The sequence below is a fragment of the Somniosus microcephalus genome, chromosome 13 (genome assembly GCF_052327205.1).
Source record: "Somniosus microcephalus isolate GS21.2 chromosome 13, FLI_Smic_1.0, whole genome shotgun sequence".
NCBI lineage: Eukaryota > Metazoa > Chordata > Chondrichthyes > Squaliformes > Somniosidae > Somniosus > Somniosus microcephalus.
In genome coordinates, this window is record NC_140999.1 from 70,505,948 (window position 1) to 70,650,126 (window position 144,179).

Below are 144,179 nucleotides of genomic sequence, written 5' to 3' on the forward strand. Positions count from 1 at the left end.
TTCACAACATGCAACATTTGGCATAAATAGAAACCCACTTTGTACAACTAAGTACAATCAATATTCAGAACCATTAATGTATGACTGTTAACCCAGGGAAGACAATAGCAGTTCCATTTGCGACGCCTTGTCTGCAGCAGACAGATTAGATTCAGCGGCCATTTCCCCTTGGAACACTCAGTTAGAGCCTGATGAAAGAGAAAATGCAAATTTTTCCTGTCCCAGGACCAAAAGCAAATTACCATCTACAGAGAGCACAGTACATGAAATAACCACAGAGTGGTAATTGGCTAACCAGCCTGCGTTAACCCACAGACCTCAAAAAACATTTTGCCTAACTTTTGTACTGGAGACAGGCAAACGTCCTAAATCAGGAGGATAGAATTATAAAAACAAGGAGGCAGGTATTTTCCTCTATGTACAGGTTATATCCGGTTTCTGTACCGCCACTGAGGAAGTTTAATTTCTCAAAACATCGATTGGTGTTTCTCTAACAGTTTTAATGTTCAGAATTAAACTTCTAATTGCATCTCGGACCTATGCTCACTCCCAGACAGGAAAAAAGAGCTTGTCCCCAGACAGACAATCCTTCTCAGAGCTGCAGCCTACAAACTTTCGCAAACCTTCTACATTTTATGTATGCTACTCTTGTCATTTATCATCTGAACTTTCCTCTCTAATTCTTCTAAGCTGAAAATACATTGTCCTAAAGCTCTTCCTTCTCCCTGCATCCTGTCATACCGGCTCCACCGCAGGCTTTTAAAACACATGCTTGCTGTCACAACCACAACTTCCAGATTTCAGTCTGCTTTTTTACTATTTTCAGCCCTGTGCTATGAACATTGGGCCTTCACTTTAATAAAAATTAAGTTAAAATTCATTTTAAAATGTGCAATGTTCAAATGTGCCTTATAAATAGGATACACTTGTCAATCAACCGTTCGTATTGACACCCTGTGTGCAACACAAGTGTAATCTTCAGGTGAAGCAAGGTTAGAGGGTCAGGGATAACTAACTGGGCAAGGGCGTGAAGACATAATTCAGTCCCTATTTTCAAGTCATACATTCTGTCCTTATTTATATGCAACACAATCCCCACCGTGTTAAACGTTCACATTTAAAACGGGCAGTGCTTATATCGGCCAAAACGCGATAACCACTAGCTTTTGCATTAATGTCAATTTCAAAGTTGCCAGTTATAGCTCCGTGTATTTCAGGCAGAAACATGCATCAGTTTTTCATGTGCGCTTCAGTCGTACACATGAAAAACTGATGCATGTTTCTGCCTGAAATATATTTATAATTTAACAAAAATAACACTTTACATGCAATAATCCCAGCGGGCCTAATGAGGTGGTTGGGTTGTTTAAATGGTTGTCCTGCTCCCTGCTCCTCCAGTTTCCTGATGACCACGGCTAGAGTGAGGTTGGCGCTGTGGATCTCGGGGGGGTCTTTGATCAGGTCTAGGGTTCGGCAGTAAGGAGGTTCGTTCAGGTGGCGGTTCTAGAAATTGCGAATGTTGATAAAGGACGACAACATTCTTATATTGCTACCATGTTATACCAGCCAATTGGTATAACATGCAAATCGCATTCACATAAATGCGCCAATTATAAGCAATAGGGACAGTACTTTGATTTTATATTATTTATGGTTAGATTGGAATACTTGGGGCCGTTTGATAAGTAGAGTTGGTTGGAGCCTAGGAGATTCTCTGCAGTACCAGCTGAGGAGCTACAAGACACAAAACTGAGGCACTACAGTTGCAGCACTGGCAGGAGGATGTCCTAACAGTGTGACAGGTTCACTTAGGCATCTTCCATTGCCAAACTAGACACAGGAGTTCATAATGGGGACAAATGGCAAAAATATGGCAAAAGGTAAAAAGTAGGAAAAGAAGCAAGATTTCTTGATTATAGGTTGAGGGACCTGTAGTTTAGGCACAAATAACTGCTTATGTCACCATCATTTGCCCTGTAAAATTAATGAGTCGCTGCCACAACTCTGGTACATTGAGAGAAAAATCACCAGTGGCTGAAGTGAATCCTCCATTCGGTACAGCCTACATTTGATTGTTTCTCTTTTTTTAAAGGTTATGTTCTTCTCCCTCGAGTGCCCTCATGTTGCGCGTTGCTGTCCAAGCCACGGGTTAGCTGATCACCTGCCCTTCGCCTCCACCACCCACCCCCGTGCTCTGTAGCCAGACATCCGTCACAGTGGCAAAAACACTCCCTCCCTCCCTGTGTGTAAGGATCATAAATTCACTTTATAGGGAGCTGCACTGGGCTCCCACTGGGTCACAATACAGCTATTTTATAGTTGACACACACACACACACTTGCAGCAGTTTCACCTGTATCACCGCTGTTTCACTACTCACAGTAACACTATGAAACACACAACTGCTCAGACTATTTAAAAACACCATCGACAACACTGGGGATTCACCAGTGAGCCAATGGGGGATGGCATTTTTAAAAATTATTCACTCTTGGGATGTGGGCGTCGCTGGCAAAGCCAGCAATTTCCTGCCCATCCCTAGTTGCCCATGAGAAGGTGGTGGTGAGCCATCTTCTTCAACTGCTGCAGTCCATGTGGTAAAGATACTCCCACAATGCTGTTAGGTCAGTAGTTCCAGGAATTTGACCCAGCGACGATGAAGGAATGCCAATACATGTCCAAGTCAGGATGGTGTGCGACTTGGAGACGAACTTGGAGGTGATGGTATTCCCATGCACCAGCTGCCCTTGTCTTTCTAGATGGTGGAGGTCATGGGTTTGAGGGGTGCTGCCGAAGAAGTCTTGGCGAGTTGCTGCAATGCATGCTGCAGACAGTACACACTGCAGCCAGAGTACGCCGATGGAGGAGGGTGTGGTTGTTTAAGCTAGTGGATGGGGTGCCGATCAAGCAGACTGCTTTGTCCTGGATAGTGTCAAACTTCTTGAGTGTTAGTGCAGCTGCACCCATCCAGGCAAATGGAGAGTTTTCCACCATACTCCTGGCTTGTGCCTTGTAGGTGGTACAGAGGCTTTGTGGAGTTAGGAAGTAGCTGGTCCATGGTAACCCCCAGGATGTTGATGGTGGGGGACTTGGGGTGGTATGGCAATGTCAATGAATGGCATGGGGAAGTGGTTAGACTCTCTGTTGTTGGTGATGGTTATTGCATGGAACATGTGTGAGACAAATGTTACTTGCCACTTATCAGCCCAAGCCTGGCTGTTGTCCAAGTCTTGTTGCATGTGGGCATGGATTGCTTCATTATGAGGAACTGCAAATAGAACTGAACACTGTGCAAATATCAGTGAATATCCCCACTTCTGTCCTTATGATGGAGGGAAGGTCATTGATGAAGTAGCGGAAGATAGTTGGGCCTAGGACACTGCCCTGAAGTAACCCTGCAGCCATGTCTTGGGGCTGAGATGATTGTCCTCCAAAACCACATTCATCTTCCTTTGTGCTAGGTACGACTCCAGTCACTGGAGAGTTTCCCCCGATCCCCACTGACTTCAGTTTTACTAGGGTTCTTCATTGCCACACTTGGTCAAATGCTGCCTTGACTACAAGAGCAGTTACCCTCACCGCACCTCTGGAATTTAGCTCGTGTCCATGTTTGGACCAAGGCCGTAATGAGGTCTGGAGCCGAGAGGTTCTGGCGGGACCCAAATTGAGCATTGGTGAGCAGGTTATTGGTGAGCAAGTGCTACTTGATAGCACTGTTGATGACACCTTCCATCACTTTGATGATTGAGAGTAGATTGATGGGCAGCAATTGGCCAGATTGGATTTGAAGTTCCCCTAGGAATGCAATCTATTCTAGAATTTGTTTTGCATTTCCACTCTATCGACTGACATGATTGCAGTGAACTAACAACCAAGTCCACTCACACATTCTTAAACAAAAACACAATCCAAAAGCATCTCTCAGCATTGATCTGTGGCAAACAGGAAGGCCTCAGGTTCCATCCCCAGCCTTGCTGGGTTAGCTTATATTAGCTGCAATGACCAGGACAATACAAGGGCCTCCCTCGTCTCTAGGCAGGGGAGGAAAGGAAAATAAATCATGCAGGGTTCCTGGTCCCGATCACTACATGTGACTCCCACTGGAAAAAGTGTATGTGCGACAGCATTAGGCTTCGCTCTGATATACCAGACATTCAAATAGCCAACTGAGGCTTACAGCTGAAGAATGGCACTTGGGTGATGGGCCAGAGTGTAGCAGACATAAAAATTCATACTCTAGCTTACATTGTCACCCCCCAAGAGAGATGGGGAGAAAACTGGGAGGTAAAAGAACAGGCATGCTGTTTCAGTTAGACTGAATTCTTGAATCCAAGTAAAAATGCAAAAGCCATTGCTACAGTTGATTGAGTTATTCCCATCTATGACAGCTTCATCAGCAACAACTTGCATTTATATAGTGCCTTTAACAGAGTAAAACATCGCAAGGCACTTCACAGGAGCAATATCAGACAAAATTTGACACCGGGCCACATGAGATATTAGGGCAGGTGACCAAAAGCTTGGTCAAAGAGCGTCTTAAAAGAGGAGAGGTAGAGAGGCGGAGAAGCTTAGGGAGGGAATTCTAGAGCCAGGCAGCTGAAGGCACAGCCAGCAATGGTGAAGCGATTAAAATCGGGGATGCGCAAGAGGCCAGAATTGGAGGAGCGCAGAGATCTCAGAGGGTAGCGGGACTTGAGAAGGTTAGAGATAGGGAGGGGTGAAGCCATGGAGGGATTTGAAAACATGGATGAGAATTTTAAAAATCGAGGCATTGCTTAACCGCGAGCACAGGGGTGGTGGGTGAAAGAGACTTGGTGCGAGTTAGGATGCGGGCAGCAGAGTTTTGGATGAGATCGTTGATGGAGGGTAGAAGATGGGAGGCTGGCCAGGAGAGCGTTGGAATAGTCGAGTCTAGAGGTAACAAAGGCTTGGACGAGGGTTTCCACAGCCAATGAGCTGAGGCAGCGGCAGGGATGGGTGATGTTACAGAGGTGGAAGTCAGCGGTCTTGGTGATGGAGCAGATGTGTGGTCGGAAGCTCATCTCAGGGTCAAATAGGACGGCAAGGTTGCAATCATTCTGGCTCAACCTTAGACAGTGACCAGGGAGAGAGATGGAGTCAGTGGCTAGGGAACGGAGTTTGTGACAGGGACCGAAGACAATGGCTTTGGTCTTCCTAATACTTAGTTGGAGGAAATTCCTGCTCATCCAGGACTGGATGTCGGGCAAGTGGCGTGACAAATCAGGGACAGTGAAGTGGTCGAAAGAGGTGGTGGTGAGGTAGAACTGCGTGTCATCAGTGTACATATGGAACCTGACATTATGCTTCCGAATGATGTTGCCAAGGGGCAGCATGTAGATGAGAAAAGTGTGTCAGAAGTCTGTGAAGGCAAAATCTTTTCTAAACTAAATTTCTCAGAATCTCTGTTCCTAACCTAAGCCTGGTGCTTTTAGGCCTCTGGCAATACTACTCTGTGACTGGCCACTTGGAGCCAATCATTAACAATCTACAGCGTTGGCACTTGGCATACTGGTACCAATCCCCAACCACGTGCGAGAATAGGTAAAGGTAGGAAAATTAGGGAAATCCATGCATGACTGAAGGTGCGGTGTCAGGAAGAATGTTTCAATGTTGTTGGGCACTGGCACCAGTTCTGAGACAGATAGGAGCCATTCTGCAGGGATTGGCTATATCTAAACAGGGAGAAGCCTAATGTACTGGCAAAATAGTCAATAGAGAAGTGACAAGGTATTTAAACTAGGAAGGAGAAGCAGATCAAAATAAATTCAACCAAAATGAGTTAATAGTGAAGGGAGAAATAGTTGAGGAACAATATTCATGCAGAAAACAATTTAGCAAAAGGGATACAGAGCTGAGGAATCAAACCAAATGGAGTAGTTATAAGCAGAGAAAAGACTCAAGTAAAAAACAGGAGACCAAACAAAGAGGAGTAGTGATCAAAAAAAGTAAAATAAAAGGTTAAAATGCATGTACTGCAATGCACAAAGTATAGGAAACAAACTGGAAGCAAACCCTAGACTTAATAGCATTAACAGAAACCCGACTGCAAACTAGACAAAAATGGAAAATAAACATATTGGGATAATACATTTAGGAGGGACAGAAAAGTTAAGAAAGGAGGCAGAGTGACAATCTTGGTAAAAGAGGGACTACATGCTGTAGAGAGGGGCAATGTAGACAAGGAAGGGGTACAGACAGTCAATATGGTTGGAGCTCAAAGAGAAATGTGCTGATTACATTAGTAGGGGTATATTACATTTTGATATACATTAATGACTTGGGCACAATTTTGAAATTTGCAGATGACACAAAACTTGGAAATGTAGTAAACAGTGAGGGAGATAGTGATAAGACTACAAGAGGACGTAGTCAAGCTGGTGGAATTGACGGACACATGGGAGATGAAATTCAATGCAGAAAAGTGTGAGATGATGCATTTTGGCAAGAAGAATGAGGAGAGATAATACAAGCTAAATACAGGAAACTCTCATTTAAACGGCACCTAATTATCCAGAATTCTCTAATAACCGGCAAAATTCTGGAGTAGGTTTTGAGACTTCCGCATACTGTATATTGGTACCCGTGGAACCCGGTCCCCTGTACCCGTGCCCGTGGAACCCGGTCCCCTGTACCCGCGCCAACGGGGCCCCGGCCGCCCGCGCCAACGGGGCCCCGGCGCCCGCGGAACGGGGCTCCGGCGCCCGCGGAACGGGGCTCCGGCGCCCGCGCCCGCGGAACGGGGCTCCGGCGCCCGCGGAACGGGGCTCCGGCGCCCGCGCCCGCGGAACGGGGCTCCGGCGCCCGCGCAACGGGGCTCCGGCGCCCGCGCCCGCGGAACGGGGCTCCGGCACCCGCGCCCGCAGAACGGGGCTCTCATACCTTGGGCCATTGTCACTCCATGTCCCTTCTTCGTTATCCGGAATTTTTAATGAACCGGCACCATCCCAGTCCCGTCGGTGCCGGATAACAAAGAGTTTCCTGCAGTACAATTATAAAGGGGGTGCAAGAAGAGAGAGACCTGGGGGTGTTTGTGCACAAATCTTTGAAGGTGGCAGGACAAGTTAACAAAGCAATTAAGTATACGAGATTCTGCGCTTTATAAATAGAGTCATAGAGTACAAAAGACAGGAAGTTATGCTAAACCCTAGTTCAGCCCCAGCTGGAGTATTGAGTCCAATTCTGGACACCACACTTTAGGAAGGACGTGAAGGCTTTGGAGAGGGTACAGAAGAGATTTACTAGAATGGTTCCAGGGATAAGGGATTACAGTTATGTGGATAGACTGGAGAAGCTGAGGTTGTTATTCTTAAGAGCAAAGAAGACTAAGAGATTTGATAGAGGTGTTTAAAATCATGAAGGGTTTAGATAGAGTAAATAAAGAGAAACTGTTCCCAGTGGCTGAAGGGTCGATAACCAGAGGACACAGATTTAAGGTGAGTGGCAAAAGAACCAGAGGCAACATGAGGAAAAGAATTTTTACGCAGCAAGTGGTTAGGATTTGGAATGCACTGCCTGATAGGGTGGGGGATAGAGAGTCAATAGTAGCCTTCAAAAGGGAACTGGACAAATTCTTGAAGGAGAAAAAATTGCAGGGATATGGGGAAAGAGCGGGGAGAGTGGAGCTAACTGGAATGTTCTTCAAAAGAGCCGGCGCAGACTCGATGGGCCGAATGGCCGCCTCCTGTGCTGTACTATTCTATGATTACAGATTGTGGGAAGGAAATAGATGAAGAAATATGCAGTCTGATTAGAGAGGAGTAGGAATAGCAAAATTATTGTTCTGGGAGATTTTAATTATACACTTATCAACTGGGTATTTAATAAATACTTTCCTAAAGAGGATATCAGAGAGTAGGTGAATCCTGACATGGCTCAGAACAAGATGAGCAGTATTATGATGAATAAAAAGAAAATCTTCGATAAGTTATGAAACTAATGGAAGATAAAGCGCTAGGGCCCAACGGGATTCACCCTAGGAACCCGAGATGAAGGAGGCCATAGAAATTATATTTCAGGTCGCTACTGAGTGTGGATGTGTGCCGGAGAATTTGAGCGTGGCCAATGTAGTGCCCATTTTAAAAAGAGAGACAGAGCTGATCCCGGTAATTACAGGCCAGTTAGCTTAATATCTGTAATAGGAGAAATCTTTTACGTCTCTAATTAAGGATGAAATTACGACATATCAAGATGAAAGAGAAAATAGTTAGAAGTAGCATCACAGCTCTCAAAAGGGGTGTTAAGAGCCCGACAGACCTCTTAAAATTTTTGATGAGGTAAAAGACATGGTAGGTGGGGAAATGTAGTGGATGTAGTATAAATGGACTTCAGGAAGCTTTTGACAAGGTAGCACATGGCATATTACTAGAGAAGATTAAGGGGTATGGAATCAGGAGAAGAAAGCAACTGGATCAAAAATTGTTTAGAAGGGAGAAAACAGACTAGGCGTTAAGGGCAGTTTTTCCTGAGTGGTTGGAAGTGGATAGTTAGTTTAGTTCTGGGACTGCGCCTGTTCACTGTGTACATCAATGATTATGATCTTGGCCTAGTGGGAATTGGTGTCAAAATTTGCAGATGGTAACAGAATAGGAGGTACAGTAAATTTAGAAGACAAATGAAAGCTGCAAAGGGATATTGATAAGATGGTGCAATAGGCTAAAAAAGTAGCTGATCAAATTCAATGTCAGTGAGGGGTTGATAAAAAAATTCAAAGCAGTAATTATAGTCTGAATTGAAGTGGGCTTAGATTTACAGAAGGAATTCCAAAGCTTAGGGCCCAGATGGCGAAAGGTATAGCTACCAATGGTGGTAGACAGTACCACCGTGACAGTACAGCATCCCTCAATACTTTGAAGTAAGCCTAGATTGTGTGATTAAGTCTTACTGTTGTTTGTGGGAGCTTGCTGTGCACAAATTGGCTGCCGCGTTTACTTACATTACAACAGTGACTACACTTCAAAAGTAATTCATTGGCTGTAAACTACTTTGGGGTGTCCGGAGAACAAGAAAGTCTCTATTGTAAATGCAAGATCTCTCTTTCTTTACCACAATAGTCACTGTTGAGGCTGACACATTTAGAGGCAGCAGAAAATCATACCCCAACATGCGTCACCATCTTCAGGAAAGGATATAAAAGGGGGGACATTTTTAATGTGGAAGGAAGGGAGCTACTCAAGACTCAATCCAAATCTTCATCCAACCCTAGCAGATAACCAACATCAGCAGTGTGAGGCACACCAGTGATGCATTATCACATGGAACAGAATACATAACATGCGAATACAGCACTCTTTCACAATCACCAATGCGACCATCTCCATCAAACTTAGTTTACTATGTCAACAGGTGATCAGAAAATACAGAGCAACAAGAAATGGAGAGATACAACTCATAACCATATCAAACTGAAAAACTCTGTGAAAGAAAGAAAATATGGCACAGTACTGGACATTTATTTTACATTATAATCATAATAATCTAGCCACAAGCCATGTTATTCAACTACTGCCAGCTGACTGCCTCTGCAATCGGACTGGCATAATAACTGTGGGATTCCTGAAGTTGAACTGGCCACGCAGTCATGTGCTTTCTGGAGAGCTGGAATAGATCTCCGGTGTACTTTCCTTTCTTCTTGTGCCTAGTGTTTCAGATATGTACATTTCTTGATAATTGTCCTGACTGCAACCAGTAAGAACTAATAAAGCTTTTTATTCTGATAACTATTCATTTGGTTTGCTGGAATGCATTACATGCAGTTTATTTATGTTCTCAAGGGGAAAATTAGCCAGGGATTCCTCTCCTAAATCCAGTGATTCCTACCGGAAATTGCTGGCGAATGGACAGTAGGCGAGAATAGATTGACTGCCTCTCCACATCCAAATGCCCCAGCAAGAGTCAATACCTTGAAGGGATGAGGGAGGGAAATGAGGGGAAGCAAAACAAAAGTGTACAATGCAAACAAAATTGGGTAGGAACTGGAGCATTTGGACAGTTGGACAGTGTGGTAAACCACTGTCGTTCACTGTGTTCACTATTGTTGTTGTTGTTGTTGTCGTTCACTCTTGTTTCACTGTTATACCTGACTATGCCTCAGCTGACTCCGCCCTTGGCTACCTAGTATAAGGGCGGCCGCACGGCAGCTCTCTGGCATTCGGTCGTCCACTAGAGGCATAGTCCTGATCTGTTTGAAGTGCAATTCAGTAGTTAATAAAAGCCTGTCGTTCTGAACTCTGCTCAGCCTTTTATTAGAATTGATAGCGCATCAATTTTATTAACTACTGAAAAAAATAAAAAAATAAAAATAATAACGATGCTGCAGATACTTAAGATCAAGTGCCTGGAACGCGACCCGCAAGAACCGGACTCGACTGCTAAGTTCTCGCACTGGCTGAACTGTTTTGAGTCCTTTCTGGCTGCATCCGGCGAGACCGTCGCTGCCAAACTCAGGGTGCTGAATTCGAAAGTAAACCACCGAGCTTTTGCCCTTATCCGGGACGCTACGAGCTACCAGGAGGCTATCGACATTTTGAAGGAGCAATATGCACGCCCGGTCAACTATGTTTACGCAAGACATCTCCTGGGATCTCGCAAACAACAGCCCGGGGAACCCACAGAAGCATACATACGGGCGCTGAAGGAACTCGGCCGAGCCTGCGAATGCAAGCAAGTATCAGCCACAGAACATACAGAGGAGCTCATCCGGGACGCCCTCGTTGCGGGCCTCAGGTCCACTCACACACGGCAGCGACTGCTGGAAAGTAGCGAGCTCGACCTGAAGAAGGCGATTTCACTCACCCTCTCGTTGGACATAGCCCATCGGAACATGGAGGCCTACTCCCCGGACCGCGCGGCCGCCTCGTGGATGCCGCAGCCGCCGCCATCTTGGGACGCGGCGCCGCCCCGGGCCCCGGCCCCAACTGCTGCAGCGATGTCCCGCCCGAGCCAGAAATGTTATTTCTGTGGCCAAACCAAACACCCCAGGGCGCGCTGCCCGGCGAAAAACGCAGTCTGCTCTGCCTGCAGTAAGAAGGGACGCTACGCTGGCGTCTGCAGAAGTCAGAAGACCCCTACCTCCAGCAGCGCCGCGTGCGATTCGTGGGAGCGGCCATCTCGCCTTCCTCCAGCCTCGTGGGGATCGGGATCGTCATGGGTGCCGCCATTTTGTCCTTCTCCGACGCCGCCATTTTGTCTGCCATTTTGCCAACGGGCCCCCGACTCACCCACCGCCTCACCGAGGTTCTACAGCGACGCTCCCGACTCCACAGCGGCCTCCATTACGCTGGATCAATCCAGACCCCATCAGCTAGCCAGGTCCACGATGGACATCCAGGTAAATGGCCGCGCCACAACTTGCCTTTTTGATTCCGGGAGCACGGAGAGCTTCATACACCCTGATACGGTACGGCATTATTCCCTCTCGGTCCGGCCAACGCGCCATCAGATCTCCATGGCCTCAAAATCTCACTCAGCAGACATCGGCGGCTACTGCGTAGTGACCCTCTCGGTGAAGGGCTCCGTTTATAAAAATGTATAAAGCTATTCGTCCTGCCACATCTCTGCGCTGCCGTTCTGCTGGGGTTGGACTTTCATTGTCACTTTAAGAGTGTCACCTTGTCATACGGTGGACCTCTTCCCCCACTCACTGTCTGCAACCAGCAGTTCTTAAATTGCCCGCCGCGCCCCACCTGTAGTCTCTCCACCCTCAAAATCACACGCCCCCCCCGTTCGCTAACCTCACCCGCGACTGCAAGCCTATCGCCACAAAGAGCAGGCGATACAGCACCGGGGACAGATCCTTCATAAGATCTGAGGTGACGCGGCTCCTGAAAGAGGGGAGTATTGAGGATAGTACCAGCCCCTGGCGAGCTCAGGTGGTAGTCGTTAAGACCGGCAACAAGCAGCGCCTGGTCATCGACTACAGCCAGACTATCAACAAGTACACCCAGTTGGACGCATACCCTCCCCCCCGCATAGCCGACATGGTTAATAAGATAGCGCAATATCGCGTTTTCTCGACCATTGACCTCAAGGCAGCATACCACCAAATCCCTATCCGCCCTGAGGACCGCCAGTACACAGCTTTCGAGGCAAACGGCCGCCTTTTTCACTTCCTCAGGGTTCCTTTCGGCATCACCAACGGTGTCTCCGTCTTCCAGAGGGAGATGGACCGGATGGTCGACGAGAATGCGTTACAGGCCACGTTTCCCTACCTGGACAATGTGACCATCTGCGGCCATGACCTGCAGGACAATGACGCCAACCTTGATAAGTTCCTTCGCACGGCCCAACTCCTAAACCTCACGTACAAGGAAAAGTGCATATTCCGCACAGCCCGCCTCGCTATCCTTGGTTGCGTGGTGGAACACGGAGTCATCGGTCCTGACCCTGACCGGGTGCGCCCTTGATGGAACTTCCCCTGCCCCACTGTCTCAAGGCCCTCAAAAGGTGCCTGGGCTTCTTTTCCTATTACGCCCAGTGGGTCCCTCATTATGCGGACAAAGCCCGTCCACTTATCAAGTCCACTTCCTTCCCCCTGACGGCGGAGGCTCGCTCAGCCTTTCACCGTATAAAAGATGACATTGCCAAGGCCACCATGCACTCAGTAGATGAGTCCATCCCCGTCCAGGTGGAGAGAGATGCATCCGACTTTGCCCTGGCCGCTACCCTTAACCAGGCGGGAAGACCCGTGGCCTTTTTTTCACGAACCCTCCAGGGCTCCGAACTCAGACACTCCTCTGTGGAAAAAGAGGCCCAGGCCATTGTGGAGGCGGTGCGCCACTGGCGGCACTACCTGGCTGGAAAACGATTTACCCTGCTTACTGACCAACGTTCAGTCGCTTTCATGTTCAACAACAAGCAGAGGGGCAAAATCAAAAATGACAAGATTTTGAGGTGGAGAATTGAACTTTCCACCTACAATTACGACATCTTGTACCGGCCCGGGAAACTCAACGAACCCTCAGATGCTCTATCGCGAGGCACATGCGCCACCGCACAGATCGATAGACTACGGGGCCTCCACAACGACCTCTGCCACCCGGGGGTCACCAGGTTCTTCCATTTCATTAAGGGCCGCAACCTGCCTTACTCCATCGAGGAGGTCAGGACCATGACCAGGAGCTGCCCAGTCTGTGCAGAGTGCAAGCCGCGCTTCTATATGCCGGACAGAGCAAACCTGATCAAGGCCACCCGCCCTTTTGAGCGCCTGAGTGTCGACTTTAAAGGGCCCCTCCCCTCCTCTGACCGTAATGTGTACTTCCTCAACATAGTTGATGAGTACTCCCATTTCCCTTTCGCCATCCCCTGCCCGGACATGACCACCGCTACGGTCATTAAATGCCTGCACAACCTCTTTGCTCTGTTCGGTTTTCCCAGCTATATTCATAGCGACCGGGGCTCGTCCTTCATGAGCGACGAACTCCGTCAGTACCTGCTCATGAGAGGTATTGCCTCAAGCCGGACCACCAGCTACAACCCCCGGGGGAACGGACAGGTTGAAAGAGAGAACGCGACGGTCTGGAAGGCGGCCCTCCTAGCCTTAAAATCTAGGGGCCTTCCGACCTCCCATTGGCAGGATGTCCTACCTGATGCGCTCCACTCCATCCGGTCACTGCTGTGTACTGCCACCAACGCCACCCCCCATGAGCGAATGTTCGTTTTTCCCCGGAGGTCCACATCCAGTACCTCACTACCACACTGGCTGACGTCCCCAGGGCCCGTCCTGCTGAGGAAGCATGTAAGGTCCCACAAAACGGCTCCCCGGTAGAGAAGGTTCACCTCCTCCATGCCAACCCCCAGTACGCCTACGTTGCATACTCGGACGGGCGGGAGGATACAGTCTCCATTAGAGATCTGGCACCCTCAGGGTCCACTGACCCGTCACCATTGCCCTCCACCACGACCCCCTTCGACACGGCCCAAAATTCAGTAGACCCAATTCTCACCCGTCCATTCCACCCCAGTAGACGGCATGCCGCGACCCCAGGACCAGCCGGAGTCCACTCGCCCACCCAACACCAAAGGGGACGATACGCTGGTGCTCGACCCCGTTCAAGACGCGTCATTGGAAGCTGTACCATCGCAACCGTCGCCACGAAGATCTCGACGGCAAACGAGGCCGCCCGACAGACTCGCCTACTCGAACTTTTGATACATTTCACCCCGCTGGACTTTATTTTAAACGAGGGGTGAATGTGGTAAACCACTGTCGTTCACTATTGTTGTTGTTGTTGTTGTCGTTCACTCTTGTTTCACTGTTATACCTGACTATGCCTCAGCTGACTCCGCCCTTGGCTACCTAGTATAAGGGCGGCCGCACGGCAGCTCTCTGGCATTCGGTCGTCCACTAGAGGCATAGTCCTGATCTGTTTGAAGTGCAATTCAGTAGTTAATAAAAGCCTGTCGTTCTGAACTCTGCTCAGCCTTTTATTAGAATTGATAGCGCATCAGACAGGAAGTCACTCACTACCAACTGCAGCATGAAGACTGCAATGTATTAGCCACACAACACTAATAAGTGTGAATTCTCCAGTTATAGTTCGGTTTTCTTTTTTTTTTTAAAACCCCATAGTATGGTGAATATGGGCAATGGTCCATTTTCTGGAATTAATTTTGCAAGTTACGGAAAGACTTAAACTCATGTTGCAAGAAAAGCAGAACTTCCTTTCAGTGGTTTTCTCCAAGCTGTTTACATGCTCAGCTAAAGGGTTGCTTTTAGACCGATAAACCAACGAGCTACAACTGGTTCGCCACTTTTAATCCACTGCCTCGTCTCCAATTTCTCGTCCCTTTCTATATTGTTGTTTAAAGAACAGTTACCAAGCTCCCCCAGTGGCTAAACATGTTTGGCTGTGACTACAGACCACCAGAAGGACCCAGATTCAACTCTGTCTGTGCAGAGCTAGATTATCTCAGACACTGCAATTAACCTCAGGACCACTGGGTTAGGATGAGGAAAATAAACCAGGGTTTCCACTTCTGAATGATAATAGAACAATATCAATTTGATGGAGATGAAAGCCCTGCTAGAAGTGTGAAGACGTGAACTTTGTGCAAGGACACGTCTGGACTTGGCCATGAGGACTCCTTATGGTCAAGTAACCTGTCGACATTCACTGTCCAGGCTCACAGATGAATAATGAATAACAATCTGAGCGAGGAGCCGGGTTGATCAGCACTCACTGAACCATATTGCAGCAAGGAACATCAGCTTTCAGGAGAAAGGGTAGAACATTGACTGAAAAGATCAGAAAGAAAGAAAAAAGACACAAAATTTTGGAACATCCTCCTCTGGAATGCCTCTTTGATTTAGTTGCTAATATTTTTGTTCTAAGGCTGCCACATGATAAGGTACACAGCCATTCAGGCAACAAAGATGCCAGGTTTGATCCCTACTCTGTGCTGAGTTAGGAAATCTCAGCTGGGACTGTGGCAGGGAACAAACTCCTCCCAGAGGCAAAAGAAAGCTTCTTACACCTACCCAGTTACCTCTACTACAAAGTGAAAATAGAACCGCTGAAGTGTTCAAACCGCTACGACACACCACACGGACTGCAGCGGTTCAAGAAGACGACTCACCACCACCTTTTCAAGGGCAATTAGGGATGGGAAATAAATGCTGGCCTTGCCAGCGACGCCCACATCCCATGAATGAAAAAAAGCACAGAAGGAGGCCTTTCAGCCCACTGTGGAACAACCCAAAACTAATCCCACTGCCCCACATAACTTGGTATGTGTTTCCCGGCCCCAACCGCCTCCTTTTCACTATGGACGTACAATCCCTCTACACCTCCATCCCCCACCAGGATGGCCTGAGGGCGCTCCGCTTCTTCCTTGAACAGAGGCCCAACCAGTCCCCATCCACCACCACCCTCCTCCGCCTGGCTGAACTTGTTCTCACATTGAACAACTTCTCCTTTGACTCCACTCATTTCCTCCAAATCAAAGGTGTTGCTATGGGTACCCACATGGGTCCGAGCTATGCCTGCCTTTTCGTGGGATATGTGGAACACTCTCTGTTCCAGTCCTACTCGGGTCCCCTCCCCTCACTTCTTTTTCCAGTACATTGATGACTGCATCAGTGCCATCTCCTGCTCTCGCCCTGAACAAGAAAATTTCCATTCACTTTGCTTCCAATTTCCACCCTTCCCTCACCTTCACATGGTCCATCTCTGACTCTTCCCTTCCCTTCCTCGACTTCTCCATCTCCATCTATGGGGATAGGTTATTGACTAACATTCACTATAAGCCCACTGACTCCCACAGCTACCTGGACTACACTTCCTCCCACCCCGCCTCCTGTAGGGACTCTATTCCATTCTCCCAGTTTCTCAGTCTCCGCCGCATCTGCTCCGACGATGCCACCTTCCATACCAATGCTTCCGACATGTCTTCCTTTTTCCTCAACCGAGGATTCCCCTCTACTGTGGTTGACAAGGCCCTCGACCGTGTCCGTTCTATCTCCCGCAGTTCTGCCTGCACCCCTGCCCCTCCCTCCCGGAACCACAATAGAGTTCCCCTTGTCCTCACCTTTCAAGGGGTTAAAAGGATAGCCCAAAATTAATCAATAAGCAATATAATAGCAAAATAGAAAATCAAATTAGTCTGATCAAACAACGGATACTGATATACAAAAAGTGGAGTGAAAGCTCCACAATAATCCTAACTGTCCACGTATTACTCTGCACTTTAGAAGATAAAAGCTCATACAGAGCATCAGCAGGGGATCGGACTCAACGTGGCCATCGCAAATCGTACTTGTACAACAGAGCACCAAGATGCACCTGCTAATTCTGTACAACTCAAACGGTTAATGCAAGCCAATTCAACTCCTCAGCCAAATTGTCATCTATAATCAGTGTATTGACATGACACATCAATTATCGTATGTGTGGGTTCTTCCTACAGTGTTATGTGTGCCAGTCTGATAAAATCCTGCAATGAAATGAAGATATATACATGTCCCAGGTTCAATCCCCTGTTTGTACTGAACTAGTTCTAAGCCACATCAGCAGTAGCAGTGTGATGAATGCCCTCTGCGCCCCTTAGTAAGGAAGGGGAAAAGTCAGCCAGGGTTCTCGCTTCTGATCACGATACAGTGACCTCTGCGGGAAAGCTGTGTGTGCATTTTAGGCGAGATCTGGATCTGGCTTCGCTACAATGCCCCAATGGTCAAATCGCCGGCCAACACTCAGCTTCACGGCGAGGTACTGGAGGGAGACCAGTGATGGTGGTGGGAGCTTACTGGGAGTCCAGCATTTGTATGATTTGGGGGGGGGGGGGGGTGCGGTGCAAGTGCAATTTCCAAGATCCAGAGTCCACAATGAAACTTGCTCAGAATTAAAGATATTACAATCTCAATCTAGGGCTTCAGTTGATAGCCAAACAGTTCTGCCTCAAGTGCAAAAAGAGCACACTATTTTCACATGGAGTAACTACGTTAAAAACCTATTAACTGCATTACTAGATGAGTTACTCTAATTAGTCAATAATAACCACCAATATGAAAAACTTAAATGAAAGCCATTTTACAAAGTTGGCAAAATGTGTCCTTCATTCTACAAGTCCGACTTTAGATACAATGCAAAACCATCTTTGCGTGAGAAAGATTGGCAAGACTCAAGATAACAGGAGTCATGCTGCTCGTACTGTCCCATTATTGTCAATATCCAAAAAGGAAATAAAAGGCACCAACCTTACAACCATAAAGAACATTCTTCTGAATGCTGCTGTGAGATAGTAAATGAAGCTTTGGCAACAGATGTCAATTTTGGGATATCCTGCAACCTCTGCTCCTGGAAGCCTGCCAAACACAGACCCAGGGTGAGCAGCATCATTCCATCAGTACGCAAATGGGATGCTCTTAAAAAAAAAACTGATCTCTCCTAGAACCTCCACCAGCCCAACACCCCACCCCTCCCCTCCCAAACTCTGCTCCTCTGACTCCAAGCTCTTGTACATACCCTTGCCCCATCCCTTCAGCCATCTAAGTACCTCTTCTGAAATTACCTCCCAACACTTCTTTAAGACCCTCCTTAAAATCCACCTCCAAGTCACCCCTCTGAACATGAACATACAAAATTGATGGGCAGGAAAAGACCAGCTGGTCCATCAAGCCTGCCCCACAGTATCATCATCTTTGGCTTGGCGTCTGTTTTCTTCATAGCTCTGTGAAACTTTGGATGCTTTTCTTATAATGGCCCAGAAATTCGGGTCTCCACGGGTGAGTACGCACGGGGTACTCACCCGTAGGCCCGATGGAAGTGCCGGTTTCCTGCATGCACTGCGCATGCGCGGGAAACCGGCACTTCCGTTCCCCTGAAAGCAGGGGTTCAGAGGTCGAACGCGTGCGTGGGGGAAGCTGTGTGTGCGCATCGAACTTTGGGTTTTTTTTTTAAATACAGGTTTTCCCGGGAAGGTAAGCCTGCAAAATTTAGAAATGTAAAAAGCAGGCGTAAGGACTGCTTTTTACAAGGTAAGTGGTGAATTAATTAAAATTAAAACATTTTTTCCACAGGTTTATTATTTTTAAATACTTTAAAGCAAGTTTATTTTTAGCCCCGTTAGAAAATAAAATTATTTTTTTCAAAAATTTAAATTGTTTAAAATAGTTATTTCATTTAATTTATAGTTTATTTTAAAAATTTGATTTAAAAAAAATTTATTTGAAGAGTTAGTGGTGATGTTTTGTAAGAAGAAAGGGCCCGTAGTATTTCTAAGTTTGACAGCACTTCCTGTCAGACTTATGAATGCAGCATTCCCTGCTCCGATTGGTTGCCCACGGCCCACATGATCCCAGGGGACGCATTGAACTAACTGCGCCCCTGGGATACGCAAGCACTGCACGCCGGCAGCTGGACCAGGCCCCGGATCGGAATTTCACGCGGGCCCACAGCTCAACGACCGGCGCACAAGGTAAGTGCAGATCGGGGGCTTGCACCCGCGGGTAGCCCCCGACCCAAATTTCTGGGCCATTAAAGATGCTATATAAATGCAAGTTGTTATAGGTGCTGTTAAAGAGCAGTGCAAAAATGTTTTAAACATTATTAAAATTACAGGAAAGTCACATTTCTTACTGAATTGCATATCAGCTACACTTTGCAAGCAAGACTCCAATTCCAAACACAGTCACTTCTTTCACACAGGAAGAATAGCGCAAGTGTAAGGTTAAGATCCTGCAATTTAATCAAATTAAACACTAAAAGTAGACGACTATGAAGGAGGGAACTGAAGGATGTTATTCAGCCTCATGGAATCTGCTAACATTCACAAACAGAATCTCTTGATTGAATTCATCCCCTTCCTCCCTGCACAGTATGCAGCAGCCTATAATTACAACACCCTTGTACAAGACTAGACTTTATGTTCAAATCGTCTCCATACACTTGGTCCAGTGTTTAGCACCCACACTGCGTTAATCTGGAAGGAACAATCTCTTTCTGAAAAGTGCAAATATAAAACATCTTTTGTAGCTGGTTTTTCTTTGACTCCTACTGTGTTGAACAAACAGGAACTGCCAAAAGGTCATCACGACAAATGCAATCACTAAAGCTTTAATAGTTAACATGAGTCAGGCACTGGGTTGGGATTAGTTGTTGAGGTAGCTTCTTGCTTCTTTCTGGTCAATGACCTTGACGGAATTCACATACCATTACCACAAGTTAGTTTATTAGTGACTTGAGCATGCGGGCTGAAGTGGATTTTTAGAAATCATACTTAGGAGAAGCATGGCATCATGGGTAAGGATAAATGGCCAAGGCACTTCTGCCTGACAACAGCAGGCGAAATGCATTTAAACTTTGCACACAGGACCAAAAGGGACCTAAGATGACTGAACAATAACAGGTCAAAGGGCTCGCTTGATTGATACTGGCTGTTGGGAGATAAGGCAAGTCACAAGATGAGCAACTGGTGGTTCCATTGTATAAACTTTTGATATAATTTAAAGAAAGGTCACGTGAAAGTATGACTCATTGTGGTTTGGAGACTTAAATACTGAGATTTGTAAGCGATCGAAGAGACAGCCAGGAAAAGAGCTGCGGAGCTCTAAGTTGTCTCCCTGATCAGCCCCCATAGGTACCTTGTGTTTGTCTGTAACTATTTGTCTGTCAAAACTGTTCATTGTTGTGTGGGAGACTGTTGGACTATTTGAATCTTAATAAACTGCTTGACTCTTTACCCTTGACAGGCTAGTGTGAAATTTACTGAAGTAATATTTTTCGCCACAACACGGGCACGCATAATCCTCAAAGCCGAGCTTTTTATCTGGAAGTGTTCACTGCTTAGAACTTCACCTGATGAAGGAGCAATGCTCCGAAAGCTTGTGATTTCAAATAAAACTGTTGGACTATAACCTGGTGTTGTGTGACTTCTTACATACTGCTTAGAACAGCATTTTAGTACTGAGCCATGAAGAATGTGGCAGATCACTCAAAGTGCTGGAGCCAATTGCAATAGCAGCAAAGCAAACATAAAGGGCCATGAACGTCCTTACGGTGACCTTCTGATCTCAGTCACATTGTCAGATAAAAGGCTCCAAAAAGAGGTCCATACACTCCCTTACTGGAATTCTGAGACATTTTGGTGGTCTGACAGTTATCGTCCAATCTTCCCCATCTACCAGGGCAAGGTGAAGGTAGATAAATTAAAGGAAAAAGCCAGCAACAACCAGATGACATTTAAGCATTAAATTCTAAGTATATTAACCAAAATAAGGATAAAATAGGTCAGTCAGAGTCACAAGGTAGAATCACAGGCCAGAATCCGATCTCAGTCAGGGCTGGTGTAAACAACTACCATGGTACTGAAGGATTCCACTTCCACACTATTTGTGCTTGACTCGGCATATAAATATTCTCATCAAGCAGACATTAGTCCCTCAAATCAGTAACCTGCGATACGCTGAATATGGTAAATTAGTTCAGGTAAAGCCAATAGAGGTTCATGTTCCCTTAAATCAGAAATACTTCAACTTCTGTAGCAATGTCGTAGTCTCTCTCTCTCTGGTATATGTTCCTAACTCCTCTTACAATTTGGTGTTTTACAGTGGTGTCCTGGCTCCGTTTTTCAAAATTTGCTCTTTCGCAATGCTTCAATTTACTTGGTTCGCTCTCAGATTCTAAAACAGAACTGATTGCATCAGGACATTTGTGGCCATTTTGAAACAACTCTACATCAGAGTGCAATATATATAGATTTTGGAGTTAGGTAAACAGGTCTTTACAAATCACAGAAAGTGTGCCAGCTATTTGCACTAATTACAGAAGGTGCACCATCCATCTGCTCTCATCACATTTTCGTTACCAACAAATTAAAGGAATACTCAGCTACAAATGACCAAAACAGTATCAACAGAACCCAGATCCAAAGTGAAGGGCACTGACTTACTCCTGGCTCAGTGCCACATATTAGGTGATAAGTTATTAATAATCAGGAAGTTAAGGATAAGGCGGCAAGTCAGGTGGAACTTTTCCAACAATAGGTAATAGAATTGTGAAATAAGTTATCAGGAAGGCCACTGAAACAGAGACGAGGGAGGGATTTTGTAAAAAGATGTGGGTTTACCCATGAAAAAAGCTTGCTGGCTTCATGATTTTTTTTATCCAGTTTCTAAATTTCTTAGGTCCGTCAACCAAGCCTCAGTTAGGAGCAATTACTTAAGGGGAAAAAAGACTTAGAATCATGCAGAGTGTGAGATAGAAGCAATTTTGTTCCGTCTGGCCTTCCAATACCCAACACGGAAAACACACCAGTTATGTTTTCATTACATTGTTATCGGGAAATTTAAGAAATACCCAGCTGCCATGAAAAAAATCAATGAAACCTGGGCCCCAAGAGGCACAAAGTGTAGAAAACTCTCCCCACTGGTGAAGTTTTTATTTAATCAGATTGATTCTAGAAGGAATACTCCAGATAATGTCCTACAGATAATTAGCTTTTAAAAAAAATCTAATTTCCTTTCCTCCTCTTCTCAAGGCCTCAAGCTTAGGCCCGATTCCACTGGCGCCAACTGTCCTACATAATAGCTTCATCCAAATGGCTACTCTTTGTATGTCAGTCTAATCATCAGCAGGCTATTCAAGCACAGAGAGCTTCACAGTCAAGCCCAATCTTTTCTTCAGCTGAACTCAACATTTGCACATTTTCCAACAGTGGTCACCGGTTAGTGATTGAGAGCAGGAACCCGAGCTGATGTTCCCCTTCCCTCCAGCCCTGGGACACAAACCAATTATAGTACCCCAACAGCATCCTGGCTATTTGGACACAGAAACAGGATCCAAAATAAGACCTGTATTATTCAGTACCACACTGGGCATTTGCCTACTGAGCTCAGGGGAGCTTTCATTTTTAAATAACAACAGAAAATGCTGGAAAAACTCAGCAAGTCAGGCAACATCCGTGGAGAGAAATTAGAGTTGACGTTTCGGGTTTGACCCTTCTTCAAAACTGGAGAGAAAAGGAACTAGATCGAAGGCAGGGCTGCGATCGGACAAAAGAATAAAAGAACCAAAAGAAGTAAAAGAGATTAGAAGCTAGACGAGATGGTAATAGGCTGTGATTAGGTGTAAAGTGTACTGGCAGGGCAAAAGATAGCTGCCAGGTGTGAGAGAGAAACAAAAGGAAAGGGGGGGGGGGGGGGAAAGGAAAGGAGTGGAAAAATATAAATGAAAATGAAATAGGGGCCGAGGTTATGATCTGAAATTGTTGAACTCGATATTGAGACCGGAAGGCTGCAGAGTGCCTAATCGGAAGATGAGGTGCTGTTCCTCAAGTTTACGTTGAGCTTCCGTGGAACAGTACAAGAGGCCAAGGACGGTGAGGTCCGAGTGGGAATGGAGCGGTGAATTGAAATGACAGGCGACCGGAAGCTCGGGGTCACCCTTACGGACTGAACGGAGGTGTTCCGCAAAGCGGTCACCCAATCTGCGTTTGGTCTCCCCAATGTAGAGGAGACCGCATCGTGAGCAGCGAATACAGTATACTAGATTGCGAGAAGTACAAGTAAATCGCTGTTTCACCTGGAAGGGGTGTTTGGGGCCCTGGACAGTGGGGAGGGGGGAGGTATAGGGGCAGGTGTTACATCTCCTCCGCTTGCACGGGAAGGTGCCAGGCGAAGGGGAAGGGCTGTTTGGGGTGATAGAGGAGTGGACTAGGGTGTCTCGGAGAGAGCGGTCCCTGCGGAATGCTGAAAGGGGAGGGGAGGGGAAGATACGTTTGGTGGTGGGATCACTTTGGAGGTAGCGGAAATGCCGGAGGATGATCCGTTGACTGTGGAGGCTGGTGGGGTGAAAGGTGAGGACAAGGGGAACCCTATCGTGGTTCCGGGAGGGAGGGGCAGGGGTGAGGGCAGAGGTGCGGGAGATAGAACTGACACGGTCGAGGGCAGTGTCAACCACGGTAGAGGGGAATCCTCGGTTGCGGAAAAAGGAAGACATGTCTGAAGCACTGGTGTGGAAGGTGGCATCGTCGGAGCAGATACGGCGGAGGCGGAGAAACTGGGAGAATGGAATAGAGTCCTTACAGGAAGCGGGGTGGGAGGAAGTGTAGTCCAGGTAGCTGTGGGAGTCAGTGGGCTTGTAGTAAATATTGGTCGATAACCTATCCCCAGAGATGGAGACGGAGAAGTCGAGGAAGGGAAGGGAAGAGTCAGAGATGGACCATGTGAAGGTGAGGGAAGGGTGGAAATTGGAGGCAAAGTGAATGAAATTGTCAAGTTCGGGGCGAGAGCAGGAAACGGCACCGATACAGTCATCAATGTATCGGAAAAAGAGGTGAGGGAGGGGACCCGAGTAGGACTGGAACAAAGATTGTTCCACATAGCCCACGAAAAGGCAGGCATAGCTAGGACCCATGCGGGTACCCATGGCAACACCTTTGATTTGGAGGAAATGAGTGGAGTTAAAGGAGAAGTTGTTCAATGTGAGAACAAGTTCAGCCAAGCGGAGGAGGGTGGTGGTGGATGGGGACTGGACGAGCCTCTGTTCAAGGAAGAAGCGGAGTGCCCTCAGGCCATCCGGGTGGGGGATGGAGGTGTAGAGGGATTGTACGTCCATGGTGAAAAGGAAGCGGTTGGGGCCAGGAAACTGGAAACTGTTAAAGTGGCGGAGGGCGTCCGAAGAGTCGCGGATGTAGGTGGGAAGAGACTGGACAAGGGGAGAAAAGATAGAGTCAAGATAGGAAGAGATAAGTTCCGTAGGGCAAGAACAGGCTGAAACGATGGGTCTACCAGGGCAGTCCTGTTTGTGGATCTTGGGAAGGAGGTAGAAGCGGGCTGTGCGGGGTTGGGGAACTATGAGGTTGGTGGCAGCGGGGGGAAGATCTCCAGAGGAGATGAGGTCAGTGACAGTCTTGGAAACGGTGGTTTGATGTTCGGTAGTGGGGTCATGGTCCAGGTGGAGGTAGGAGCAGGTGTCGGAGAGTTGGCGTTCAGCTTCCGCTAGGTAGAGGTCAGTACGCCAAACAACAACAGCACCACCCTTGTCAGCGGGTTTAATGACAATGTCAGGGTTGGATCTAAGAGAATGGAGTGCTGCAAGTTCAGAGGGAGGTAGGTTGGAGTGAGTGAGGGGAGCAGAGAAATGGAGACGGCCGATGTCACGGCGGCAGTTAGCGATGAAAAGATCTAGAGAGGGTAAGAGGCCAGGGGGAGGGGTTCAGGTAGAATGGGAATTCTGCAAGCGGGAGAAAGGGTCAGTTGTGTGGGGGGAGGACTCCTGGCCAAAGAAGTGGGCACGGAGACGAAGGCGGCGGAAAAAGAGCTCAGCATCGTGCCGAGCTCGAAATTCATTGAGGTGGGGGCGTAAGGGGATGAAGCTCAGGCCTTTGCTGAGGACTGATCGTTCAGGGTCAGAGAGTGGAAGGTCAGAGGGGATAGTGAACACACGGCAGGGGGTGAGATTGGGAGAAGGGGGGTCAGAGGAAAGTGAAGGGGAAGAAGGTTCCGGAGGGGCGTTGGTGTCCAAGAGTTGATGAAGCTTGCGATTTTAAAGCCTGATTAGGGTTGACAGGTGTGTTTTTATATATAAATCACACTGACACCAATGATTTGTCAGCTTCTGGCCCTACAGATTCACTTTGAATCATTTCACCATCACACTGGCACCAACAGAAGACCGATTCCTGAGTCACTCTGGATCTGTGTTTTTGTTGCTACAACATATTCTATTTATATAACATCTTCAGCATGGTAAAATGTCCCAAGGCACTTGACAGCAGCGTAATCAGACAAAAATTGACATCGAGACATTAGAGGTGACTTGGTTACAGAAGTAGGTTTTAGGTGCATCTTAAAAGGAGGAGAGAGAGGGGGAACGGTTTAGGAGGGAATTCCAGAGCTTAGGGCTTAGACGACTGAAGGCACAGCCGCCAATGGTGGGGCGAAGGAAGTTGGGGATTCATAAGAGGCCAGAATTAGAGGCACGCAGATATCTTGGAGGGTTGTAGGGCTGGAGGAGGTTAGAGAAGTAGGGAGGAGCGAGGCCATGGAGAGATTTGAACATGAGGATGAGAAAAAATTTTAATGAGGTGTTGCCGGACTGGGAGCGAATGGGACTTGGTGCAGGTTAGGATACGGCCAGCAGAGTTCTGGATGAGCTCAAGTTTATGGAGGGTGGAAGATGAGAGGCCGGGCAGGAGAGCATTGGAATAGGCAAGTCAGAAGGTAAAAAGATCATGGATCCACTGTTGAATAAAAAGTGTTGGGAGGAGCTGCCAAGGTTTACTTCCAATGAAGTAGCCTCAAACTTATGCCAGACTTTTCCCCCATCCAACAGTATAAATCCAGTTGTGAAGAAGTTGTCTTAAACTGCTACACAGATTTTGAAAGCATTTACACCTCAGAGTGGCAACAAGCAGATTTAAACCCTCGACCCCCCCCCCCCCCCCCCCACAATGCGGTGCGTTCCCACTTTTACCTATTGCACAGGAAGCTCCCATCGCAGGATACGTCTGCAGCTTCTGCTCTCTGTGTTACAGCAGCTATTTGCTCTAATTACAGAAAGTACACCACCTATCTTCTCTCATCAAATTTTGTTATCAATAAATTAAAGGAATACTCAGCTCCAATGACCAAAACAGTATCAATAGAACCCAGATCCAAGTGAAGGGCATTGACTTACTCCTGGTTCAGTGCATAAAAAGTGGATAAGTCTTTGTAAAATCAGGAAGTATGGGGTAAGGCGGCAAGTCAGGTGGAACTTTTCCAACAACTGGTAATAGAATTGTGAAATAAGTTATTAGGAAGGCCACTGAAACAGAGAGAGATGACCGAGGTATTCTGTAAAAAGTTGAGGATGGAAAAAGCTTGTTGGGCTTCATGATTTTTTCCCCAGCTCCTAAATTTGTTACAACAGAAGAATTTTTAGGCCAAACAAAGTAACTGATGCTCAACGATAGCAAAATACTGCAGATGCTGGAAATCCAAAATAACAACAGAGAATGCTGGAAAAACTCAGCAGGTCAGGCAACATCCGTGGAGAGAAATTTGAGTTGACGTTTCGGGTTGAAACCCTTCTTAAGGAACTGGCCCTAGAGATAGTAGATGCATTACTGGTCATCTTCCAGAACTCGATAGACTCTGGAACGGTACCCATGGATTGGAGGGTAGCTAATGTTACCCCACTATTCAAAAAAGGTGGTAGAGAAAAAGCGGGGAATTATAGACCGGTAAGCCTGACATCGGTAGTGGGGAAAATGCTAGAGTCTATTATAAAAGATGTAATAGCTGAGCACTTGGAAAGCAGCGACAGGATCGGACAAAGTCAACATGGATTTACAAGAGGTAAATCATGCTTGACTAATCTGCTGGAATTTTTTTGAGGATGTAACTGGTAAAATAGATAAGGGAGAACCAGTGGATGTGGTGTATTTGGACTTTCAGAAGGCTTTCGATAAGGTCCCACACAAGAGATTAGCGTGCAAAATTAAGGCACATGGGATTGGGGGCAAGGTATTGACTTGGATAGAGAACTGGTTGGCGGACAGAAAGCAAAGAGTTGGAATAAACGGGTCGTTTTCCGAGTGGCAGGCAGTGACTAGTGGGGTACCGCAAGGCTCGGTCCTAGGACCCCAGCCGTTCACAATATATATTAAGGATCTGGACGAGGGAATTGGATGTAATATCTCCAAATTTGCAGACAACACAAAGCTGGGCGGGAGGGTAAGCTGCGAGGAGGATGTCGGGAAACTCCAGTACGATTTGGACAGGTTGGGTGATTGGGCAGAAACATGGCAAATGCACTATAATGTGCATAAATGTGAGGTTATCCACTTTGGTGGCAAAAACAGGAAGGCAGATTATTATTTGAATGGCAATAGATTGGGAGAAGGGGAAGTGCAAAGAGACCTGGGTGTCCTTGTGCACCAGTCGCTGAAGGTAAGCATGCAGGTGCAGCAGGCGGTTAAGAAGGCAAATGGTATGTTGGCCTTCGTAGCAAGAGGGTTCGAGTACAGGAACAAGGATGTCTTGCTACAGTTATACAGGGCCTTGGTGAGACCGCACCTTGAGTATTGTGTGCAGTTTTGGTCGCCTTATCTGAGGAAGGACGTTCTTGCCATGGAAGGAGTGCAGCGAAGATTCACCAGGCTGATACCTGGGATGGCAGGAATGACGTATGAGGAGAGATTGTGTCGATTGGGCTTATACTCACTGGAGTTTAGAAGATTGAGAGGGGATCTCATCGAAACCTATAAAATTCTGTCATGTCTGGACAGACTAGATGCAGGAAGGATGTTTCTGATGGCCGGGGAGTCCAGAACCAGGGGTCATAGTCTAAGAATAAGGGGTAAGCCATTTAGGACTGAAATGAGGAGGAATTTCTTCACCCAGAGAGTGGTGAACCTGTGGAATTCTCTGCCACAGAGGGCGGTGGAGGCTAGTTTTTAAATATATTCAAGAAAGAGTTGGATATATTTCTTGAGGCTAAAGGGATCAAGGGATATGGGGAAAAGGCAGGGACAGGGTACTGAATTTGGATGATCAGCCATGGTCACATTGAATGGCGGAGCAGGCCCGAAGGGTCGAATGGCCTACTCCTGCTCCTATCTTCTATGTTTCTATGTTTCTTCAAAACTGGAAAGAAAATTAAAAAATCGAAGGCAAAGCTGTGATCGAACAAAAGAAGAAAAGGAGACAATAAAAGGTATGCGAAGCCAGATGAGATGGTAACGGACCCGTGGAGACAAAAGGCAGCTGAGATTAGGTGTGAAGTGTACTGGCAGGATAAGGACAGCTGCCAGGTGAGAGAGAGAAACAAAAGGAAAGGAAGGGGGGGGGGGGGGGGGGAAAGGAGGACCCAAAACAAAGGGGTGGAAAAAATTAAAAGGAAAAAGTAAGAGAGGCCGAGGTTATGATCTGAAATTATTGAACTCGATATCGAGTCCGGAAGGCTGCAAAGTGCCTAATCGGAAGATGATTTGCTGTTCCTCGAGTTTACGTTGAGCTTCCGTGGAATAATACAAGAGGCCAAGGACGGTGAGGTCCAAGTGGGAATGGAGCGGTGAATTAAAATGACAGGCGACCGGAAGCTTAGGGTGACGGAAGCTCAACGTAAACTCGAGGAACAGCAAATCATCTTCCGATTAGGCACTTTGCAGCCTTCCAGACTCAATATCGAGTTCAATAATTTCAGATCATAACCTCGGCCTCTCTTACTTTTTTCCTTTTAATTTTTTCCACCCCTTTGTTTTGGGTCCTCCTTCCCCCCCCCCCCCTTCCTTTCCTTTTGTTTCTCTCTCTCACTTGGCAGCTGTCCTTATCCTGCCAGTACACTTCACACCTAATCTCAGCTGCCTTTTGTCTCCACGGGTCCATTACCATCTCATCTGGCTTCGCATACCTTTTATTGTCTCCTTTTCTTCTTTTGTTCGATCACAGCTTTGCCTTCTATTTTTTTATTTTCTTTCCAGTTTTGAAGAAGGGTTTCAACCCGAAACGTCAACTCAAATTTCTCTCCACGGATGTTGCCTGACCTGCTGAGTTTTTCCAGCATTCTCTGTTGTTATTTTTAACTGATGCTCAACTTGGTACAAAAGAAGCTGCAACCCAAAGACCGACCAGATGCTGCAGACGCATCATTCAAAAATGACAGGACAACAAATATGAACTGAAGGAAAGACAATGACATACATACTTCAATGATATCAAGGAAGATCAGCCAGACTGTACAACAAGCGTGGGTTGATTAGCCATCAGTCTCCTGTTCGGAAACTGAACTTGGCGAGAACTGTGAGAAGCACAGAGGGCTTCCTCACATTGAGGGACGAGCAGAGATGCATTCACCCCAGGTCACTTTTGAGCATATCCTACTAGTAGTGCTCAGAATGTAACTGGAAAGGCATCTCTGATCCATCCTCTTGCCGAAAGGAAGTGCGCTATACAACTCCATGAAGAGGAAAGAAAATCAGAACGGACGCTGAAATGCATACTAGTTACTGGGGGTTTGAGTGTAATATGTACTGGCAGGGCACCAAGACGTTAAAATCAATCATATTAGAGATGTTGCCATAGATATTTTGAATTGCATTGTATCCAGGTAGGCTTTTGTGTTGCTCAGGCATTAATCATTTACATCCTTGCACAGCGTTACAGTAAAACACCAAAGGAAATTCAGTCCTTATGATCTTCAATTTTCATTCAGACACATTTTCTCTGTAACTTAGGATAGCCCCACTGACGCTCATCAAGTCTGGAAATCAGATATTTAAATACACTGAAGCCGAGTGTCTTAAACCACAATTTGTTGCAGTAACATGCTAATGTTAACTAACGGAATAAACTGCCACCTAGCACAGATTCAATTACCTGTACATAGAATTTACAGCACAGAAACAGGCCATTCAGCCCAACAGGTCTATGCCCATGTTTATGCTCCATACGAGTCTCGCCCCAACTTAACACATCTACTAACCCTATCTGCATATCCTTCTAGTCCTTTTTCCCATATGCATTTATCTAACCTCCCCTCAAATGCAACTATACTATATTAGAGTTGATGCAAGTAAAAGGGACAGGCAGCTTCCTGATTCAGCAGGACTGTGGAGTTTATATAGAAACGAGAAAAGTTCAGGTCCCAATAGAGAAGTTGGATCAGAGGCCGAGTATCACAAGTGGAAACGCCTCTTCAAGTTCCTGCATTATGTCATGTCCTTGTGAATTACATGAAAATTAAACAAGTTGGGAATCAAATCACCCAGCAAATAAACTAATCACAATCAAATCTGTTTCAACCGCAACATCTGCTGTAGAAAATGCACTTAAGTGCATCAAATGCTTTTACCACACCGCACTTGTCCATTTTGACTGTCTTAGATCGGATATTCCACTGATTAATTTCATAACAGCTTCATAAGTAATTTTACTGGCACTGCTCTTCCAACACAATTCTATTTGATTGACAGCGTATTTGCTTTTTGATTATTGTTCCACCGCCTGCCCCCACAAGCTTCCACACACTCCACCCAACTGGGACACCAAGGTGCTCCAGGCCACTGCATCTACCAATGCTGCTCTCCATCATCACTGCTAGAGAAGAAATGTCCTTGCTCAGTTCACTCCTCAACCAATTTCAGCAAAAGATTGAGGATGCAGAATTAAACAAGCTAATTATAGTGATTCTCCAGCTATTTTCTTTTGTTTTTGAAGGAGTTAGTTGTATGTTAGGCGGTTCTCACTTACCCAGAGAATAGTGTAGAACAGGTTGCCGGCTCGTGCAGTGAATGCTAATTCTCTGAATTCCTTCAAGTGAGAGCTGGACCCGTTTCTGGCTGGAGTGACGACGGCCTCGTACAAAAGGTAGGTAACGCAAATCAGGGCCAATGCGATCTCCTGGACTAGCTCGATTGACTAAGGGGGCCGTAGAGAAACTTTCCAATTTTTTTTTAATCTGTTTTTTTTTTTTGCCTCTCCCAGGCAATTACATGGTGGGTGGGGAGTGTATATATTGTGATGTAAAAGGCATCACAACTGTGTGGCACAGGCTGGATGGACCAGTATGCCTTTTCCTGTCCATTATTTTCTATGTTTGTCTAGTTATTGATGAACATAATCAGTTCTAATTGCATTTTACATGCCTCAAATACAACAGGAAAATTAAAGCCGTATCACATTATTGATTCAAATCACAATCAGGACTGGGGGAGGGGGTTGGGAAGAGGCAGGGGTGCGGAGACATGACTATTCAGCTCCAGGACATAACTTTATTAGGGGCACTGGAGTTAGCACTGTAGTGTTGCAGGGTCTGGTTTCTGCCATTAGAAGGCCTGTATGTCCATGATATACAGGAAACCCTCGTTAACCGGCACAATTCTCACTCCGAAAACTACAGTATACAGTCGTTTATAAGTTTTGTTTTACTGTTAAGTAATTAAAGAGTTATGGATCACCCTCAACTGGCATTACTGTACTTTATCAAGCATCTTCCACCATCCATTTAACACAACATTCTGTAGGTGAGTACCCAATTATATTGCACATTTCTTGATTTTTTTATTTTTGTTTGTTAAAAACAGCCTCGGTAGATATACCTCTCCGCTATCCGGAATTTTTTATCAACCGGCACCATCCCGGTCCCGTCGGTGCCGGATACCAAAGAGTTTCCTGTACTTCAGTAGTGACAAAAATAGGTCCTGCATTGTATAAATTTACTCCAATGGTCTTGTGAACTTCAAATGGATAAATTTTGTAGGGCAGAATTTCAAACAAGATCCAAGACCGGAGAACCATCAGGTTTCTGCCGTCCTTACATGTTCTTTCATCGGCACTGGGTCAACATCCTACCCAACACCATTATGGAAACACCATTAGCACAAGAGACTGCCTCAGTTCAAGGAGAAGGCCCACTGTCACCTTCACAGGGCAACAAACATCGGCATTGCCCACATCCCGAGAACAAATTAAAAAATACAGCGCACGCACCATCGGTTACAGCGTGGCAACTGGCAACAAACCTAGGAACAAGTCAGATGTTCGCTTGGGGAAATATGAGCAAACAGGAAAACATTATGGCTGCGGCAGGTTTTGAAGAGTTATTTCTGCAAAGATTTACCAGATCATTGTGATTCAAAAGAATACTGAAATAATCTAGAGTGCATTCCTTCTTCCTCCTCGGCCCATGAACACAACAGATCCATATCTATCCCTAGTGAACCCAAAACAAATTATACTGCATAGGCCTCCACCACTTGAAACTAAAACAATCTTAACAACCAGCAAAAAGACTGTTCCCACATGGCCAGTTTGCAATCTCAATTAGATTATCAGAGAAACGTCAAAAAATGTGGCTCATTGGTTGCTTGTTTAGCTACCCGGCTCATGCACTCAGTCCTATTTTTGGACTGGCCAGGGGATGGGGGTGGTGGACGGGGTTTAAGAACACTGTCACAGGACTGGGACCAGGGGGGTTGATTCTGCCTTCTCGGACAGCGAACAGCACACGGTACTCTGAATCCCACAGAGAAGCAAAAGTGAAATCGCAGTACAGTACCATAAGCCAAACTCTGGTCTCCAACCCACATGGATCCTCTATACATTAGCGAGACATTTAAAAACACCACTAAGCTTCCCATCGGTATCAATCGGTCCGAACCATTAGGCATGGGCAGCTAACCTTTCAAAGGTCAAGAGCTGAAAAATAAACAGTACACTGACAGACACAACTGTTAAGTACAATAGCATATAACTCACTGGCTACAAATATACCATCTAAAATGTGAATTAACATGCTTTGTTTCCAACTATTTACTTGAAATTTGGATCATACACCTTTATTCCTCTCCCGTTTAAATTCCTTCATTTCTATCTTTGCATTCGCTTTCACATTCCTCATTTTCTTTGCCCTCTCACCCCATTAAACCTGTCACACCCTCTCAATCCCTCTCGCTGTCTGAATTAAGACCATGAGACAGGACTTGTATGACGCAACATTAAACTTGATGATGTTAGATGTTTCCTACAGTGCTTGGTATAGTCATATTAAGATACGATTACCGCCCATTCCAGCTTGGTTGTATTGATATTTAAATCTGAATGTACAGGAAGCAGGAACACACCTGTACTGTGTAGGTAACAGCAAACTGGCAGCTCACAAACACTCAATAAAAGTAATTTCTGTGGTTTGTAGCAGTTCCTCATCTATTCTGTAGTAACAGAATGGAATCATTTTCAACATTTATTTAAACTGAAGTTGCGATCTTTTCAAGTTCAGCACAAAATGAACCAGAAGTTGCTGCGCTCTCGCATCTAGGGTCCTTCGAATGCTTCAACTACCCTGCCCAGGCACGCCAGTCCCCAAGGATGCAGACTGCTTTCTTCAATTTTCTGCACCTCTCGCATCAGGACCGAGTACATGAGCTGGGCAGCTAAACAAACCAACCAATGAACCACATTTCAGCCACAAAAGAGATGCGTATAGCTCACCTCTACGCTAGGGGGTGCACGTGCATGACGCCCCTTCCCTATAAAGGTGCGCTCAGCCTCCACACAATGCCCAATGACATCAAGAAAGTACCAAGCAGCTGGACACATGAAGGATCATAAAGCCATTAAGTGGTGTGGAACCTGAAGATATACAGCATTGATGGCCTGGTACAATATTACTACAAGGTTTGCTCAGCCACTGAGGATCAAACAATTATACTTCATTCACCATAGAATTTTCAATACATGAAGGGGATGCATATCCCATGTGAACCCCTTGATTAAATTACCAACTCCAAAACAACTTATAGTAAAAGGAGCCACTTTTGTAAGCAGATATGTAAAGTGTGAAACCATGTCTGGCACTTGTAAATGGCAAAAGCTCACCAAAAAGATGAGTTTCCAAAAAGTCAGGTTTCATTGATAGTGGCAGAGGCCAGAAGACACATTGATTTGGCTCCGATTTGCTGCCGTAAACTAAATCCAATTACATTCCAATGAGAACTCCTAATACCAATGCCTTAAGTCATTGCTGGTTAAACCAGTTTCCATATTAATAGCAATTTTTGTGCCAGAGGAAAGAATGTTGAGAGAGAGATAACGATGAAGTCATTCTGGAATAAATTGCTCCTCCTGCCCACAACTTGCCTTTTCGTTGGGATTGCTAGCTGCAGCTTTATCAGGTTTTAATTCTGAAACTTTCTAATCTGTTACTTAAGCTTTAACAAAACTGGTTACTTCTCAGATTTCATATCTGACACCAAACAGATTCAGAGAGAAAAACAAAAAAACAGATTCAGAGAAAAAACACAGGTATGAAGTGCTGCAACACTCAATATAGTCCTTTTATGGCAATGTAAACATTACAGACTCAAAACTCCACCTCTCAAATGTGTGCACAAGGCACTGATAAAGTACATTCCACTCTCATCGTAACAGTCCTGAGGAGCATGCATGTCGAATTCCGAATGATCCATAACCTTGAACACAACATAAATTAGGAGCCAAGCCCTAGCAATCTTGTATTAAATATCTTAGAACTGAGAGCCTTACAAGGTGGTTAAATCCACTGCTTCTTTTTCATCAGAGAATGACGTAGATTGCACCACACCTGAAGTAATATTCGCTGTCACAGAACAGGTATGTTGCTGTCACCGAAAACATGTATGCAACACCGATAAGTCATTAATGGTAGCTGTATCTTTTTGACCCAGTTAGCATCAGAGCGTGCAGCACTGACTCAGAACTCTACATTTCGCATAAATATTCAATTCACAATACTTTAATCTTAAAAACAAAATATCCCTTTGACAGTGTCTACTTCACAGCTGGAGAGAAAAAAAAGCAACCAGGGTTCCAGTTGGTGTGGCAAGCTCAAAATCTTTCATGTACCAGGGTTGCCACCAGCACCTAGGAAATCAGTCTCCTACATTGATACAAAAGCAAAATACTGTGGATGCTGGAAATCTGAAATAAAAACAGAAAAAGCTGTAAACACTCAAAAGGTCATCGACCTGAAATGTTAACTCTTCTCTCTCTCCATGGATGTCGCCTGACCTGCCAAGTGTTGCCAGCATTTACTGTTTTAATCCTACACTGATATTTAACCAAAGATCTAAAAACTTCACTTTATTACCTGTCCTCTATAATATTTTGCACAATCTGCTAACCTGAGAAACCCATGCACATATACATCGATAAAGTAGTCATGTGCATTATAAAACGATAACTGCAGTCTAATTGCACAGTGGATCCTGCAAATCAAATGTAACACTCAATGCATTCCTGTGCACAAAACTGCTCCCATCTCACAAACCTACAAGACCAAAAAGAATCTTTGCAGAAAGATTTAGAGCACAATGCGCTCATAGTGCTGCCACAATACAAATTCTCTGATTTTCTTTTATAGGTCCCGTGTGCAACAATGAAAAACCTTCTTTAAGATCTCTGCCAATGTGCAACAGTGCACATCTGAGATCACATCATGCTGCTCACTTGAGCTAGATGCCAAATGTTCTAACATTTCTTGTAAGCAGTACTTTCTCTATAGTGCCTATCTCCTCACGCTGAGTGTAAACTGTCTGTGTGTCTAATCTCTAGCCAGAAAGTTCCCAAACTGAGTTAACCTGAATCAGAATAGTGATGGAGCCACTAGAATTGATCCAGGCAAGAAAGGGAACAACAGGAGCCAAGGTTCCTGCTCACCATTAGCCAGTGACCCCTGCTGGTTGCTTGTACTTTATATGGATGTCAGGCTCAGTTGTGATCCCTGCCACTGTCAAATAGCCCAGCAATCACCAACAAGGCTGTCATTCAAAGAATGGCCATTTGCGAGAGGTACTTGAAAAGGGCTAACATGTGAAGCCATACTTCAGCAAATTGCCACATTCAGAAGACCACAACGGAGTCAAAGAAAACCTTATGAGGCCCTCTATTGTGCTTTCTGGCCACAGACAATTTCTCAGTCAACTTCAGCATCGTACAGCGCTCTCTGGAATGCAAAAAACAGCCATAACAGCAGGAAAACTCCAGATCAACGCTCCAATCTGAGGGGAAAACACATCAAATGGGCATTTTCTGGGCACACCAGCCTTTCCAGATCTGAGGAAGAATGAACATGAGGGAGGGGCTGCCAGGCTTCCGCCGGAAATGTAGAGACACAGCACTGATGTAAACAGTGAGGGTGTACAGTCAGTGCAGACCCTGGGCGCCTGCACATACCGGGCTGGCTGCAGGTGGAGACCCCGCGCTCAGAAGCTGACAGCAAGCGGGGGGACGTGGTCGGCACTCCCAGCCGAGGCTCTCGGCGAAGGGGACCGGCCCGGGATGTGCTGCTGCCAGGCAGGCGGGTGGGTGGATGGATGTGGGTCAGCACTCCGTCGCCCCCCGCTCCCTGGTCTGGCAGCTCCCCGCCCACCCGCTCCGGCTCTCTCCAGCCGCGGCCTAGCTGCCTCGCAATCTGCCCGCTCTACCTTCTCGCAGACACGCCAAGTGCTCGCATTCAAAGGCCGCCGCTGACGCTTTTGGGACGCTGGGCCTGGGTAGAGGGAGAGCGGGAGGGGGCAGCCGCCGCTCCACCGGCCTCTCCTTCAGCCTCTTCCACGCCCTCGGATCGCTCTCGGTACCTGAGAAAGGGAGACGACCGCCGCCATCTTCCCCGCGGAGCAGCAGCCGTGCACTGACCGCGGACGCGCACGCACCGCCGCGCCAATACCCCCCGCCCGCGGGCGCGCACGCACAGCCGCGCCAACACCCCCCCCCCCGCCCACGGGCGCGCACGCACAGCCGCGCCAACACCCCGCCCCCGCCCACGGGCGCGCACGCACGGGCGCGCCGACATCCCCCGCCCGCGAGCGCGCAACGCACCGCCGCGCCAACACCCGCCCGCGTGACGTCATGACAGGCTATCGCACTTTGGGGAGCGTGATGTTACGCATATGGCCGGGATGGGGGGACGCGTCATAAGGCATGCGGGGGCGCGCACGTAGGCAAGTGTTGGCGGCCTCGGCTCCTTCCACGTGTTGACAAAGACTGCCATGAACATTGGGGCTGGTGGGGCCGGGCAACTTGTCCCAACCCCCACTAATAGCCTGTTGGTGAAATAGCACCCACAATACCAGTTAAAAAACAACATTGTGGTTGACCAAGTATTGGAACCCTCACCCTCAATGCCATATTGAGGTATTTTTTTATTTATTCACTGGGATGTGGGCGTTACTGGCAAGACCAGCATTTATTGCCCATCCGTAATTGCCCTCGAGAAGGTGGTGGTGAGCCTTCTTGAACCGCTGCAGTCCGTGTGGTGAAGGTACTCCCACAGTACTTCTTTGTAATGGTTTAAGAACATAAGAAGTAAGAGCAGGAGTAGGCCATACGGCCCCTCGAGCCTGCTCCGCCATTCAATAAGACCATGGCTGATCATCAACCTCAACTCCACTTTACCGCCCAATCTCCATATCCCTTGATTCCCCTAGAGTCCAAAAATCTATCTCAGCCTTGAATATACTCAAAGACTCAGCATTCACAGCCCTCTGGGGCAGAGAATTCCAAAGATTCACAGCCCTCTGAGTGAAGAAATTCCTCCTCATCTCAGTCTTAAATGGCCTACCCCTTATCCTGAGACTGTGCCCCCTAGTTCCAGATACTCCAGCCAGGGGAAACAACCTCTCAGCATCTACCCTGTTAATCCCCTTCAGAATCTTGTATGTTTCAATGAGATCACCTCTCATTCTTCTAAACTCCAGAGAGTATAGGCCCATTCTACACAATCTCTCATCACAGGACAACCCTCTCATCCCAGGAATCAATCTAGTGAACCTTTGTTGCACCGCCTCCAAGGCAAGTATATCCTTCCTTAGATAAGGAGACCAAAACTGTGCACAGTACTCCAGGTGTGGTCTCACCAAGACCCTGTACAACTGTAGCAAGACTTCCTTACTCTTATACTCCAACCCCTTGCAATAAAGGCCAACATGCAATTTGCCTTCCTTATTGCTTGTTGTATCTGCATGCTGGCTTTCTGTGTTTCTTGCACGAGGTCACCCAAATCTCTCTCAACACCAACATTTGAAAGTTTCTCACCATTTATAAAATATTCTGTTTTTCTATTCTTCCTACCAAAGTGAATAACCTCACATTTCCCTACAGGGTCAACTGAGTGACTTACTAGGCCATTTCAGAGGGCACTTAAGGGTCAACCACATTGCTGTGGGTCTGGAGTCACATATAGACCAGACCAGGTAAGGATGGCAGATTTCCTTCCCTAAAGGACAATAATGAACCAGATGGGTTTTTATGACAATCCAGTAGTTTCATGGTCACCATTCTTGACACTAGCTTTTTATTTCAGATTTATTTAATTAATTGAATTTAAATTTCCCAGCTGCCTTAGTGGGTTTTGAACTCATGGTTTACAGATCATTAGTCCAGGATTACTAGTCTGGATTACTAGTCCAGTAACCTAACCACTATGCTATGCTACTGCACCCCAGGTATCATGGGAGAGCCACCACCTCCAGGTTCGCCCACTATGCTGACTTCATTTAATTTACGGCCCAGAAGGAGGCCATTCAGCCCACCGTGTCTGTGCCAGCCAAAAAAGAGCTATCCAGCCTAATCCCACTTTCTAGCTCTTGGTCCATAGCCTTGCAGTTTACGGCACTTCAAGTGCACATCCAAGTACGTTTAAATGTGATGCGGGTTTCTGCCTCTACCACCCTTTCAGGCAGTGAGTTCCAGACCCCCGCCACCCTCTGGATGAAAAAAGTTCTCAACTCCCCTCTAATCCTTCTACCAATTATTTTAAATCTATGCCTCCTGGACTTGGACATATATCGGTGTTACATCATCATTGTTGGGTCAAAATCCTGGAACTCCCGCCCTGATGCCATCGTGGGAGCACCATCACCACACTGACTGCAGCGATTTGATGAGAAGATCCACTACCCCCTTCTCAGGGCAACTAGGCATGGGCAATAAATACAGCCTTGCCAATGTCACCCACAGCCAGATAATAAATCACAAAAAGGCAGATTTGATATTGGATCATTAAGTCTGCCACTGAGGGTTGACTTTATTCTGAACTTTCATTGCCAGGTTTGTCATCTTGGAGGCACCTCAACTCCAAAGAGATCCCTCTTCCCATGTAGGATAGTCGCTTGTTGCATTGCTATCATCAGCCATGGCTCAGTGGGTAGTACTCTCACCTCTGAGTCAGAAGGTTGTGGGTTCATAGTCCCACTCAACAGACTTGAGCACTGTCAAAGTTGCTGTCTTTCGGATGAGACGTTATGCTGAGTCTGCCCTCTCAGGTAAACATAAAAGATCCCATGGCACAATTTCGAAGAAGAGCAGGATAGTTCTCCCTGTTACCCTGGCCAATGTTTATCCCACAACCAACATCACTAAAACAGATGAACTGGTCATTATCATGTTGCTGCTTGTGGGAACTTGCTGCGTGAAAATTGGCTGCCACATTTCTTACATCACAGTGACTACACGTCAAAAGTACTTAATTGGTTGTAAAGCATTTTGGGATGTCCTGAGGTCATGAAAGGCACGATATAAATGCCAGTCTTTTTGTAATCTCCTGTATTTTCCCTCAGATTGCCATGGCCCCTAATTTGCTATCATCAGCAAACTTCAATATCATTCATCTTGTGCTAATATCCAAATCATATGTGTAAATGGAAACAAAACAGATTCCAGCATCGATCCTTGGGCCACACCACTATCCACATCCCACCAACCTAAAAAACATCCATTTACTCCTACACTCTGCTTTCTCTCCACCAGCCATGCCCCTTTAAGATCATAAACCACAATCTTTGTAACAAGTCTCTCATGTGACACTTTATCAAACACTTTATGAAAGTCCATCTCAGCGTATCCCCTACATTTCCTTTAACAATACACTGATTTCCATGTTAAATTCAATAAAATTAGTCGAGTATAACCGATCCTTTACAAATCCATGCTGACTGTTCCTCATTAGCATATGCTTTTCTAATTCCATCCCAGATTATCGACTCTCCCAGCCTAGATTTGGGTTTTGCATCAAAATAACGCAAAGACTGACTTCCACCAGCCCTGATGGCCCCATTGTGACCCTGCCCAATTTTCCTGGGTCCCACCTCTTTCATAATTGCAACCTTTTGTGGGCGGGCTCCCAATGTTATTTGCACCTTTATTGGGAAACGTCTGGTGCTTTAGTAGCAGTCAAGTGGCTGCAACAGTAGAAAGAGTGGAGGCAGCTTTTTTTTAAATTGAGGTGGTAGAAGCACCAGAAGAGGAGAAATGCCAGAAGTGGTTTACAGGGTCATAGAGCCCCAAGGTTTACTGAGCCCTCAGTACCGGACCTGTTGACAGAGATTCGGGTGAGGCAAGCTAGAATATTGCCGAACATACGAAACTGGTGGACAGGAAAAGACCAGCTGGTCCATCGAGCCTGTTCCATATGGTCACGTTGCAATCAGGCGTCTAGACCCCCAATGCTTTCATTCACCCACCAGCAGCCGTGTAATCTGAGAGAGGGGAAAAAACAAATAAAAGACCCTTATCCAACAGAGGAGAAAAATAATTATTTTCCAGAGCCTCTGTATTACCCGCTAGTTGAAGGGACCAAAACTAGACATAGTATTCCTACCAAGGTCTTGTACAAGAACCAATGGTGCTTTTTGCTTTATATTGGATCAGCCTAGCAATACATCCTAATTCCAGGTGAAACAGCAATTTACTTGTACTTCTTGCAATTTAGAATACTGTATTCACTGCTCACGATGCGATCTCCTCTACATTGGGGAGACCAAACGCAGATTGGGTGACCGCTTTGCGGAACGCCTCCATTCGGTCCGCAAGCGTGACCCACAGCTTCCGGTTGCCTGTCATTTTAATTCTCCTCCCTCTGACCTCTCTGTCCTCGGCCTCCTACACTGTTCCAATGAAGCTCAAAGCAAGCTCGAGGAACAGCACCTCATCTTTCGATTAGGCACTTTACAGCCTTTCAGACTCAACATTGAGTTCAACTATTTCAGATCATAACCTCTGCCCCCATTTTTTCAGGTAGCAGCTGTTAGTGATTATTCCCATTTACACCTCCTCTAGACCCATTTTTTGTTTCTTTACTGTTCCATTACCATCTCCTTTCACCTTGCACTGTCATCCCTTTTGTCATTTAACCTCTCCTGCCTTCCACCCTACAGACCTTCCCTCTTGTTCTTTCCTCCCCTCCCCCCTTTCCCTGCCCCCATGCTTGCTTAAAACCGGTTACATCTCTAACTTTTTTCCAGTTCTGACAAAACGTCATCAACCTGAAATGTTAACTCTGTTTCTCTCTCCACAGATGCTGCCTGACTTGCTGAGTATTTCCAGCATTTTTGGTTTTTATTTCAGATTTCCAGCATCTGCAGTATTTTGCTTTTGCATCCTAATTCTCTATTTTCTTTTGTTATAGCCTCATGGCACTAGTCATAAACCTTTAGAGATTCTTGCCCTATAACACCTAGGTCTCTTTCCTGCTCAACAGACTTTAGTTTAGAATCCTGGCATAATATTACATCAATCTACATTAAACGTCATCTGCTAGACACGGACCCATTCCCCCATCACATTCAGATCTGATAGTAGTCTTTCCTTCTCAGCACAAATCTTTGCATCATCCGTGATTTGTAGAGAGTTCCCCGAACAACTTAATCCAGATCATTAATTAATATAGATAGTTTAGAATAACAGTCCTAATACCAATCCCTGGTGGACTGGTCTCCACACAAAAACTTGTACCATTAATAACAACCCTCTGCCTACAAGAATGCAACCAATTCTTTATCCAACCCAGGATCTGCCATCCAATCCCACAGAAATCTATCTCACAAATTAGTCTATTTTGTCACACTTTGTCAAGCTTTTTGGAAATCCAAGCATACGATGTAAACTGGGTTACTATCATCCACCAACCCAGTAACATCCTCAAAATATTCAGCCAGGTTGGTGAGATACGAGCTTCCTTTCCAGAATAACCCGTTCTCTGTCCAGGTGGTCATGTAGCGTATTTCTAATGATCCCTTCTAAAAACTTACCTATAGCCAAAGTCAAGCTATGGACCTATAATAAGTTCTGCCTTGTTGCCCTTTTTGCATATTGGCACCACATGTGCCTTCCTCCAGTCCGTGGGAACAATCCTTGACCCTAGTGAGTTGTTAAAGGGGCACACTGAGCACATCTTCCATCTCTTTGAGCACCCTCGGGTGAACATCATGAGGACCAACAGCCTAATCTGATTTGAGGCCCTTTATTGGTTCCAGGATTATATCTGCATCCACTTTGGCACTTAAAACTTTAGTGCCAACTTTACATTGCATTAATGGCAACTGAGCATAGTCTACTAGAGTGAAGACTGGTGCAAAGCAGCCATTTATAACCGCTGCCATGTCCTAGGAGTTTGCCTGAATCGGCCCTGAGAAATCCTTTAACAGCCCTGTGCAGTCCTTAATGACCCTCTGACTTCTAACATAGCTAAAAAAATATATTTTACTATTGCCACCGCAGTTATCTACTATTTTCTTCTCACTGACCTTTTGCCTGATAGCAGCTTTTGTTGCCTTTAATTGCTTTAGATAGCTATCCCAGTTCTCTTGAGAGTTATTTTATTTTAGTCTGTAAAAGTATTTTTGCTTAAGTCTAATTTGTCCTTGTGCGTGACCAGTTAGCTACATTGGCTTTGTTCCACCATGTGCCCTTCTTTTAACTCTACACAATAATTTATATTTATATAGCGCCTTTAACGTAATAAAACGTCACAAGGTGCTTCACAGGAGTGTTATCTGAAAAAAATTTGAAACCGGCCTGGTAGGGTTGCCCAATTGACCTGATTCACATCCTTTGCCATTTTTGCATTACACTCTCAGCAAATTTAGCACAGAGGGAAGGAAACCTGTGAGGTTGACAATCCAGGTCCAGTGGAAGGAATGTGACCCAGGTAAAAGTGAAGAGTCCTTAATGGGAATTGCTACAGATGCTAGATCAGTGAGAGTTTTCCATCCTCTGTACATGTGAGTCTGTTGACATGATCAGTTGCAGAATAAGGAAGAGGGTGTGACTGGTCTCGTACTTTCTCTGGGAAATTCAAGGACGTAGTGCGGAACATAGGGAGGGCAAGGTGGATTGCACTGGCACACGTGCATTCAACTTTGCTTTTGGAGAATCTGTGAGTCCTCTTACCTTAGCTGACCTAGTAAGGTCATTAATTTTTTTCTACATTGTCTGGCTGTTCGAGGGATGCTGGCATTCACTAACTCTACCATCTCCTACATTACAACAGTGACTACACTCCAAAAGTACTTCAGTGGCTGTAAAGCGCTTTGAGACGTCCGGTGGTTATGAAAGGCGCTATATAAATGCAGGTCTTTCTTTCTTTCTCCTTCCACTGAGGATCCACAGGAGGCAGATCTCTGGGGTCCTGCAATGAAAAGGATGCTCACAGAGCATCTAACCCATGTTAAAGCAGTACAACAATAACAACTTACATTTATATAGCATTTTTAACATAGTAAAACATCCCAGGCGCTTCACAGGAGCGTTATCAGACAAAAATTGACACCAAGCCACATAGAAATATTAGCACAGGTGACCAAAAGCTTGGTCAAAGATGTAGATTTTAAAGAGTGATTTAAAGGAGAAGAGAGGTGTGGAGAGGTTTAGGAAGATAATTCAGTTTTGTACCAAGGCAGCTGAAGGCACGGCCGCCAGTGGTGGGGCAATGAAAACCGGGGATGTCAAGAGGCCAGAATTGGAGGAGCGCAGACATCTGGGAGGGTTGTCGGGCTGGAGGAGATTACAGAGATAGGGAGGAGCGAGGTCATGGAGGGATTTGAAAACAAGAATGAGAATTTTAAAATCAAGGTGTTGCTGGACTGGGAGCCAATGTAGGTCAGCGAGCACAGGGGTGATGGGTGAATGGGACTTGGTGCGAGTTAGGATACAGAGAGCAGAGTTTTGGATGAGCTTAAGTGTACAGGAGTTGTCCTTGAATGTGCAGCAGATAATGGAGGATTCCACAAGACACATCTGGGAGCTGTGATAGTTGTGCGCACAGGTCTACATTCAAGCATGGAACGCATGGCAGGTTTAACATGATCTACGATTGAGGCTGTACCCACAGAAAATCTAACGGCAGTCGTAGTTGCTGGTACTACAGCTACAACTGCTTACGTAGAGTGCCAGAATCAAGCGGGCAATCTCTTCCAGCCTCCAAACGATCGGGGCTGGAATCCAGACAACTGTCTTCAAAGATCTGATTGGTCCCATTCAGTCAGCTCCCCCATGATCAGAGGACAGGCAGAAGCACAGCCCAGCACTAGTGCCTCGCAAGTGTTGACATGCATGATGGTGTGGTCTTCCACCAGCCCTCTAAGATTGATTGAACATGTCAGAGTAAGCAGCCAGGGCAAGGGTGGTCTAGCTCCGACACAGAAAATATAGCCTTTAGCAGATCCCTCTGGGGTCTCAGCTGCATTAAGACGAGGGACACCTCAGGCCCACAGGATTCCTGATGAAAAGCACCAACCATCAACCTCTGAACCTCTCGCCACTGAGAGAGCACCAAGGTGAAGTAGAAGACTGGCAAGTATAGGCACTAGGAGGGGATACAGTGATAGGAACAAATGTGTGCTTGTACAGTAAACACTTTGTCACCTACAAAACTGTGTCAGATTGATTTGTGATAAGTGAGACTGCATGGTGGCACTTATCTTGACGATTGGTTTATGAAGGGATAGCAGGAAAAGCAGATGGCAGAACTTTACTGAGAAGAAGCAGTTGGCATATGTGACCCTGATGGCAAGAATGAGATGTAATGGGCGGGGATCCATTTTATCTGAAGTAGTCTCTTATGAGTAGATCACATATCTGGCAGGCAGCTGGCTGGTCTTCCTGGTCCTTCTTTGCCAGAGCCTCGTCTAGCAGGTGTCCTGGATCACCATTCCCAGCTTCCTCTGGGTCTGTTCCTTTCTGATGGCTGAACTGTGGAGCATACAGCAAGCCATAATGATCCTGTAGACCCTGGCAGAACTATACTAGATGTCCCCTGGATTCGATAAGATACCTGAACGAAGCTTGGAGAATGCTAGTGCTCTGCACCAGAGCTATCCTTCTGGCACATTGTATCTCTGTTTGGAGGTTCCAGGGTTCTGAGCAGGCACATGAGCTTGTACTATAAAGGGTATCCCTTGTCCTCAAACAGCCAACCAAAACCCTGGCCTGGACCAGGGCAGTGTGCTGGGATGCTTGAATGAATGATACATGACATCTCTCTGAGTAGCAGACACTGACGTGTATTATGTGCTTATTGTCACATACGAGCTACACATTAAGAGATTGGAACCCTTTCCTGTCGGCATAGTTCACTGGATTCTGCAATGGTGCAAGTACAGCAACATGTATGCCACCAATGGCCCTTGGACATGGGGAAATCCAGCCACTATCAAATGGTCAAGACTAAAAACCTATACATTTTTGGCTTATCCCTATCCCCTTCCTTGAATAGTAGTTTGGGGGGGGGGGGGGGGGGGGTGGAGGGGAGGGGTAACATTCCCCACCATCCAGTCCATTGGCACAATTCCTATTTTCAAAGATTTGAAAAATAATTCCAATGCCCCTGCTATGTCATCCCCAACCTTCTGTATCCTGGGCCTGGTGACTTTTCTACTTTCTGCCCCATTCCCTTCTTTGATACAATTTCTATTTTAATATTTATCTCCAGTCCAGTTCTTATCCTAGCAGATAATGGAATTAGGGGTTACGGGGAGAGGGCAGGGAAGTGGACGTGAGTCTAGATTCAGATCAGCCATGATCCTATTGAATGGCGGAGCAGGCCCGAGGGGCCTTATGGCCTACTCCTGCTCCTATTTCTTATGTTCTTTCTTATGTTCCACGTCCTCCTCAGGTACCCCTACAGTCCCAATCCACCCACCCTCAGATACTCCGACAGTCCCACTCCACACCCACCCCCACTTCTTAAAAGGAGGATCGAGAGGCTTGGGGGGGGAGGGGGGGTGGGATTCCAGGGCTTAGGGCCTAGGCAGCAGAAAGCATGGCCACCAACGGTGGAGCAATTAAAATAGGGGATGATCAAGAGGCCAGAATTGGAGGAGTAGAGATTTGGGAGGGTTGTAGGGCTAGAGGTGGTTAGGTACTCATACAGTCCCTCTCCACCCCTCAGGCACTCCTACAGCCCACTCCACACACGTCTCAGATACTCCTACAGGCCCACTCCACACCCTCCCCCCTCAGGTACTCCTACAGGCCCACTCCACACCCCCCTCCTCAGGTACTCCTACAGCCCCATTACACCCCCCCCCCCTCCTCCTCCGGTACTCCTACAGCCCACTCCACACCCTCCCCCCTCAGGTACTCCTACAGGCCCACTCCACACCCCCCTCCTCAGGTACTCCTACAGCCCCATTACACACACCCCCCCCCCCTCCTCCTCCTCAGGTACTCCTACAGCCCACTCCACACCCGTCTCAGCTACCACACCGCCACCCACCCCTCCCCTCCGGTACTCCTACAGGCCCACTCCACACCCATCTCAGGTCCTCCTACAGTCCCAATCCACACATAGAAAATAGGAGCAGGAGTGGACCATTCAGCCCCTCGAGCCTGCTCCGCCATTTAATGAGATCATGGCTGATCATCCAAATTCAGTACCCTGTCCCTGCTTTCTCCCCATATCCCTTTAGCCTTAAGAAATATATCTAACTCCTTCTTGAATATATTTAATGAATTGGCCTGAACTGCCTTTTGTGGTAGAGAATTCCACAGGTTCACCACTCTCTAGGGGAAGAAATTCCTCCTCATCTCAGTCCTAAATGGCTTACTCCCTCATCTTTAGACTGTGACCCCTGGTTCTGGACTCCCCCGCCATCAGGAACATCCATCCTGCATCTAATCTGTCTAGTCCTGTTAGAATTTTATAAGTTTCAATGAGATCCCCTCTCATTCTTCTAAACTCCAGCGACGGTGAGGTGGAGGCCGCGGCGACCGGAGGATGTGTTCGGCGAATCAGGCGGAGGCAGTGCAGCGCATCGAGCAGCAGCAGCAGCCATGGCGACTCGCAGTCCGACTGGGAGGAGGGGGTCGGGAATGGTGGCCAGAGGGTGAGCGGGAGAAGCAGGCCACCACACGTGGAGCCGAGCCGGCAACAGTGAGGAGGCGGCGGCCGCGGTGACGAGGAGGACGGAGCGGCTGAGGGACATCGTGCTCCCACTGCAAAGAATTGACTTTCTGAACACGGCGCTGTAAAAATAGCTGACGTGTCCCTGCGGGGAGTAAGCATTCCATTGTACTAGTACATATGGCAAATAACATTGAATTGAATTGATATAAGCCCAATCAATCCAATCTCTCCTCATACGTCATTCCTGCCATCAGGTATCAGTCTGGTGAATCTTCGCTACACTCCCTCCATGGCAAGAACATCCTTCCTCAGATAAGGCGACAAAAACTGCACACAATACTCAAGGTGTGGTCTCACCCAAGCCCTGTACAACTGCAGCAAGGTATCCTTGCTCCTGTACTCGAATCCTCTCGCTATGAAGGCCAACATACCATTTGCCTTCTTAAGCGCCTGCTGCGCCTGCATGCTTACCTTCAGCGACTGGTGCACAAGGATACCCAGGTCTCGTTGCATTTCCCCTTCTCCCAATCTATTGACGTTCAGATAATAATCTGCCTTCCTGTTTTTGCTACCAAAGTGGATAACATCGCATTTAGCCACATTATACTGCATCTGCTATGCATCTGCCCAATCACCCAACCTGTCCAAATCATACTGGAGTTTCTCTGCATCCTCCTCACAGCACACACACCCACCCAGCTTTGTGTCGTCTGCAAACTTGGAGATATTACATCTAGTTCCCTCGTCTAGATCATTAATATATATTGTGAATAGCTGGGGTCCTAGCACCGATCCCTGCGGTACCCCACTAATCACTGCCTGCCACTCGGAAAAAGACCCATTTATTCCAACTCTTTGCTTCCTGTCTGCCAACCAGTTCTCTATCCAAGTCAGTACCTTACCCCCAATTCCATGTGCTTAACTTTACACGCTAATCTCTTATGCGGGACCTTATCAAAAGCCTTCTGAAAGTCCAAATACACCACGTCCACTGGTTCTCCCTTATCTATTCTACTAGTTACATCCTCAAAAAATTCCAGTAGTCAAGCACGATTTATCTTTTGTAAATCCATGTTGACTTTGTCCGATCCTGTCGGCGTTTTCCAGGTGCTCTGCTATTACATCTTTTATAATGAACTCTAGCATTTTCCCCACTACCGCGGTCAGGCTTACCGGTCTATAATTCCCCATTTTCTCTCTACCACCTTTTTTAAATAGTGGGGTAACATTAGCTATCCTCCAATCTATGGGAACTGTTCGAGTCTACAGAATTTTGGAAGATGACCAGCAATGTATCTACTATTTCTAGGGCCACTTACTTAAGTACCCTAGGATGTAGATTATCAGGCCCTGGGGATTTATCGGCCTTCACTCCAGTCAATTTCCCTAACAAATACTGATTTAATTCAGTTCCTCCCTCTTATTAGACCCTATGTTCCCCGACATCTCTGGGAGGTTATTTGTGTCCTCCTTTGAGAAGACCCCCCCATCCCCCCCTCAGGTACTCCTACAGGCCCAATCCACAGCTCCCGCTTTTAGGGACTCCTACAGGCCCAATCCACAGCCGTCTCAGGTCCTCCTACAGGCCCAATCCACAGCCGTCTCAGGTCCTCCTACAGGCCCAATCCACAGCCACCCCCCCCCCCCCCCTTCAGGGACTCCTACAGGCCCAATCCACAGCCACCCCCCTTCAGGGACTCCTACAGGCCCAATCCACACCCGTCTCAGGTCCTCCTACAGGCCCAATCCACACCCGTCTCAGGTCCTCCTACAGGCCCAATCCACACCTGTCTCAGGTCCTCCTACAGGCCCAATCCACACCCACCCTCAGGTACTCCTACAGGCCCAATCCACACCCCCCTCAGGGACTCGACAGGCCCAATCCACACCCGTCTCAGGTCCTCCTACAGGCCCAATCCACACCCGTCTCAGGTCCTCCTACAGGCCCAATCCACACCCGTCTCAGGTCCTCCTACAGGCCCAATCCACACCCGTCTCAGGTCCTCCTACAGGCCCAATCCACACCTGTCTCAGGTCCTCCTACAGGCCCAATCCACACCCACCCTCAGGTACTCCTACAGGCCCAATCCACACCCCCCTCAGGGACTCGACAGGCCCAATCCACACCCGTCTCAGGTCCTCCTACAGGCCCAATCCACACCCGTCTCAGGTCCTCCTACAGGCCCAATCCACACCCGTCTCAGGTCCTCCTACAGGCCCAATCCACAGCCGTCTCAGGTCCTCCTACAGGCCCAATCCACAGCCGTCTCAGGTCCTCCTACAGGCCCAATCCACAGCCGTCTCAGGTCCTCCTACAGGCCCAATCCACAGCCGTCTCAGGTCCTCCTACAGGCCCAATCCACAGCCGTCTCAGGTCCTCCTACAGGCCCAATCCACACCCGTCTCAGGTCCTCCTACAGGCCCAATCCACACCTGTCTCAGGTCCTCCTACAGGCCCAATCCACACCCACCCTCAGGTACTCCTACAGGCCCAATCCACACCCCCCTCAGGGACTCGACAGGCCCAATCCACACCCGTCTCAGGTCCTCCTACAGGCCCAATCCACACCCGTCTCAGGTCCTCCTACAGGCCCAATCCACACCCGTCTCAGGTCCTCCTACAGGCCCAATCCACAGCCGTCTCAGGTCCTCCTACAGGCCCAATCCACAGCCGTCTCAGGTCCTCCTACAGGCCCAATCCACAGCCGTCTCAGGTCCTCCTACAGGCCCAATCCACAGCCGTCTCAGGTCCTCCTACAGGCCCAATCCACAGCCGTCTCAGGTCCTCCTACAGGCCCAATCCACAGCCGTCTCAGGGACTCCTACAGGCCCAATCCACAGCCACCCCCCCCCCCCTTCAGGGACTCCTACAGGCCCAATCCACAGCCCCCCCCTTCAGGGACTCCGACAGGCCCAATCCACAGCACCCCCCCCCCCCCCTTCAGGGACTCCTACAGGCCCAATCCACAGCCCCCCCCACCTTCAGGGACTCCTACAGGCCCAATCCACAGCCCTCCCCTTCAGGGACTCCTACAGGCCCAATCCACAGCACCCCCCCTCCCTTCAGGGACTCCTACAGGCCCAATCCACACCCACCCCCCCCTCAGGTACTCCTACAAGCCCAATCCACACCCCCCTCAGGGACTCGACAGGCCCAATCCACACCCCCCTCAGGGGCTCCTACAGGCCCAATTCACACCTGTCTCAGGTCCTCCTACAGGCCCAATCCACACCTGTCTCAGGTCCTTCTACAGGCCCAATCCACACCTGTCTCACGTCCTCCTACAGGCCCAATCCACACCCCCCTCAGGAACTCCTACAGGCCCAATCCACGCCCCCCCCCAGGAACTCCTACATGCCCAATTCCACCCCCCAAGTACTCTTACAGGCCCAATTCCACACCCGTCTCAGGTACTCGTACAGTCCCAATCCACTCACTGTCCCGTCACTGAGGAAATGCCGCACTGTCAGAAGTGCTGTCTTCCAGACAAGAAGTTAAACCAAGGCACCGTCTGCGCTCTGAGGCGGATGTAAAAGATCCCGTGGCACTATTTCGAAGAAGAGCAGAGGAGTACTTCCCCACGTCCTAGCCAATATTTATCCCTCAACCAACACCACTAAAACAGATTATCTGGTCAATTTTGCCTTGCCACTGGTGGGCCCTTGCAAATTAGCTGCCGTGTTTCCTACATTACAACAGTGATTACACTTCACCAGGATTTCAATGGCTGTAAAGCGCTTTAGGACGTCCTAAGGTCGTGAAAGGCACTATATAAATGCAAGTTCTTTCTTTAGACCTAGCCTTGCATTATTGCTGAATGTTCTTCTGAACTTCAGCTGCCTGTTCAATTCATTAATTATTGAAGATCAGACTCTTATAGACAGTGCCCAACTACCCCAGTGACGTCAATTAGCTCTTTCTTTATGAACTTCCCAGCTGCCTTCAAACAGGATTGTGGGTCTGTAACAGTAGAACATTGCAGGAGGGGGAAGAGTGCTGTTCCCCACAGAACATTGGTGGGGTAGGGCGTCTAACTTGTACTATACCTGATCTGGGAGTGAGAAACTAACATTTACTGGGCGTGGAATACTTTTTTTTTGAAAGGCATATGCCTTTGACAATGAATAAGGAGGGGGGCAGAGGAACATTATAAAAATTCTTACAAGCAAAACATTTACCCTTTCCTGCTATCTTATGCTTTAAAAAAAAATGTTGCCCTCCCTTTTGATCAACTTGGTTGATGTCCCGTGCCACTGCCCTCAGGTTGGTTTATCATATCTCCTCGTTTTGATATTGTGTGGCACTGGGTACAAAACCATGGATTCAGTTTGCCTTTTTAAGGCCTTATCTATTCGCACTTTAGAGATCTGTGTGCCTGCTCATTAAGGTCTTTTTACTCCTCTAAACCTTTTAGCATTTTAAGGACAATAGGAAAGTAAGAGTATGCATCTGGCCACTGCCAAAAACTAAAGCCTCTCAATTGCTCCCTTAAATTTCCCCACATTCTCTGCCTCCCTGAGCAGTCCACTTCCACCATCCTCTATGTAAAGTAGGGAAGTCTAAATTGCCTATCCCCCCTTCTCTCTTACATTCAGCTGTCCCCTGGCTGTAGAATTTGTGGCACTCTCATACTATTGGGCTTCAATTTATCTGTTCACTGAAGAATCTTGAATACTTCAACATCTGCCCAAACCACAGGAATTGCTTTGCCAATCAGAAAGTGAATAGTGGCAGTATGAGCTATGGAGGGGGGGGGGTGAATGCTGGTAGGGTGAACTGGGAGGAGGGGGGAAGGCCAAGGCTGGCAGGATCAAGTGGCCACATGAAATAGGATTGGGCAGGGAAGAAATGAGAGAGTATTTCTGAACTTGAACTTGGAGAGGATGGCTTGAGGGGAGTGCCTTTGTGAAGAGGAGCAGGGAAGTTAACTGTTGACAGCCTTCAGGAAAGTGATGGTCTTGTCAAAGTTGGATGCATTCAAAAGTCAATGATTTTTTTAAGCTTAAAAATTAATCAATTCTGAAGATTTTACCCAAAATATACCATGTCCTCAGAACTGTGTGCAGTGGGCATGGGGGGGGAAGGGGCAGGGAAGAGTCACCATTTGGAAGAAGTGTCTACAGTTTTAAATTTCTTGCCCACCCCCCACCAATGTGTACGAGCACATGAATACCTCTGGGAAACCCGTGGCCTGGTAATAGAGACCCACCTATTGTATTCATACTACCAGATATCCAGTCTCATCTCATGCTGAACAACTTCAGAATGTAAAGTCTAGACTTCAGAGCTACATGCAAATTTTTTCTCCATGTCCACAATACAGATTTTTCCCTCCCCTTTCCCTAATACAGAAAAGCAATAGTGTGTCCTAAACTATCAGTTTGTGACATTGCTCATATGGTGCCTGGAATAATTTGAATGTAAATTATATTGTTTCATATTTTCCCCCCAATCGGCATGAATTTCAAAACTGTTACCCACCTCAGCAGGTTTTACAAACTTCAGATGTTCTCCAGAAAATAAAAACAGGCCAAGTTATCAATAAGGGCAAATCACTAGAACGAAGTCCCTTTAAGCTATTAATTTTATGTACATGATTGTTCTTCTCCATTGTATAGAATGTTACAGTACAGGTCATCGTCATTCAGCCCATAGTGCCTATGTCAGCTCTTTGAAAAAGAGCTATTCAATGAGTCCCACTCCCTTGCCCTTTCCCCATAGATCTGCAAATTTTCCTTTTCAAGTATATATCCATTTTCCTTTTGCAAGTTACTATTGAATCTGTTTCAACTACCCTTTCAGGCAGTGCATTCCAGATCATAACACTTGCACTTTAGAGATCTGTGTGCCCGCTCATTAAAAAGTCTTTTTACTCCTCTATACATTTCAGCATAAAAACATTTCTTTTCATCTCCTCTGGTTCTTTTGCAATTATCTTAAATGTGCGCGCGGTGGTTACCGACCCTCCTGCCAGTGGAAAATTTCTCCTTATCTACTCTGTCAAAACCATTCATAATTTTGAACAACTCTATTAAATCTTCCTTTCGTATTCTCTGCTCGAAGAACAATCCCAGCTTCTCCACATAACAGAAGTCTCTCATCCCTGGTATGAGTCTGGTAAATCTCCTCTCCAAATTTTGACATAGTTCCTAATGTATGGTGCCCAGAATTGAACACAATATTCCAGCTGAGGCCTAACCAGTGTTTTATAAAGGTTTAGCATAACTCCTTACTTTTGTACTCTTACAAGTCCTGTTCAACCCAAAACAACTGAAATGACAACTGGTTATACCTTTTACCACACTTCCCTGTTCCCATCTGAATTTTCTCCCCATCTGTCCCTAAGTGTCAGCTTTGGCTCAGTTGGTAGCACCCTCGCCACGGAGTCAGAAGGATGTGGGTTCAAGTCCCTCTCCAGAAACTTCAGCACACAAATCTAGGCTGACACGCCAATGCAGTGCTGAGGGAGTGCTGCACTGTTGGGAGGTGATGTCTTTCGGCTAAGACATTAAACCAAGGCCCCGTCTGCTCTGTCAAGTGGACGTAAAAGATCCCATGGCACTATTTCGAAGAGCAGGGGAGTTATCCCTGGTGTCCTGGCCAATATTTACCCCTCAACCAACAGAACGAAAACAGATTATCTGGTCATTACCACATCGCTGTTTGTGGGATCTTGCTATGTGCAAATTGGCTGCTGCGTTTCCTACATTACAACAGTGACTACATTTCAAAAAGTACTTCATTGGCTGTAAAGTGCTTTGAGCTGTCCGGTGGTCGTGAAAGGCGCTATATAAATGCAAGTCTTTCTTTCAAGGCATCGGTTCAGATGGGAAATGGTTCTACAGGTGCTAGCAGCCCTTCAGCCCATCCAAGCGGGGCATAGCGAGCGTTAGAGGTTGTAGGAACCAGGTCGAGTCCAATCTGTTCCTCACCATCCACTTTCCAACAGGAGTCATTGGTTAGCCATCACAAGAAGCAATCCCACCCGTAATCTAGGCGTGCACTGCCAACCTGCTTAAGGACCAGCAGCACAAGCCATCCAAGCTTTGATGATACATGTTGCAATATTATAGACATGGACATAACAGCAGGGTGGCTGCAAAATCTAGTACACAAGTTACCATTTGATGCAAGCCGACAGCAACGGCATCTCAATAATATGACTGATTGTAGGCGTGGAACTGGTACACGTGGCTTTTTTGGGTAGACTTTTGTGCTCAAGGCAAGGGATGTCCGAGTTTGGGAACGATGCACTATCCATCTGAGGTATCCAGCATCGAACAGATGCAGAGTAAAACTCACTTGGCTCTAATGATCTACTCTCCAAGGTCAGAATAGCAGCCCTACCACACCAGTGTAATTTTTCCATTTTCCACACCAACCATCCTGAGTGAAATTGCTAATTCATCCCAAACTCAGATCATGCCAATAGGAACTAGATTGAGGCTAACCAAACTAATTTCATGAAGGATCCTCATAGCCAGAGGAGGCTTTTATTCACCAGCCTGGGCCAGATTTAAGCCCAGGTACCCAGAGATGAAAGGCTAGTGTCTGACCCACACTACATTTTTATAAGCAGCCAAGTAATTTAGCTTCAGTATATTGAGTAAAAAATCAAAATGACGAAAATATGTTCCGAAAGCAGACAGAAAGAAACGACTATAATAAAGCTTTGTAAAAAGCCTTTATTGTAGTTAACACTGAAACATTGTGAATCCCAGGAACATTCAGCAAATCGGCTCTAATGTCAAAGGTACCTGATGCATGACTGGGGCTTACAATTCATTCTGACTCAAGAAAGTGTTAAAAGGGCAAATTGAGTCAATAGCTGTAGATAAGAGGTCAACTGCAAAGATCACCAGTGTAAAAATGTGAATTGTGGTTGTGTACTGGTCCATCAGTGAATTAATCCACTATCAGAATGAGAGCAACAGGACAAATGAACCCCAACTGATCAGCAGAGGGCTACGAGCAATAGGCTTGCACCCCATCCAGTCTTGGCCTGTGCTGTTCTCCAAGAAGCTGTAGGTTAATTTTTCTTGAAACAAAATGGCTCCGGAGAGTTTAAGGAATAGAGTGAGACACAGCAGTAGGCAGATCAACGTTCCCTTGTGCCTCAGCAACAGTGGACCAGTACAAGGCGTGTACCACCAAACCAGTAGACAGGTGGAGGGGGGGGGGGGGGGGGGGTGGTGGAGAAAGGAGAAGAGGGGGAAACAGCACCAGTACCGAATAGGTTACGTTCCCCCCTCCCCCATAAGCTGCATTTCCAATTACCTTTCAGAGACTAGCTTCTGGTTTGGAACTGATACACGACCAGACTGGAGGAATTTGCAAGGCCTTCAAAGTGAGCAGAACTGAGTTGTATTGTACAGGGCTTTATTCAATTCTAGTGTTGCTAGATCTGTTTCTGTCAGCAATGGCATTCTGGGGAAAGGAGGGGCGGTGAGGTGAAGACTGTAACCAGCAACTATCATTAGTTACTGTTCCAAAACCTGCTGTGTTGAGAATGGAGCTGAACCATGAACAACCCATCATTTCACCTCCCCCCTCCAAATCACCAGCAGGCACAAAATAAACCTCAGAAAAATAACCAAAGAAAAATCAACTTAGTGTTGACCCTGTCCGATCCCTTCTACATTATGGTATAAACAGCAAAATTGCAGAAGAGGGGTTTCTGATGCCCCATTAAATGAAGCAATGAGCTCGACCAAGAATTTCCAAAAGTGACTACTCCCTCCTCCTCCCCACAACCCTCATGCTGTTCCAACATTGGAGGTTGGACACTACTTGGTCACAAAAGTCAACAATTCTGCTGGCTGGCCTGGTAGCCTCCAGGCAAACCTCCGCTCCAGACTTAATTGTTTGATAACTAAAACAATTAGCAGGTATGCAACTGAATGGACTTCAAACTAATTCAGTAGGTAACTTATGGTACAGACCAAGTATGGACAGATTCCACATAATATAGAGGAATTAGAGCTTGGCACTGGGAAAAGGGGATGAAAATAGTGAGCTTGGATGATAAATGTGGACTTAAAAAGGCAGAATAGACTGGAGGGGTTGTTGGGCTCTCATTGCTAGCTTATATTCTTGAAAGGTAAAGTGCATCCTGTATACATTCTGAACAGTTACACATTGGAAAGTTTGTGAATGAAACATTTTTTTGCATGTTCCTTCAGAAAGCTAACCATAAAATAGCAGAAGATTTAAATTAAAAACGCTTGCAGATAATATCCAATTGGTGAGCAGAAAAAGCTTTTTTGCAATTTCAAACTACCAATGATGAGGCTACCGTCAAAAAGCTGGCATTTGAAAGAGTCTCTCAACAACCGATGAGCAGTAATTTTTTTGTTCCTTTTTAAAAATGAGACAGTATCACTTCTCGTCAGACTATTCATGGAACAATTCAAGGCCGTCACAGATGAAAATTACACAAGGATTTTTTTTTTTTTTTTTTTTTTTAAAAGTTCGACACAGATTACATATACAAAATAAAAACTTCGGTGGACCAAAAAAAAAAAAAAAAAAAAATCTAGGTTTCATTTATAATGAATTCCCGAGGCATGAGTCAGGTAACTGTAGTGAAACAAGCTATCTGCCTACCAGGTGAGACACACTGGTATTATTACCTGCGCCTCAGACAAGAACACCCGGCCAATATTATTCAAACATAATTGAATCAGCTCAACTGTGCCTCGTGAAATACTGCACAAAGTAACCACGTGAATAATTCCAACCGTGAATGCTAACACGCAGCTACTAAGTTCAGAGGGAAAAGATGCAGGTAACTGGATTACAGCTAGAGGAGACAGCACAACAGTGGTAACTGCTCAGCACAGCCCATTAGCACAGCAATGGCTCAGTACAGAGAGAAGCAGAAATGCAAATCCACTTTCTTTTTGAAGCACCTCAAAGCTAATCTTTTGAGTTAGCAACTGCTGCAAACTGGAGACTATTACAAGAAAAGACAAACAGATTTCCAGTTCTGTTGCATCCCTCAATGATCAAAGCCATTTTCCTGATGACATAATGCTTTTTGGCTCCGCTGGTCTTGGACCAGCAACGGAACAATTATTCCAGTCCTGTAACAGTAAATAGTCGCCTCTCACCAGAGTCAGGATAAGCAAAGCATACATCATGACAAGCACCACTGGGACCCTGGGGAAAGAAATACATTAAAAGACTCACCCCCTGAACCAACTTATGACCAAACCCTCCTTATCCACTCAGAAATGACACTTCATTATGATTTACAAAGGTGCTGCAGCACATCTTGAAAATAACTATCAGCCAATCTGTGCACCTCAAAACACTACTCAACTCCTGTATCCAGGACAGGTACATAATCATTTTCTACAACCTGCCTTGGGGACAGCTATGCTCTCTCTCTTCCTCCCCACCCCCCGCCAAAATTAACTGAACATGAATTTCCTGCATTCAATAGTCTGTGGGATGCATCAGTGTCGTGTAGGCTCAGTTTCTGACCACAGTTCCATGCCTATTGCTATGGAATAATTTGGATGTGCTGTCCTTGGTCAAAGCCTGTAGATGATCCATTTGATTCTCTAAACTGGAGCCAGTTAGTGCTATTAAGAATATTGATGCCACAAAGTAGTATAACATTAAGAAACAGCTACGTGCAGTACTTGAGAGTGAGCTTTAACAAACTTAAACCGCTGCTACTTACTCAGACAAGCTAAAGATTCCTGCAGTGATTGCAAGCTGCTGTTTAATACCGTGCTTCAGTTTTTTTTTAATAAAGATACAGACTGCAACACACACTTTCTAAACAGCAATGCAAGACAGGCTGCTTTTTAAATACAGCTGTACAGCAGTTTTCAACGTCGGAAATTTTGTGTTTTTATTTTTAAAAAAACATTTTGCTGCCTTACTATGGGTATGGTTGCATTTCCAGTAGTTGGCAGACACAAACCAGGCAATCTCTTATCGGGCATCACAACAGCTGCCAGCTTCATTCCAGAATGGCAATCTCACGTCTGCTATTACTACTTAAATGATTGTGCATTTCTGTCCACCAGCCCCATCTCCCACCCCCCCACCCTGACACAAACATACAAAGAAAAAAAATCTACTGAAAGTTCTGATTTTTGTAGGCAAGTTTGAAACATTACGCTGCATAAGCACTTTGACTTCTTCCACCCAAATCCAGGCCCATATTCACAAAAGGCACAAATGCAAAAAATGTTATATCTAAAATTCAGGGGCGAGGGAATTTTTGGCGCATATATACTGCATAAACTTTTGTGAATACAGGCCCCATCTCCCACCCCCCTTCCACTGGCTAGTCGTTATGAGCTGTCAAATGTCACCTAGTATAGACTGACCAAAGGGATACTGTGTCTGATTCGTTTAAATATGTGCTTTCCAGTGCTGCACTTCACAATGCTGATACGGCCAGGTAATGCACACTAGGCCTGGCCTCACCAAAAACCACCCACTGCAAATACAGAAAGTGAGCTGGGTTCTGGAAAGAAGCATGGGGGTGGGTGGGGGTTCGGGAGAAGAGGAAGGGAGGGAAAGAGAAAAAAAAAATCAATCATTCATCATCAAAGTTCTGCTGGAGAAGGAAGTTTGCGGCGAGGTTTTCATTCTTCTCACAGGCGAAGTAGGCCTGAATGACAAGTCCCTCAGGGAAACCCAGCGCCTTTAACTGAAACAAGAAAACAAAATATTAACTGTAGCAAGTTATTGATCTTTTTTCTCTCTCTTCACTAGAGACATGTCCAAAAATAAAAACAGTAAGTAGACAAGCCCCTGCTGGTAATAAGGGCACAGGACAGCAGTGCACTGGAATGACATTGCACGCACCACACCACATGTGCTATATCTGCACATTCCCATCAACTCTTTGATCTCAGACAGGATGCACAGAAATCATGTGCCAAGAGGGAGAAAAAGCCCATTACAGTTCACCATCTAGAGACCCAAAAGTTGTTGAGGGTGAAGGTATTAAGAGGAAGTGAGAGCAATAATTGAGTATTCTTTTCACAACTATTGACAAGAGACACCATAGTATTGGAGGCCCAACAGTCTGTCGCCACGTGATAGGATGTTGGTTTGTGCCTGTGATTCTACATGGAGATCTCCCAATCTCAACTTTGCTGATGATAAACAAGCTACGAGCTTAGACTAAAATCTTCCCTACAGGGAGTGAAACAAATTGTGGGTATAGTTACCCCAAGCAATCATGTAAATTGGGCATGTTCTCATTGAAAAAGAGATAGATGAGAGGTGATGGATGTGATTGCTGTTTTTACGATTCTAAAGGGACTAGATAATGTAGACCATGACAAGCTGTTTCACCTTGTCCAAAACAGTAGAACCAGAGGATACGGCCTGCATTTGAAGGAGGTATATTCAAAACTAAGCTGCGGAAACGATATTTTAGTGAGCGAGTGGTCAATCTATGGAAAAGGCTCCCTAGGGAGACAGTGGAAACAGTTAGTATTGATTCATTCAATTGCAAACAACTTGCATTTATATAGTGCTTTTAACTCAGTAAACGTCTCAAGGTGCTTCACAGGAGCGTAAATCAGACAAACTGATACCGAGGCACGGCTGCGAATTGTGGGGCAAAGGAAGTTGGAGATGCACAAAAAGCCAGAGTTGGAGGAACGCAGAGTTCTGGGAGGGTAGTAGGGCTTGAGGAGGTTAGAGATAGGGAGGAGCAAGGCCATGGACAATTTGAACACAAGGATGAGAATTTTAAAACTGAGGCGTTGCTGGACCGGGAGCTAATGTAGGTCAGCGAGCACAGGAGAACGGGACTTGGTCCAAGTTAGGATATGGGCAGCAGAGTTTTGGATGAGCTCAAGTTTAGAGGGTGAAAGTTGGGAGGTCAGCCAGGAAAGCATTGGAATATTCAAGTCTGGAAGTAACAAAAGCATGGATGAGGGTTTCAGCTGCAGATGGGCTGAAACAGAGGCAAAGATGGGTGATGTTACAGAGGTGGAAGTAGGCAGTCTTAGTGAGCGAGAGGATAGGGGATCAGAAGCTCAGCTCAGGGTCAAATAGGACGCCGAGGTATTGGATAAATAGAAATTAAATAGATTTCTTTCAGAAAATAACATTTTGGGATACAGTATATGAGTAAGTTGAGACAGAACATGTGGTAAGTGTAGTGTGTTTGGGAGGAACAGGTGACTTTGGACTTTTTGGTTCCCAAATTCTCAACTACTGGGATTTCCTCGCCTCATGTCTGGGTCTGTTGCAGACCAATTGACAGAGATTGATTGTTGTGATTAGTCAGCAACTCCATTATCGTTGTCTCATGTGACTACCAGGATGGTAAAAGGCAAACTAGATGGGCCTTGCTCTTTGTGTAGAGATTCCTATGTTCCTAACAATCCATCACCAAGTTTTTAACTCTCCCCTCTTTTCCCAATTCCTTGCTAGGATACACATTGGGTACTTGGGATCGAGTGATGGACAGCTGCTGCTACTCGGTGGAACTGTCTCCCAGCATGAGTCACCACATGCAGCAGGAGAAGGAGGAGATAGAGACACTTAGACAGCCAAGCACTATCATCCTGACAATCAAAAGGGATACAGAAGATGCAGCAGACAGTTACAAGCGCTCTCAGTGAGCAGTAAGGGACCTGAATGTTTTTACAACACAAAGGTTAAGGACAGAAATACTTGTGAAAACATAGCAGTTACATTGTCATGGTAATACAAGGGTAGAAGTTTACATTTTGTATTAAATGGGGGAGGGGGAATGAATTGCACATATTCTAAACAAACGATAAAACACAATGCAAAAATGGCCCTTTCTAGGTATTACAGGACACATTCCACAGCAGTGAGTCTGAAGAGCTAGCTGCTGCTGGCTACACTTGCTCCATGTTGGCACCAAACTGGGATACAATCTTTAATATAAGTATATACAGGTGTGCTGCTGTCATTGACAGCAAGAATCAAACTATTCTGCAACAATTACATTCTCAAAACAACCCCACCCCCATTCCATTAAATTAAGTTGGCTGATTATATGGGCTTTAGCTTATCCTAGTTTCTAGGAGGTAGGGTAACAAATGTGTTGACAGGGGAGGGGGAAATTCCACTGTAGAGTTCATACTGTAGAGGAGACTGGCTATATCCTTATCGGTTTTTTTCTTTACCCAATTACTTTACTCCTCCCCATCTCATTTTGAAAACTTTTTCCAAACCCACACGATTTAGAGAAGTTGTTACAAGTTGTTTCTGCATCACCAACTGAATGTGTTGTCCCTTTGTGACGATGCTAGTTTTCCAATAACTTTTCTGGTAAGTAGCCACTGTGTCCTTCCCGCTTTAGATTTTACCCACATCACCTCTGCCAGAGAGGGTGGGCCCTGACCAGCATTGCTGTGCAGCTGGTCACTCAGATGCGTCACACCTTTAGTGAACGTTGCCATATGAAAAACCTGGTCTCTGCTCACCACCATCCCTGACGAGCAGCACAGCTGAAATTGAGAATTGCAAATTTAAACCCAAGTCCTACCATGTTGTAAGCTCCCGTATTGCTCATGCTACATGCCACACACTATCTATCCTTAACCAAAATGAAAGCTATTTTCAGAATAAATGGAACTAAGCTGCCTATTCCTAACTGCCCACTAACTTCATTTCATTTTGGTGCATTAGATGCATAATATCCTGCTGGGGACAAACACCATTAAATGGACCCTGATGGTTTTTGGGAGCAGAGAACGGCCTGGAGAAACTGTTCTGGGGTATCAAAGGACAAGAGCCAAATACATGCTCCAGCAAGCCTGACTACCTAGAACTTCTGCATAAGCTCTAGGTAACAACAGAGGGTTCTATAGGCATGGGTATCAGTGTGTTAAGCTTCATCACTAGAACGCTGTGCATATGGTTTGGATTTATACAGATTAAATCTCAAGGAGCAGTTTGAGTTCTTGCCATAAACGTGAAGGTCTGCCTTAAGCACTAGTACTCTTGTGCTGTTGCTTCAGTTTCAGTCCTGTATACCCGCACAGCCTGGCCACATAGCGCTGGTGATGGCATGGAGGAAGCCAAGCAGCAAGGGAAGGGTTCCCCCAGGGCTACAGGAATCAATCCATGCAGATCTGGGCTTTGACAACTTAGTTGAAATGCACCGCACTTGTTATTTCATATCTGAAATGTGCCCCACTATAATGCAATAGTTAGAGAGTTTAACTCTTGGGGAAAAATACAGCATTTCTGCACCTCTAAGGCTGGGAAGACTGCCTTATTTAGATATACATACATGCAACAGAATCAACAATGTAATTAGATATAAAAAGTTGTAGATCCCATTTTGTTTCAGCTTTAGAACATCTGTTTTTGCTTTAACGATTATCCTCAATTACCACACAAATGCCATAATGCGTGTTTTAAGGAAGGATTTCAGTCTGCGTGGGTGGCCCTAAAATGCAGATTGAAAGTTTGATGCCTGCATTTGTTAGTGATAAATTTTCTATTTCACACAACTCCCTTTATTACATCTTAGTTTACAAATCTTTGCGTGCACAAAAATAAACATCCTCAGGTTTTCAAAATCCACTTACCCTTTCTATTGCTTCCTTCTCTTGGGGTGTAACCTGGATGTAGTTAGTGTGTGGTGACCCGTGACCTTCTGCCCCTTCACTTCCAGCCTCTCCCAAAGGATCATTCAGCATCTGAACAAACTGCTCCTGGTGCTGAGTTATTTGCTGGAAGACAATGGGAAACACTGAGTGGGCATCAGTGGAACTGGCACATCGGGACACTGCTCTGATCAACGGGTAGCTCCTTGACCTCGGAGGTGCAGCACTTAAAGTACACAATTCAATCATTTGAAACAAGTTATTAAACCTGAGAAAATGTCACTATTTAGCACTTTTTTTGTGCTCATCAAGCCTTCCTCTGTGCTGTAAAATGTTATAATTCTGATTTGTCTCTTCCATCTGGACTGGATCTGAACTGAGATCCAGAGGAAAAGAGGGCAGAATGCGAACCCAGTGTGTCATACAATTGCTCTTGCTCCCTCTACTGTTATAGGGCAGTGGAAGCAGATTCAATAGTAACTTTCAAAAGGGAATTGGATATATACTTGAAAAGAAAAAAATTGCAGGGCTATGAAGAAAGAGCAGCAGAGTGGGACTAACTGGAAAGCTCTTTCAAAGGGCCAGCACAGACACAATGGGCCGAATGACCTCCTTCTATGCTATATGATTCTATGAAAACCATATGTTCCTATTTACAAGTAATGTGGGTTTTGATAAGGAACGGTGTACTGGCACTGCAAGACACGGGGCTGCCCTTGGACAACATCCACTCATCCAGAGGCCAATCCAGGACGAGAAAATACTGACCCGTGGCTGAAATAAAATAGAACAGCCCACAATTATGCTCAGAACAGATTGTTCCACCGACATTGCCAATTGAAAAACATACAACAATCCATGAGGAGTCATACAGACCAAGTTACCTTAACCAAGGCTGCACAAGCACTGTGCACACAGCAGGAGAAAGGTGACTGGCAGAAACAGAGAGAGATGCTACATTGTTCAATTAAAAGAACCAAAAAGGTTTCTGGAGAGTCCTTGAAAAAGATTGCTAAACCTGTGTTTTGGGCCTTCTGGCAAAGGCTCTCTTGAACTACCTTTCAGCAGGCTGCCAAAAAACATTTTGCTCAAACTCTCTGACCCATGAAAGATAGGGAAGATGGTTCGCTGTTCTGAACTAAAGGATGAAAATATGTCAGCAGTCGAATACTAGGAAACAGAACACGTGGCCACTTTTGAGGCCGGTGTCAGAAACCAGCACTCGCCGATCAAACAACAGAAAAAGATCCCTGTACTCTTGCATCAACAATGTGCCTTGTCTCAGCTGTGGTTAGCACCCTCGCCAACTGAATTAGAAGGTTGTGGGTTCAAGTCCCACTCCAGAGACTTGAGCAAATAATCTAGGCTGACACTCCAATGCAGTAGTGAGGGAGTGCTGCACTGTCATCTTTCGGATAAGACGTTAAACCAAGGCCCCCTCAGGTGGATGTAAAAGATCCCATGGCACTATTTCAAAGAAGAGCAGGGGAGTTATCCCTGGTGTCCTGGCCAATATTTATCACTCAACCAACATTACTAAAACAGATTATCTGGTCATGATCACATTGCTGTTTGTGGGAGCTTGCTGTGCACAAATTGGCTGCCACGTTTCCTATATTAAAACTGTTACTAAACTTCAAAAGTGCTTCATTGGCTGTAAAGCGCTTTGGGACATCCAGAGGTCGTGAAAGGCGCTGTAGAAAATTCAAGTATTTCTTCTCTTAACCCCAGTGTTAGAGAAAAAAAGTTTCATTAGTGTAACATTTCTATTTCCCTTAACAGCCATAGATTATGGACAGTTTTATGCTTATATCCCCAAAGAGCTAGGTTCAGGCTTCCCAAACTCAATTCATTTAAGACTCATACAGCCAACAGTGAGACTTCCAATCCATCAGTCTGGTTGAGCTGCAGCAATAAAAAAAATGATGGGTCATTTGCAAGCCACAGCATGTTAAAGAAACAAAACCTATCACCCTTTATATATAGTCTTGTGAATTGTTTATGCTTGGGAGAGGAAATAAATCACAACTTCCGCTCGATTGCTACCCAGTGACACCTACTGGAAGGTACAGCTGTGCAGACATCAAGCAAAGAAAGCATCAGGCCTGCTGCGATGTCACTCACAATCAAATAGCCTGCTGAGGCTCCCAATTTCAGTTTACATGTGAACAGCCGCCACTTGGAGCGAGGCACTGAAGGCCCTGTTGGCAGCCATGGAACGGTACCCCAGCGAGCGTAACCAGATTGAGAAGGGGAGATAGAAATGCAAGGCAAACATCAGTTTTGCAGACAGTGGCACTGATGCAAATGATATTAGACATGCAACAAATGGATTGCGCACCTGTAGGAGCGTTGGGTTGTCTCTGCCGAGCTGCTGGAGAAGGGCTGGCAGTAGTGCCGGGTTCTGCTGTATTATCTGGCGCATCTGCTGAAACTGGGGTTGAGTTCGCAGAAATTCCAGTGGGTTACCTGGAAGAGACCACCAATAAAGTTAGCAACCTGCACAAACCAAAACCAAGACCTACATTTAAGTGAATTTAACTAGTACAATTTTTGTATTATATACATGAATTCTGTGGTTCCACATTCCATCACAGTAGTTTACAACCACTGTGCATTCCTGCATGCTACTCACCCTACCAGTATGACAGCATGCTACATTCCCCACAGTAACACAGTTTATAGTGACTGTTTGCCATGCCACCCACATTAACAGCAAAGTTCAGCACTGTTCTCCGTTACCCACACTAATCGACTGCACTCACTGCTTGGTGTAGGCTGTGATGACGGCTGTGATGGTGGTTGTGTTGTGACTCGAGGTTGTGGTTCCTCTGGGACTTCTGGCTCTGCCGGGATTCCCTAAATGAAGAGCAAAACACCGATGACACACCTTCCTTTATATTCAACCGCACACACTAAAGGCAGCACTACTGTAAACCAGCCCAAACATTATTAAACAATCTGAGCAAACCCCCTGCCACCAATGAAATGGGTACTTCAAGGTGGAGTAAGGGAAGAAGAAACAACAGAGTTCCCCCAAACTTAAGCATCAATATAATCGGAATTACAAAACCAGAGCAACACAATCCAGAGGCCAGAATATGAGGTCCGTGCCAAACATGCTTCATTCTTCAACAAGTGAGGAGATTCAAATGTTCACAATTTTTCAGTCTTGGGTTGGTTACTCCCTGGCTTAGCCAGGAAGAGATAAGCACATTCCCTGGCCACAGCTGTATAACCTCGGACGAGAAAATGGTATGGGAGTCAGCCTAGTTTTACTTACAACAAAAAAGGAACCAATAGGCCAGTTTAGCAAGCTATTGGCTCAATTGAGGTATCACAAATACAAACTTAGATCCCGCTACTCCAAGATGCAGCATAATGAAACCTTAATATCTTGTTCTTATCTGTCAGATGATCACATGACGCAAAAATTAATGGATTAAACCCAAGGGTTTAATCAAACAGCGTGGGATCACAGGTGTGGATCTGCAGCTTACTACTAGGTGCTGCAGCTCTGCTGTTCTACTTTGAGTCCAATAATTCATGTATTTTCCAAGAGCCCCAGTTAGGGAGTATTACTTTATCAGAGAATTATACCACTCTGCTCTTACTTGAGCACACACTTTGTAGATCGAGAGAGGATCATCACCACTACTGGATACCACCAATTCACCACTGCAATATGGACAACCTCATTTGACATTTCCCACAATATTTTTTATTTGAGGTGCCTTCCATTACACTGTGCACTTCAGAAATACCTCATCTCCCTCATGGTCTAGTGAACAAAGGCACTGTCTGGCATAATACTAAGCCATGGAGACCAGAAGATCCCAGGTTCTAGCTTAGCTCAGCAAATTGGGCACTACAGTTGGTATCAAGGCCAGGAAGGAAATAGATATAGGATCAGCCATGGCTGTGATGCCCTCCAAGAACAAATAACCGGTTCAGGCTTACACATGAAAAATATCTATTTAGGCAAAGTATCTATGAAACTGCACTTCAGCAAAGGTCAGCATCTTCAGAAGAGGAATGGAAAAAAGGATGGGCCAAAAATAAATAGCAAAAAAATAACGTAAATGCCCATTGTGCAAATACTGCCATTGACAAGATGGGAAGGAGGAAGCACCATTCAAACTCACTTCGCTCACCCGTTATATACAAGATTTTTCAGATCATTTTCAACTCTCTCCTGCATTGGTACTAAGCCAGTGCCTTCCTCTATAAACGAGAATAAATACTTGAATACTTTAAACATCCCAGAGTCCACTTGCGACTCACCGTCAGAAGATACTCCACAGCTCTGTCTGGGTTGTTGAAGCTTGCCCGTAGCGCCGCAAGAACCTGCTCCCGTTCATAGCCCATTGACATGATCTCCGCCACCAGATTTTCATAAGCCTGTCCTGTAACTGGAGTAAATGCTCATAACTGAAGTTATTCTGCTCCAAACATGAAACCAAATCACTGACAGAATAAAGTTTCAACAGGCAAAACTGGGATATTTCCCGAATATCCCAGCATGTCAGGAATTTGAGGAGAGTAAACTGGAAAAATGGAGACAACTGCCACTTTCACAACGGGATCCAGAATCAGCAGCATGTTGATGCCTGGCTAGTCCCATGTAGGATGCACATTTCCTGCCTAATTCGTTACATGTGTCCTGTGGAGTTTGTGATTCACTGCTGGTCACTGATGACACTAGCTGTTCTCAACTCACTTTCCTAGTTTATCTGCTTTATTTTATTCCTGTATCTAAATGAGTCATTTTCTTGTGGAATGCCCATCGATATCAAGACGTAGATAAATGAGGACTGGGTGTTGCCCGCTGAGTTACGTGTGATAGCTACACCTTTTTTATATTTTAACAACTTGGTTTAATTATTAGCCTTAAATATATTTTAAATCAAAATTATTTACATCTACTCTGCTTATCGTTGCCTCATCCCCATTTTCTTTCTTTTATATTTGCAGTTTTTTTGTACAGTCACTGGGTAGCAGATATTACATGCGTGATACTAGAAAGGAAAGGCGACGTAATGCCTGCCCAGCAGGTAACCTGGCATCGAGTGGAGTGGAGAAAAATACATTCTTTCTGCAGTCCGAGAATCTCCCGTGCTCCCCACCTACTTGCATCTTCATGGTGTCTCAATGTTGTTCAACAGCTGACCTTCTCAGCTGCTGTCAGTGCCTCGGTGACTGGTTAATAGGAGGCACAAGCCTGTGTTGACTCATGAAATATATTAACCAGTTTTACTTTACACTACTAAAATTTAAGTTTCAATACAGGTGCAAATTTGAATGGGATAATTTGGATTGCATATCTGGTTTTCTCAGCTTCCTCCAAATATTGAGGCCAAAAATGCCAACCAGAAAATCCATTATTTTGACTTGGTTGCATCAATGGAGCAACTGGCACAACATTCGGAACCCTTACACTATCCCAAGCACCCGACAAAATGACTAATCAGCAGTGCAAGCAGCTGGGTGCCACCAAAGCACAGACTTAATAGCAACTGGAGAAAAACAGATTTAATTACAAGCCAATTGCATACACTGGCTATTGACCAGTCAGGGGAACAGGCAGCAGCCTAGAATAGGTCAGCTGCTAATCCTTTTGGCTGTAGAATAGAATATAGCGTTGAAAAGCCTTGAAGGAAAAGGTGTGCAAGAAAGAAATCAGAAAATTCAACTACAGAAGATAGCACACTTTCCTTAGCCAACACAATGCCAAGTAATGTACCTGTGTAAGCAGTCACCTTTTCCAACTAGTATTATATATACTGTATTTTTACCTAGTGACTGAAATATACATAAGGAGTAGAATGTCCAATTTCAGCATGCAATGTATTATCAATACATAGTGAAATTAATCCTTGTGATTAATTTCACATGTAAATTCATGTGTGTCAGTGACTATTATTTCAGCAGTAATACAAATCCTTCCCATTAAACTGGATCAATCTTACCTAATGTAGAGGAGGCTGTTTCCACCAGATTCAAGTCAATCTCTTCAGCCGCAGATCTAAAACAACAGATCACAATTCGACAATGACGCTTAACCAATCATATTGGCACCTCAACATAGAAACATCAGATCAGAGCATGGTTCCAATATTACAATAGGTACCCACAATGAACACACTGCATCAGTACAGCAAACTATACAGATTGCATTGAGCTGCAGGCTTGTGTTTTTAACACAAAAGTTGCAACTTAACAGTGACTAAGGACTCACTCAACTTAACGCAGCAACAAATTGTATTCCTGGTGTCCAACAATGAAAGAAAGTTTATTATTGACTGTTTGCTGGTTTAGCGGCTGCACAACTTTCCATATAATGTACACCGCAGAGTAGTAATCACTGGAAATTACTTCTCAATAAACAAACAGTCATTGCCATCTAGTACAGCATAAGCTGCAAACTTGAGAGCAACAAAATACAAAAAATGTTGAAACAATAACATTCCTGACCAGTTAAAATTATATTTCCACAAATACTTTTGGCTCTCATTTTATTTTCTCCCTGCATTTCTCCCTGCATCATTCATTACCGGACAGGCAGGTAGCCTTCTGCCACGTCTTGCTCTTGGATCTAACATCCAGGAGGTGCATGGGAACAAGCTGGCCAAAATTTTCATACTATATAGAAGCTTGCAACTTCAGTTAAGTACTTCCGTCTGACAGCAGGGCTGGGATCGTGGACGTATTAAATGGGGAACTGCAGAGCACCAATGTGCTGCTTTACCAGGATTTTTTTTTTTTTTTTTTTTTTTTTTTTAAACTGCTGCGATACAATGAGTTTGATTAACTACAAGCAAGCTAGATGCACCCAAATCTCTTGACAGCAGCACTAATGCTATTGCTAGCCCCATGATGAACAAGATACCAAGAACATCTTCTGGAAATTAATGATGTCAGTGCTTAAAATCTCACTACGAGGATGGTACAAAGTGTTGGGAGTCCCAATGTACTCTGCCATGGAACGGTAAGATATGGGCTTGCGCTCACAACACTGCGCATTGTGAGTTCCCAATCTCAGCCATGTCATTCTATGGTGGGATTAAGGGCCAGGATTGGACTACCTGTTGGCCGGGGATGGCTTGAGAAGACACGGGGAAAGAAAAAACAGGAAGGGCAAAAAGACAAATACCAAAGATAAAAAGAAAATGTTTTGGAGTGCTACACTTAATTAAAAAAAGGCAAACCCTAAACCAACAAATCTTCTGCAAACAAAGCCTGGTAAATTCACATTTTAGAACACGAGTCATCAATCCAAATAATACATAAACCTGCAGTGCACGTGCACATCCTGTCATTTTAATGCAAACTGCACGCAGTCCAATAAACCAAGAAAAAATTCATAGCAGCTCGAGACCAAAATTCTCATGAGCCTGATTGGATCTTTTGAAAAATCAGATGCATTAGGGAAAAGACTGAAGCGATTTGTTCTTCTTTCTTCTATTCATTGGTGCAGCTGGACATTAAGTCCCAGAAAAAAAATTGAAGCTCTTCAAACTCAAACAAAACCCCCCTTGAAAATTCAGTGAAATGCCCCAAAGGGACTTTCCCCCAGGGTACTGCTGCTTTCTTCCCTACCTGCAGCACAACTAGCGCATGTACCAACATCCTGCTCCTTCCCTACCCAACTTTATTGTACCTTGGGTTAAGTGATTCAGAAGCAGCACTGGTTTCTTCTTTTGTTTCTTCCTCCTTTGGTTTTTCCTCTGTGACTGTACTAGAAGGGTCTGATGCTGGAACTATAGCTGGTGGTGAGGCAGGGGCAACAGCAGTGGCAGCGGAGGTTGGAGTGGGGTTAGGGGTGGAAGTTTGACTTGAAGGTGAAACTGAATCTGCAATTAAGGTTGGAATTGCAGTTGAAGCCGGAGTTGCAGTGGAGGTGGAGGCAGCTGCCGTGGTACTCGCTGAAGCAGGCACTGGAGCAGGCTGTGTTGTTGGTTGTGCAGGTGCAGGAGCTGCTTTAGGCTGTTTTTAAAGAAGAAAAAGTTAAGTACGAATTTGTGATAAGATGAGTCGCACTGAATAATACCAAAACAAATAAGAGTACTCAAGCACCACGGCAGATCCAACCAAGACACCAACTTAATCCCAGTCTCAAATGATACTCATACTCAGGCTTCCTCCAGAGTCCATATTTTGCCAGTTTCCATTCCTGCACTGTGCAAGGGCACCTTCCAGTAAATCATACAGAAGATTATGGCCTAGTCCACCCCAATCTGCAGGGTGAATACATGGGGGAGGGCAGGGGGAAAGAGAAAATTTGTTTGTCCCATTCCTTTCGAGTGTGAAAGGATGGGACCGTCTATCCCGCAAGGCTATGGCTGTATTTCGTTGCGGCTACTGGACTGTGGCTGGTAGCTGCAACTCAAGTTTCAGCCAGGTAGCACTCGGTTCATACTGCCTGACTGAAACTTCCATTCTGCTGCCAGTTATGGCGATAGCTACATGCACAGCTCCTCTCACAGCAGTTACATTTTTAATACTTAGACAAAACGGGGCTGTCTAAAAATTGAAATACTGGAGGGAGTCTCATGCTGACTCCAAAGTAGCATCAGGGAGGCTTGGGAGCATCTTACTTGCCTTCTTGGCAGCAAAAGGAGGGGCCCAAAGGAGACAAGCAAAAGAGAAACAAAAATCTACAGCAATATCCTCCCCATTTTTGTTTTTTGGGAATAAGAAAGGTGGGGGGGGGGGGGGGGGGAAACACACAATGCAGCTTTAGGTTTTCAGCAAAGAGTCAAGATGATTAGAATATGGAACAAGGAATGCTCTGCAGTTTTGTAGTTATTTTTTTCCAGAAACCCTTGCTGAGGTAACAGAAAAATCAGTGGGTATTTTGAAAATGCAAAGCCTGAGGCAACAAGAGACCAATCGCATTTTACAATTGTGCAGGTTGAGGTGGTAGAAATTGAGTGCTGCAGTTTCACAATCAAAACCAGATACAAGAGGCACTCAAGAAAGAACACTGCAAAATATGTCAGTTAGAAGTGTTGCGAAAACCCAAGCGTGAGCGTAATACAAAGTCAATGTACCATACACAAACCAAAAAAAGTTTAGCATCAGGACAAAATGTATGTTTGTGCCTTATGGAGTTACAGTATGAAGTTTGTGCTATTTTAGTCCTGGCTTGACAGGCTTTTTAAAAAAAAACAGAACACACACACACAGATTCTTTGAGAGCTGTGTTTATATTATGCGAGATGTGCCAGTGCCACAGGCTTCCAACATGCGACCCAAGACCCACACATTGGGAGCTGGTGACATTAGTACGTACTGCACTTAACCCAACATAAAAGCAGCTGAACTCAGTTGCAACTTTCATTATCAATTTAATTTGTACTGGAGCTTACGTTAACCCTTATTGAGGCATGAATGCATGTTGATAAGATTGTCCCTTCCCAAGAACTCAAATGATATTAGCACACAAAGATGTTTGGTGAAAAAAAACAGGTTTGAGTTTACAGCCAGTAAAATGAAGGTTCAGTGGTGCTTTATGGTGCACAGATCTTTCTGAACATGCATGACTAAGAATAAAACTCCACAGGATAAGGAGAGGGTCTCTCTCACCTCCTCCCCATGGGCTCGCCCATTCATGTTTGCTGAGTATCCAAATTCAGCGAACTCCTCTTCAATGCGCTTTACTTCTGCTCCCAGTCTCATCGCATCAAGCAGCACCTTTGGGAAGACTGAAGACCTGCTGCCAAGCATAGGCCAATACTGTTCTTTTGCTGGGTGTCAGGAAGTGTGTCTGGGGTGATTCCGTCCCCAATTTCCTTCCCTTCCGAAGGGAGAATTGCAGACAGGAAGCCAACACTCAGGAGCACCTTGCGCTGGAGCTCTAATGTGGTGCACTTTTGTGCAGGCTCCTTTCAATAGCTTTCCCAATATATTCAATTTACTTTTGCCCCACCAACAACCAGACCCATGGCAACAGAATCATAACATCCTTTATAACACATTTTAAATATGCACATAACCATTCAGGACCTAAATAGATGTATTGAAATAACACAACCACTTCTTGCTGACGTGGATGATTCTGAGATTCCCCATCTTCCCCGTCAAGAAACTCCAAGATCAATGAGGGAATAACATTTAAAAGTTAGACTTTATGGACATTAAGCGAAATAGTGAACTCCCCTCACGCCAGTATAGCAGAAGCAATCATCAGGAATATTATACGACAGCTGCAAAGCACCTCTCAAAAGACCCGGCCCAGAGGAAATCTCAGCACTAGCTGCATTCTCCATCTGCAGCCCACGACATGCAAGCTGGTTTGCAGAGCAGCAGCCAGTCCACAGCATCAAGGAAGCTCCAGAACGCAAGTCCTCCCACTACTCTAGGATCACTTGACAGCAGGAACTTTTTCAAACTCCACCTCTTTGCTACTAAAACTATTCCAACCATAACCAACTGCACTCTCCACCCTCAGCTAAGACATCAAATGCGAGGAGCGCTTGGACCTCCTCACGTCTCTCTCCTCTGCAGGCCACTTTTGTCACAATACTCTGTCAGAGCTCACTACTGTTGCATCTTAGACACTGCATTGCCTCCATAGCTTGCGTCCATATGGTCACCCAGGGCACCATCCCAGAGCTCACCTCTTCATTTATGTAATAACCCCCGGTGACCAACTGACACGGGGAACATTGCCACTTTCTCCAACTGCCTAGTTGACATTAAAATCTGGATTAGCCAAAACTTCCTACTGCTAAAAGTAGGAAAAAGTTGAGCCTTCCAGCTGCTGCATATACCTGCACAACCCCCAGTCTAAACTTGATCAACCTCTCGGCTGTCACCTTAAGCTAAACCTTGTGATGCAGAACCATGGCCTAATGCTCAACCCAGAGTCTCACTTCCTTCCTCAATTAACAGAATGCTTTTCTTCAAACCATCACTCGCCTCCGTCCCATCTCTCCGACTCAGCTGCCAAAACCCTAATCCATGCCTTTATCAGCTGGAGGCTTGATGTCGCCATTGCTCTACTTGCAAACTTCACATTTTCCACTGTCCATAAACAACTTATTCAAATTACCATGGTCCACATTTTCACCTGCACTCATTCCTAACTGGCTCCATGTGCCCCAGAGGATTGATTTTAAAACCCCTGGCCTCCCTTTTAAATCCTATCCATGGCTATCCTCCCTCCCTATGTCTTCTAGTTCCTACATGCACCCTCTGTTCTTCTGGCACCTCACTTATCATTCCCTGCTCGTTTCTTTCAATTGACAACTGTTCCTTCATCCACTTTACCCCTCATTCACTGAAACTCTCTCCCTCTGCCTCAACACCTCAAATCCGATTTTCAAAAGAACCTCATCAGATTCTCCTCTTGCTTGTAATCCACTTACTATCCACCACCTAACAGAATATTGAGATGGCTCTCTATGTGAGAAAACCTATAGAAATAAAGGCGTCAGTTTACCCCTGTATTGACTTCCCTTAAATAGCATGTAATTTACATGAACTGTGCAGTGCATTGAACCGCTAGGCAGCACCACTGATTGATGCAAATTGGGTTTGCACCTGTGGCCCACCTTACATCCAAGTTACTAATCTGAGCCATGTTGCTAGAAGGAGGTGAATGATCTTTTATGTGACACACTTCACCACCTAGCTCCCACACCCGTCAAATCTCTTACCTTTGTTACCATAACCACTACGAAGTTCTTCTCGTCAATTTTGTAATCTTTAAGTTGTGTGTCATCGTTGAGGATTTTACCTGTAACAAATAGTCAGCAGTGAGCTTGGGCCTTAATGGACACACATTATAGAACCAAGGTGACAATTCTCCTAATTTTCTACAGTGCACAGTAGCCTTGTGATTATAGTAGTGGACATGCAACGCAGAGGCTATGAGTTCAAATCCCACCATGGCAAATTAAATTGAATTAAGTAAATCTGGTAACTTGTAGGCTGACACCAGAAAAATGACCATGAAAGCTGTTGGATTGTCATAAAACCCCAACTGATTCACTGATCCTCTGGGGGGAAAAAAACTCTCCCAACTCTCTTACAACTGCACTTACGAAATCCCAACTGTTCAGCCTTTGGGCCTCCATTCACCACAACATTTCTACAGCTACCAATCTGCTCAACCACATCCTCACCTTTGATGCCCTAGTCCCTATTAAAACATTTACTCTCTCTCCCCCTGGTTATTCCCCCGGTACGGCCCTCATCTATGCCTTTGTTACCTCTAGACTTGACTATTCCAATGCACTCCTGGCTGGCCTACCCTACGTAAACATGAGGTCATCCAAAACTCGGCTGCCCGTGCCCTAACTTGCATCAAGTTCCGCTCACCCATTACCCCTGGCTCCCGGTTAAGCAACGCCTCGATTTCAAAATTCTCATCCTTGTTTTCAAATCCCTCCATGGCCTCACCCCTCCCCATTGCTGTAATCTCCTCCAGCCGCACAACCCACCCCCCCTGCGCTCCTCTAATTCTGCCCTCTTGAGCATCCCCGATTTTAATCGCTCCATCATTGGTGGCCGTGCCTTCTGTTGCCTGGGCCCCAAGCTCTGGAATTCCCTGCCTAAACCTCTCCGCCTCTCTACCTCGCTTTCCTCCTTTAAGACGCTCCTTAAAACCTCTCTCTTTGACCAAGCTTTTGGTCATCAGCCTTGTGGCTTGGGGACAAATTTTGTCTTAATACTCCTGTGAAGCGCCTTGGGACATTTTACTACGTTAAAGGCACTATATAAATATACAAGTTGTTGTTGTTGTTGACGTCCTTCATGGAGGGTGTATATAGATTTTTTTTTAATGTACAGACCAGGAAGGCTCCAAGGTCTGAGCTGTGTGTGGAGTTAGCTTGGGACGTGGTGGAAGCACGACAATTGATCTCGGTGACTGAAGGCGAGACAAACTGCACAGTTCAAACACATTTCTGAGAAAAGCAGATGCTAAGACACCAACACAGGACAAGGGTTATGGTTTCCCCTAGAGGTCAGTGTTGGTCTGTTTCATGTTATCTGTTCCTTCCTCTGTCACCAATATTGAGAATCTATTTGTACATTAGCACAATATCCACCTAAATCTTTGCAAGATGACGTGTTGTGACACTGCAACTGTAGAAACTATCCCTCCTTGAAATAATGTGCTTTTCCATAGCTATAATTTCATCCAGTAGCTGGATGACAGAATCAATAGCATGCAACTGGCAGTCATGGGACTCAGACCATATCCAGAGGGACAGAACGCGTTTTCCGAAGGTTAATGTGCAACTTGACAAATTTTGAGTGATAGGACATAGGTCTGTGACAATGAGCACCTAATGTCAGTTTTGCTATCCAGAGGGGAGAAAGGCACAAAAGAAGCTAGACACTTCCTCAGAGGAGAGTAAAGAAGTCACACCATGAAAAAGGAACAAACTTGCCCTCTCAGTCTAGAAAGCGAAACATTAAAAAAAAATTCAATACTACACGCACTATACACTAAAATAAATCATATCCAGTTCAGTGTTTGCTGTCTGTGTCAGACTTCAGCAAGCCCCAAGAGGTAAACTTTGACCAAGCTACAACCAGAAGTAATTATGGCTAGAGCTCACTGTTCCCCCTAAGCTGTGCGGTTCTCTCGAGGCCACAGTGCACCAGGTGTTGCAGGCCGCGCAGTCCCGCAGTCACGGGCTCCATCACACAGGCACTCTTTTTAATCGCGTCCCACAGGCACTGACTAGTGAGATACCGCAGGGATCAGTGCTTGGGCCCCAGCTATTCACAATATATCAATGATTTGGATGAGGGAACCAAATGTAATATTTCCAAGTTTGCTGACGACACGGAACTAGGTAGGATTGTGAGTTGTGAGGAGGATGCAAAGAGGCTTCAAGGCGATTTAGACAAGTTGAGTGAGTGGGCAAATACATGGCAGATGCAGTATAATGTGGATAAATGTGAAGTTATCCACTTCGGTAGGAAAAACAGAAAGGCAGAGTATTAATTAAATGGTGATAGATTGGGAAATGTTGATGTACAAAGGGACCTAGGTGTCCTTGTACACCAGTTACTGAAAGTAAACATGCAGGTGCAGCAAGCAGTTAGGAAGGCAAATGGTATGTTGGCCTTCATTGCAAGAGGATTGGAGTACAGGAACAAGGATGTCTTACTACGGTTATACAGGGCCTTGGTGAGACCACACCTGGAGTAGAGCGTGCAGTTTTGGTCTCCTTACCGAAGAAAGGATACACTTGCCATAGAGGGAGTGCAACAAAGGTTCACCAGACTGATTCCTGGGATGGCAGGACTGTCATACGAGGAGAGATTGGGTTGACTAGGCCTGTATTCACTGGAGTTTAGATGAATGAGAGGGGATCTCATTGAAATGTATAAAATTCTGACAGGGCTAGACAGACTGGATGTTTCCCCTGGCTGGGAGGTCTAGAGCTAGGGGTCACAGTCTCAGGATACAGGGTAGGACATTTAGGACTGCAATAAGGAGAAATTTCTTCCCTCAGACGGTGGTCCCTCTACCACAGAAGGCTGTGGAGGCCAAGTCACTGAATATATTTAAGAAGGAGATAGATAGATAGATTTCGAGACACAAAAGGCGTCAACGGGTATAGGGAGAGAGCGGGAATATGGTATTGAGATAGAGGATCAGCCATGATCATATTGAATGGCGGAGCAGACTCGAAGGGCCGAATGGCCTACGCCTGCTCCTATTTTTCTATGTTTCGTTCTTTAGGCCCGCAGGAGCGGGCTTCGGCGCCTGCGCGCTGGGACCCGATATAGGTCAGACCCGGAGGGACCGAATGTGAATGCTGCGATTATCCATATGAGTACTTCTGTGGCCTTCTGCGCATGCGCAACTTTTACTGAGGCCGCACACGCACAGCACCAAATAGTTCCGGCCACATTTTCTTCAGCTCCGTGGGAGATCTGGATCCGTTGGTGGCTGTGGGGGGGGGGGGGGGAGCGAGGGGGGAGAGGCTGCAGGGAGCGAGGCTGCGGATTTTTTTGGGGGGGGGGGGGCGGGGACGGGGAGAGGCGGCGGGGAGCGGGAGAGGAGACAGCCTGCCTGCGGGGAGGGGGGGCGGGACAGCCTGCCTGCGGGGAGGGGGGGCGGGACAGCCTGCCTGCGGGGAGGGGGGGCGGGACAGCCTGCCTGCGGGGAGGGGGGGCGGGACAGACTGCCTGCGGGGAGGGGGGGCGGGACAGACTGCCTGCGGGGAGGGGGGGCGGGACAGACTGCCTGCGGGGAGGGGGGGCGGGACAGACTGCCTGCGGGGAGGGGGGGCGGGACAGACTGCCTGCGGGGGGAGGGGCGGGACAGACTGCCTGCGGGGGGAGGGGCGGGACAGCCTGCCTGCGGGGGGAGGGGCGGGACAGACTGCCTGCGGGGAGGGGGGGCGGGACAGACTGCCTGCGGGGAGGGGGGGCGGGACAGACTGCCTGCGGGGGGAGGGGCGGGACAGCCTGCCTGCGGGGAGGGGGGGCGGGACAGCCTGCCTGCGGGGAGGGGGGGCGGGACAGCCTGCCTGCGGGGAGGGGGGGCGGGACAGCCTGCCTGCGGGGAGGGGGGGCGGGACAGACTGCCTGCGGGGAGGGGGGGCGGGACAGACTGCCTGCGGGGAGGGGGGGCGGGACAGACTGCCTGCGGGGAGGGGGGGCGGGACAGACTGCCTGCGGGGAGGGGGGGCGGGACAGACTGCCTGCGGGGGGAGGGGCGGGACAGACTGCCTGCGGGGGGAGGGGCGGGACAGCCTGCCTGCGGGGGGAGGGGCGGGACAGACTGCCTGCGGGGAGGGGGGGCGGGACAGACTGCCTGCGGGGGGAGGGGCGGGACAGACTGCCTGCGGGGAGGGGGGGCGGGACAGCCTGCCTGCGGGGAGGGGGGGCGGGACAGCCTGCCTGCGGGGGGAGGGGCGGGACAGCCTGCCTGCGGGGGGAGGGGCGGGACAGCCTGCCTGCGGGGGGAGGGGCGGGACAGCCTGCCTGCGGGGGGAGGGGCGGGACAGCCTGCCTGCGGGGGGAGGGGCGGGACAGACTGCCTGCGGGGGGAGGGGCGGGACAGCCTGCCTGCGGGGGGAGGGGCGGGACAGCCTGCCTGCGGGGGGAGGGGCGGGACAGCCTGCCTGCGGGGGGAGGGGCGAGACAGACTGCCTGCGGGGGGAGGGGCGAGACAGACTGCCTGCGGGGGGAGGGGCGAGACAGACTGCCTGCGGGGGGAGGGGCGAGACAGACTGCCTGCGGGGGGAGGGGCGAGACAGACTGCCTGCGGGGGGAGGGGCGAGACAGACTGCCTGCGGGGGGAGGGGCGAGACAGACTGCCTGCGGGGGGAGGGGCGAGACAGACTGCCTGCGGGGGGAGGGGCGAGACAGACTGCCTGCGGGGGGAGGGGCGAGACAGACTGCCTGCGGGGGGAGGGGCGAGACAGACTGCCTGCGGGGGGAGGGGCGAGACAGACTGCCTGCGGGGGGAGGGGCGAGACAGACTGCCTGCGGGGGGAGGGGCGAGACAGACTGCCTGCGGGGGGAGGGGCGAGACAGACTGCCTGCGGGGGGAGGGGCGAGACAGACTGCCTGCGGGGGGAGGGGCGAGACAGACTGCCTGCGGGGGGAGGGGCGAGACAGACTGCCTGCGGGGGGAGGGGCGAGACAGACTGCCTGCGGGGGGAGGGGCGAGACAGACTGCCTGCGGGGGGAGGGGCGAGACAGACTGCCTGCGGGGGGAGGGGCGAGACAGACTGCCTGCGGGGGGAGGGGCGAGACAGACTGCCTGCGGGGGGAGGGGCGAGACAGACTGCCTGCGGGGGGAGGGGCGAGACAGACTGCCTGCGGGGGGAGGGGCGAGACAGACTGCCTGCGGGGGGAGGGGCGAGACAGACTGCCTGCGGGGGGAGGGGCGAGACAGACTGCCTGCGGGGGGAGGGGCGAGACAGACTGCCTGCGGGGGGAGGGGCGAGACAGACTGCCTGCGGGGGGAGGGGCGAGACAGACTGCCTGCGGGGGGAGGGGCGAGACAGACTGCCTGCGGGGGGAGGGGCGAGACAGACTGCCTGCGGGGGGGAGGGCGAGACAGACTGCCTGCGGGGGGAGGGAGAGAAGAGTGAGAGCGAGCGAGAGACTGAGAGATTGCTAAAAATTGTTTAAAGCCAGAAAAAAAAATACAGGAAAGTGATGTTGAATGTCCCACAGTAAGTTTCAGTTATATTTTGTCAGGTGTTGTCACCTTTTTGAAAGAGTTTATCAGGGTTATTTATATCATGTTATGAGAGAGGGGAAAATGTTTGTGCCCCTGTTTGTACCTCAGAACCTGTGAGAGACAGAGGGAATGGCAGCAGAAAGAGGAAACAACTTCTCCAAAACTGATCCCAACTCATCGGCAAGGCTGGTGATAGGTAGTTTAATCACTTTATTCACTTTCTTATTTGAGCTCCGTTTGGAATTAGAGTTTATTTTATTATTTTTTGCTGTATGTTTAACGACAGCGTTGAAGAGGGGAAAAAAACTTGGAGCAACTTCTTCTGTCAAAGCTGCAATGAGACTGGAAAGAATTAAAAGATTTTTAATGAACTTTTCACAAAAAATGAATGTTAAAAACACTTCTCTCACCGCCACCCCCCATCCCAAATTTTGATTTTGGAAGAAAAAAGCAAAAATCAATATTCCCCTCATCTAAACAAGTTTCAACCAGGTCTTGAAGTCCAAATGCTTTTAAAGAGGCTCTGAATTGCTTAAAACATTTTAAAATTGAAACTTCTCAATATTTGATTTTGTATGATCGACTGAAGTGAGTAGCTTTACACAAACATGCAACCATGCTGTTCAGAGGGAGGGCAGGGGAGGATCTGTAGGAGTTGCATATTACTTTTGTAAAAAAAGATTAAGACGTTTAGGAAGAGAACCAAAAAAGGGGAAAAACACAAACCATTTTATTTTGTCTGTCGTTCTATAGTCCGAACAAGTCCCAGGAATAATGTAAACACAGATTTCCTCTTAAATGTTTAGTGAAGTGTTAATAGAAACCAGTGTTATGTAATTGCAGGTAGCTACTTTAGAAGAAACCACTCTGTTTATTGAGAAAGACACAGAAAATATTTTGATTAAACTGATAATGTATAATTTCGATTTGGTATGAATGTTTGAAATAGAAGATTAAAAACTGAAAGTAAAATGAAGCTTGTTTCCCCTTATGTGTGTGTCCGCCATGGCTCAGTTGGTAGCACTCTTGCCCGAGTCAGAAGGTTGTGGGTTCAAGTCCCTCTCCAGAGACTTGAGAACAAAAATCTAGGCTGACACTCCAGTGCAGTACTGAGGGAGTGCTGCACTGCCGGAGGGTGCCGCTTTCGGATGAGACGTTAAACCGAGGCCCCGTCTGCTCCCTCAGGTGGACGTAAAAGATCCCACGGCACTATTTTGAAGAAGAGCAGGGGAGTTATCCCCAGTGTCCTGACCAATATTTATCCCTCAATCAACACCACTAAAACAGATTATCTGGTCATTATCACATTGCTGTTTGTGGGAGCTTGCTGAGCACTAATTGGCTGCTGTGTTTCCTACATTACAGTGGCTACACTTCAAAATTACTTCATAGGCTGTAAAGCGCTTTGGGACGTCCAGTGATTGTGAATTTCTATTTAATTATGAAATACCTAAAATAATACAACACTTTTCACGATACAAAGATGGGAGGGAAAGCAATGAGTGAGGGGGACATAAAAAACCTGCAAAAGGACATAGACAGGCTAAGTGAGTGGGCAGAGATTTGGCAGATGCAATATCATGTTGGAAAGTGTGAGGTTATGCACTTTGGCAGAAAAAAATCAAAGAGCAAGTTATTATCTAAATGGAGAGAAACTGCAAAGTGCTACAGTACAAAGGGATCTGGGGGTCCTGGTGCATGAAACACAAAGTTAGTATGCAGGTGATCAGGAAGGCCAATGGAATCTTGGCTTTTATTGCAAGGGGGATGGAGTATAAAAACAGGGAAGTCTTGCTGCAGTTATACAGGGTATTGGTGAGGCCACACCTGGAATACTGCGTGCAGTTTTGGTTTCCATATTTAAGATATACTTGCTCTCGAGGCGGTTCAGAGAAGGTTCACTCGGTTGATTCCGGAGATGAGGGGGTTGACGTATGAGGAAAGGTTGAGTAGGTTGGGACTCTACTCATTGGAGTTCAGAAGAATGAGAGGCGATCTTATCGAAACATGCAAGATTGTGAGGGGGCTTGATCGGGTGGATGCGGGGAGGATGTTTCCACTGATGGGTGAGACTAGAACTAGGGGGCATAATCTAAGAATAAGGGGCTGCGCTTTCAAAACTGAGATGAGGAGAAACTTCTTCACTCAGAGGGTAGTAAATCTATGGAATTTGCTACCCCAGAGAGCTGTGGAAGCTGTAACATTAAATACATTTAAAATGGAGATAGACAGTTTCCTAGCAGATAAGGGAATTAGGGGTTACGGGGAGAGGGCAGGGAAGTGGACGCGAGTCTAGATTCGGATCAGCCATGATCCTATTGAATGGCTGAGCAGGCCCGAGGGGCCGTATGGCCTACTCCTGCTCCTACTTCTTATGTTCTTAAGAGCAGGGATTAATATTGTGGAGAATGTTTGAGAGAAAAACATTAGAAGCGAAATTCGTAAATTAACATCTTTACGTCAACATATTAGTAAACATTTCCAAGTCAGTCTGATTGGTTCTCCTGTCCTGGAAGAAAGATGAATGTTTATTTCTGTTAAGTCATAGCTTTACCTGCTTTTTGTTTTTAATTCGGTGACGCAAATTGTGAGTGTGTTTTTCTGCACTTGTGAATAAGTGCTGTATTTCTGACATGTTACGTGGAGGGTGTGTTGGTTCAAATAGGCAATGTTTATTAATGGAAGTGATTGAAGTTGGAAATACGGATACCATTTCTTGTTCAATCGTTCTATTGTTTTTAATACTGTGAACTAAAGAACTACGGCACTTTATATTTGTTGGTTGTCTAGTTGCATCGTGATTAATATTCTAATTACTTATGTGGACGTACAGCACGTCAGCGCCATACGAAAGCCGCTGCTCTTGCTGCCACTGATATAGTGACATGAGGGATGGGCCAATACGTTAAAATTAATACTAATTGCATGAATAGATGTGCCTCTTTCAGCTCACCTTGGGCTTTTGGGATTGTTTGCCGATGCATAACCGTGTAACTGAGTGATGCTTCTGAAGTGTTAATGCATTATGCAGTTCTTTTATATCCCAGTCATTTCTGACAAGTATTTTTTTTTAAATAGAGTTTGTACATGATGAACTAAAAGCTTTTCATTAATTCTACCATAAACAAACTTGCAGAATGGACATGTAAATAACAAATGAATTTCAATATAGATAAATGTGAGGTGGTGCATTTTGGTAGGAGGAATAAGGCGGCTACCCACTTGGAAAATAAGAATCTAAATGGGGTAAAGGTGCAAAGGGAGCTAGGGATATAGCTTCACAAATCATTAAAAGTAGCAACGCAGGTTAAAAAAGCCACAAAAGTGCAAATAAAGCACTGGGGTTCATTTCTAGAGGAATGGGGTTCATTTCTAGAGGAATAGAATTCAAAAGCAGGGAAGTTATGTTAAACTTGTATCGAACCTTGTCTGATTGTCTCATGATTTGAGACGGTGGTCTGATTGGCTCATGATTTGAGACAGTGGGGTGGTAATATGGCATTACTGTATATATGTTTTTAAGTAGTTGCTGTCGTAAAATTTGCCCACAGATGAAAAGGTCACGCTCAAAGGAGTTCATGACCCGCTCAGTACAAAAAAAAATTAGAGGGAACATTGCTGGGGCTCCAAGAATTTGTCAACACCTCAAGACCAATTCTGTGCCAAGAGATAGACAGATTCTGGGACAAGCCTGTCCAGTGTTTGGGGACATCTCAATGTAATTAGCTTTTAAAATTCATTTTAAAACAGCATGAAAGTGATGGCTTTATTTTGGAAACACTATGCATCTTAAATTCTTTAAAAACAATTTACTGTGGTTAACTCACATTGTCACTTAACACCTCACCTGACTTTTCACTTAATTGGCACATAACCACCACCAACTGTTTGGAGTCTATCGACGGACCTTAATCTTCGAATCCCTATTGATTTGCAGCTCAATTACTATCTGTACTTTTCACACCTTGCAAAACTGGACGCGAGTTTCTACAAAAGCAGCTGATTACGCAGCTATAATCAAAGAAGTTACATATCTTACGTGCATTTCACACCAGCTGCAAGTGAGTTCTACAAGGTGAGAAATGCAGGAGGTTTAATGAACTACGTATTAATGGTGATGCGAAGACTGGTGCCAACTGACAACTTGAAATCCGAACACTTGGTATTGAGGCACGATGTATTTGTTCCAATACAATTACAATAGGGAAACCTATTAGGGAAAGGAGATAAATACAGTAGGAGAAAAATTCTTAGGTGGTTTAGAGCACGAGCCCTCGTCATGACATGCATGCACACAAATAACAGTAGCATACAGATGTATAAACATCTGCACAATTCCTGGATTTAGTACAACTTCACCTGCATGTCAGTTTCTCACCAGTGTGAATGTATCCCCTCTACACCTAAATAGCTTCAGCCTTTGTACAAACTAGGCATTGGTGTGGTAAACCACTGTTATTGTTACACTGTTGTTATCACCTACACAAGGTTACCTCTTGCCTCGCACACTGTTATACCTAGGCATACCTCAGCTGACTCCGCCCATGGCTCCGCCTGCTTGCCCAGGTATAAAGGTGATTGCTTGGCTAGTATTCTTCCTTGCTGGAACCGATCACCCACGAGGGTGGGCTCTGTTATTTAGCCAATAAAAACCTATAGTTACTATCTTAACTCGTCGCTTTTCATGGAATGAATTGATAGGTATATCAATTTTATTGGCTAAATTTTGAAATGACTGACCAGCCCCAGCAGCCGACTTGGCTGCGAGCCCTCCGACCGCCGTACCTGGATCTAAATCCACAGGCAGCGAATTCAGCCCTCGACTTCGATCACTGGCTGAGCTGCTTTGAATCCTACCTGGTAGCCTCCGGCGTGCCATCGGAAGCCGACAAACTAAGAGTTCTGACCGCCCAGGTGAGCCCTAAAGTATTTGCACTCATCCGGGACCTTACTACATACGAGGAGGCCCTCGACCTGCTAAAAGAGCAGTACCGGAGCCCAGTAAATTCAATGTATGCCAGACATCTCCTAAGATCCCGCTCGCAACAGCCAGGAGAGTCTGTAGATGAATTTTTACGGGCGCTACAAACACTCGGCAGGGACTGTGACTTTAAAGCTGTATCGGCTGCACAACATGCTGAAGGAAATATCCGTGATGCCTTCGTGAAAGGCCTTCGGTCCGACTACTCACGGCAAAGACTGCTTGAATCAAAGGACCTCGACTTGAAAGCAGCTACAGCCCTCGCTCACTCCCTGGAAGTGGCCCATCGGGACCTCGAGGCGTACTCCGGGTACAGTGCTGCACGACCGTGGGACTCGGGCCCGACTCCGGCCGCAATACCCCTCGCACCGCCGCCCCTGGGACCTACTACGGCGTCCCGGAATCGATCGGGACCGCCACCCCCGGGACCTGCTGCGGCAGCGGAGCCCCGCGATCGGGCCGCCAGCTGCTATTTCTGTGGCCAGGCGAGACATCAAAGGGCGCGCTGCCCTGCAAGGAACGCGACCTGCTCCGGCTGCAGAAAAAAAGGCCACTTCGCGAACGCCTGCAGAGGGAAAGCCACAGACGCCAGCAGTGCCTCATGTGAGTTGTGGGGGCGGCCATCTTTGATCAAGACCACAGACGCCAGCAGTGCCTCATGTGAGTCGTGGGGTGGCCATCTTTGATCAAGGCCACAGACGCCAGCAGTGCCTCATGTGAGTCGTGGGGGCGGCCATCTTCTCCGCCATTTTGTTCGCCGCACTCAGCCGCCATGTTGTCTCCAGACCCGACCACCGCCTCACCTGCCGACGACAGCAGCACACTCAGCCATACACTGGCCTCCGTCACGCTTGACCAAGCTCTCCCGCATCATCTATCCAGGTCCACGATGGACATCGAGGTAAACAGCCACGCCACGACCTGCCTGTTCGACAGCGGGAGCACGGAGAGTTTTATTCACCCAGACACGGTGCGCTGCTACTCCCTCACTGTCCGGCCAACGCGCCATCGGATCTCGATGGCGTCGAAGTCCCATTCAACAGACGTCAGCGGATACTGTGTGGTGACCCTGTCGGTTAGGGGCACGGAATATAAAAACTTTAAACTTCTCGTCCTGCCCCAGCTCTGCGCTGCCGTCCTACTAGGGCTGGATTTCCAATGCCACCTCCAAAGTGTCACTTTGGCATACGGTGGACCCCTCCCCCCACTCTCAGTCTACAACCAGCAGTTTTTAAACCGCCTGCCGCATACCACCTGCGGCCTCTCCACTCTCAAAGTCCCGCCCCCCTCCTTGTTCGCTAACCTCACCCGCGACTGTAAACCCGTCGCTACCAAGAGCAGGCGGTACAGCGCCGGGGACAGAGCTTTTATTAGCTCTGAGGTGCAGCGTCTCCTGAAGGAGGGCATCATCGAGGGGAGCACCAGCCCCTGGCGTGCCCAGGTCGTAGTTGTTAAGACCGGCAATAAAAACCGCCTGGTCATCGACTACAGCCAAACCATAAACCGGTACACCCAGCTGGACGCATACCCCCTTCCCCGCATATCTGGCATGGTCAACCAGATTGCACAGTACCGGGTATTCTCCACCATCGACCTTAAGTCGGCCTATCACCAACTCCCTATCCGCCCCGAGGACCGCCAGTATACCGCCTTCGAGGCGAATGGCCGCCTCTACCACTTCCTTAGGGTTCCCTTCGGCGTCACCAACGGGGTTTCGGTCTTCCAAAGGGAGATGGACCGGATGGTTGACCAGAACGTGCTGCAGGCCACGTTTCCTTATCTAGATAACGTCACCATCTGCGGCCACGACCAGCAGGACCACGATGTTAATCTGGAGAAATTCCTCCGTACGGCCCAACGGCTGAATCTCACTTACAATAAGGAGAAATGTATATTTAACACCTCGCGCCTTGCCATCCTCGGCTGCGTAGTAGAGAACGGAGTCATCGGCCCCGACCCCGAAAGAATGCGCCCCCTCATGGAGCTTCCCCTTCCCCACTGTCAAAAGGCACTGAAGAGAACCCTGGGGCTCTTCGCTTACTATGCCCAATGGGTGCCCAATTATGCGGACAAAGCCAGACCCCTCATGAAGTCCACCTCCTTCCCCCTGACAGCAGAAGCATGCGCTGCCTTCTCCCTCATAAAAGGAGACATTGCGAAGGCCACAATGCACGCAGTGGATGAGTCCATCCCTTTCCAAGTGGAGAGCGATGCATCCGACTTCGCCCTAGCTGCAACCCTTAACCAGGCGGGGAGACCTGTGGCCTTCTTCTCAAGGACCCTCCAGGGCCCTGAGATCCGACACTCTTCTGTCGAGAAGGAGGCCCAGGCGATTGTGGAAGCGGTACGACGCTGGAGGCATTACCTGGCAGGCAAACGATTTACCCTCCTCACCGACCAGCGTTCGGTTGCTTTTATGTTTAATAACAAGCTGAGGGGCAAAATCAAGAACGACAAGATCTTGAGGTGGAGAATTGAGCTCTCCACCTACGAGTACGATATCTTGTACCGGCCTAGTAAACTCAACGAGCCCCCAGATGCTCTATCACGAGGTACATGCGCCAACACGCAAGTTGATAGACTGCGGACCCTCCGCAACGACCTCTGCCACCCCGGGGTCACTAGACTTTACCACTTCATTAAGGCCCGCAACCTGCCCTACTCCATCGAGGAGGTCAGGACCATGACCAGGAACTGCCAAGTCTGTGCCGAATGCAAACCGCATTTCTATAGGCCGGACAGAGCAAGCTTGATCAAGGCCACCCGCCCCTTCGAGCGCTTGAGCATCGATTTTAAGGGGCCCCTCCCGTCCTCTGACCGTAATGTGTACTTCCTCAACATTATTGACGAGTACTCCCGTTTCCTCTTTGCCATCCCCTGCCCAGACATGACCAGTACCACGGTCATCAAATGCCTGAACGACCTCTTCGCCTTGTTCGGGTTCCCGAACTATATACATAGCGACCGGGGCTCATCCTTCATGAGCGAGGAACTTCGCCAGTTCCTGCTCGCGAGAGGTATTGCTGCGAGCAGGACCACCAGCTACAACCCCCGGGGGAACGGCCAGGTGGAAAGAGAGAACGCGACAGTTTGGAAGGCCGTCCTCTTAGCCCTAAAGTCTAAGGGCCTCCCAACCTCTCGCTGGCAGGAAGTCCTCCCGGCAGCGCTCCATTCCATCCAGTCACTGCTTTGTATTGCCATTAACGCCACCCCTCATGAGCAAATGTTCGTTTTCCCCAGGAAGTCGACTACGGGAACCTCGCTACCAACATGGCTGACTTCTCCGGGGCCCGTCCTGCTGCGGAAGCACGTGAGGACCCATAAAACGGACCCCCTGGTCAAGAGGGTGAACCTCCTGCATGCCAACCCCCAGTATGCCTATGTGGAATACCCAGACGGGCGGGAGGACACAGTCTCCTTGCGAGATCTCGCACCCTCAGGCACCCCTGAGACACCACCGTTATCCCCCACCACTCCCCCAAATCCAGCTCCTGTAGGCGGCATGCCGGAACCCCAGGGGCCTTCGTCGACCACGCAGACACCAGCATTAACATCGGATACTGCACCACCGCCGCCGCGCCGGTCAGAAAGGCTTACGAGGCCTCCTGATAGACTGACATACACGAACTAGTAGTACACTTCACCCTGCCAGACTCAATTTTAAACAAGGGGTGAATGTGGTAAACCACTGTTATTGTTACACTGTTGTTATCACCTACACAAGGTTACCTCTTGCCTCGCACGCTGTTATACCTAGGCATACCTCAGCTGACTCCGCCCATGGCTCCGCCTGCTTGCCCAGGTATAAAGGTGATTGCTTGGCTAGTATTCTTCCTTGCTGGAACCGATCACCCACGAGGGTGGGCTCTGTTATTTAGCCAATAAAAACCTATAGTTACTATCTTAACTCGTCGCTTTTCATGGAATGAATTGATAGGTATATCAGTTGGCAAAATAGAAAAGTTGCACCTTACCTGCATATATTAGCTTTTGCCCAGCAGCTGGAAAAGCATCACTTCCTTTCTCTGCTTCAATCTTTTCCTTCAGCGCCTTTACCTGAAGGATAAAAAACAGAAAGGAAGAGGTCAGCATGCAAATTTGGTGTTGCTATGGGAACCTGTATGGGTCCTAGCTATGCCTGCCTTTTCGTGGGATATGTGGAACATTTTTTGTTCCAGTCCGACTCCGGTCCCCTCCCTCACCTCTTTTTCCGGTACATTGATGACTGTATTGGTGCCGTTTCCTGCTCTCGCCTTCAACTGGAAAATGTAAGCAACTTTGCTTCCTGTTTCCACCCTTCCCTCGCCTTCACATGGTCCACCTCCGACTCTTCCCTTCTCTGTCTCCATTTTTGGGGATAGGCTATCGACCAATATCTACTATAAGCCCACCGACTCCCACAGCTACCTTGACTACTTCCTCCCAATCCGCTTCCTGTAAGGACTCTATTCCATTCTCCCAGTTTCTCCATCTCATCTATTCTGACGATGCTACCTTCTATACCAGTGCTTCCTTTATTCTCAACCGTGTCCATCCCATTTCCCACACTTCTGCTCTCACCCCTTCCCCTCCCAGAACCACCATAGGGTTTCCCTCATCCTCATCTTCCACCCCACCAGCATCTACTTTCAACGGAACGTCCTCTGCCATATCCAGCATGATGCCACCACCAAACACATTTTCTCCTCCCTGCCCCTTCAGCATTCTGAAGGGGCCATTCATTCCGCGACACCCTGGTCCATTCTTCAATCACAACCAACGCCGCCTCCTCCCCTCCTGTGAAAGCGCAGGAGATGCAACACCTGCCCTTTTACCTCCTCCCTTCCCACGGTCCAGGGCCCCAAACACTCCTTCCAGGTGAAACAGCGATTTACTTGTACTTCTTTCCATTTAGTATACTGTATTCGCGGCTCACTATGCGGTCTCCTCTACATTAGGGAGACCAAACGCAGATTGGGTGACCGCTTTGCGGAACATCTCCGTTCAGTCCGTAAGGGTGACCCTGAGCTTCCAGTCGCCTGACATTTAATTATCCACCCCACTCCCACCCTGACCTCGGCCTCGTACACTGTTCCAATGAAGCTCAATGTAAGCTCGAGGAACAGCACCTCATCTTGCGATTAGGCACTTGACAGCCTTCCGGACTCAACACGGACTTCAACAATTTCAGACCGTAACCTCTGCCTCCATTTTTCCAGACAGCAGCTGTTGGTAATGATTCTGCCAGTCCCATTTACACCTCCACTAGACCCATATTTTGTCTCTTTATTTGTCCCATCACCATTATCCTTTTTGTCATTTAATCTCTCCTGCCTTCCACCCTATCACAGACCTTCCCTTTTGTTCTTTCCTCCCCTGCACTTGCTTAAAACTGGTTACATCTCTAACTTTTTCCAGTTTTGACAAAAGGTCATCGACCTGAAACATTAACTGTTTCTCTCTCTACAGATGCTGCCTGATCTACTGAGTATTTCCAGCATTTCCTGTTTATATTTCAGATTTCCAGCATCCGCAGTACAGTATTTTAGTTTTGCGTTGTTTCTTTGCTGTTCCTAGCTTCCAAGCTGTGGTAAACCACTGTTATTGTTGTTCACCGTTGTTGTTGTTGTTGCACCGTTGTTGTTGCACACGGTTGTATCTATGCATGCCTCAGCTGGCTCCGCCCCTGGCTCCACCCACATGCCCAGGTATAAAGGTGACTGCTCTGCAGCCCCCTGCCTTCTTGGAAACCAGTCAACCACGAGAGGCATGCTCTGTTCTTTGTTAATAAAAGCCTTTTAGTTACTCTCCTAACTCTCCGTCTTTTATGAGTAATTAATAGCGCATCAATTTTATTAACAAAAAAACCAAAATGTCGGCACCAAATGCTGAGCAGCAGGCGCTGCAGCAAATGACGGCACCAAACGCTGAGCAGCAGGCGCTGCTGCATGCCCTCAGACCAACATGCCTGGACCTAGACCCTCAAGAGGCGGGTTCGTCTACCAAGTTCGCACAATGGCTGCGTTGCTTCGAAGCTTACCTGGAAGCCTCAGCCGTGACACTAGATGGAAACAAACTAAAAATCCTGGCCTCCAAGGTGGGCCACCAAGTCTACACGCTCATCCAGGACGCGACTACCTACGCAGCGGCTATCGATCTGCTAAAAGGACAATACACACGCCCGGTAAATACGGTTTATGCCAAACACCTCCTGAGATCCCGCAAACAGCAGTCCGGGGAATCGGTGGAGGCATTCCTACGGGCACTACAGATACTCGGCCAAGCCTGCGATTGTAAAGAGGTATCGGCCGCGACACACACGGAGGGACTTATCCGAGATGCTTTCGTTGCGGGCCTCAAGTCCGACTACTCCCGGCAGAGGCTGCTGGAGAAGGGTGAAATCGACCTGAAGAAGGCAGTGTCCCTCGCGCTCTCACTAGACGCGGCCTACCGGAATATGGATGCATTCTCCCCTAACCGCTCCGCACCGTGGACGCCGCAACCTTGGGTCATGGGACCGCCACCCCCAGCACCAACTGCTGCAGCGATGTCCAAGGGCCCGAAATGTTACTTTTGTGGCCAGGCAAAACACCCCAGAGCACGCTGCCCGGCGAAAAACACTACCTGCTCTGGCTGCGGGAAGAAAGGACACTACGTCAGCGCCTGCAAAGGTAAAACCACTAACGCCAGCAGCGCCGCGTGTGAACCGTGGGGGCAGCCATCTTGTCCGCCACCTTGGACACCTCCAGCCGCGTGGGGATCGGGATCATGGGCGCAGCCATTTTGTCCGCCATCTTGGACGCCTCCAACTCCAATCGCGGGTGACCCGGACTCAACCACCGCCTCGTCTGACGACCACAGCGACTCGCTCGACCATACGCTGGCCTCCGTGACGCTGGACCAATCTCTCCCTCACCAACTGTCCAGGTCCATGATGGACATTACGGTAAACGGCCGCGCCACTACCTGCCTTTTCGACAGCGGGAGCACGGAGAGCTTTATCCACCCCGACACGGTGCGCAGTTACTCTCTCCCGGTCCTGCCAACGCGCCATCGGATCTCTATGGCTTCCAAATCCCATTCAGCAGACGTCGGTGGCTACTGTGTAGTGACCCTTTCAGTAAGGGGCACAGAATACAAAAATTTTAAACTTCTTGTCCTGCCCCATCTCTGTGCTGCCGTTCTACTGGGGTTGGATTTTCAGTGCCACCTTAAAAGTGTCACATTAGCGTATGGCGGACCCCTCCCCCCACTCACAGTCTGCAGCCAGCAGCTTTTAAATCGCCCGCCACGCACCATTTGCAGCCTCTCCACGCTTAAAGTCTCCCCCCCACCCCCCGTTCGCTAACCTCACCCGCGACTGTAAGCCCATCGCTACCAAAAGCAGGCGGTACAGTGCCGGGGATAGGAGCTTCATTAAATCCGAAGTAGCAAGACTCCTGAAGGAAGGGATTATTGAGGGTAGCACTAGCCCATGGCGAGCACAAGTGGTGGTAGTGAAGACTGGCGAAAAACAGCGCCTAGTTATTGACTACAGCCAGACGATCAATCGCTACACCCAGTTAGATGCATACCCACTCCCCCGCATATCTGACATGGTCAATCAGATAGCACAATACCGGGTGTTCTCGACGATTGATCTGAAGTCGGCATACCACCAGCTCCCCATCAGGGCTGAGGACCGCCAGTACACAGCTTTTGAAGCTGACGGTCGTCTCTACCACTTCCTCCGAGTCCCCTTCGGCGTCACCAATGGGGTTTCGGTCTTCCAAAGGGAGATGGACTGAATGGTTGACCAGAACGCGCTGCAGGCCACCTTCCCCTATCTAGACAACGTCACCATCTGCGGCCACGACCAGCAGGACCATGACGTTAACCTAGAGAAATTCCTCCGTACGGCCCAGCGGCGCATCCGACTTCACCCTAGCTGCAACCCTTAACCAGGCGGGGAGACCCATGGCCTTTTTCTCGAGGACACTCCAGGGCCCCGAGATTCGACACTCCTCTGTCGAAAAGGAGGCCCAGGCCATTGTGGAAGCGGTGCGACATTGGAGGCATTACCTGGCCGGAAAACGATTTACCCTGCTCACTGGCCAGCGTTCAGTAGCTTTCATGTTTAACAATAAGCAGAGGGGCAAAATCAAGAACGACAAGATCTTGAGGTGGAGAATTGAACTCTCCACCTACAATTGCGATATCTTGTACCGGCCCGGGAAACTCAATGAGCCCCCAGATGCCCTATCACGTGATACATGCGCCAACGCGCAGGTTGATAGACTGCAGACCCTCCACAATGACCTCTGCCACCCGGGGGTCACCAGGTTCTTCCATTTCATCAAATCCCGTAACCTGCCCTACGCCATCGGGGAGGTCAGGACCATGACCAGGAACTGCCAAATCTGTGCCGAGTGCAAACCGCATTTTTATAGGCCAGACAGAGCAAGCCTGATCAAGGCCACTCGCCCCTTCGAGCGCCTGAGCGTCGATTTTAAAGGGCCCCTCCCCTCCTCTGACCGCAACGTGTACTTCCTCAACATAATTGATGAGTACTCCCGTTTGCCATCCCTTGCCCAGACATGACCAGTACCACGGTCATTAAATGTCTGAATGACCTCTTCGCCTTGTTCGGCTTCCCTAGCTATATCCATAGCGACCGGGGCTCATCCTTTATGAGCGACGAACTCCGTCAGTACCTGCTCACGAGAGGTATTGCTACAAGCAGAACCACCAGCTACAACCCCCGGGGGAACGGCCAGGTGGAAAGAGAGAACGCGACGGTTTGGAAGGCCGTCCTCTTAAACTTAAAATCTAAGGGCCTTCCGACCTCTCGCTGGCAGGAGGTCCTCCCTGCGGCGCTCCACTCCATTCAGTCACTGCTTTGTACGGCCACCAATGCCACCCCCCATGAAAAAATGTTCACTTTCCCCAGGAAGTCCACATCGGGGACCTCGCTACCGACATGGCTGACGTCTCCAGGACCCATCCTACTGCAGAAGCACGTGAGGTCCCATAAAACGGACCCCCTGGTCGAGAGGGTGAGCCTCCTCCACGCCAACCCCCAATATGCTTACGTGGCGTACCCGGACGGGCGGGAGGACACAGTCTCCATACGAGACCTCGCACCTTCGGGTGCCCCTGAAACACTACCATTGCCATCCACCACTACCCACAACCCAACCCCTGTAGACGGCATGCCGCAGCCCCAGGACCCGTCATTGACCACCCAACCACTCAATGAGACGCCAGATTCAACGTTGGATGCTGCACCATCACCGCCGCCACCACGACGATCAGGACAGCATACAAGGCCACCTGATAGACTCACTTACACAAACCTTTAGTACACTTCACCCCGCCGGACTCAATTTTAAACAAGGGGTGAATGTGGTAAACCACTGTTATTGTTGTTCACCGTTGTTGTTGCACACGGTTGTATCTATGCATGTCTCAGCTGGCTCCGCCCCTGGCTCCACCCATATGCCCAGGTATAAAGGTGACTGCTCTGCAGCCCCCTGCCTTCTTGGAAACCAGTCAACCACGAGAGGCATGCTCTGTTCTTTGTTAATAAAAGCCTTTTAGTTACTCTCCTAACTCTCCGTCTTTTATGAGTAATTAATAGCGCATCACAAGCTAACTGTACAGTCTAGCAATGGATTAGTTAATTTTAGCAGTCCATTAGAAACATGGTTTTGATTTATAAAACCAACACTAAATGCCCACCATGTGTTAAAGCCAGGGAGGGGGTCCAGTCACTGTACATACTGCTCTGGGCCTTTTGCCAACTACCCCATGCCACAAGTCAGTAGCTCATACATTCTTTTTATATCATATTTGTGGTCCTTTGTATGAAAGTTAATCTCTCATTACTGGTGTTCACTGGATAAGAGAGAGAAGACACTGTGGCTATTGTGTTATACAGAAATGCCTTTTCAACAATACAATTCCAGTACCCATACACATGCCTTGGTGTGAACCAGCGGAAAATTAGGCCCAGCACACCCAACCGGTACGATGCAAACCAATGCCAACCCAATCATATCTTTCAAAGCCACTACAGGGCCTGAAGCTATGACTGCTCCACTATGCCAAGACCAACAATAGATCTAACAATCATAAAATTCACTACAAAAATTAACATTTTCCATCAAAATTCAGGTGCTTTATCATTTAATACTTTTCAGAAAGGTCATCTGAATGAATACACTAATGGTGCAAATACCATCTCAAACCATTTACAGATTAACCTCTCCTCCCGCTCTCCCAGAGACAATCGGAGGCTTTCATCAGACAGCAGTGTACTGCGTAATACATTGCCCTGCCCGCATGATTGGCACTCCAGCCCAATACATAGGATTTGACACCGACGTTATTGCGCATGGTTAATGGTTATCGCTTTTTGGTTGATATAAGCGACTGTCCGCTTTAAATGTGGACGTTTTAAGTGGTGGGACTGTACCCACTTTCTCAGGCCATGCTACACGAAAGAGCGCAGAGCACTTGTTGGTTAGACATTGAGGCCTCTATAGTGCATGTGGGCAGAACAGAGCCAAATTCTTGGATTCAGCTTCAGAGCCTCGGGATCAATTGGGAAATTCGACCCATGGTAACAATCAAGATCAGCCAGTTCTACCCACCACTGTAGACTAAACTGACCTACCATAAACAACTGTAAAACATTTAGGCCACCTGGGGTGGTATTACAATCAGAACAGGAATAAATGGCAGAAAAAGCTAGAGTAGCTCACATGTCTTTATGTAGGAACAGATTTACCCCTCTTTCACCCTCCCCAATACATGTATACCACAACCGTACAGTCTCCAGCTCAGCATACTCTCATCCAAAAACCTTTGATACAGCAGCATTTTTATTTAAAGTTTCTTCTGAATGCTGCTCAACACAAACTAGGCATCGAACTTTGGAACCGTTAGATTGTTTACAAGAATTTTTTCCCCCAATATTTCAAAACCTTTAAGCCGTGCACCATGAATCTAATTACAGCAAGTTGCCAGATGCTAAAGCAGGTGCTTTTAAGTCCATGTCCCTCAATCCGGTTCACAACAGACCAAGAGCAACAGAAAATATGCCTTGCTAGCAACATATTTAACAGCATTTTATAGACAGGCCTAAAACCTGGCACGACTTCCTGATTGTGAAGAGCAGAGAACAAAGCAATTTACAGCAGGTCACTCAACAGCTGTGGACGGAACCGACCGACCTGCATTTCAGGTGCATACCCTTCATCAGAACTGAGGTCACAGCTGATAAATGTTACCCACCCAAAGTATCGAATGCCCGTTATCGCCAGAGATGCAAACTGAGCTGCTGTGTGTTTCCAGCTTTTTATGTTTCAGTTCCAGATTTCCAGCACCTGCAGTATTTTGCTTTTTACAAACAAAGCAACTAGTCAAGCTACCCGCAACATCTATCCTGCCATCGCCAATCCTTTCTTTCTTCATTAATGATTTATCTCTCTAACAAACAGAGAATGTACAGCAAGCAGACCTACATTCAATCCAATTTAGGGAGACAGAGATCAGGCCATTACGGCAATGGCTGGTGCAGCATAAACTGGCTTATAATTAAATATATTTTTGTTTCAAAATGTATTTCCGGGATGTGGGCGACACTGCCTGAGGGCATTAACCGTCAAGCAGAGTGTGGAACTGGAGTCACGTGTAGACAAGAACAGGCTCCCTTCCCAGGTGGGTTTTTAGGGCAAGTTTACAAATGACCAGATTTATTGAATTCAATTTCACATGACATGGTGGGATTTGAACTCACAACTCAGGGTTGCTAGTCCTGTACCATAAACACTAGGCTACTGTACAAATATCACATGAACCAATAATTTATTCTTTCTTCACTGGACCTAACCCATCATACTGTTTCCCTACTTCTTTGTTGCTGCCGATCCTTTGTGACCTGCCACAGCACCACTGATCTGTTGACCACATCTTTGTCCATATTAGTTTATTTAACTTCTTATTGCTGTTTTTCTTCTCGTTAAAAGTTTGCATTTGGCGAGTGAAAAATGTATCTCACCCAGTGATGACCTTTCAGTGTTTCTTCCAGATTCAAGCACAAACTGGGCCATACAATCGGTGTTTCGTGAGACCGCCCAAAACGCAACCTATTTTGAACCACCTCATATTGCTGTACAATTGGCGGTGTTGACGCATTGCACTGCATCAGGTGTGCTCTGCCTCCAAGAAATCGAGTGCCCACATACAGAAGATAAATGTTCATATTGTAGGAACGGAGGTTCCTATCAAAAAGACTGAGTTCGACTCAGGCAATTAAAACAATGAACTTTAATGAAACGAAACAAGTTTAAACTGGAAACCGCTAGAACACATCAATTACAGGTCTACTCTCCTTGAGGGCTCCACGAGGACTGATCCTCTGGTCAGAAGACTGACATCATGACGTTCTTCCCGCCATTAGGGCATCACATGACTAACGGCATGACGTCATCACGTTGAAACCGTGCTGTAAAGGTAACTGGCATTGTACAGTCAAACAGTGTAATTAAAGGTACAGGCACAGACAGTAACTACATTGCTGTTAAAGGAATTATGTACAACCGCTCTGAGTCCTTTGGTGGCTCCGCCACAATATAATCTTTAACCAACAGTATACTCACTCAGGACTTGTTCCACATCACCATATAGTTTTCATATGAAATGGACAATAAGTGTGTCTATCCCAAGCGAAAACATTTAATCTACATTTGTGGCTAAAAAAATTCACTGATCACACCACAGGGCTTTAGATGAAGTCCGAAAAGAGAAAGTTGCTAGTCTGTGACCAGGAGATTTTCTTTATCAGAGATTTTTATTCTGGGTAGCACAGTGGGTTACAGCACTGTACTTTCACCCAATAGGATGACAACACGGTGGCATAGTGGTTAGCACGGTTGCCTCACAGCGCCAGGGACCCGGGTTCGAATCCGGCCTCGGGTGTGGAGTTTGCACATTCTCCCCGTGTTTGCGTGGGTTTCCTCCGGGTGCTCCGGTTTCCTCCCACAGTCCAAAGATGTGCGGGTTAGGTTGATTGGCTATGATAAATTGACCCTTAGTGTTAGGGGGATTAAATACGTGGGGTTACAGGGATCGGGTGGGATATGTGTTGATGTAGGGGTGTTGGGAGACAGCAAGCCAATGAAGACCAGTGCGGGGGGTTGGGGGGGTTATGCAGGGCTTACTGTGGGTAAGGTATGAGTGGCAGAGCTTTGGAGAGTTGGGAGTTTATGGAGGTGGAACATGGAAGGCCAACCTTTGAGAAGTGGCGATAAAGGCAGCGGCAGTGCACAATACTAGAAGCAAGCAGTCTTGGTAGTGGATAGGCCAAACAGAGTGGGGAGTTTAGCCTTAGCCTTGAATGAACAGCAAGGATGAGAATGCAGTCAATGGCAAAAGTGCAAAGTTTTTGGCAGGAGCTAAAGGAAATTCTGGCTTATCCAAGACAACATCAGGCAGTCTAACAGCACGAGGTAGTCATGGGCCGAGAGATACGGAGGTAGAGCTTGGTTCTGAGGTAACCAATACTGCTGCTCGAGGACAAGTAGTTGCTACAGATGTGCAGGCTGCATTAAAAGTGGAACTGTCTCAACAGAGTGGTAAAGAAGAATGGTGAGATTGTCTAAGCTGAATTCTAGAGGTGTTGATAAGGACAAAGAGATAGTGCATCAGCAGTCAGAGGACATATATGCTGACTATTGACAAGGGCATTCTCTGTGCTGTGGGGCAGGGCAAAAACTGGACCAAAGGAAATGGACTTAATCAAAGCTCAGCCAACATAGGTGCTTTTGGAATCATTCCCACAGCAGTGCCTGCTCCCTGGAAAAACATCAGATTGTAAATTTACTGCAACTATGTTGAGTGGATATTTCCGCATCAAAAAAATAGAACACACCCAGACTCCACAACACTTTAATTTAAATTCCAATAATCAACAGGTTCCTTACATCCAGCGAGAGCTTGTAAGCTTGCAAACCTCCAAATTATTCCTTTCTCAGCTCCCCTGAAGATATTGACTCGTCGCTGAACTAATTTCACTGGAGCCACAAATTGAGCACCTATCCAGTGTCAGCAGACCAATCGAATGCAGAGGAATCAGACTGGCTTGACCTGATGTCCACACGTGCACGTTTAGCAGGGGTTACTCACTGGACAGCTATCACGAGCAGAAACTCGATCCAATTTGCTCCTCTCGTAACCTAAGGGTTACGCCAAATTTACCCCACAGCTGCTGCCCCAACTAAAATCAGCTAACATAGGATTACATACCCAGGATATACAGTACAGAAACAGGCCATTCAGCCCAACCAGTCCATGCTGGCGTTTATGCTCCTCACAAGCCTCCTCCCGTCTTTCTTCATCTAAATCTAGCAACATAGAATCATAGAATAGTTACAGCACAGAAGGAGGCCATTCGGTCCGTCGAGCCTGGGCTGCCTCTCTGCAAGAGCACTTCAGCTAGTCCCACTCCCCGTTCTTTCCCCGTAGCCCTGCAAAAAAATTTCCTTCAGGTACTTATCCAATTCCCTTTTGAAAGCCATGATTGCGTCTGCCTCCACCACCCTTTCAGGCAGTGCATTCCAGATCATAACCACTCGCTGCGTAACAAAGTTTTTCCTCATGTCGCCTTTGGTTCTTTTGCCAATCACCTTTAATATGTGTCCTCTGGTTCTCGACCCTTCCGCCAATGGGAACAGTTTCTCTCTATCTACTGTCTGGACCTCTCATGATATCGCCTCTCAACCTTCTCTGCTCTAAGGAGAACAACCCCAGTTTCTCCAGTCGATCCACATTAACTGAAGTCCCTCATCCCTGGAATCATTCTCGTAAATCTTTTCTATACCCTCTCTAAGGCCTTCACATCCTTCCTAAAGTGCGGTGCCCAGAATTGGACACAATATGCCAGTTGTGGCCGAATCAGTGTTTTATAAAGGTTCATCATAACTTCCTTGCTTTTGTACTCTATGCCTCTATGAAGCCCAGGACCCCGTATGCTTTTTTAACCCCTTTCTCAACCTGCCCTGCCACCTTCAAGGATTTGTGCACATATACAGGTCCCTCTGTTCAAGCACCCCCTTTAGGATTGTACCCTTTAGTTTATATTGCCTCTCCTCGTTCTTCCGACCAAAATGTATCACTTCACACTTTTCTGCATTAAATTTCATGTGTCCGCCCATTCCACCAGCATGTCTATGTCTTCTTGAAGTCGATCACTATCCTCCTCACTGTTCGCTATACTTCCAAGTTTTGTCTCATCTGCAAATTTTGAAATTGTGCCCTGTACACCAGAGATATACACACACACATATCTCAAGAAAAGCAGTGGTCCTAGTACTGACCCCTGGGGAACACCACCTTCCTCCAGTCCGAAAAAACGTTCACCACCACTCTCTGATTCCTGTCACTTAGCCAATTTCGTATCCATGCTGTCACTGTCTCTTTTATTCCATGGGCTTCAACTTTGCTGGTAAGCCTATTATGTGGCACTTTATCAAACGCCTTTTGGAAGTCCAGATACACCACGTCAACCCTCTGTTATCTCATCAAAAAACCCTTGATCAAGTTAGTTAAACACGATTTGCCTTTAACAAATCCGTGCTGGCTTTCTTCAATTAATCCACCCCTATCCAAGTGACTGTTAATTTTGTCCCAGATTAGAGTTTTTAAAACCTTCCCCACTACTGAGGTTAAACTCACTGGCCTGTAGTTGCTAGGTTTATCTTTACACCCTTTTCTGAACAAGGGTGTAACATTTGCAATTCTCCAGTCTTCTGGCACCACCCCCATATCTAAGGAGGATTGGAAGATTATGGCCAGTACCTTCACGATTTCCTCAACTTCCCTCAGCATCCTAGGATGCATCCCATCTGCTCCTGGTGACGTATCAACTTTAAGTACAGACAGCCTTTCCAGTACCTCCTCTATCAATTTTTATCTCACCCGGTATCTCCACTACCTCCTCTTTCGCTATGACTTTGGCAGCATCTTCTTCCTTGGTGAAGACAGATGCAAAGCGCTCATTTAGTACCTCAGCCATGCCCTCTGCCTCCATGCATAGGTCTCCTTTTTGGTCCCTAACCGGCCCCACCCCTCCTCTTACTATCCGTTTACTATTTATGTGCCTAGAGTTGAATTCCCTTTTATGTTAGCTGCCAATCTAGTCTCATACTCTCTCTTTGCCCCTCTTATTTCCTTTTTCACATCCCCTCTGAACTTTCTATATTCAGCCTGATTCTCACTTGTAATCTCAACTGGACATCTGTCATATGCACTCTTTTTCTGCTTCATCTTACTCTCTATCTCTTTTATCATCCAGGGAGCTCTGGCTTTAGTTGCCCTACCTTGCCCCCTTGTGGGAATGTACCTCGACTGTACCCAAACCATCTCCTCTTTAATCATTGTTTGATTACAGTTTTGCCTGCCAATCTTTGATTCCAATTTACCTGGGCCAGATCCATTCTCAACCCACTGAAATTTGCCTTCCTCCAATTAAGTATTTTTACTCTAGGTTGCTCCCTGTCCTTTTCCATAGCCAATCTAAACGTACTGATCAAGAAAGTTCTCCTGAACATACTTCAGAAATTCTTCTCCCTCTCTGCCCTTTACACCATTACTATCCCAGTCTATATTAGGATAGAAACATTGAAGATAGGAGCAGGAGCAGGCCATTCGGCCCCTCGAGCCTGCTCCGCCATTCAATGAGATCATGGCTGATCATCCAAATTCAGTGCCCTGTCCCTGCCTTCTCTCCATATCCCTTGATCCCTTTAGCCTTAAGAAATATATCCAACTCCTTCTTGAATATATTTAATGAATTGGCCTCCACTGTCTTCTTTGGCAGAGAATTCCACAGGTTCACCACTCTCTGGGTGAAGAAATTCCTCCTCATCCCTGTCCTAAATGGCTTACCCCTTATCCTTAGACTGTGACCCCTGGCTCTGGACTCCCCGACCATCGGGAACATCCTTCCAGCATCTAGTCTGTCTAGTCCTGTTAGAATTTTATAAGTTTCGATGAGATCCCCTCTCATTCTTCTAAACTCCAGCGAGTACAAGCCCAATCGACCCAATCTCTCCTCATACGTCATTCCTGCCATCCCAGGTATCAGCCTGGTGAATCTTCGCTGAACTCCTTCCATGGCAAGAACATCCTTCCTCAGATAAGGCGACCAAAACTGCACACAATACTCAAGGTGTGGCCTCACCAAGGCCCTGTACAACTGCAGCAAGACATCCTTGTTCCTGTACTCAAAACCTCTCGCTACAAAGGCCAACATACCATTTGCCTTCTTAACCGCCTGCTGCACCTGCATGCTTACTTTCAGCGACTGGTGCACAAGGACGCCCAGGTCTCGTTGCACTTCCCCTTCTCCCAATCTATTGCCATTTAGATAATAATCTGCTTTCCTGTTTTTGACACCAAAGTGGATAACCTCGCATTTATCCACGTTATATTGCATCTGCCATGCTTCTGCCCAATCACCCAACCTGTCCAAATCATACTGGAGTTTCTCGGCATCCTCCTCACAGCACACACGCCCACCCAGCTTTGCGTCGTCTGCAAACTTAGAGATATTACATCCAGTTCCCTCGTCCAGATCATTAATATATATTGTAAATAGCTGGGGTCCAAGGACCAATCCCTGCGGTACCCCACTAGTCACTGCCTGCCACTTGGAAAAATAGCCGTTTATTCCAACTCTTTGCTTTCTGTCTGCCAACCAGTTCTCTATCCAAGTCAATACCTTGCCCCCAATCCCATGTGCCTTAATTTTACACGCTAATCTATGTGGGACCTTATCGAAAGCCTTTTGAAAATCCAAATACACCACCTCCGCTGGTTCTCCCTTATCTATTTTACCAGTTACATCCTCAAAAAAGTCTAGTAGATTAGTCAAGCACGATTTACCTTTTGTAAAGCCAGGTTGACTTTGTCCGATCCGGTCACTTTTTTCCAAGTGCTCTGCTTTTACATCCTTTATAATGGACTCTAGCATTTTCCCCACTACCGATGTCAGGCTTACCAGTCTGTAATTCCCCGTTTTCTCTCGACCACCCTTTTTGAACAGTGGGGTAACATTAGCTACCCAGAGTCTATCGAATTTTGGAAGATGACCAGCAATGCATCTACTATTTCTAGGGCCACTTCCTTAAGTACCCTAGGATGTAGATTATCAGGCCCTGAGGATTTATCGGCCCTCAATCCCATCAATTTCCCTAACACCATTTCCTTACAAATACTGATTTCTATCAGTTCCTCCCTTTCATTAGACCCTATGTTCCCTGACATCTTTGGGAGGTTATTTGTGTCCTCCTTTGTGAAGACAGAACCAAAGTATGTATTTAATTGGTCTGCCATTTCTTTGTTCCCCATTATAAATTCCCCTGATTCTGACTGCAAGGGACCTATGCTTGACTTCACCAATCTTCTTCTCTTCACATATCTATAGAAGCTTTTACAGTCAGTTTTTATGTTCCCTGCAAGCTTACTCTCATACTCTATTTCCCCCTTCTTAATTAATCCCTTTGTCCTCCTTTGTTGGATCCTAAACTGCTCCCAATCCTCAGGTTTACTGTTTTTTCTGGCCAATTTATATGTCCTCTCCTTGGATCTTATGCTATCTCTAATTTCCCTTGTTAGCCACGGTTGAGTCACCTTTTTTGTTTTATTTTTATGCCAAATTGGGATGAACAAATTCTGTAGTTCATCCATGCGATCTTTGAATGTTTGCCATTGCCCGTCAACCCTTTGAGTGACATTCCCCAATCAATCCTACCCAACTCGCACCTCATACCATCGTAGTCTCCTTTATTTAAATTGAGGACCCTAGTCTCTGAGTCAACTATTTCACTCTCCATCTTAATGAAGAATTCGATCATATTATGATAATTGAAGTCCCCCATTATCACTATTCTATAGTTCTTGCACCTCTCTAATTTCCCTGCAAATTTGCTCCTTTATCTTTCCCACTAGTTGGCGGCCTAGTAGTGTAATGGCATCTCTATGATTTCTTAACTCTAACCAAATAGATTACATCCTTGACCCCTCCAGGACATGCTCTCTCTCCAGCACTGTAACATTCCCCTCAACCATTACTGCCACACCACCTCCTATCTTTCCTTCCCTATCTTTCCTGAACACCTTATATCCAGGAATATTTAGTACCCAATCCTGCCCTTTTTTTAGCCATGTTTCAGTTATCACCACGACATCATATTCCCATGTGGCTATTTGCGCCTACAGCTCACCAACCTGATTTACCACGCTTTGTGCGTTTACACACATGCACTGTAAACTTATCTTAGACCTTCTTGTATTCTCACTTAGTCTTACCCCACCTAATAACTAACATGCATTTAGGGTTAGGGTTAACATGAAGTGCCTCTTCTACCAGAGTCCCATATTAACATGAGCATGCTGCAACTGTACACACCCATCCACTTGTAGGCCAACTCTGCTCCTTATGACAGTAACAGATAAAAGGGCTCAGAGCCTTTTTAATACTCTGGATGATCTTGGGAGCAGAATGGGCAGAGGTATGTGGAGCAACTCTACTCAAAATTTTCTGAAATTGAAAGGATCTCTGTAGAACGACAAATGTGTAATATATCCTCCTTAAATAATTCAAATTAGTAACAAAGAAAGGTTAGGTGAATTTTTTAAGCAGAAGGTAGTTAGAACCTACCAGAAACAGTAACAGAATCAGATTCCATAAAGCTTTTAAAAAGGGAAGTGGATAATTATTTCAAAAAGTAAAATGTAAAAGGGTATAAGGAAAGGGCAGGGAATAGCTTTTCCAAAGGGCTGAATGGAATGTTACAGCAGTATGAAACCAAATGATTCTAATTAACAGCATACCTGCTTTTTTCAACAAATGATGCGCTGCTCTGTGACACTCCTATTATTTTCCAAGTAAAAACCCCTATTCCTCCTCAGCAGGAACAAGTCACAAGAAAACTAAAACATCACTGCATTATGTGCCAAAAATACACAAATCCAGGGCACGTTCTGCTGGTCAATTGACATTTTGCTGCAAGGTTGTTCCACAGAAAATGTAAAAATTAAACATCTTACCCTTTCCCCCTTCAATTTTTCCTCCTTTTTCTGTGTTTTTGGGCAATTTCAGTCACGGAATTACAGCACAGAAACAGGCCATTTGGCCTGACAGGTCCATGCTCCACACGAGCCTAAGCAATTATCTTGCTTGCAATACAAGGCAGCTCCATGGAAAAGGAGGGAACAAAACAGTGTGCATGTGCCTACTACCGCCATCCTATATTTTCCCATCCAGCTGCCAACTTTCCCCTCTGCTATGCGAACAAAAGGAAGTTTAAACCCAGAGTGGGACTTGCTCCTCAGAGGTATATTCCTCTCGCTTCACTTTTAGCAGATATACTGAGCGACCTGCTGCTGAATCTCCCCAATGTCTTTCGAAAAGTAGACGTAGCTTTCATACAACTGGTGCATCTCCACAGCTGAGATCAAGAACTGGTTGCACTAACCATTCTATGGCATCAAACCAACACACGGTACCATTAAAGTTCTTGAATTTAATAATTCCAATAGCTCAATGTCACTACCAAAAATGGTTATGAATCAAAACGCAGTTGATGGTATGAACATGACAAAATGGCCTGCAGCATTCCAACTGATTATGGAACTTTTGGGAAACACTTTTACTGGTGACTGGAACAATGTCTATTAAAATGAAAAATCCCTTAGCTGTACTAATGAGCTGACAAACTTGTGAACCCTGTGAAACTATGCAGAGCAGAAATTTGCAACAGAGGCGATATTTACAATTTTCCACATCAATATTGCAATTTACTGATAAATCTGCAATGTAGGAATCGTCAATCTTCTTGTGAGAATTCATCAATAACAAAGCACAGTGACAGCAATTTCAGTAGCCTCTTTGAGCACAGAAATAGCACGTAATTACTCCTTGGCATTTTTAACAAGGTTGTAACCTGAGCTGAAGGTTCAGCTGGCACTTGAAAACCAGAGAATGTAGTTTACAACATTGGAACCCCCTCAGATTTGTGCTTGCAACTCACTCCCGGGTGTCCATTATTCGATATATATAAAATCGGAATCCCTTGATTAGATTCCAGCTTGCAACTCACTCCCGGGTGTCCATTATTCGATATATATAAAATCGGAATCCCTTGATTAGATTCCAGCTTGCAACTCACTCCCGGGTGTCCATTATTCGATATATATAAAATCGGAATCCCTTGATTAGATTCCAGCCTGTAACTCACTCCTGGGTATCCATTATTCTATATTTATCCCTCAACTAATATCACTAAATTATCTGGTCATGATCTCGTTGCAGTTTATGGGATCTTGCTGTGCGCAAATTACTGCTGCGTTTCCTACATTACAACTTCAAAAGTACTTCATTGGCTGTAGGCGATTTGGGACGCCCTGAAGTCATGACAGGCGCCATATAAATGCAAGCTCTTTCGATATATCATTTGAACCCCTCAGATTAATTACTACCTGTAACTCATCCCCAAGCATCCATGCTATTGCTACTACATCTGTACAACCAACCTGAAAATCTGTTTCAATTTCAAATCGACTTACTCCAGTAAATGACCAAAGCTGAAGGTGAACATTTTCGTCCTTTTCAGAAAGAGAGTTGTCTACACCAATCTTCTTTAAAAAAAAGGTGCACTGCATCTTACTCAAGCAAGATAAATCCCCCTAGGATGCTCCCTTTCTGAAAGCAGTGAGCACATCTGGCCTCCACATTCACGAGATCACACCACTGAGATTAGATCTCCTCCTCTGGGATAACCTGAAAGATATATACATGCTGACAACCTGACTGCACAAGCACAAGCAGTTGAAGCCAGCTTTAAGTCTGAATGAAGATGTAGCTACCACTTCACCTGCTCTGGACAGTGAAGAAAGGAAACAGATATGTTCCAGACTCCACTATGCAAACATGCTAGCTACCCATAAGTTATAGTGTAATTTAAAAAAAACTAGTTACTATGCCTGTGTGCACACTTTAGCAGCCAGACACTTTCCAAGAGGACAGGATTAAGTCATCCAGGCTTCACTTACATATACTAACCTGGATTAACACAAAGGTGACATTGTTAACAGACCTGGGAACAGGTTAACTGTGCATCCTCTTGGTCAGGGGTAAGTGTGATATACAAGGGGAACTGTTTAAATAAAAATACACACCCCTCTACCCCTGCTAACTCAAGAGTCTAGAGGTTCAGGATGACTGCCAGGCATAAAATAGAAAGAATTCAAAACTGCAGGGCTTTCAGTCATTAGACCATAGATGATTGGCAACTTCAAAAGAAATATAAAAAGTAACCGCAAAGTGCCTGGATAATGCTTTTTTCTGGAGAAACCTCCGGCCTAGACTATCCCACTCTGTAGTGTACAAGCTAGCAACTGGTCAGAGATGGAGAATTTTATTTTATGCAAGTGCTTTCATCGCGTGTGCAATCACCATTTAAATGTTATCTCGACAGAAGATGCACAGGGTCAATGGACAAAGAGCAATACACAAATACAGTGAAGCAGCATTAGAAATTAAAACATGTCCCATTTTTTCCTGAAAGTGCTTCCTGGGGCTCAGTTTCACAGGTGCCAGGCACCAACAATTGCTGAGATATGAATCCATGGGCATCAGTACCTTAATAAAATGGTCATGCGCCCGCATAGTGAGTCAAGCCTACATTAAAGCTAAGCGCAACCCTGTTCGCAGGAGTCACTGGATAGCGATCAAGAGGAACCCCGACTCAAGTTTTCCCCTCCCCAGCCCCAAGTGGCTAAAATTAATAGTTGGACCCTAAATGCTGCCCTGGCTCAGGTAAGTTAAAGCACAGGCCAGGGATTAAACAACAGAGATAACAACAGAAAATTAAACCACAGAGGACTGTCTGCTCCGAATGGCTCAATATGGTCCATGGTCTGTTTATCAACTAAGCCACTGGAAAAGCCAGCAGCATTTTTCAAACAACTTGCAACTGTACTTAACCATTAAACATAAGAGAATATCAGTAGCCACTACCCTCCATCCATTTACAGACTAGGCATAGCCATGCTTGCATAATGCAACAGTTCATTCCCACAACACTCAGTAATTTCAGTATTACCGTAGTTAGAGCTTGTTACAGTATCAAAGACAAAGGTCCTCTCCGCCTTTCTCTCTCCTCCTTTAAGACACTCCTTAAAGCCTACCTCTTTGACAAGCTTTTGGTCATCTGTCCTAATAACTCCTAATGTAGCTCAGTGTCAAATTTTGTTTGATAACGCTCATGTGAAACGCCTTGGGATTTTTTTTAATTTGTTCATGGGATGTGGACATTGCTGGCAAGGCCAGCATTTATTACATATCCCTTGAGAACCGCTGTAGTCCGTGTGGTGAAGGTACTCCCACAGTGCTATTAGTGAGGGAGTTCCAGGATTTTGACCCAGCAACAATGAAGGATCGGCGATATACTTCCAAGTCAGGATGGTGTGGGACTTGGAGGAGAACTTTGGAGGTGGTGATGTTCCCATGCGCCTGCTGTCCTTATCCTTCTAGGTTGTAGAGGTTGCGGGTTTGGGAGGTGCTGCCAAAGTAGCCTTGGCGAGTTGCTGCAGTGCATCTTGTAGATGGTACACCGGTGGTGGAGGGAGTGAATGTTTAAGGTGGTAGATGGGGTGCCAATCAAACAGGCTGCTTTGTCTTGGATGGCATCAAGCTTCTCAGAGTATTGTTGGAGTTGCACTCGTCCAGGCAATTGGAGAGTATTCCATCACATTCCTGATTTGTGCCTTGTAAATGGTGGAAAGGCTTTGGGGAGTCAGAAGGTGAGATACTCGCTGCAGAATACCCAGCCTCTGACCTGCTCTTGTTGCCACAGTATTTATGTGGCTGGCCCAGTTAAGGTTCTGGTCAATGGTGACCCCCCAGGATATTGACTGTGGGGGATTCAGCGATGGTAATGCTGTTAAATGTCAAGGGGCGGTGGTTAGACGCTTGCTTTTTGGAGATAGTCATTGCCTGGCACTTGTGTGGCACGAATGTTACCTGTCATTTTCTGAGGAGTTACGAATGGCACTGAACACTGCAGTCATCAGCGAACATCCCCACTCTCCACTGGCTGGAGTCATACCTAGCACAAAGGAAGATGATTGTGGTGGTTGGAAATCAATCATCACAGCCCCAGGACATCGCTGCAGGAGTTCCTCAGGGCAATGTCCTCGGCCCAAGCATCTTCAGCTGCTTCATCAATGACCTTCCCTCCAACATAAGGTCAGAAATGGGGATGTTCGCTGATGACGGCACAGTGTTCAGCGCCATTCACAACTCCTCAGATAATGAAGCAGTCCATGCCCGCATGCAACAAGACCTGAACGACGGTCAGGCTTGGGCTGATAAGTGGCAGGTAACATTCGCGCCACATAAGTGACAGGCAATGACCATCTCTAACAAGCGAGAGTCTAACTACCTCCTCATGACATTCAACAGCATTACCATCGCCGAATCCCCCACCATCAACATCCTGGGGGGGGTCACCATTTACCAGAAACTTAACTGGACCAACCACATAAACACTGTGGCAACAAGAGCAGGTCAGAGGCTAGGTATTCTGTGGCGAGTGTCTCACCTCCTGACTCCCTAAAGCCTTTCCACCATCTACAAGGCACAAGTAAGGAGTGTGATGGAATACTCCCCACTTGCCTGGATGAGTGCATCTTCAACAACACAAGAAGCTTGACACCATCCAGGACAAAGTAGCCCACTTGATAGGCACCCCATCCACCACCTTAAACATTCACTCCCTCCACCACCGGCATACCGTGGCTGTAGTGTGTACCATCTACAAGATGCACTGCAGCAACTCGCCGAGATTTCTTCGGCAGCATCTCCCAAACCAGTGACCTCTTCCACCTAGAACGATAAGGGCAGCAGGCGCATGGGGGAGGGGGAACACCACCACCTCCAAGTCACACACCATCCTGACTAGTATATCGCCAATCCTTCATCGTCGCTGGGTCAAAATCCCGGAACTCCCTCCCTAACAGCACTATGGGAGTACCTTCACCACACGGACTGCAGCGGTTCAAGAAGGCGGCTCACCACCACCTTCTCGAGGGCAATTAGGGATGGGCAATAAATGCTGGCCTTGCCAGCGACGCCCACATCCCACAATTGAATAAAACTTTTTTTTTACATATTCTGACAGACCTGTTGAGTGCTTCCACCATTTTCTGACTCATTTCATATTTTCAGCACTTGCAGTCTTTTGCTTTTTAAAAAAAACTTATGTAAATAATCCAAAAAGTTTTAAAATTAATAGCAGTATCCCTTTCCCCCAGGAGGGAGAGATCCAGCCACAGTTTGAACCTTTAGCATGCCACAAACTGCTTTACTCATCCAGGAACACAACTTATTTCTACTTGGAATCAAATGTTATTCACTTTGTTATTACAATGTTACTCCATTACAGTAATAAAGCATTTGAGTAGCTTTATTACTACAGTTCGTTTCACGGTAAATTTTCAAAATAATGGCTCCCCAGGAACACTTTCCCTGAAGGGCAATTTTGTAGGAGCAGACCCCCAAAAAAACAGCTGAAGGCAATACTTTATAAAGGGACAACAAACTTAAATGTTCTCGATATAGGGGAGAAGAAACGCCAGCCTTAGAGGTTTTCACAAGAGTAAGCTTGCATTATGTTTTTTTTTACCGTGATTGATTTGAGCAAAAGCTAAATTTAGCTGTCCAGAAGATTTGGTGGTGGTGGTGGGGGGGAGGCAACAACTGTTTCTTAAAAGGAGAGCACTTCACACACAATTTAACATCGCAGTTCTCAGCAGCAGGCCCCAGACTTCGCTGCCCTTGCACACTTCGCACTGACAACTGTATTACGCTGCTGTGTCATGGTTGTTTTGGGTCTGCTCCCAGTACAGGTTTAACGTTACTCTTTTCTAATTTGATGCATCGTGCCCAGTCCTCCTAGTCACTGCCCTCTGTGCCGAGGCCTCGACCAGCGCCACTTCGAAACGGGTTTATTAAGCCGGCCAAACATTGAAAGTTCGCTCCCCCCTCCTCCTTACCCGATTAAAGCCCATTGAGTGCAAGTATCAGCCGCTCAGCAGGAGCTGGGCTGCCCCGGCGGCGAGCCCAGTGGGTATTTTGTTGGTAGGGGGGCGAGTAAACAATCCGTTCCAAAGGCGTCGAGGACTGAGTGGGAACGTCCAGCGGAGCCACTAACACCGGGGGGGGGGGGGGGGGCAGGACAAATACCACCCTGCTGACTGGCTATCGGCGGCCTAATGCCGCCAGGATCCCCGGGGTTTCCTGGGGCCACTGCGCGACCGATGCCGACCTGAGCCGGTGGGAAAAGCGAAGGCCCACTTTCCAGCCCGTCTCGCCCACGGGGCTGTAGGCCAGCCCGGCGCCAACAGGCTTCTCCTTCAGCCCCTGCACCATGGGATCGGCTTCTGCTCCGGGGCCTGGGCCTACATCGCCGCTCTCCTGTCTGCTCCCGCGGCCTGTTCCGCGGTCACTTCTCTCCTTGCACTCCTTCCACCCACCCACCCCGTGTCCCCGGGCCGAGCGCAGGCCACACTGACTCACCGTCTGCTCGGAGTCGATGTCGATGCGGAAGGTTTGCTGCTGGAGGGTCTTCAGCGTGATCTGCATCGTCTCCCGCTCTCGGTCCGTCTAACCCCGCACAGCCGCTCAGTCACTCAGTGTCAGCGTGCGCGCCCCCGCTTGCGTCAAAAGCGCAGCGTCATCACGCTGGGGGCCGTGCGAGGGAGCGTCTGCCCCCAGGCCGCCACGAACGCCGCCTGCGTCGTCGATGCGGGGGAGGCACGCCGTTCATGACGCGCTCATCGCACGTACGCGGCTCCGCCCCTTCTCCGCCCGGGTAAAGCACGTGATCGCCGCGCTGCCGCCATATTCGTGACGGGGAAAGTTTGTGGCCGGGTGAGCGCGTGCTCGCTTGTGCGCCCGCGTGAATTAAACGCGGTGTTTTTAAACCGTCGCTCACAGTGAATCAGCTCCAGCTCCTCTGTCCACCGCCAGCAGCGGTAGCTTTAGCCGTTAAACAAACGACACACACTCGGGCTGTTTTCTCGCCGAGCGTGCACCGCCACCCGCGCGCAGGAACCTGGCGTGACGTCACGGGTGCCGGTGACGTAAGGTGGACATGGGCCACCTGCCGTCCGGTGACGTCACTGGGCCGCTTCTCCCAGTGTCCCTTCAGTGTGAGGAGCTATTGTGTCACAGCTAACTGCAGGTGAGGGAGGTCACTTGGCCAGGCTTAATATTGGCCATCTGGAAAGATCCTGCAGTGTCCCCATTGCAGCATCCAATTCATTCTTAAATGATTCCACTACTTTATCTGGACATTCCATGTGTTGATCATTCATTGTTTGAAGAAAATCTTCCCCAAATTACCTTTTCACTTCTACAATTTAATTTAAAGTAACATTACATTCCCACATTACAACAGTGACTACACTCCAAAAGTACTTCATTGGCTGTAAAGCACTTTGAGACGTCTGGTGGTCATGACAGGCGCTATATAAATGCAAGCCTTTCTTTATTATGGGCTTTTTCCATATCCGTATATACCTCTGTAAAACCATGTTGCCAATGAATCCTTTCTAGGCTGAAAAGAGCATTTCCCCAGTCTTTCCTCAAAACCTGACATTAGAATCAACCTTTCAGCTCTTCCGTGCGTTGAACCGTGCACTGCCTCCAATGCAGTCTGTGTCTGAACGATCAGAACTAGACACACTACTCTAGGTGACTAGAGCAGTATAAGGAAAGAGGTTGCATTTATATAGCATCTTTCATGACATTCCTAAGCACTTTATTGCCAGTGAAATACTTTTAAAGAGTACTTCTACTGCTGTAAAGCAATGAATTGGGAGCAGCCAGTTTTGCACACAGAAAGGTTCTCATGAACAGCACAAGATAAATCATCAGATAATCTGTTTTGTTGGTTGAAGGATAAATGTCAGGACATTAGGGAAACTCCCCTGCTCTTTTTCAAATTCAGGTGTTTTTTTTACACCCCCCTGGTTTAACACCTCATCCAAAAGACAGCACACTCTCAATGCAACATTCCCTCAGTACTGCACTGAGCCTAGATTAACTTTTTATTCGATCATGGGATGTGGACGTCGCTGGCACGGCCAGCATTTATTGCCTATTCTTAATTGCCCTTGAGAAGGTGGTGGTGAGTCGCCTTCTTGAACCGCTGCAGTCATTGTGGTGAAGGTACTCCCACAGTGCTGTTAGGGAGGCAGTTCCATGATTTTGACCCACCTACGATGAAGGAACAGTGATATATTTCCAAGTCAAGATGGTGTGTGACTTGGAGGGGAACATGGAGGTGGTGGTGTTCCCATGTGCCTGCTGCTCTTGTCCTTCTAGGCAGTAGAGGTCATGGTTTGGGAGGTGCTGTTGAAGAAGGCCTGCTGAGTTGCTGCAGTGCGTCTTGTAGATGGTACACACTGCAGCCACAGTGTACCGGTGGAGTGAATATTTAAGGTGGTGGACGGGGTACCAATCAAGTGGGCTGCTTTGTCCTAGATGGTGCTGAGCTTCTTGAGTGTTGTTGGAGCTGCACTCATCCAGGCAGGTGGAGTGTATTCCTTGTAGATGGTGAAAAGGCTTTGGGGAGTCAGGAGGTGAGTCACTCACCGCAGAATACCCAGCCTCTAACCTGCTCTTGAAGCCACAGTATTAATGTGGCTGGTTCAGCTAAGTTTCTGGTCAATGGTGACTCCCAGGATGTTGATGGTGGGGGATTTGGCGATGGTAATGCTGTTGAATGTTGGGGCCGTGGTTAGACTCTCTTGTTGGAAATGGTCATTGCTTGGCATTTGTGTGGCACGAATGTTACTTGCCACTTATCTGCCTAAGCCTGAATGTCGCCCAGGTCTTGTTGCATGTAGCGGGTGGTGCGTGCGCCGAGTCAGTTTTGCCTCTGACTGCCTGTGAGCGGTTCGAATCGCTCCCATGCCCCTGGGTTCTAGACACCGGACTTAGGTGCAGGCGGCGATACAGAAAAGTCGAGTAGACAAGTGGTTTGGTGTAAGAAAACCAAGATTTTATTAAAACAGAAATCAAACAGTCTTATGAGAAATTACTGGTAAACAATTAGATGTAACGGCTTCAGCGGCACTTCCCTCTGCTCGCCGCCTGAGGGCGGTTTTTGAGGCTTCAGTGCGCTGCTGCTGTGCCTTTGGGCCCCTCTCCTCACCTGTTTCTCGAGTAATTGATCTCATCAGAGTAATTAGGCTAGTTAATAAAGTTGTTCATTTTTGTCCTTGTCTTGTCCCTCTTTTAAATGGACCAAGTAAATGAAACAAATAGACTGTAATTAAAACTCTAAAACTTTAAATAAACCTTAGCAAATCAAATTAAAATTTGGTTGTCCAATCCAATTATGCACTCCAGTCCCCGCGGCGCCCACCGATCACGGAAGTGCTCGAGCGCGCCAGCAGACACCGCGTGCTCCATCTCCAGGGCCACCCGGGTGCGAACATGGCCGCGGAAGAGAGGGAGGCAATCTGGCTGGACGACCCCCTCGACCGCCCGCTGCCTGGACCAATTGATGGCTTTTTTAGCCAGGCCCAGGAGCAGACCCAAGAGGAGGTCCCCCAACCTGCCCGCTCCCCTCCGCACCGGGTGACCGTAGATCAAGAGCGTGGGACTGAAGTGCAACCAAAAATCGAGGAGCAGCCCCTTCAAATAATGGAAGAGGGGCTGCAACCTCTCACATTCTGTATATATATGAAAAACGGACTCCTCCAGGCCGCAGAACAAACAGGTGGCCTGGGAGTCCGTGAACCTACTTAAAAATATATTGCACGGGACTGCCCCGTGCAACACCCTCCAGGCCAAGTCCCCAATAGAACAGGGGAGGACTCCCGCATAGAGAGCCCTCCATTGGGGACCTCCGCCTCCGCCAGAAGGCAACCAGACGGCAGGCGAAGATGGCAAAGTGGAGAGTGTGCAGGAGCAGCCCGTACAGGAAACCCCTCTGCGCGGAATGAAAAGGCACGGAGGGTATTTCCTCAAGACGGCTCAAGTTGTGAGGCGCCGGTTCCCGAGGGGAGTTTCTGGGCTGGGTGCCGATAAGGAATTCCGTCCGAACGGGGGAAAGCTCGGACGGGATCGCCCCACGCGCTTGAGCCGCCTCGATACACCTTGTGGCGCCAGGGCGCAGCGTCGCTTTCATCGACTCGATGGCATTGACCGCGAGCTGGACGTTGGCCCAAGACATGCGCCGCGCCAACTCCGGCGCCATCCAGCCCGCTCCTCCGCCATCGAGCAGGTCCCCGACTCTAGTCACCTTGCCAGGCACAGCCCTGCCCTCCGCCAGCCACCCGAACCCGTGGACGTGGAGGTGCGGATTCCTGAACAGCGGCTCCCGAAGGACAGCCGCCATTCCTCACGGGGGAGAGCTCCGCCTGGAAGCAACGTAGTTCCAAACCCATAGCAGTTCCTGATAGAAGACAGGCAGCTCCCGCAGGCTGGCACGCGTGCCGCCCACTTCCAAAAACAGGAGCTGCATGTCGTAATTGAGGCCGTGCAGCTGGCGGAATAAATACGTCGCCAGCGCACACCATCTCGGAGGATTCTCGACGTACAGGTATCTGCAGCGTCTGAAGACGGAAAGTCGCAGCCTGGGTGCAGAAGCACACCAGCGCCTGACCGCCCTCCCTAAGCGGGAGACTCAAACCGCGGCAGAGACCCAGTGCTTCCTTTTGTCCCAGAAGAAGTCGACGAGCTTCTTCTGTATCTTGGCGACAAACGCAGGGGGAGGGATCAAAGTGACAAACCGGTACCACAACATGGCGGCCACCAGTTGGTTTATGACCATCGCTCGACCCCTGTAGGACAACACTCGGAGCAGTCCTGTCCAGCATCCTAAGCGAGTGGTGACTTTGGCCTCCAACTCTTGCCAGTTCGCCGGCCAGGCGTCCTCGGCAGGGCTGAGGTAAACTCCCAAGTAGAGGAGGTGCGTGGTGCTCCAGGCGAAGGGCCAGAACTCCTCCGGCAGGGAGTCCACCCGCCACTGACCCACCAGGAGTCCGGAACATTTCTCCCAGTTGATCTTGGCGGAGGATGCGTCCGAGTAAATCTGGCATTCCCGCATCCTCCGCAAGTCAGCGGGATCCGTGACCGTGAGGAGCACGTCATCGGTGTAAGCCGAGAGGACCACCTCCACGCCCGGCCCTTGCAGAGCCAGTCCTGCCAACCTCTTCCGCAAGAGGCGCAGGAAAGGCCCTACGCAAATGGCGTATAACTGGCCGGACATGGGGCATCCCTGACGCACCCCCCTCCCGAAGTGAAGGGGCGCCGTCAAGGACCCGTTAACTTTAATCAGACACTCCGCGGAAGCGTACAGAAGTCGGATCCGGGCGACAAAATGCGTCCTGAACCCGAATGCGCGCAGAGTCCCGAAGAGATACTCGTGATCCACCCTGTCGAACGCCTTCTCCTGATCCAGGGAAAGGAAGGCGACCGACAGACCAGCCCTCTGGGAATGGTGGACCAGGTCCCGGACCAGATGGATGTTATCGTGGATGGTCTGGCCCGGGACCGTGTAGGACTGGTCAGGGTGGATCATGTGGGCCAGCACGGCGCCAAGGCGAGCAGACATGGCCCTGGCAAAAATTTTGTAGTCCGTGCTGAGGAGGGAGACCGGGCGCCAGTTCTTAAGGAGGCGGAGATCGCCCTTCTTCGGCAGCAGGACAATAACCGCCCTGCGCCAAGAGAGGGGCATCTCCCCGGTCGCCAAACTTTCCCCCAGGACCCGCGCGTAGTCGCCCCCCAAGACATCCCAGAATGCCCTGTGGAACTCCACGGTCAGCCCGTTCAGCCCCGGGGACTTTCCCCTGGAGAGCTGGCGGAGGGCGCCGGTCAGCTCCTCCAGACTCAGAAGAGCGTCCAATTTTTCGGCGCCCTCCAGGCCGACCTTCGGCAGGTCCGCCCACAAAACTCTGCGCGCATCCTCGCTGGACGGATCCGGAGAGAACAGAGCCCCGTAATAGGCGCGGGCCTCCGCGCTGATTCCCTCTGGATCCGAGACCAGAGATCCGTCGTCGGCCAGCAGCCCCAAGAGCTGCTTACGGACCCCCCGTCTTTTTTCCAGCGAGTAGAAGAAGGGGGAGCCGCGGTCCAGGTCCCGCAGGAACTGGATCCGCAACCTCACGTACGCGCCTCGGGACCCAACGAGCTGCAGGTCCTTCAGCGCGCCCTTCTTCTCTTCGTACACCTTCCGCAGGGCCGGGTCCTCAACGACTTGATCGAGACGGGACTCCAGATCGAGCACCTCCTCCAACCGCCCGACCCGGGCCTCCTGCCTCTTGGTCGACCCCTTCGCGTACTCCTGACAGAAGAGACGGACGTGAGCTTTGCCCACGTCCCACCATAGCCTCAAGGAGGGGAAGCCCCCCCGCTTCCTTCTCCAGTCGGCCCAGAACCGACGAAACGAATCCTGGAACCGCGCGCCCTCCAGCAGCAGGTTGTTAAAATGCCAGTACGCGGACCCCCCCGCGCGCGCAGCGGAATGAGCTCCGCCCACACCAGGTGGTGGTCCGTGCACGGCATCGGCCGCATGGAAGCCGCCGGAACGCAGGAGACGTACGCCCGGGAAATATAAAGGCAGTCGATTCTGGACCATCCTCCTCCAGACCTCACGCTAGTGAAGGCGCTGGAGTCGGGGTGGAGATGTCGCCAGACGTCCACCAAGTCAAAGGACCCGAGCAGGTCCGTCAACTTCTCCATCGCCGCCGGGCATCGCTGGGGGGCCGAACGGTCCCTCGCCTCGAGGGTGCAGTTAAAATCCCCCCCGAGGATGACGCACTCGCCCGCGTCGATGGAGCCCAGAAGAGCGGACACTTCTTCAAAGAAGCGCACTTGCTGCGCACCGGCCTGAGGGGCGTACACGTTCACTAGATGGAGCGGCACGCCCCCCAGGCGAACAGTGACCTGGAGCAAGCGACCCGGCACGTGCTCCTTGACCCCCAAGATCTCCGGCTGAAAATGCGGGGCCAGCAAGATAGCCACCCCGCTGGAAACGTTGGAGAGGTGACTCATGCTGACCCCTCCTTGCCACTCCAGGAGCCACGTGGCCTCGTCTCCCGGAACAGTGTGGGTTTCTTGCAGGAAGCACACCGCATACTTTCCGTCCCGAAGGACCGAAAGGTTATTAAATCTGCGGCGAGCCTCCCTGCTGCCGTTGATGTTGAGGCTGGCTATGGTTATCTTCATATCAGAAGCATAGTGCAACCTCTACCTACACCTAACGGGAGGAGGGAGCGCAGCCGCTAGTCGATCGCCACTCCCTCAGCAGCCCAGTGAGGAACGATGTGAGCTGACGCAGCTCGAGCGGGCTCACGTCCGCGTCCGCGCCCATGGTCTTGACGGCGGTGCGGACCGACCCGATGAGCAGCGCCAGCTCCGACCACCTGGCGAGGGCCAGCCGGGTCTTGTTTTGACGACCCTGGCACACGGCCACAAAATCCCGGAGTCCCCTGACGGGAATGAGGGGAGACTCGGCGAGCGGCACGAGGTCATCCATCGCCTCGTCGGCGATGGAATCCAACTCGTCCTCCGCGCCCATCACCGAGTCCCCGTCCTCCTCCGGGGGGTCGCCACCAGCGGCCGACCCGTCCGTCGCGCAGTGCGCAGCGAACGGCTCGGCCGCATCGGCCGGCCCCGCCTCCGCCCGGATCCCACCCCCAGGATCGGTGGCAGAGGATTCCTCCCTGGGCTCCTCCGGGGGCGCCGAGCCAGAAGACGGCGGCGGTTCGGAGTCCCCCTCCGCCCCAGACGCCAGAACAACCGGAGAAATCGGAGAGAAAACAAATCCGAATTCCTCCAGGACGTCCGGCGCCGGAGACACAGTCAGAGGGCCTTCCCCTTCCCTGCCATCGGCCTCCGACCCAGCAGATGGGGTGTTTTTAACTAAAACCTCGACCAGGTCGAGCAGCCCCTGGGAAATGTCCGGGTCACTTTGGGCAAGCTCACTTTCCTCGAACTCGCCCGACCCAGACCCCAGGCCGCCCGACCCGGCGAGGGGTAACGGTACAGATAAAATGTCTATATCCGCCACGGGTTGTTCCGCGACCCCCCCCATGGGCAGGGTCTCGTCCCCATCCCCGGGAGGCACGTGCTGGACAGACACATCTGCCTCAGCCTCCCGAGGGACAGGCGACCCCTGCCATTCGCTGGTGATGGTGACAGCGGGGGGGGGGCGCAGTGCCCGCGGCGGGCGACGACTCCCCCTGCTCGGAGGGACCTTCCTCCTCCCGGTCCTCCTCCTCCTCCAGGGGGTCGTGCCTTCTTTTTAGCACGGAGGGAGCGAGGGAGACCTCCATGTCTGCAGAGGCCTCCTCCTCTGCTCCCTCCGGCGTAGCAGGTTTTTCGGGTTCCTCGGGCCCGAGCCTGGCCACAGGTATCGGCATTTCCGCTACGGCGGTTGCGGCCACAGGCTCGGGCACGAGGCCCCTCCCGCCCTCGTCTGCCCCGACCAACTCCGCGAGGAGCGCGGGTGTCAGGGGCTCTAAGTTTAGGGGTTGGCCCTCTGCGGGGGGACCTGCCCTGAGGTGTTTCGTCTTACGCCGCGACTTCCTTCCGCCCGGACGGGCTCCCTCCCCCCCGCCGGAGGCCCTGGTGGCATCGGCCTCCGACGTCGACCGCGCATCAGTGGCTCCCGACGCGCGGACAGATCCGGGGGGGGGGAGCGGCGGCGGCGCCAGCCTCGGCCACGCCAGACGATCTGGCGGCCTTGGAGGCGGGGCAGTTTCTTCTGATGTGCCCCACCTCCTTGCAGGCGTGGCACCGCACACCGTCCGACGTCCAGAAGACGCGATAGGCGGTCCCCTCGTGGAGGACGACGAAAGCCCCGTCGGTGTCCTCCTCCCGCGCCAGCTGGATAAAAAGCTGGCGCCGGAAGGAGAAAACGTGGTGAAGGCTGGCCTCCCGGAAGCCGAGCGGGATGGGTGTAATCCCCGACCTCACCTCCCCAAGTTGACATAAGTGGGGGAGGAGGAGCTCACCAGGAACAAAGGGCGGGAGGTTGGAAATAACCACCCTCTGCGCGGTGGCCTCGAGGGGGTCCACCGGCAGAAAGATCCCGCCCACGGTGAGCCCCTTGGTGACGGCCAGGGACACCGCCCGCTCCGACCCCAGGAAGAACACAGCCTTCCCGTACATTTTTGAGGCAGCGAGGATGGCTGAAGGGCCGACAACCCCAGCCATGGCCTTTACACACGCCTCAATTGTCATTGTGGGGTGGGTGTAGCTCTTCACCCCAAGCTTTTTCGTTATCAGTTTAAAAGGTGACGGGGCAGCAGAAGAAGCGGGAGCAGCTGTGGCTGTGGCTGCCACTCCCGCATAAGTCCTGGCTGGCCCCGTCACCGGCGAAGATGCGGTCACCATTTTGGGGTGGTTTTTATAAAGGGCTACACCCACCCCAAGTCACAGGCCTGAAGATGTTGAAGATGGCCTCCGGTTTTTTAAAGTCCTCCCTTGAGCAGAGGGAGCTGTTAAATTAAAGGCCCACATCTCCCTTTGTTGATTGGAATTGGGAGAGGGGCCTGCTCCCCTCTGCTCAAGTGGCAATTAATAAAAAGATTAATGGAGGTACCTCTTGAGAGAGAGAGCAGAGAGAGACAAAGAGAGAGAGAGAGGGGGCGGTGGGAAGGAGGGAGGCCGCAAGCGCAGGGTTGCCACTCAGGATGGTGGGTGGGTGGGTATCGGCAGGGGTGCACTCTCCGATGGAAAAGTAAAGTCTCTGAAGGTGTTCTTCTGGCAGGGGGAGAAGATGTCTTCGCCTGGGAAAGCTGGAGATGCCCAGGCTCAGTCCTACACCAGGTCTTAACGATGTATTAATTGATTTAAGGACTTCACCTAGGCAGCTCCAGCTGTCCCAGGCCAGGCAATAAAAGGGGTGCTTATTAGTGGTGTGTGTGGCCTAGTATTCTACAAGAGCCACACACACACACAGACACCCCTTGGTGTTCCGGCCGGTCTTCTTTCCTCCCCCACCTACAATACAAAGTCTCTTGGAGAATGCACCAAATGACACCCACCTGCAGATGTTCAGTTGAAGATGTTAACCTTCCCTCCTTCCAAGCAGTTGATAGTTGGTGTCGATGCTGTTTCTCTCCCCTCTCTCCCTCTCCTGGAATGGAGGCCAATTTGGGGAGGCAGTGGTGGAAAGGCCTCTCCTCTTGTCGGTGTTGGCCTCCTTTTCCCCCCGTCCTCTCGCTCCAGGCACCTCAGTTGTAGTTGTTGCCGATGTTGTAGTGGTGGTCTGGGGTTTTTCCTTCTCCTCCACTCCCTGGTCAAGGAGACCAGCACTTTCCACTCTCCTTCTGGGTGAACCAGCAGCACAGAGAGCAAGGCAGAGAATGAATAAAGCTGTGAGGTTTTGTCCTTGTCTTGTCCCTCTTTTGGTAGGACCAATCAAAAATAAACAAATAAACTGTAACGAATAGAACTTTACATAAACGTTAATAAATCAAATTAGAATTTGGTTATCCAAATTAATTATGCACTCCAGTCCCCGTGGCGCCCACCGGTCATGGAAGTCCTCGAGCGTGCCGGCGGACACCGTGTGCTCCATCTCCAGGGCCACCCGGGCGCGAACATGGCCGGGGAAGAGAGGGAGGCAATCTGGCTGGACGACCCCCTCGACCGCCCGCTGCCTGGACCAATTGATGGCTTTCTTAGCCAGGCCCAGGAGCAGACCCACGAGGAGGTCCTCCAACCTGCCCGCTCCCCTCCGCACCGGGTGACCATAGATCAAGAGCGTGGGACTGAAGTGCAACCAAAAATCGAGGAGCAGCCCCTTCAAATAACGGAAGAGGGGCTGCAACCTCTCACACTCCATGTAAATGTGAAAAACGGACTCCTCCACGCCGCAGAACAAACAGGCAGCCTGGGAGTCCGTGAACCTACTTAAAAATGTATCGCACGGGACTGCTCCGTGCAACACCCTCCAGGCCAAGTCCCAAATAGAACAAGGGCGGACTCCCGCATAGAGAGCCCTCCATTGGGGACCTCTGCCTCCGCTGGAAGGCAAGACGGCACGCCAAGGCGTGTCCGGACGGTAGGCGAAGATGACAAAGTGGAAAGTGTGCAGGAGCAGCCCGTACAGGAAACACCTCCGTGCGGAATGAAAAGGCACAGAGGGTATTTCCTCGAGACGGCTCAAGTTGTGAGGCACTGGTTCCCGAGGGGGGTTTCGGGGCTGGGCGCCAATAAGGAATTCCGTCCGAACGGGGGAAAGCTCGGACGGGATCGCCCCACGCGCTTGAGCCGCCTCGATACACCTCGTGGCGCTGGGGCACAGCGTCGCTTTCATCGACTCGATGGCATTGACCGCGAGCTGGACGTTGGCCCAAGACATGCGCCGCGCCAACTCCTCCAGCGCCATCCAGCCCGCTCCTCCACCATCGAGCAGGTTCCCGACTCTAGTCACCTTGCCAGGCACAGCCCTGCCCTCCGCCAGCCACCCAAACCCGTAGACGTGGAGGTGCGGATTCCTGAACAGCGGCTCCCGAAGGACAGCCGCCATTCCTGACAGGGGAGAGCTCCGCCTGGAAGCGACGTAGTTCCAAACCCATAGCAGTTCCTGGTAGAAGACAGGCAGCTCCCGCAGGCTGGCATGCGTGCCGCCCACTTCCAAAAACAGGAGCTGCCTGTCGTAATTGAGGCCGTGCAGCTGGCGGAAAAAATACGTCACCAGCGCACACCATCTCGGAGGATTCTCGACGTACAGGTATCTCTGCAGCGCCTGAAGACGGAAAGTCGCAGCCTGGCTGCAGAGGCACACCAGCGCCTGACCGCCCTCCCTAAGCGGGAGACTCAGAACCGCGGCAGAGACCCAGTGCTTCCTTTTGTCCCAGAAGAAGTCGACGAGCGTCTTCTGTATCTTGGCGACAAACGCAGGGGGAGCGATCAAAGTGACGAACCGGTACCACAACATGGCGGCCACCAGTTGGTTTATGACCATCGCTCGACCCCTGTAGGACAACACTCGGAGCAATCCTGTCCAGCGTCATAAGCGAGTGGTGACTTTGGCCTCCAACTCTTGCCAGTTCGTCGGCCAGGCGTCCTCGCCAGGGCTAAGGTAGACTCCCAAGTAGAGGAGGTGCGTGGTGCTCCAGGTGAAGGGCCTGAACTCCTCCAGCAGGGAATCCACCCGCCACTGACCCACCAGGAGTCCGGAACATTTCTCCCAGTTGATCTTGGCGGAGAATGCGTCTGAATAAATCTGCTGGCATTCCCGCATCCTCCGCAAGTCAGCGGGATCCGTGACCGTGAGGAGCACGTCATCGGCGTAAGCCGAGAGGACCACCTCCACGCCCGGCCCTTGCAGAGCCAGTCCCGTCAACCTCTTCCGCAAGAGGCGCAGGAAAGGCTCTACGCAAATGGCGTATAATTGGCCGGACATGGGGCATCCCTGACGCACACCCCTCCCGAAGTGAAGGGGCGCCGTCAAGGACCCGTTAACTTTAATCAGACACTCTGCGGCAGCGTACAGAAGTCGGATCCGGGCGACAAAATGCGTCCCGAACCCGAATGCGCGCAGAGTCCCGAAGAGATACTCATTATCCACCCTGTCGAACGCCTTCTCCTGATCCAGGGAAAGGAAGGCGACCGACAGACCAGCCCTCTGGGAATGGTGGACCAGGTCCCGGACCAGATGGATGTTATCGTGGATGGTCTGGCCCGGGACCGTGTAGGACTGGTCGGGGTGGATCATGTGGGCCAGCACGGCGCCTAGGCGAGCAGACATGGCCCTGGCAAAAATTTTGTAGTCCATGCTGAGGAGGGAGACCGGGCGCCAGTTCTTAAGGAGGCGGAGATCACCCTTCTTAGGCAGCAGGACAATAACCGCCCTGCGCCAAGAGAGGGGCATCTCCCCGGTCGCCAAACTTTCCCCCAGGACCCGCGCGTAGTCGCCCCCCAAGACGTCCCAGAACGCCCTGTGGAACTCCACGGTCAGCCCGTCCAGCCCCGGGGACTTTCCCTTGGAGAGCTGGCGGAGGGCGCCGGTCAGCTCCTCCAGACTCAGAGGAGCGTCCAATTTTTCGGCGCCCTCCAGGCCGACCTTCGGCAGGTCCTCCCACAAAACTCTGCGCGCATCCTCGCTGGACGGATCCGGAGAGAACAGAGCCCCGTAATAGGCGTGGGCCTCCGCGCTGATTCCCTCCGGATCCGAGACCAGAGATCCGTCGTCGGCCAGCAACCCCAAGAGTTGCTTACGGACCCCCCGTCTTTTTTCCAGCGAGTAGAAGAAGGGGGAGCCGTGGTCCAGGTCCCGCAGGAACTGGATCCGCGACCTCACGTACGCGCCTCGGGACCCGACGAGCTGCAGGTCCTTCAGCGCGCCCTTCTTCTCTTCGTACACCTTCCGCAGGGCCGGGTCCTCGACGACTTGACCGAGACGGGACTCCAGGTCGAGCACCTCCTTCTCCAACCGCCCGACCCGGGCCTCCCGCCTCTTGGTCGACCCCTTCGCGTACTCCTGACAGAAGAGATGGACGTGAGCCTTGCCCACGTCCCACCATAGCCTCAAGGAGGGGAAGCCCCCCCGCTTCCTTCTCCAGTCGGCCCAGAACCGACGAAACGAATCCTGGAACCGCGCGTCCTCCAGCAGCAGGTTGTTAAAATGCCAGTACGCGGACCCCCCCCCGCGCGCGCAGCGGAACGAGCTCCGCCCACACCAGGTGGTGGTCCGTGCACGGCACCGGCCGCATGGAAGCCGCCGGAACGCAGGAGATGTACGCCCGGGAAATATAAAGGCGGTCGATTCTGGACCATCCTCCTCCAGACCTCCCTCCTCCGCGCTTGGTATGGATGTCCTTGGTTGTGAAACTCATGCGGGGAGCGAGAAGAGAACCCGCCATGAGGCCAGGGCACGAGTACGGGCGGCAGCAGCCCAAGAGGTCAGAGCAGAGCAAGGGACAAGAGTAAGAGAGCGATTGGTACTGATGGGCCTACAATTATACTCCTTCAGAAGGCCCTAATCAGTGCACCAAGTCAGGTCAGTTCATTGTTTAACTTTTGGTGGGCTGTTTTAAATGATTACACCAATCTAAACTAACTGGCTTTAGATGGCCGTTTATCGCACCTGGTGGCCTGATGTCCGAGCTGTATTGTCATTAATGCATTTTAATCGGCCTGTCCAGCCTTGTTGGCTTCCTTAAGCGGTTTCCGATTATTTATGCGGACAAACTAATGGCTTTACGCTTAGGCCTAACTGGGTTGATCTGTTCCAATCTGACGAAATGCATATTCAGTGTTTGCTCAGCTGTCTGGTTTTTCAAACACAAAGTCCTTTTCACAGAAATGCATTTTAAGTTTCGATTTCCCGAAACTGCCTGCTCTGTGCTGCAGAGTCCAAGCTTTTAAAATCTTACAGGCTTTTGGTCACGATGTGCGGACGCCATCTTTTGGGTACCCTTTTTAAATTGTCCATACAGGGTCCCTTTTATTAATAACCTTGGGGGAATGTGGGAATTTTGCGAATCTTACACGCCCCCCTGTGATACTAAAACTTGCTTGAAGTATCATCCTTACAAAGTGAGCAAAATTTCTGACCCTCCTTAGTCAACCTTCCCCTGTAATTACCTATCTAATATATCCACGACACATGCACTTCCCATTCCGCGAAAATGTAGTGTACATAAGCATACATAGAATAACTACAGTCGTTTACACACATCCAAGCACGGAGGGGGTCCAACACCCCTGCACCACTTGGTACACATACATCTTTATTAACAACGTGTCGCAAAATCTTTATTAAAACAACAAACACAAAAAAACAACAATCTTTAATCAAAAATACAAAAAAAAACTCAAACAGGCGTATATCCCTCCACCTTCACATAATGTTCCTTCCAGAGCCTCTGGTTTCAGAATTCTAGCATCTGACCTTTTCCCTTGCACTGAATGCAGACTAGATACAACACTATCCCTAACTGGCAAACCATGAGAATGTGGGAAGCCAGTCTGATCCACGAAGGGACCTCTATATTATTGAAAATGTCCCACCAGGGTGGAACCTCAATATCCAATATCTTAGTCCCTATCTCTACTGTTTTCTGCTCTAGAGTGTAAAAATGTTTCTGCGAAACTATAACGGCTTTGAGTATTTTGGTAAGGTGTTCCGGGAGAGGGGGAATTTCATAGCCAAAATGCGCTACATATTTCTGCAAGTTGGAAAAATTCTCCTTTACAGTGAGGTGAACAGTGGAGGGTTCAGGAATGGGGACAATTCGTTCCTGGGCCACTTGAACTTCTGCCTCGGGTTTAAAACAGAAACTGCTGTCACTAACCGGACACCAGCTATGCTGTCCATGCTGGTAGTGGGGCACACCTGTGGTGACACAATATGTCCCACCTATATATGCTACCTGTGGGGAAACATGGCCTTGTGCCATTGCCTCCATGGTACAATTTATAGGTTTCGCGCCAGCAGCTCTGAACCCGCACTGTGGTTTTGAATCGGCATTCAAGTGCTGGGGACACAGGATTATGTGTGCTCCCCGGCTCTGGCACCCTGAGAGGTCAGTACCTGTCATAGCGTGCTCCCACTTTATGAAGTAAGGCGGGACCGCTGTGAAACGAATGTGGGCACCCACCTGAATGACTCCAATGTTCTCAACCCTGTATACAGGTGTGGGTTGGGCTGTCCTACCCATGACCAGCATCCTAACTACTATTCCCATGATAGTGTGGTTGGACCGCCCACAATCCACTGGGATTGGGTAGGCTTCGGAAGCTAGCCGGAATTGGCACGGGCTTAATGCATTCTCAAACGGATGAAGGGCTGCGAAGTGTTTGTTGCTGATCCAGGAGGGGACTAAACCCTGTTTTAAACCCTCCAGATTACTGCGGCCCTCGCCCAGCAACCACGCCCCATACAGCATGCACACCTCGTTCTGCGCAGCCTGGTCAGAAGCATTTCTGTCCTCCCTTATGAGGGCATTTACCGTCTTTGCGTGCTTCTCCAACTCTGTGTAATCTCCTTTAAATGGACCGTCATGGCCTGGTCCTCATGCAACTCCGAGCCCACTATCATGTTCTCATCCATTAATATCTTCCTTAACTGTGTTTTTAAACCGTTTATCTGGGTCTGCAGCTCTATGTCATCCAGACTATTGATGACAGAGGACCCAGTATTAAACGCAGTAAAAACATCATTCCATACTCCCCTTCTTTGTCTCCCTGCATTACCCAAAAACTCGCGGTGTGTGGTGTGCAGTTCGGTTTTGTCAACATTGGCGAAATCGAACTCATAAAACTTCTTGAACATGTCTTTCAATAGGGCCTGGTATAGCTGCTCTGTTTCTTTGGGGCACCACTCCGGTAAATGTACCTCGGTGAGATATAAAATCACGAGGCTACCCCCTGGTACAGCATCTGATCGATAGGTACTAGTACCAACCCATTCCCTGGTCCCTTGGTGGTGGTGGGGCACCCTTCACTGGGTAACCTTGCTGCCTGCGCCGTGGGCAGGGGCTTTCGGGGGCAGGTAACAAGCTCAGTGGCATTGACTGGGATCGGGGAGTGTGGGACTGCGCACGCCTTCAGGCTGGTATCCCACTTCATCCCCTCCCCGGTGTCTTGCCACTGCTGGTGGAAAACAATGGATATACCTGAGGGGCAGACTCTCTCTGATCCCCACATACAGATGTAAATCCCTTGGTCCGGTTCCCACCACTTGTCCCAACACACGCTTAATCCCCCATGAGTCCCTGTAATCGTCTGGTGGGTATTGTTCCCCAACCATTCCCACTCGACTGCGGGGTTTCTCATATGTTTGCTCAGCTTTCTGAGCCACCACCACCTATCCAGAGGAATGTGTCCCTTGCACGTTAACCATACACGCTTCCCTACAGTGACGCTGACCCTTGTGGTAACGACCCGTACCCTGGGGCACAGGAGGGAGGCCTCCCCGTACGTGAACCCGGTCTGGCTGGAGTACTGAGACGAATTGGACCCTGGCCACCTTCCCTCGTGGACGTAGACGGCGGTCCCCTCTGCATCCCATTCGCCGCTTCCGTCGGTTGCTATCGGCGCTCCATCTCCGGAGCACCCATAGATGTGGGAGTCTTCCACGTCGCCCCTCTTTCCCAGGCTCAGTCCCATCAGGGCAAGTAGGATTACGATCCCCTTCATCCTGAAAGTCTTTCTGCAACAGGTACAAAAACATGCAGCCAGGTCCCCAAAAGATTCTCTGGCTTGGGTAAAGCATAGTCGGGCCTTGCGGCCTCGACTCAAATACACACACTCTTAGCAGATTACTATTTAATTAAAACTACCCATCACCTTACTTAACTTAAGCTAAAAACACCCAAACTTAAGCTAAATACCTAACTTAAAATATAAACTTACATTACCTAAACTATATACATCCGCCGCCCATCTCCGGGCGGCTAGGCTAATTCCTGGTTGGACTGTGGCACACCGCTTCCTCCGGCGTGGCCGCACCGTTCTGCACTGTTGGTCCCTCGCTGCCCGTGGCTGCTGGCTGGGGACCTCTGTCCTTGGACTTCCCCCTGACTCAAGGGGCGGCCCTTGGTAACTGGGGAGCTGGTGACCATGGTTTTCTCAGCTGGGGCGTCCGTGGGGACCTTCTAGGGACCTTGGCGGGTGGGGCTTTCTTGGCTGATGGGCCTTTAACCCGAACCATTGCTCCCTCAGGCTTGACCTCTCCCAAACCTGGGCTGGGGCAGGTAACTCTTTGCAGCCTGTTGCTGCAGGCCGAGAGTCTCCGCCCCCAGGTCCCATGAACGGACACCGCGCAACAATCACCAGGCAGGAGTGTTCCCTCCCAGTCGGGGAACACTCCAGCAGTCAAGGACATTCAGCCTCCGATCTTCGGGTAAGCATTCTCCAAGGCGGCCTTCGAGACACACGACAACGCAAAATCGTCGAGCAGAAACTGATAGCCAAGTTCCGCACCCATGAGGACGGCCTCAACCGAGATCTTGGGTTCATGTCACGCTATATGTAACCCCACCTGACGCAGGGTCATCCAGACTCGAGTCGACATTGGCTTGTTCTCTCTACACAGATGCGGCCGGACCTGCTGTGATTTCCAGCAAAAAAAAAAGTTTTTTGTCTGTTTTTTTGTTTTTCATACAGACCCCAGCATCTGCAATATTTGACCCCTTGTGACCCCACCTCATTGTTCTTTGATGTAATATTTTCCTGACTGACCTGTTTGGACACCATTCACACCTTTGATTGCTGTGATTATCTCTCTGCTGAGGTGTGATAAATGGCAGTTGGCAAGATTACCTGTAAACATCTGACATTATTCTCTGACTATATAAGCTGTGTCTTTATGCATTTCTCCACTTCACCTGACGAAGGAACAGCGCTCCGAAAGCTTGTAATTTCAAATAAAGCTGTTGGAGTATAACCTGGTATTGTGTGACTTCTTACATGGGTCCTGTAATGATCAATAACATGTCATTCTAGAGTGGTACAGTAGATGGAGCCGTAGAGCTGTATAGAGCTGTATATTTAGTTGTATGTGTTTAAGACTACACTACCCACGATGCACGAGGCTACCCAGAAGGCAGTAGTCAAGATGGCTGCCTGCACACAGAAGTACACATGCTGAATCTCTACAGATGCTGTACCTAGAGAACGTGTACTGAATAAATGACTAGCTAGAAGCTAGCTGTTCATAATAAGAATGTCTAGTTATTAATGAACATAACATGGTACCAGGATTGGTGAAGATCTGCTCAAAATTGTGAAATGCGACATGGAGAATTTGAAGCCACTGGAGTTTTTGAATCTCACGGGAAATGTCGACTACAATTGGCGGACTTTCAAACAACAATTCGAACTCTACATTGCTGCCATCGGGTTCGGTATGAAGCAAGACACAAGGAAAGTAGCGTTGCTGCTCACGGTTGCAGGCCCACAGGCGATAGAGGTATTTAATACATTTGTATTTAATCCAGAGGAGAACAGAGAAAATTTAGACGATGTGCTAAAGAAATTTGATACACATTGTTCTCCCAAAAAGAATGAGACCTATGAAAGATACGTGTTCTGTTCAAGGACACAGCAGCAAAATGAGACTTTTGATAGCTTTGTGACTGATCTGAAACTGAAAGCACAGACATGTAATTTCTCTGAGCTGAAAGCATCCATGATTCGTGCCAAATTGTGTTTGGTATTCATGATAAAAAGGTCAGGGAACGTCTGTTGAGAGAAACCGAACTAACATTGGAAAATGCTGTGACAATATGCCAAGCCAGCGAGCTAGCTCAAAAGCATGCGAAAACTTTCAGTGAAATCAATAATGATGCGATTGTAGTAAGTGCTGCTGCCGGTGCTGTGTCCTACAAGGGGAAGAAACGTGGGCAGAACAGAAATGAAAAGCAATCGGAGGATGACATTTTTAATTGTAAACGCTGTGGTTACAAACACCAGTTAAAACAATGCCCAGCGTTTGGAAAAATATGCACAAAATGTCATGGAAAGAATCACTTTGCCAAACAATGCTTTTCAAAAGTAAAAACAAAGAAAGGGCAACGAGTTAATGTGATTGAGGACACTGATTTAAGTGAGACATTTTTTGTAGGAATGGTGTCATGTGACAATATAGAAAAGGATACAGAAAATGTGCAGCCCTCAGGAATAAACAATGCTGAACATAAAGTTAATGCAGTAAAAGAGGACAAATGGATGATCCCACTGCAGGTAAATGGAGCATTAGTTACATTGAAACTGGACACTGGGGCAAAAGCAAACTTAATCAGTATGAGTGACATTAAAAATATGAAAGAAAAGCCCAAAATACAGAAAAGGTCAGTACTACTGAAGAACTATAATGGTCAGAAAATAGATAGCTTAGGTGTATGTAGACTTAAAGTGACAGTCAAAGACAAAATGCATCATCTCATGTTTTCTGTTGTGGCTGAAGGACTTGATTCACTACTGGGTGACAAAGCTTGTGAGGACTTAGAACTGGTCAAGAGAGTGTACCGTATAAACTGTGCCATAAACAGACCAGATGACTCAGTGGATTCTGTAGTAAATAATTTCCAGGATGTGTTCAAAGGATTTGGAGTTCTACCACTCACTTACAAGATCCAGCTAAAGGAGGATGCTCAGCCAGTGGTACATGCTCCACGAAGAGTTCCAGCACCCCTGCGTGATCGGCTCAAGAATGAACTGGACAGAATGACCACACTAGGAGTAATCAGGAAAGTCGAAGAGCCAACAGACTGGGTTAACTCCATGGTATGTGTAAAGAAAAAGAACAATGATCTAAGAATATGCATGGATCCAAAGGACTTAAATGCAAACATAAAACGTGAACACTACCAGATTCCCAAGCGAGAAGAAATCACCAGTGAAATGTCAGGTGCCAGATACTTTACAAAGCTCGATGCCTCACAAGGATTTTGGCAACTAAAACTGGATGAAGAGAGCACCAAATACTGTACCTTCAACACACCATTTGGCAGGTATTGTTTCCTCAGAATGCCTTTCGGGATAATATCTGCATCTGAAATCTTTCATAGAGCGATGGAACACATAATTGAAGGTCTGGAAGGAGTTCGGGTCTATGTTGATGACATCATCATCTGGGGCTCCACACTGAAAGAACTGTACTTTTTGTTATGTAAGCTTTGGCAATATGGTTCCCTGTAAACTTTCATGCCAATAAAGCATTTGAATTGAATTGAATTGACTGACTAAAGTGCTACAGAGCATACGCCGGAATGGACTGAAGCTCAACAAAGCCAAGTGTCAGTTTGGCATCCAGGAAGTCACTTTCCTAGGAGATAATCTATTTGGTAAAGGAATAGAGCCAGATATGGAAAAAGTAAACGCCATACTCAACATGCCCCGACCCACTGACAAAAAAGGAGTGCTATGCATCATGGGGATGATAAACTTCATTGGAAAGTTCATTCCTAACTTGTCAGCCAAGACAGCCTGTCTGCGAGACCTGCTACATAAAACAAATGAGTTCGCATGGACAGACAGACATGAACAAGAGTGGATGAATCTTAAAACAGTGCTGACAACCACACCTGTACTCACTTTCTTTGACCCAACAAAGAGAATCAAGTGTCAACGGATGCATCAAAAGATGGCCTAGGCGCGGTCTTGCTACAAGCAGAGGGTGAAGATTGGAAGCCTGTTGCCTATGCCTCCAGGTCTATGACTGATTCTGAGTGTCGATACGCCCAGATTGAAAAGGAATGTCTAGGCTTGGTAGTTGGACTAGAAAAGTTTCATGGCTACATATATGGACTTCCCACCTTCACAGTTGAGACAGACCACAGCCCACTGGTTGCCATCATAAAAAAAAAATCTGAATGAGATGTCTCCAAGGATTCAACGACTCATGATGAAGCTGCAAAGATATGACTTTGAACTGATCTACACACCAGGCAAATACATAGTGTTAGCAGATGCACTATCCCGAGCACCCACAATGAGTCATGTGAGCTCTACTGAAGAAGACGTGGATGTTCATGTGAGTATGGTCACTGCTGCGCTGCCCGTGTCAGACACAAAATCAAAGCAAATAGCAGAAGAAACAGTAAAAGATACAGTGTTACAAATAATAATAGAGAACATTCATCATGGTTGGCCAAAAGGCTCCTGTTCAAAATACTTTCACATAAGGTCAGAATTGAGTGTCGCAAGTGGACTATTACTAAAACAGAACAGAATAGTCATTCCACAGGCTCTACATCAAGACATGCTCAAAAGGATTCATGAGGGACACCTCGGAATTGAAAAATGCAAAAGGAGAGCAAGAGACACTGGCCTAGAAATTCAGTTGGGCGCGCCAGCCGTTAGCGCCTTAGAGGGAGTAGATCTCGAGCGCTAGGCGCTTATCGCCCGGGCGCAGCGCGATCTGCGCCTCTCCCCAACTTCAGGACACATTTAGCGCCGGCGCAAAGTCTTAGCGCGCGCCCTGCTGCGCGCGCAGATCATGACGTCATATAATAGTGCAACGCCCTTTGTGCACCCCAAACCGGAACTTCACTCGCGCCGGCCCATTGTGCGCCGGGCGTCCCGAGCGACTGTGAAGTGGAATGGTACACAGGCCAGCCGGGCCGGGGGGAGCGCTAATTAAAGGGCACTTACCCAGCAGTATAAAGGCCAGCCATTTTGCAGCATTCACTCTTGTGCAACGGTTTTTTGGACAGAGACCAAGGAGGAGAGTTTACTGGTTTGGACCAACACTTGGACAGGTATTTTTGGCTCAGGCCAGAGCTTACCAATTATCTTAGCCTTCACTCAGAGCTCAGTGTTTGCCAGCATATAATGGGGGCTGCATTGGGTGGCAACGCTGAATTTCAGCCTTATGCCAGAAGGGCTTACAGACGCCGTGAGAGAGTGGCAGCCCTGGCTAGACGCAGAGGGGGCAACAGGCGTCGCCAACTGAGGCCTTACCCACGCAGGGTATACCGCCAGCAGACCTCCTATCTGACCATGTCTGCCGCGATGTGTGTTAGGAGGCTGCGATTCCGAAGGGAGGTGGTTGCAGACATCTGCCGGCTGCTTCAGAGAGATCTGCAGCCACAGCTGATGCGCAGGACGTCTCTGTCGGTGGCAGTGAAGGTGACGGTGGCTCTCAACTTCTATGCCTCCGGCTCCTTCCAATCCGCTACTGGGGACATCGCTAACATCTCCCAGTTCGCCGTGCATTGCTGCATCCGCCAGGTGACCGAAGCCCTTTTCAGAAGGAGACATCAATTCATCTCCTTCCCCATGACCCTGGACAAGCAGCAGCAGCGTGCAGTGGGGTTTGCAAGAATAGCGGGCTTCCCCATGGTGCAGGGCGCCATTGACTGCATGCATGTGGCTTTGCGGGCACCTCTTGAGCATGCCGAGGATTACCGCAACCGGAAGGGCTACCATTCCCTCAATGTACAGCTGGTGTGTGACCACAGGCAGCGCATCCTAGCTGTCAATGCCCGCTTTCCAGGCAGCAGCCACGATGCCTTTATCCTGCGACAGACAACTGTGGCTGACATGTTCCAGGCACAGCCTCCCCCAAGAGGATGGCTTGTCGGGGACAAAGGCTATCCTTTGTGTACCTGGCTCATGACCCCGCTCCGCGCGCCCACGACCCCTGCTGAAGAGGCATACAACGAGAGCCATCAAGCGACGAGGAGCCTCATAGAACAAACAATCGGCGTGCTCAAGCAACGGTTCCGCTGTCTCGACCGCTCCGGGGGAGCCCTCCAGTATTCGCAGGATCGAGTCTCCCAATTCGTCGTCGTTTGCTGCATGCTGCACAACCTGGCTATCCGCAGGACTCAGGCACTGCCACCTCACGTTGGACCACCACCTCAGGAGGAGGAGCAGGAGGAGCATGAGGATGACGAGGACGAGGAGTACCAGCCCAGGAGGGACGCACAAGGTCCAAGGGCCGCCTGTCGTCGGCTTATTGAACGTCACTTCTAGGCCCCCTGTCAGGGAATGGCTTGTGCCAATGATAGAACATGATTGCAGCCGCTCCGCAAGCCCTCAGCCGGTTAAGGCAACAAACACTTCAAAGATCAAACATGGACAATGTGAATAAATAAAATGCTTTATTGTACAAACTCTGGGCCCTTCCCACATGAAAACCAAAAACAGAGGAAACCCCCAAAAAACACTCAAACACATTACTCGCTCCCACAACCTGGGGAGGATTAACAAAATAGGGCAACTAAAATGGCCGTCATTCTCGGCCTTCGTCCAAAACAAACATCACATCATCGGCCTTCAAAAAACAAACATCCAATTCTCGGCCTCAAGAAACAAACACAAATGGCCACACATTCGACTATTTGGCCCGCTAGGGCGATGCCTTGGCCATCTTTGGGTGGCCCCTGCCCGCCCTGCTGCTCCGCCTCAAAGTAAGGCCATTGCCTGCTGCAAGGCTGGGGGCAGGCTCCTGAGGGGCACATGTCGTGACGGCAGATGCCCTTGGGGGTCGGCCTAGTCGAGGTCTGGGCGTCGAGCGGCCGGCTGTTGATTGCTGCAGCTGTGGCTGGCCAGCATCAGTCGCTGCAGCAGCTCCTGGCAGCTCCACTGGGGGAGTGGCAGTGGCGGCTGGAGGAATGGCGGCAAGCTGGCGGATGGCAGGCGCTCGCTGGTCGCCTGAGACACTGGCATTCGCCCGGGCCAGCACTGCAGCATGCGCACCAATCTGCTGAGGGACAGACCGATGTGCTGCTGCAGCGCGCCGGGTGCCCTGGCGATGCCTGGCTGACACAGCGAGTGTGGCAGCAGTGAGTGCCTGTGTTGACCTGTTCACTGACCGCAGCAGAGCAGCCAGTGACTGGACGGCACCACTAATCACCTGGCCAGTCGCTGAAAGATCTGCCCGGTATTCCGCCCGACTGGTGGCCTCTAAGGGCCCGAACTCGGCCACACTCCGAGAGAGGGAATCGATGGACTCAGGCAACCGTGCCACTGCCGCCATGAGCTCCGTGTGCCGGCGCTCCGAGTCCGCGGACAAGTCTTCGAGGCGTTCCATCTCCTCAGTGAAGAGCATCTCCTGACTGGAGGCCGGACTCTCCCTCTGGGGAGAAGGCCGCCGAGCTGGCCGACCCTTCCTGCGTTGCTGGAGGCTGCTGGGCCCAGCAATTGGACTCCCCTCCGACGCATCCCCCCTCTGGGGAGAAGGCCGCCGAGCCTCCACCCCCCTCCCGCCTTTCTGCAGCACGCAGGTCCCAGGAGCTCCCCTCCCCTTCGACACTTCCGCCACGCTGCCCTCCAGGGAAGACGTGTCCCCTACATTGGCCTGGGTGGCCGCGGCTGAGGGTTCCCCTGATGGGCCGCCTTCCTCTTGCTCCTCCTCCTGCTCCTCCTCGGAGGGTCTGTCACTGGCAAGTTGAGGGACCTCCTCTTGACCATCTGAAAGCAGGAAGGCACAAGAGTAGCTTTAGAGTGAGGAGAGGGCGTCAGTGCGGGATGCATGAGTGGTGGCATTCAGCGCATTGGTCGGACAGTGGCAAAGGATGTAGATCTGATGCGCAAGTGGGACGAGAGAGGTGCAAAAGGTGATGTCCTTACCATTGCTTCCCAGAACAGGGTCGGCATCTCCACATGCAACGGGCCCAATCACCCGGCCACCCATGAGGCGCTCCACGCGATGTTGCAGGTCGGTGAGTGGCTGGATATGGGGTCGTCCTCCCCCGGTCGCAGTCCGGCTCTTGCGATTATTCGCCAGCTTGGCCTGCAAGAGAAAGGACGGCCTCTAAGTACAGTGTGTCGCCGTGATCTTGTGTGCACTGCCTCCCATGGTGGAATAGCCTGGCCAGTGTGTCGCCATGATCTGGTGTGCACTGCCTCCCATGGTGGAATAGCCTGGCCAGTGTGTCGCCATGATCTGCTGTGCACTGCCTCCCATGGTGGAATAGCCTGGCCAGTGTGTCGCCATGATCTGCTGTGCACTGCCTCCCATGGTGGAATAGCCTGGCCAGTGTGTCGCCATGATCTGCTGTGCACTGCCTCCCATGGTGGAATAGCTTGGCCAGTGTGTTCAGTGCAGAATGTGCAATTGATGCTCATGCCTGTGCCATAGCTGCTGGATGAAGGCTGGCCATTAGAGCTTTCAGGTCCCTTTGCCCATAATGTGAGGTGCACATGCAAGGATGAGGAGGTCATTGGAAAGGGTACTCACCCTGACAATGCGTGTGAGGTCATTTAACTTTTTGCGGCATTGGGCACCGGTCCTGGGGACGTCGCTGTTGGCTGACAGCTTGCTGGCGACATGCCTCCAGGCTCTCCTGTAGACGCGGACCGTCGCCTTCTTGCCATTGTCCGGGTACAAAACATGGCGCCTCTTCTCCACAGCAGCAAGCAGCACACTCAGATCACGCTCTGAGAAGCGCTGCGCACGTTCACGGGCCTTCTCCATGTCTTCAGGCGCTATTTGGGTCCAGCAGCAGTGTTCAGGCCTAGCTGGAGGGCTCCACTATCCAGGGCGTGGCAGCAGACACAGTCGACCCTTCCCCCTTAAGAGCTGGCCGGCGCCAGGGTGTCTGCTGTCAGTCACGAGATGGCCGCACCTGCGCTGCGCCCGGCCTCGGCGCTATCGAGCACCACCTCCGGCTTAGCGCCCAAAGAGAGGCGTCCAACAGCAGTTTTAGCGCTCGCCCGAACTAGTAGGGCGAAGCTAATGAATATCGGAGAAGTGGCCTAGATTTTGCGGCGGCCGCAAACTTTAGCAGACACCCCACTTTAGCGCCCCAAAAGTGGCGTCAATGAATTTCTAGGCCACTGTTTATTGGCCTGGCATAAATAAGGACATTGAGAACATGATAGGCGAATGTGAGACATGTCAGAAACACCAAAACAAACAAGCAAAAGAACCAATGATAGAAGATCCACACGTGAAGTAAAAAAGCCTGATAGACTTAATCTTTGAGTATAAAGTAAAGCTTTGAAAATGTTTATGTTTATAGAGCACTAGCAAAAGTGTTACTGATATCATCTTTATCGTTTTTCTTGAAAGTTGATTGATATTGATTGATGTTGATTTTGTTAAACCTGAAAGAAAGGGGGATGTAATGATCAATAACATGTCATTCTAGAGTGGTACACTAGATGGAACCATGGAGCTGTATAGAGCTGTATATTTAGTTGTATGTGTTTAAGACTACACTACCCACGATGCACTAGGCTACCCAGAAGGCAGTAGTCAAGATGGCTGCCTGCACACAGAAGTACACATGCTGAATCTCTGCAGATGCTGTACCTAGAGAATGTGTACTGAATAAATGACTAGCTAGAAGCTAGCTGTTCATAATAAGAATGTCTAGTTATTAATGAACATAACAGGTCCGGGGCGGGGTTTTCGACCTCAGGTCCCTCCTCCTCTACACCTGGGTTAGGGGCGGGGTTTTCAGAAGAGTCCAGAAGAGTGGGGGAGTGTCCCAATCGGTGGGCGGGATGGCCCCTCCCTTTAAGCAAGCCACAGCGCCTGCCTGTGCAGTCTGTGAACTCGCTCCTGATGCAGGCTGAGGATCTTTATCCTCAAACCTTACCCCAACTGGCTGTTTTCCCCTTTCAGGTTTAAACAGTTTGCCCTGGTTAATATGAAACCATTTTGTACGCCGAGGCATTTTAACGGCGTATACCATGGGGCTGGCCTTATCTACAATGCTGTAGGGCCCCATGTATAATGGTTCCAAACTTCCTACTCGGCATAGTTCCTCACCATGTCCTGATCTCCTACCTCCCACTCGTGGTGCTTTCGGGGTTCGAGCAGCAATCGGTTGCTCCGATGCTGCTTTCCCATGTTCCCAGCCGCCTGCTCGTGGACCTGCTTCAGGTGCTCAAAAAGGTTTCGGGCGAACCTGTCCCGGTTTACCTCCCTGAGCTGACCCTCCGTGAGCACCGGGGCTAGTACATGGGTGGGGGTCCGCATAACCCTGCCAGTCATTAGCTCGTACGGGGAGTACCCCGTGCTTTTAGACTGGCTGGCCCGGATCCCCATCAGAACCAACGGTAGGACCTCGGCCCATTTACGGGGCGAGCCCACCGTCTCCTTCCTCTACCTTTCTATTCATTCTTTCCACAATCCCTGATGACTGTGGGTTGTGGGCCACGTACCACTTCCCCTCGATGCCTAGCAGCATAAGGGTATTCTGCATCACTTGTCCGGTGAAGTGACTCCCTTGGTTTGACTCCACATACTGTGGTAGTCCCCACCACGAGAACACTTCCCGGACCAGGATCCTGGCAGTACCCAGAGCTGTGGCTGTTCTACAGGGGAAAACCTCTACCCATTTGGTGAACACGTCCACCAGGACTAGGCAGTACTTATAGCCTCCCTGGGCGGTGGGCAGGGGCCCGATGTAGTTGACCTGTATCGACTGCCATGGTCCCTCTACCCTCCTGATGTGTCCCATAGGTACCTTCCTTTTGTGGGGGTCGGGGTTATTCGCAGTGCACACAAGACAGCCTGCACAGAACTCGCGGACATCTTCCCTGAGTCCCGGCCACCATCCCGCCTGTTCCACCCGCTGCCAGGTGGTCTCAGGCCCGGGGTGTCCCGCTCCTGGACCCTCATGGATCAGTTGAAGGAATTCCCTCCGGTGCTGCTGCGGCACAACCCACTGTTCCCCCCGGAACAGCATGCCTTCTTTCACGGAGAGGGTCACTGCGCTGTACGGACCCTCTACCCTTTTCCCTTCAGTTACTGCATTGAGGACTGCTTTGAGGACGGGGTCTTGGGCTTGGACCATCTTAAGATCCAGGGCTAACGCTACCCCTGCACTCCCTTGGGTCTTGTCCCTACCCCTGACCGCCGCCATGGATCTGGACCCAAATGGGTCCCAGAAAGTGCCTGTGTGGGCACCCTCCTTGGCGAGCAAGTCAGCCTGCTGGTTGCCTTGGCCACGGGGTTCTGTGGAAGAATGGGTCTTCACCTTGTGGATGAAAACCTCCCCTTCCTCCCCCACTGCTGCCAGGATCTTTTCCAGCAGGGGTTTTACTGTGAGGGGTCTCCTGTCGGCGGAGGTGTATCCGCGACGGGACCAGATGGCCAGGTACTCCGTACACGAATTGCACGTGAACATGCTGTCCGAGCAAATCGTGTAGGGCGTGGGAAGATTTCCGGGTGTGTAAGGACGTACACTACCGCGGACAGTTCAGCCTGCTGGGCGCTCATGGTGCTGGGGAGCTTAATCGCCAGGGCAATGTTTGCCGCTGGGTCATGGACTCCACACCCCGTGAGACGCTCGCCAGCAGATACCATGCTGGAACCGTCTACATAGATCTCGCGGCCTGTGGGATGTATCCCGGCCCGTAAACCTATGTTCACTTCCCAAACCCCTTCAATGGAACACCGGTGGGCTGTTCCAGGATATACCAGGTTGGCTGCGAGCTTTGGCTCACAGAGACCCTCCGCCTTAAGATCCATCTGTGAGAGGAGCAAGGTCCAGCAGGCAATGCGGGCACTGCTCACTGTTCCATCCTTGATCCTCCCATCCAGAAGCATCTGGGTGGGTGTGTGATGGGTGAGGAGGGTGATGGGAGAGGTGCCTGTGAAGATCAGCGATCTTTTCACCACCCAATGTGTGGCCAAGAGGTGCCGCTCACAGTTGGAGTAGCTCCTCTCCACATCCGTGAGTATCCTGGAGGAGTAGACCACCGGCCTCAGCCTGCTGTGCCGCTCTTGGAGCAGCACAGCACTCAGGCTGTCCCCGCTGGCTGCTACCTCCAGGAAAAACTCTTTCCCCCCATCTATAGCCCCTAGAGCTGGTGCAGTCTGCAGGTCCCTTTTGAGCCTGACAAATGCTGCCTGGCAACCCTCATCCCAAAGCCACTCCACTCCCTTGTGTAGGAGTCAGAGCAGAGGGGCTGCTTTGGCTGCATAGTCCTCAATAAAGTCCCTGCAGTACCTGGTTAGCCCTAGGAACGACCTCACACCCGTCACTGTGTTGGGGACTGGTAACTCTTGTAGCGCTTCTCTCCTAGCCTTATCTGTGGCCCTTTCTCCAGCGCGCACAGTCAGGCCTAGGAATTTCACCTCCTGCTGGCCGATCTGCGCTTTCTTGGGGTTTACCTTAAAACCCTTTTGCCCAAGCAGCTCCAGCAGTTCGGCCAATAGTGGGCCATGCTCCTCTCTCGAATCGGTGAAGAGAAGCAGGTCATCCACATATTGTACCAACTGTCTGGGCTGGCTGAACTCCTTTAAACTGTTTGCCATGCACTGATGGAAAATGCTGGGGCTGTTGTGGAAGCCCTGAGGCAAGCAGTTCCACGTGTACTGTTGCCCCTTAAACGTAAAGGCAAACTTGTACTGATCCTCCCTCCTTAAAGGGATGGACCAAAACCCGTTGGAAATATCCAGCACCGTGAAAGTGGTCGCGGATGCTGGAATACTTCCTATCAGGTCGGCAACTGCTGCTACCGTGGGTGCACAGGCTGGATGTTACTACTGAGCACCCGATAGTCCACCGTGGCCCTCCAGGAATTGTCCGGCTTTCTAACCGGCCAAAATGGAGAATTCACGTGGGTAGCTATTGGTCTCAGAACTCCCTGCTGCACAAACGAGGACATGGCTGCTTCCATGTCCGGCTCTGCTTCTCTAGGGAAGTTATACTGTTTATGTGGTCGGACCATGGGGTCCCCGTCTACGCTGACCTCAAACCCGTTGACCCTCCCGCAGTCGTGTTTGTGTGTGGCAAATGTGGCCAGGTGGGCCTGCACAAATGCCTGGAACTCCCATGGGGTGTTACTGACCATAAGCTCGAGGTTATAACCCTCTTTGGGCTTCATGGTGCACAGTGTCCCCTTCCCTTCCTTTCCTGGGATCACTATTACCTCACCGTTCTTTCCTTTACCTGCCCCCCATTGGCAATGATTTCTCAATCCAGTAGGATCCCGTGGCCTACAATAAAGTCGGCTCCCAGGACCCCTCTTCCACCCTCCACTTCCCATTTCATCAGGACACAGGTCCACTTAGAGCGGAGCGGTCCTAACCAAATGGCGAGCGGGATGGAAAACGAGCCAGCCTGTTCTTTGCCTGTGAACCCCAACAGACTGTATGGGACTGTATGCATAAGAGATTAGCGTGTAAAGTTAAGGCACATGGGATTGGGGGCAAGGTATTGACTTGGATAGAGAACTGGTTGGCAGACAGAAAGCAAAGAGTTGGAACAAACGGGTCTTTCTCCGAGTGGCAGGCAGTGACTAGTGGGGTACCGCAGGGATCGGTCCTTGGGCCCCAGCTATTCACAATATATATTGATGATCTAGACAAGGGAACTAGATTTAATATCTCCAAATTTGCAGATGACACAAAGCTGGGTGGGCGTGTGTGCTGTGAGGAGGATGCCGAGAAACTCCAGGATGATTTGGACAGGTTGGGTGATTGGGCAAAAGCATGGCAGATGCAATATAACGTGGATAAATGCGAGGTTATCCACTTTGGTGGCAAAAACAGGAAGGCAGATTATTATCTGAATGGCAATAGATTGGGAGAAGGGGAAGTGCAACGAGACCTGGGTGTCCTTGTGCACCAGTCGCTGAAGGTAAGCATGCAGGTGCAGCAGGCGGTTAAGAAGGCAAATGGTATGTTGGCCTTCGTAGCGAGAGGGTTTGAGTACAGGAACAAGGATGTCTTGCTGCAGTTGTACAGGGCCTTGGTCAGACCACATCTTGAGTATTGTGTGCAGTTTTGGTCGCCTTATCTGAGGAAGGATGTTCTTGCCATGGAAGGAGTTCAGCGAAGATTCACCAGGCTGATACCTGGGATGGCAGGAATGACGTATGAGGAGAGATTGGGTCGATTGGGCTTGTACTCGCTGGAGTTTAGAAGAATGAGAGGGGATCTCATTGAAACTTATAAAATTCTGACAAGACCGGACAGACTAGATGCAGGAAGGATGTTCCCGATGGCCGGGGATTCCAGAACTAGGGGTCACAGTCTAAGGATAAGGGGTAAGCCATTTAGGACAGAAATGAGGAGGAATTTCTTCACCCAGAGAGTGGTGAACCTGTGGAATTCTCTACCACAGAAGGCAGTAGAGGCCAATACATTAAATATATTCAAGAAGGAGTTGGATATATTTCTTAAGGCTAAAGAGATCAAGGGGTATGGGGAGAAAGCAGGGACCGGGTACTGAATTTGGATGATCAGCCATAATCGCATTGAATGGCGGAGCAGGCTCAAGGGGCCGAATTGCCTACTCCTGCTCCTATCTTCTATGGGACCCCATTAGATAGAGGCGAAGTGGTGGGGTTAGCTGAGTAGACCACAGTGCGTGATGCCCCCGTGTCCAACAGATAGGTCCCCGTCACCTTTTCTACCTCCATCTCCAAGAGGGGTCTTTTCCATTCATCATACCGGAGAGAACACAGTCAATTACTTCATAAAAGGTGATGAGTCGAAGAAGAGATGATGAGTCGAAAGAAGAGATGAATAAGGCTTTTATTAGCTAAGAAGAGACCATGCTTCTTCGTGAGTGACTGAACAAGTCTGAACGAAACCCACACAGTGGTGGGTGGAGTCAGCTGAGGCATGCCTCCATACACAGCGCCACCCAGAGGTGGCAATATACAATACAGTGGTTTACCACATTCACCCCTTGTTTAATGTGAAGTCCGGCGGGGTGAAGGGTACTACAAGTTAAGTCTATCAGGAGGCCTTGTCTGACGTCCTGATCGTCGTGGTGGCGGCGGTGGTGTTGCAGCATCCGACGTCGGGTCTGGTGTCTGGGTGGTTGGCGAAGATTCCTGGGGCTTTGGCATGCCGTCTGCAGGGGTTGGGTTGGGAGGGGTGGTGGGGGATAACAGTGGTAAGGGGGATAACGGTGGTAAGGGGGATAACGGTGGTAATTCAGGGGTACCCGAGGGTGCGAGATCTCGTATGGAGACCGTGTCCTCCCGCCCGTCTGGGTATGTCACCCAGGCATACTGGGGGTTGGCGTGTAGGAGGTGCACCCGCTCGACCAGGGGGTCCGTTTTATGCGTCCTCACGTGCCTCCGCAGTAGGACGGGCCCAGGAGAAGTCAACCATGCCGGTAGCGAGGTTCCCGATGTAGACTTCCGGGGGAAAACGAACATTTTCTCATGAGGGGTCGCATTAGTGGCAGTACAAAGCAGTGACCGAATGGAGTGAAGCGCTGCAGGGAGGACCTCCTGCCAGCGGGAGGTCGGAAGGCCCTTAGATTTTAGTGCTAAGAGGACTGCCTTCCAAACCGTCGCGTTCTCCCTTTCCACCTGGCCGTTCCCCCGGGGGTTGTAACTGGTGGTCCTGCTCGTGGCGATACCTCTTGTTAGCAGGTACTGCCGAAGTTCGTCGCTCATGAACGATGAGCCCCTGTCGCTATGTATATAGCTGGGGAACCCGAACAGAGCGAAGATGTCATTCAGACACTTGATGACCGTGGTACTGGTCATGTCTGGGCAAGGGATGGCAAAGGGGAAACGGGAGTACTCATCAACTATGTTGAGGAAGTACACATTGCGGTCAGCGGAGGGGAGGGGCCCTTTAAAATCGACGCTCAGGCGTTCGAAGGGGCGGGTGGCCTTGATCAGGCTTGCTCTGTCCGGCCTATAGAAGTGCGGTTTGCACTCGGCGCAGATTTGGCAGCTCTTGGTCATGGTCCTGACCTCCTCGATGGAGTAGGGCAGGTTACGGGATTTGATAAAATGGAAAAACCTGGTGACCCCCGGGTGGCAGAGGTCATTGTGGAGGGACTGCAGCCTATCACTCTGCGCGTTGGCGCATGTACCACGTGATAGGGCATCTGGGGGCTCATTGAGTTTCCCTGGCCGATACAAGATATCATAATTGTCGGTGGAGAGTTCGATTCTCCACCTCAA

The 144,179-nt window shown here is 48.5% G+C and overlaps 2 protein-coding genes across 17 annotated transcripts in view; both read right to left on the reverse strand.

Annotated features, from left to right (window-relative positions):
* The window catches only part of eps15l1a (epidermal growth factor receptor pathway substrate 15-like 1a), a 504,393-nt gene extending 467,777 nt beyond the window's left edge, over positions 1–36,616 (reverse strand). For 12 of the 14 annotated variants that reach the window (XM_086004995.1, XM_086004999.1, XM_086004998.1 and 9 more), the window contains exon 1: positions 36,553–36,616. In XM_086004995.1, coding sequence (XP_085861121.1) covers positions 36,553–36,579 — 27 coding nt within the window. In that variant the 5' untranslated portion in view covers positions 36,580–36,616. Of the gene's footprint in view, positions 1–36,399 lie in introns of all 14 variants that reach the window. The other 2 variants (XM_086004993.1, XM_086005004.1) reach the window with 2 other exon arrangements.
* An 18,148-nt stretch (positions 36,617–54,764) lies between these two features.
* LOC147108403 (lysine-specific demethylase RAD23B-like) lies at positions 54,765–111,593 on the reverse strand. 3 transcript variants are annotated; one of them, XM_086005008.1, is made up of 10 exons: positions 111,429–111,593; positions 88,798–88,879; positions 74,336–74,415; positions 70,333–70,658; positions 68,642–68,697; positions 66,957–67,078; positions 65,438–65,531; positions 65,014–65,141; positions 62,655–62,798; positions 54,765–58,771 (listed from the first exon to the last, which is right to left on the reverse strand). In XM_086005008.1, the coding sequence occupies exons 1-10, from the start codon at positions 111,492–111,494 to the stop codon at positions 58,658–58,660; spliced, it is 1,212 nt and encodes a 403-aa protein (XP_085861134.1). In that variant the 5' UTR covers positions 111,495–111,593; the 3' UTR covers positions 54,765–58,657. The 3 variants fall into 3 exon arrangements, with proteins under 3 accessions (XP_085861134.1, XP_085861133.1, XP_085861135.1); XM_086005007.1 differs by having other exon boundaries at positions 66,957–67,084; XM_086005009.1 differs by lacking the exon at positions 111,429–111,593 and adding an exon at positions 110,906–110,935 and having other exon boundaries at positions 66,957–67,084.
* Positions 111,594–144,179: the final 32,586 nt, after the last annotated feature.

Coding starts and splice junctions, on each gene's coding strand:
- LOC147108403 (XM_086005007.1), bottom strand. CDS start 111,494: ATGCAGATCACGCTGAAGACCCTCCAGCAGCAAACCTTCCGCATCGAC. Junction 88,880..111,428: donor ACATCGACTCCGAGCAGACG/GTGAGTCAGTGT, acceptor TTTATCCTTCAG/GTAAAGGCGCTGAAGGAAAA. Junction 58,772..62,654: donor AGAAGGAAGCAATAGAAAGG/GTAAGTGGATTT, acceptor TTCTTGTTTCAG/TTAAAGGCGCTGGGTTTCCC.